Below are 144179 nucleotides of genomic sequence, written 5' to 3' on the forward strand. Positions count from 1 at the left end.
TCGAGCTAAGCTCACTCACGCCACCAGTGGATGCCGGAGGAAAAGACTTCGGCATGGGCAAGATTTTGAATGTATTTTTTTTTATATAAAAGAACATGTGATACTAAATATATAGTCCTAGGTATTTAGAAAAAAACAAGTTGTGATACATAATATATGGTCCTGGCATTCTAAAAAACTTTGAGATTCATATTTTCGTTGCCAAATTTTGTCTTTCTTCAAAGCATTATCGTAACGTTTCATTGTGTTTCTCTCTTGTTTCAAAGTGCATATTTATCATGTGCTGGTAATAGATAAGAGTGCACTTATTTCAGATTGAATTTACTGACACACAACGATACACAATTGAAACATTTTGATACATGTTGAAACAAGGAAATAAACTGATGTCCAGGGGACAAGGCGCGTACACTTGACGCGGTGATCTGGTTGGAGCCAAGCAGCTCCATGTGTGAATCAAGAGATGGATCTGATTGATGGATGGCCGGACACAAGACCGGAGCCTCTAGATACCACTTGCCTTGGCAGATAACATAGCAAGGTAGGTAGACGCCCAGATACGACATTACGAGCGTGCATGCATGAAATTGCCAGGTACGTAGGGCCCCGTGAGCCGGGCAAGTCATGTAGATTGATTGTAGAGTCACGCGCAACCTTCAAAAAGTCTAGGGCCCGTGCATGCATGATTGCCCGCGTCTGTTTAGCCGAGAATGGAAAAGGCGTGGCTTGGCTTGGCTTGGCTTGGTTACCCCGATGATCCATGTGGGTGAGGGCAGATTTTGCACCTTCTTGGATCAACCTGGTCCCGAGAGCACGGACGAGAGACTGAAACTGTTGTTTCGATTTGGTATAAGTACCACCTGACTGCAATTTGTTAGTCCTTGTGAACGTCGGGAATCGTCGATGCGACGTTGAGGTCCATGTGAAAATTTACATTTTGATGGCTCCATGGATGAACAAGCCATACGGGAATTCACAGGAGCATGCACCTGTCAAGTCGTGTCCGACCGCCCGATTGCCTCGCGATCGAAGTAGTTAGTGTTAGATTGATTTCTTTATCCAATGGGTCCAACGGTCCATTGGACCTTGACTCACGCCCTGATCGGGGGCGTCCAGCCCAAGTAAGGCTGGTGAGCCCCTGTCGCGCAGTGCTATATATAGAGGAGGTGGGGACTATGGCACGGGTAACGAGGTTCGCCGCCGCCACTGGTTCCCCACTCTCTAGCCCTAATCCGATCCAGAGGATAGCACTGAAGCGATGGAAAGTCCATCACCGCCACTACCGGATCTCTCTCCTTCCCCACCGTCGTCATCACCTCACGACGGTAGCCGGAGGGAGCTCATCGAGTACGGGATAAGGTAACATACCACTACTCTCACCGAACACATCTAGCCTTGTCGATCCACAGGATCTATCAATGGTATCAGAGCCACGAGGCTTTTGATGTGTTCTCGGTTCAAATATGTACAAGAAAGCATTCCCCTCCCCGATATGAACCCAAGAAAGGGAAAGGCACCGAGGATGGCTACGGCCACATCGGCAAAGTAGCGCCGCCGCAAGGCCGCGCCTGTTCCTCTCGATCCCCACACGCATCGGCAAGCCGAGGTGTGGGGAAGAAGAACCTACCTTCTCAAAGGCAAAGTATTGATCTGAAAAGATCCAAAAGGAAAACAAAGAAAGGATCTGATTAGATCCAAAAGCAAAAGAAAAAAACAAAAGATCGGATTGGATCCGAAAGAGCAAAAAAAAAGAGGGGGAAATGCAAAGAAAAGGCCTACACCCCAACCGGGGCAAAGGGCACCACCACCGCGCCCTTGACGGTGGCGCGTTCACCTTGAAGGTGCTCGCGCGCGCCGGCAAAGGAACGGAGGTGGAGCCACCATCTCATGCTGTTGCGGGACACCCTGCACGTAAAGAAAAGGGAAAAGAGGCACCATGGCCAACCCACTCGACGGCAGCGCGCTCACCACCAAGGAACGCGCAACCGGCGAAAGGGAAGACCACGGCGCCGCAAGTTATTGCTCAGCCGGCGCTCTGTCTCTCTCTAGGAAGTAGAAGGGGGAGGAGGGGCTGGTCGAGCAAGGTAAAAGGGAAGAAGATGAACCGGCTGTGTGGGGGCTTAGCCCCACGCCGGCGGCCAGATCTGGGCTCTCCTCGGCGGGGCAAGAAAACCACCGCGCGAGGGAGTGCCGAGAGAGGCAAGAAAAGGGGGAAGGGGTCTCGCGCGGCTTGCGTGGCACGCGGTGGCATGGCCGTCGCCGGCGGCCGGCGTAGCTCCTCCCCATAGAGAGCCACGGTGGCCGGATCCCTGGCAACGTGGTGGCCGCGCGAGGCGCATGCAGCTGCCAGAGAGGACCGGGTAGCGCGCGATGGGGAACGCCCTGCTCGAGATCGAGCCAGAGGCGCGGCGCATGCACGGGCTTGCGGGAGGAGCCGGCCACCGTGCAGGGGCCGCTCGAGAACGAGCAGAGGAGAGCGGCGCTCGCAGGGGGAAAATGGGATTAGGGTTGCCCTCCCCAGCCGGCCCGTATGTTGGGAAACGTCGCAAGGGAAACAAAAATTTTCCTACGCGCACGAAGACCTATCATGGTGATGTCCATCTACGAGAGGGGATGTGTGATCTACGTACCCTTGTAGACCGTACAGCAGAAGCGTTAGTGAACGCGGTTGATGTAGTGGAACTTCTTCACGTCCCTCGATTCGCCCCGCGAACCGTCCCGCGATCAGTCCCACGATCTAGTGCCGAACGGACGGCACCACCGCGTTCAGCACACGTACAGCTCGACGATGATCTCGGCCTTCTTGATCCAGCAAGAGAGACGGAGAGGTAGATGAGTTCTCCGGCAGCATGACGGCGCTCCGGAGGTTGGTGGTGATCTAATCTCAGCAGGGCTCCGCCCGAGCTCCGCAGAAACGCGATCTAGAGGTAAAACTGTGGAGATATGTGGTCGGGCTGTCGTGGCAAAGTTTGTCTCAAATCAGCCATAATACCTCAGTATATATAGGAGGGAGGGAGGGGAGGAGGCAGCCTCAAACCCTCAAGGTTTGGCCGAAATTTGAGGTGGAGGAGTCCTACTCCAATCCTACTTGGAGTAGGATTCCACCTTCCCACTTGAAAACTCTTTCCACCTTGTGTTTTTCCCTTCTCCAACCTTATGGGCCTTAGTGGGAACTTATTCCAGCCCACTAGGGGCTGGTTTATCTCTTCCCATAGCCCATGAGACCCCTTGGGGCGTGACACCCCTCTCGATGGTCCCCGTCACCCCTCCCGGCACTTCCGGTACACTATCGATGAGCCCGAAACTTTTCCGGTAATGCCCGAAAACTTTCCGGTAACCAAATGAGGTCATCCTATATATCAATCTTCGTCTCCGGACCATTCCGGAAACCCTCGTGACGTCCGTGATCTCATCCGGGACTCCGAACAACATTCGGTAACCAACCATATAACTCAAATACGCATAAAACAACGTCGAACCTTAAGTGTGCAGACCCTGCGGGTTCGAGAACTATGTAGACATGACCAGAGAGACTCCTCGGTCAATATCCAATAGAGGGACCTGGATGCCCATATTGGATCCTACATATTCTACGAAGATCTTATCGTTTGAACCTTAGTGCCAAGGATTCATATAACCCCGTATGTCATTCCCTTTGTCCTTCGGTATGTTACTTGCCCGAGATTCGATCGTCAGTATCCGCATACCTATTTCAATCTCGTTTACCGGCAAGTCTCTTTACTCGTTCCGTAATACAATATCCCGCAACTTACACTAAGTCACATTGCTTGCAAGGCTTGTGTGTGATGTTGTATTACCGAGTGGGCCCCGAGATACCTCCCCGTCACACGGAGTGACAAATCCCAGTCTCGATCCATACTAACTCAACTAACACCTTCGTAGATACCTGTAGAGCATCTTTATAGTCATCCAGTTACGTTGCGACGTTTGATACACACAAAGCATTCCTCCGGTGTCACTGAGTTATATGATCTCATGGTCATAGGAACAAATACTTGACACGCAGAAAACAGTAGCAACAAAATGACACGATCAACATGCTACGTCTATTAGTTTGGGTCTAGTCCATCATGTGATTCTCCTCATGACGTGATCCAGTTATCAAGCAACAACACCTTGTTCATAATCAGAAGACCCTGACTATCTTTGATCAACTGGCTAGCCAACTAGAGGCTTGCTAGGGACAGTGTTTTGTCTATGTATCCACACATGTATATAAGTCTTCATTCAATACAATTATGGCATGGATAATAAACGATTATCATGAACTAAGAAATATAATAATAACTAATTTATTATTGCCTCTAGGGCATATTTCCAACAGTCTCCCACTTGCACTAGAGTCAATAATCTAATTCACATCACCATGTGATTCCAACGAGTCCAACACCCATATAGTTATGGGGTATGATCACGTCTTGCTCATGAGAGAGGTTTTAGTCAACGGTTCTGAAATTTTCAGATCCGTATGTTCTTTACAAATCTTTATGTCATCTTATAGATGCTGCTACTATGTGCTATTTGGAAATACTCCAAATATCTACTCTACTATACGAATCCGTTTCACTACTCATAGTTATTCGGATTAGTGTCAAAGCTTACATCGACGTAACCCTTTACGACGAACTCTTTAACCACCTCCATAATCGAGAAAAATTCCTTAGTCCATCAGTTACTAAGGATAAATTTTGACCGCTGCTAGTGATTCAATCATGGATCACTCTCTGTACCTCTCAACAGACTTGCTGCAAGGCACACATCAGGTGCGGTACTCAGCATGTCATACTTTAGAGTCTACGGCTAAGGCATAGAAGATGACCTTCGTCTATTCTCTTTATTCTGCCGTGGTCGGGTTTTGAGTCTTACTCAAATTCACACCTTACAATGCAACCAAGAACTCCTTCTTTGCTGATCTATTTTGAACTCCTTCAAAACTTGTCAAGGCATGCATCTTGTTGAAACTTCCATTAAGCGCTTTCGATCTATCTCCATAGATCTTTGATGCTCAACGTTCAAGTAGCTCAATCCAAGTATTCCTTTGAAAACTCCTTTCAAACAACCTTGTATGCTTTACAGAAATTCTACATTACTTCTGATCCACAATATGTCAACCACATATACTTATCAGAAATTCTATAGTGCTCCCACTCACTTCTTTGGAAATACAAGTTTCTCATAAACCTTGTACAAACCCAAAATCCTTGATCATCTCATCAAAGTGTATATTCCAACTCCGAGATACTTGCACCAGTCCATTTAAGGATCGCTGGAGCTTGCATATTTGCTAGTATATTTAGGATCGACAAAACCTCATGGTTGTATCTCATACAATGTTTGCTCAAGGAAACCGTCGAGGAAACAATGTTTTGACATCCTACATGCAATATTTCATAAATAATGCAGCAACTACTAACATAATTCTAACAGACTTTTAGCATCGCTACGAGTGAGAAAGTCTCATCATAGTCAACTGTTTGATCTTGTCGGAAACATCTTTGCGACAAGTCGAGCTTTTCTTAATAGTGACTTATCACTATCATCGCCTGTCTTCCTTTTAAAGATCCATTTTTACTCAATTGTCCTATACCATCAAGTAGTTCTTCCAAAGTCTACACTTTGTTTTCATACATGGATCCTCTCTCAGATTTCATGGCTTCCAGCGATTTGTCGGAATCTGGGCCCACCATTGCTTTCTCCATAAATCGTAGGTTCACTGTTGCTCAACAACATGACCTCCAAGACAGGGTTACCGTACCACTCTGTAGTAGTACGCGACCTTGTCAACCTACGAGGCTTGTAGTAACTTGATCCGATGCTCGATGATCACCATCATCAACTTTCACTTCAATTGGTGTAGGCGCCACAGGAACAACTTCCTGCGCCCTGCTACACACTGGTCGAAGTGATGGTTCAATAACCTCATTAAGTTCTACCACCCTCCCACTCAATTCTTTCGAGAGAAACCTTTCCTCGAGAAAGGATCCGTTTCTAGAAACAAACACTTTGCTTTCAGATCTGAGATAGGAGATGTACCCAACTGTTTTGGATATCCTATGAAGATGCATTTATCCGCTTTGGGTTCGAGCTTATCAGACTGAAACTTTTTCACATAAGTGTCGAAGCCCCAAACTTTCAAGAAACGGCAGTTTAGATTTCTCTAAACCTCAGTCTATACTGTGTCATCTCAACGGAAATACGTGGTGCCCTATTTAAAGTGAATGCGGTTGTCTCTAATGCTTAACCCATAAACGATAGTGGTAATTCGATAAGAGACATCATAGCATGCACCATACCAAATAGTGTGTGGCTATGACGTTCAGACACATCATCACACTATGATGTTCTAGGTGGCATGAACCGCGAAACAATTTCCACACTGTCTTAACTGCGTACCAAAACTCGTAACTCAGATATTCATTTCTATGATCATATCGTAGACAGTTTATCCTCTTGTTACGACGAACTTCACTCCGAAACAGAATTGAACTTTTCAATATTTCAGACTTGTGATTCATTAAGCAAATACTCTAGTATCTACTCAAATCGTCATTGAAGTAAGAACATAATGATATCCACTGCGTGCCTCAGCACCCATTGGACTGCATACATCAAAATGTATCACTTCCAACAAGTTACTATCTTGTTTCATCTCAATGAAAACAAGGCCTTGCTCATGTGGTGTGATTTGCATGTCACTAGTGATTCAAAATCAAGTGAGTATAAAGATCCATCAGCATGGAGCCTCTTCATGCAATTTATACCAACATGACTCAAGCGGCAGTGTCACAAGTAAGTGGTACTATCATCATTACCTCGTATCTTTTGGCACCAATATCATGAACATGTGTAACACTACAATCGAGATTCAATAAACCATTGAAGGTGATTATTCAAGCAAATAGAGTAACCATTATTCTCTTTAAATGAATAATCGTATTGCAATAAACACGATCCAATCATGTTCATGCTTAACGCAAGCACCAAATAACAATTATTTAGGTCTAACACCAATCCCGATGGTAGAGGGAGCGTGCGACGTTTGATCATATCAACCTTGAAAACACTTCCAACACGTATCGTCACCTCGCCTTTAGCTAGTCTCCGTTTATGCCGTAGCTTTCATTTCGTGTTACTAATCACTTAGCAACCGAATCGGTATCCAATACCCTCGTGCTACCAGGAGTACTAGTAAATTACACATCAACATCATGTATATCAAATATACTTCTTTCGACTTTTGCCAGCCTTCTTATCTACCAAGTATCTAGAGTTGCTCCGCCTCAGTGACTGTTCCCCTCATTACAAAAGCACTTAGTCTCGGGTTTGGGTTTAATCTTGGGTCTCTTCATTAGTGCAGCAATTGTTTTGCCGTTTCACGAAGTATCCCTTCTAGCCCTTGCCTTTCTTGAAACTTAGTGGTTTTACTAACCATCAACTATTGATGCTCCTTCTTGATTTCTACTTTCGCAGTGTCAAACATCGCGAATCGCTCAAGGATCATTGTATCTATCCTTCATATGTTATAGTTCATCACGAAGCTCTCACAGCTTGGTGGTAGTGACTTTGGAGAACCATCACTATCTCATCTGGAAGATTAACTCCCACTTGATTCAAGTGATTGTCGTACTCAGACAACTTGAGCACACGCTCAACGATTGAGCTTTTCTCCTTTACTTTGTGGACAAAGAATCTTGTCGGAGGTCTCGTACCTCTCAACAAGGGCACGAGCATGAAATCACAATTTCATCTCTTTAGAACATCACTTATGTTCCGTGACGTTTCAAAACGTCTTCGGTGCCTTGCTTCTAAGCCATTAAGTATTTTGCACCGAACTATCGTGTAGTCATCAGAAACGTGTATGTCGGATGTTCACAACATCCACAGATGACGCTCGAGGTGCAGCACACCGAGTGGTGCATTAAGGACATAAGCCTTCTGCGCAGCAATGAGGACAATCGTCTTCAAAGTTTGCTACTATCAACTTTCAACTAAATTTTCTCTAGGAACATATAAAAACAGTAGAGCTATAGCGCAAGCTACATCGTAATTCGCAAAGACCATTAGACTATGTTCATGACAATTAGTTCAATTAATCATATTACTTAATAACTCCCACTCAAAAAGTACATCTCTCTAGTCATTTGAGTGGTACATGATCCAAATCCACTATCTCAAGTCCGATCATCACGTGAGTCGAGAATAGTTTCAGTGGTAAGCATCTCTATGCTAATCATATCAACTATACGATTCATGCTCGACCTTTCGGTCTCATGTGTTTCGAGGCCATGTCTGCACATGCTAGGCTCGTCAAGCTTAACCCGAGTGTTCTGCGTGTGCAACTGTTTTGCGCCCGTTGTATGTGAACGTTGAGTCTATCACACCCGATCATCACGTGGTGTCTCGAAACGAAGAACTGTCGCAATGGTGCACAGTCGGGGAGAACACAATTTCGTCTTGAAATTTTAGTGAGAGATCACCTCATAATGATACCGTCGTTCTAAGCAAGATAAGGTGCAAAAAGGATTAACGTCACATGCAATTCATAAGTGACATGATATGACCATCATCATGCGCTTCTTGATCTCCATCACCAAAGCACCGGCACGATCTTCTTGTCACCGGCGTCACACCATGATCTCCATCATCATGATCTCCATCAACGTGTCCCATCGGGGTTGTCGTGCTACTCATGCTATTACTACTAAAGCTACGTCCTAGCAATATAGTAAACGCATCTGCAAGCACAAACGTTAGTTTAAAGACAACCCTATGGCTCCTGCCGGTTGCCGTACCATCGACGTGCAAGTCGATATTAACTATTACAACATGATCATCTCATACATCCAATATATCACATCACATCGTTGGCCATATCACATCACAAGCATACCCTGCAAAAACAAGTTAGACGTCCTCTAATTGTTGTTGCATGTTTTACGTGGTGACCATGGGTATCTAGTAGGATCGCATCTTACTTACGCAAACACCACAACGGGGATATCCGATTCAACTAAAGTTGGAGAAACTGACACCCGCCAGTCATCTTTGAGCAACGGAGTTACTCGTAGCGATGAAACCAGTCTCTCGTAAGCGTACGAGTAATGTCGGTCCGAGCCGCTTCGATCCAACAATACCGCGGAATCAAGGAAAGACTAAGGAGGGCAGCAAAGCGCACATCACCGTCCACAAAAACTTTTGTGTTCTACTTGAGATTACATCTACGCATGAACCTAGCTCATGATGCCACTGTTGGGGAACGTCGCATGGGAAACAAAAATTTTCCTACACGCACGAAGACCTATCATGGTGATGTCCATCTACGAGAGGGGATGTGTGATCTACGTACCCTCGTAGACCGTACAGCAGAAGCGTTAGTGAACGCGGTTGATGTAGTGGAACTTCCTCACGTCCCTCGATCCTCCCCGCGAACCATCCCGAGATCAGTCCCACGATCTAGTGCCGAACGGACCGCACCTCCGCGTTCAGCACACGTACAGCTCGACGATGATCTCGGTCTTCTTGATCCAGCAAGAGATACGGAGAGGTAGATGAGTTCTCCGGCAGCGTGACGGCGCTCCGGAGGTTGGTGGTGATCTAATCTCAGCAGGGCTCCGCCCGAGCTCCGCAGAAACGCGATCTAGAGGTAAAACCGTGGAGATATGTGGTCGGGCTGCCGTGGCAAAGTTTGTCTCAAATCAGCCCTAATACCTCAGTATATATAGGAGGGAGGGAGGGGAGGAGGCAGCCTCAAACCCTCAAGGTTTGGCCGAAATTTGAGGTGGACGAGTCCTACTCCAATCCTACTTGGAGTAGGATTCCACCTTCCCACTTGGAAACTCTTTCCACCTTGTGTTTTTCCCTTCTCAAACCTTATGGGACTTAGTGGGAACTTATTCCAGCCCACTAGGGGCTGGTTTATCTGTTCCCATAGCCCATGAGACCCCTTGGGGCGTGACACCCCTCTCGATGGTCCCCGTCACCCCTCCCGGCACTCCCGGTACACTACCGATGAGCCCGAAACTTTTTCGGTAATGCCCAAAAACTTTCCGGTAACCAAATGAGGTCATCCTATATATCAATCTTCATCTCCGGACCATTTCGGAAACCCTCGTGACGTCCGTGATCTCATCCGGGACTCCGAACAACATTCGGTAACCAACCATATAACTCAAATACGCATAAAACAACGTCGAACCTTAAGTGTGCAGACCCTGCGGGTTCGAGAACTATGTAGACATGACCCGAGAGACTCCCCGGTCAATATCCAATAGCGGGACCTGGATGCCCATATTGGATCCTACATATTCTACGAAGATCTTATCGTTTGAACCTCAGTGCCAAGGATTCATATAATCCCGTATGTCATTCCCTTTGTCCTTCGGTATGTTACTTGCCCGAGATTCGATCGTCAGTATCCGCATACCTATTTCAATCTCGTTTACCGGCAAGTCTCTTTACTCGTTCCGTAATACAAGATCCCGCAACTTACACTAAGTCACATTGCTTGCAAGGCTTGTGTGTGATGTTGTATTACCGAGTGGGCCCCAAGATACCTCCCCGTCACACGGAGTGACAAATCCCAGTCTCGATCCATACTAACTCAACTAACACCTTCGGAGATACCTGTAGAGCATCTTTATAGTCATCCAGTTACGTTGCGACGTTTGATACACACAAAGCATTCCTCCGGTGTCAGTGAGTTATATGATCTCATGGTCATAGGAACAAATACTTGACACGCAGAAAACAGTAGCAACAAAATGACACGATCAACATGCTACGTCTATTAGTTTGGGTCTAGTCCATCACGTGATTCTCCTAATGACGTGATCCAGTTATCAAGCAACAACACCTTGTTCATAATCAGAAGACCCTGACTATCTTTGATCAACTGGCTAGCCAACTAGAGGCTTGTTAGAGACAGTGTTTTGTCTATGTATCCACACATGTATATAAGTCTTCATTCAATACAATTATAGCATGGATAATAAACGATTATCATGAACTAAGAAATATAATAATAACTAATTTATTATTGCCTTTAGGGCATATTTCCAACATCGTCTCTCTTTGTTCCTCCGAAGAGCGCGGTGCGCCGTTGGATGCATCCGACGGCTCTCGTTTCCCCGAGGGAAACCCTAGACCGGCTGGCAGGCCGTGGGAATAGGCCGGCCCAGCCCACAGGGAGGAGCACCTCGCCGCGCCAGGTGGCCCCAGGCCGAAGCCGGCCCAAGGAAGAAAAGGCCTCGGCCATTTTCCTTTTTTAAGGAGTTTTAGGTTTCTGTCTATTAATAGGCAGATTTAAAAGTTTTTTCTAGGCATTTTTTCTTACGAAAATATGTTTTGAAAATAGAAAATAAAATGTTCGAAGTTTCTGTAAAAGCAATGTTGATTTTTCTGAGAAGAAAAATAAAAGGTTCTGAAAATAAAAGAAGATTTTCAGAAAAAGAAAATTTCATGGATTCTATAAGAAGGGATTATAAAGTTCATGAATTTTATTTTATTTTGAATTATGACAGAATATATGTTTATGTAAAAGTAACGTTATTTTTCTGAAAAGAAAAATAAAAGGTTCTGAAAATAAAAAAAGATTTTCAGAAAATGAAAATTTCATGGATTTTATAAAAGGGATTATATAGTTCATGAAACTTTGATTTTAACAGAATATTTTTCTGTAAAGGTGCATGAATTTTTATATTCACGTTTTTCCGCTGCAAAGTAAATGTTTAATCCTCCAATTAAATTGGAACCAACGGGAAAATTTAATTGGAAGAACTGTTATTAGCAAAGTTTTTTTCTTGTGGGTGAAATAAGATTCAAACAGTTTCCGCTATGACAATAGAATGATGATTGTTTTAAAGTTAAATATGGTATTGTCATTTTCTGACCAACGTTGATGATAACAATACAATAATTGTATGAGTCATCTTATGTTTAAAGCTTAAATATCTGATAAATTTTGTATCAAAGTGATCAATTTTTCGGAGCACAGATAAAGAAATGCATATGGTTAATGATGATGATGATTATTTCTTAGCAAAGTTGTTCAATAAGAATACTATCATCACATTGTTTATGAGTTGTATGCATTATTTCCATTTCTGCCCAAGGGTGATATGGAATTAATGCAGAAGAATGATGTTTTATTCTAATTCTGCCACCACGGTGATTTAGAATATTCCAAAAAGTTTAAAAGGGTTTAATGTGCATGATTTTAATCAGACCAACGTAGGGTTATTTTTATGCTCATTACCGTTGTTTATTGGCTAAGTTTTTTCAGACTAAAAGTTATTCAAGCTTTCACTCATGAAAGCAAATGTTTTGGGTACTAGTGACCCGAAAGATGGAAAAGAAAGGTCATAACTTGAGGGAATAAATTCTCTCTAAAGAATGGCTTCACAAGAAAAGAACACTTGGATATTAATTCAAGAAAAGAAAAGAGATAAATCATTGAGAGTCTTGACTGACGAATGTCTTTCATGTACTCTCTATGATGAAGTCTCCTTTTTTTCAGTCAACATGATTGAAAAGAAACAAGCAACATGCATGTTTAATTTGACCAACGTCGGATCAAACATGTGTGTCAAAAATAATTCAGATTTATTTCTGAATTTAATGTAGTCAAAAGAGCCAATTATGGCATTTATGTCCCTTACACGGAATTACCCGCATGGCGGGAAAATTCTGGGAAGAATGCCTGCGTAACGGGGTAAAGTTGACATTGTATTATGTCAACAATCCGTGTATGGCGGGAGAAATTTTGGCAAAAGCCTTATCCTGTATGACAGGAGAAAGTTATGATGACTCATGTGCGGTTAATGTGTCCCGCTATGGGAGAAAAGTATGGAGTAGCTATTAAGCTTTCCTATTATCAACCGTACACTTTATGTGTAACGGTCATTATGCAATCACTAAATCCAGAAAGGATAAAAGTAACAGACGAACCTAAAGACAAGAATGATATGCAAGTGTGACTTGCAAAAGAGACAATGATAAAGAACTCTGTTGAGTTTCTGAAATGAAATGAGGAAAAAGTACTCCCATACTAGTTAACTTATAACTTCATTTTACATGAAGTGATAAGATGAATGAGCTAGATAATCGAAGTTTCGTCATTTCACAAGAGCTATGAATGGGTTTTCGAAATTGTGGCAGAAAAGTTCTTGCCACATTTCGAGGGGGAGAAAGAGACATGAAATACATTGTAATGTATTTCATGACTCCTCTGTACTTTAGATGATGTGATGCACATTATGCATCTAAAGTGATCCATTAATGAAGAATGTGATTGTCAAGGGGAGTACGACAGTGATCTGAATACCGTCATTATGATACCCCTAAAGAAAAGAAACAGTTGTATTTTCGGATCTTTTATAGTTCCGAAAGCAGACTAAGGAATACAACAGTGGTGCTTAAAGTGCCATAAAGAAGAAAGTTTAAAGATACGCCATTTCTTCAGTGAAGATGGAGTAATCTGGGGGAGCATGTTGTATGACCTATACAACACCTGTTGTTAGATCTACAAGGAATCTTGTGATACAGGTCCCTGTAAAACCTATTGCCTTTTGGAAATGGGTGACTATAGAATGAATTTGCCTCTTGGCAATGACAGAGCTACGACAACCCCATATGAAATAAGTACCAGTACCTGAGATTTTGATGGTCTCTAGGAATGTGAAAATGAGATACTTGTGACTACTATAAAGTCTATGTTAGTGAAATTCCATCATTTGAATTTCACTAACATAGAATTTATGAAGGGTCTACAAGGCAAATATGACTCCAAAGGAAATATGTAAATGTGTAAAACATGACTTAAATCGAAAGATTTTGTGCAAAGAAAATGAGAGGACAATTGCATTCTTGCAAAGTTATAGAATGGGAAATTCGTTTCCCAATTCCTATGCATGTGGATGATGTCCTACTTGCTAGTGGTGATGTCAATCTACTGCAGGAGGAGAAAAGAAGTTCTTGTCCTAAAAGTTCAAAAGAATAAAAGGGGGTATTAGGAATGTCGCATGAACATGCTAAGAAAGATCTCCAAAGCATGCATACGAGAAAACCTACGCCTGTTCTTATAGTCAAGGGTAATGGAAGTGGAAACTATGGTGTTCCAAAAGTTAATAAGAAAAGATTGTAAACGGATATGGTACCATATGCTTCAGTTGTTGGAAGCTCAAGAAATTACCCTGACACAGTTCATGTATATATCCGGGTTGTTTTTGGCAATGTCCAGTCCATAGATAAATCAATGGAATGGATTCAAAGATATCGGCCTCATGCTGAAAGAAATAAGTGCTCTCAAAACATTATGAGTGTAGAGGAGGAATTGTGAAATGTATAGCGAAATCCACAATTGTCGCTAACTTTCATACTTGGAGTTTTGTGTGTAAAATCTCCAAATGACTAAAACGATTGTCATCAATGTGATGCAATGATATGTTATAGCTTGATATGAGGCTGAGGGACGGGCAACATGGTTAAGGCTACCTGTACCCGGAGTTGATAATGGTTGACAACAACGATAACCATTTTAAATTCTTTTGCTCCTGTCACAACGAGTCAAGTGTTGATGCCAAACACACTGACAAAGAGTTACGCGTTGTGAAGGAGAAAGTCCGGAATTATGAAAAAAATGCTTGAAAGCATAAAAGCGACAAACAAGTGTTTGCAGATCTGCTTATCAAAGGCTTACCGCCCAGTGTGTTCGGAGAACACATAGTCGACATGGGTTTTATGGTATAGTCTAATATTTCCGGACAACAAAGGGCCCAAGGTTAAAGAATCTGTCTCAAAATAGAGAGGTACATTGTGGCTGTCTGATTCCATCGGCAATTGAGCCGTGACGATGAAACATGCCCTATGTATTGATCTGTTACGAAACGGGTAAAGTTAAAAGTATATGATGAGATCAAGGGGGAGAATGTTAGGTTGATCTCTTTACCCAATGGGCCCAACGGCCCATTGGACCTTGAATCACGCCCTGATCGGGGGCGTCCAGCCCAAGTAAGTCTGGTGGGCCCCTGTCGCGCAGTGCTATATGTAGAGGAGGTGGGGACCATGGCACGGGTTACGAGGTTCGCCGCCGCCACTGGTTCCCCACTCTCAACCCTAATCCGATCCAGAGGGTAGCACTGAAGCGATGGGAAGTCCATCACAGCCACCACCGGATCTCTCTCCTTCCCCACCGTCGTCACCACCTCACGACGGTCACTCGAGGGAACTCATCGAGTACGGCATAAGGTAACATACCACTACTCTCACCGAACACATCTAGCCTTGTCGATCCACATGATCTATCAGTTAGATCCCGCACGAGGCCATACTATGATTTTTAAAATGAAACATGGAGTTTTTTCTCGCTCACTCTTATCAAGTTTCATAGATAAAATTTGAAGACGTTTATTTTTGTCGGTCGTAGGCACAAAAAACGTGATTTCATTGATCGCTCGTAGTAAGTTTCTGGAGGTGAAATTGAACATTTATTTTCAAAACTCATCAAAACGTATTTAAGATAGATCTTATTTGAAATCCCTCATAATGAGAAAGACGAATATAAAAAAACATCACTTAATTTGCACCTTTTCTTTAAAAGATATAAAAATTTGAAAATCGAAAGAAAAAATAAAAGCGCATTCGAGGGACTCGGTGCCCTTAGACCTGCATGTCTTAAATCCTCTTCCGCAAGTCATCCCTTTTCACTAGATGAACAAAATAACACTCTCTTTGTTTATTCTTTTACTTCGTGTTTTACTTTTCCTGAAGTCCAAATTTCTCAATGTTGGCATGGGAGATCCGGCATCACCGGTATGGCAATATGACACCATCCGCACGCATAGGAAGTGTGCGGCAGCAAGGAGGGTGCGCCTATGACAACGGAGCGTCGGTGACGAGTACATGGGCAGGATGCAACAGAAGGGTGCGATGACGAAGAACTGCGTGATGGATGGATCGGCCGCTAGAGGGAGGGAGGAGAGGAAGGGCTGGTGATGAGAGGAGCTATCAGGATGGGGTAGGAGGAGGGAGAGAAAGTATGGTGAGTGGAGCAAGGCGAGGAAGGAATAGATGTTAGGGTTTCTGGACTGGAACTGTGGCAACTCCTTCCTTGTCACTACTGGTCGGTCACTAGGCCTGGTCAGCTAGTAATGAAAATAGGCAATCGGTATGATAATGTATCAGTAAGAGCATCTACATCCGAACTTGGCCAATCCGACCCATATACGTCTGCGGACGTGTCGGAACGCGTTCACGGACACACTTACCAGTGGCATTTCCTATTTGCCGCCACACGCGCCAGTTAACGTGCATTTTCGTTAACTAGCACCTGTGGCGTTCGTAAATATGCTGGTCCATCTAGGCGCCGTTTGACATTTTGTTTTTTGAAAATTATATGAACTTATTTGAATATTGATAAACTTTTTTAAAATTTCTGCAAATATTTTTTAAGATTATGATTCTTTTTGAATTTTGATGAACATATTTTTCAAAATGGATTAACTTTTTAAGATTTATGAAAGTTTCTCAATTCAATGATTTTTTTTAAAATACATGAACTTTTGTTGAATTTTATGATTTTTGCAAATTTATTGAACATTTAAAAATTTAATTAACTTTTTCTAAATTGGATAAACATATTTTTATTTTCAATGAACTTTTTTTAAGATATGATGTTTTATTCAAATGGAGGAACCATTTTTCTTTAAATCTTTAAACTTTTTTGATTTGATTTTTTTTTACTTTCTAACAAAAAAAGAAAAACTGGGCAGCACTCTAATGAGCTGGCCCATGCTAGCAGTGTTGTAGGCGCTGGATCGTTAACAAACGCCTGTAGCGCAGCATAGGAGCTCTCCTTACCAGTCATCGATATGGTAAATTAGATTAATAATATGTTGCAACTTAAAAGTTACTCCCTCCTTTCCGGTTGATAGGGTTCAAATATGACATCTCATCAACTAGGATACACGGTGAGTGGATGGCACGAGTTTAATGGATACAAAACTGCCTAATGAAACACTCCTTACTTATTGAACTTTTGAGACAATAAGTGCATCACTCTTTTTCTTATTGAACCAGCATATGGTGCATGTAGAATAATAATCATGCATGATCACTAATTCTCTCATTTTTATTAAATGTAGCGTGGGATTCAAAGGTTCTTAACTCAACGGGACTCAAAGTGAGCCTAATATATTAGAAATCTGAAAATTTGGAGATGTGCCCTATAAACCAGAAAGGAGGAACTATATCGATATTAGAAATATAAAGTATAGTCGCTCAAAAAATATTCCTTCCGTCAGAAATTGTTTGTCCGGAAGATGACTGTATTTAGACGTATTTTAAACTAGAGACATCCAATTTTACCATTTTTACGATAAGTGATTTGGGATGGAGGGAGCCTAAAATATACTCCCTACGTTTCTAAATATAAGTTTTTCTAAAGATTTTACTAATAAACTACATAGTACGGAACAAAATGAATGAATTTACACTCTAAAATATATTTATATACATCCGTATATAGTTTTTTAATGAAACCTTTAAAAAAGCTTATATTTAAGAACTCGGAGGGAGTAGATACCGCAAATTAACTCCAGAAGATACGTCCCTTCGAAAGTAACCCGCAGAAAATCTACGACATCTTGTCGTTCACGAGGTAGTACAGCTCCTCTCCTCCTCTAGGGTCATGCATGCATGTGCTGATAGACAACGGCCACAAGAACCTTTTGAGCAAGGTACGTACTCAAGTCTCAAGGTAAGCGTAATCAAAGCGATCACACCTTCCTGACGGTGATTAGTTTACTAACGTCTGGTGTCATGGCCATTTTTGACTAGCTAGCAGCACACGGCTTCAAGCTGCTTAGTAAATAGTAGTGTTCACTTGATGCTCTTGCCGTTAGAGCTGAGCCATGGCGTTGACATATGAAACGCAGGGCAGTGGGTACGAATCCACACATGACCGGATGGGATCCCGGTTTGAGTTGACCCACCAACAACCGTACGTAGCAAGCACCAGAGGCGTGACCGTCAGACCAACGATAACCTTCTCCACACCGGCCTCTGCCAGCCAAGTAATTCAGTACTTGAGGTGTCATGGGTTAGTATATTAACAGCGGCATGCCGGGTTCACGTTGGGCAACGCACGCCCTCGGAGCAGGCCGTGTCGTTGCCACGGCAGACACCAACACGCAGGCGGCCGGTCGCCGCCGCCGCCGAACACGGCCGCCGTTCTAGCTGCCGATGGACAGTCTGCGTGTGCGCATACATAGACTACGTATATGCTACGAAGTCGCCGTGAAGAAGAACGGCAAGTGGTAAGCGCGGTGAATGGAACGTTGGGGTCTGTCTGGTAGGGATGGCAGAATCTGTCTATTGATTGTGATGATGTATATGTTTATATGCCCGGAAGGCATGCGTCGCACAGACGCGACCATTACAAGCGATGGAATGGAATAGAAGGATGTGTCCGTCACATTAGAGCATCCACACCCGCATCCTTTAAATCCGATCCCTCAAATGCCCGCGGACGCGTTCGAATACGTGTGCGGACACTAATCGGTCACACTTTAAATAATTCATTCTACATTCGAACATATCATATTAGGATCTTCAAACTCATACAAAAGCATGCAAGATATAAAACCTACGTAGTATTACATAAAATCTATCTACTCCTCGTCGGAGATGTCGACGATTTCCATGCCCTCCGCGGATAAATGGCCTCCTGCCGCAGCTTTGCCCCTTCCGGCGCCTCCGACTGCTCCGTTGCGGCCTTCTCCACCTCAATCTCTGCGTCCAACTCGTCGAAGAGGGCGTCGGCCTCCGCCTGCCTCTGCCGGATGATCCGGCGGTTAGCCTCCATCTTGGCCTCATCCAGGATGGCCTGCTGCTCCGCCATCCTCTCTGATTGGGCAACGACGAACTCGGCCTCCGTCTCTGCCATGCTCAAACCGGGAGCTTCCTCCTCCTCCTCCTCCTCATCTTTCGTCTCCGGCGAGTCCGCAGGGAGACCCACAACGATGCGGGAGACGCGACGAGCCTGGATCTCCGCCTCAATTTGAAGGCGCCGCTCCGAAGTGAGCTGCGCGCAGGTGGTGATGAGCCGCCGGACCATCCTGACAGAGAGGGAACTGCTAGAGGAGGTGGATGGGCTTGGGTGGCGGCGGAGAGAAGGACAATGCGAATTAGCTAGGAACAGGGGCGCCGGTCGGCTTAAATAGTCGGCCATGACCTCGGGCTGCAGCGGCGCCACGCGGCGTTGTGACGCCCTCGGTTTAATCGTACGCTAATCATACACGCAAATGCGTACGATCAAACCCAAGGACTCACGGGAAGATATCACAACACAACTCTAGACACAAATAAAATAACATCAGCTTCATATTACAAGCCAGGGGCCTCGAGGGCTAGATTACGGAAACTCGATAAACACACGAGTTAGCGGAAGCAACAAATATTTGAGTACAGACATAAAACATGGGGTGCCTTAGAGAAGGCTAGCACAAAAGATACAATGATCGAACGAGGCGAGGCCTCCAGCCTGGGAACCTCCTAACTACTCCTGATCATCAGCGGCCTCCACGTAGTAGTAGGCACCGTCGGGGTAGCAGTCGTCGTCGGCGGGGACCTCCATCTCCTGGACTCGACCATCTGGTCGCAGCAAACGGATCAAGGGGACAAGGGGGGAGCAAAGCAGCGGTGAGTACTCATCCAAAGTACTCGCAAGTCTTACATCAGAACTATTCTAAGTATGCATCAGTATCAAAGGAGGGGTGTTATATGTGGACTGACTGCAGCAATGCGAGAATAGAGAGAGAAGGCCTAGTCCTATCGAAGACTAGCATCTTCAGGGTCTTGCAGCAATAGACGAGAGTAGAACAGGGGTAAAACATAATAGTCATATTGTTGCAACAATATTAAAGTGAGGTCACGCCTAAAGATCCTCCCTCGACTCCCTGCGAGGAAGCAATCCCGAGGCAAACTAATTCCAGTTAAGTAACAATTGTAGTTGTATAAGATCAGGGCACAACTCCAAGTCGTCCTATAACCGTGGACACGGCTATTCGAGTAGTTAATTTTCATCCCTGCAGGGGTGCACCACATGTCCCGTCACGCTCGATAACACTCTGGCCGGACATACTTTTCTGGGTCTTGCCAAGCCTCGGAATATCGACACGTCGCAGCCCTACCTAAGGCAAATCAGAGAGGCCAGCCCGCCGGTCTAACTCCTAAGCACAAAGGGTTCGTGGGCCCAGTTCCCCTTCGTGCTCCTGCACGTGGCGTGGGCGGCTGACGTCAGTCTTAGCATCCCTTAATAACAAGAGCGATGCATCTCGTGACCACTCGGGCGCGCGCCGCTACATTGCTGGCATCTGAGAAGCTTCGGCTGATACCGCGACGCCGAGTACCCATAATTCTTCCCGCATAGCCGGTTAGTGCGAAAAGGTCTTCGACCAACCCAGATCAAATACCCAAATCCATTAACATTTTAATTAGGCCATCAACACAGTCTCACAGGAATCCACCCGTCTTACAACTAATCACCAATGATCCCAGTAACATGGTCGAGTAACTGTGTGGTTGTAACATCGGGGGGGGGGGGGTGGACTCCGAGGTATCACCCTCATTGGATTCCGAACGATGTATCCATCAAGGTGGGCTTAGAGGAATCACCCTCGGGGGTCCCACACTTGAGGGGTTGTACGACAGAGGCATCGTCGGGAATGGTGAAAGAGGAATCACCCTCGATAACCACGACCGACTAGCTATACTATAGAGATATCATCTGGAGTACTTAGCGAGGTGTCACCCTCGGTACCCGATAGTATCTCTGTAGCGTCGTACAACTAAGGGGGGTGTATGTGCTGTGTCGGGTCTAGTTCGTCGATCAGGGATCGAGATTTGAAAACAAGCGGGGCAACTGAACTACGGGGTCAGAGGGGATGACTGCTCCACCTATACTAAGCATATTAAAGGTACAGGACTGAAAGTAGTAGTTCATCACAAACAGGCTATGCATCAGATATAGGAGCTAACTACAACAGTAGCAAAATACTAATGCAAGCAGTAGGAAGAAAGACATAGGCGATATAGGAATGATCAAGGGGGGTTTGCTTGCCTTGCCGCTCTGCGGCAAAGGACTGATCGACAGGGTCGTAGATGTACCCGGCAGCAACGTCAGTCTCGGGGTCTACCGGTAAGAAGAGGGGGGAAAAACAATAAATAATAGCAACGGTGCAACACAAAGCATGACATGGCAAGATGCAGGCTAGACATGAGCTAACGCAGCAACATCTGTCATAGACGGGTCGGAAGAATATCTGATGATATTTTCCGGGTCTCGGGCTAGTACCGGTCATACTGGAAACGATGGAAATGTTCCATGTTTGCTATGTTAGGGACGTGTGACAGACGAATGGACCGTGTATCCGGATTCGTCTCTTTCTGCTGATCAATTTTCATGTTGAAAATATTTTGATCTGACTTACGGTTTATTTAATATTAATTTTCAAAGTTTTATTCAATAATTAGGAATTAAAAACAAATTTAAATAAATTAATAAAATGCTATTATGACATCAGCATGATGTCATGCTGACATCAACAGTTGACTCGTCAACTGACCAGCGGGTCCCGAACGTCATAGGCACAAGTTTTAATTTAGATTAAATATTAATTAATCAGATTAATTTCATGGGGAACCACGTGTCATACTCTAATTATTCTAATTATCCAATTAATTAATTAACTGATATATCTATTTATTTATTTAATAAAAACATTATTTTAATTTTCACTTTTCTTTAAAATGGGGTGTGGGGCCTCCCTGTCATAGACACCGGGGTGCTTTGGCCCCACCCGTAAGTGGCTTTAGGCCAAATACGCATTTTTACTCACAGATACATAACCAAACATTTAACGTATACCGCCATATACCGAAATACATACATACGTGCATCTCATACATACAAGATACATACGCAATACATAGTTTTATTTTTATTTCTCTCAAAAACTCTCATCTCCCTCTATGTGTTAACAAAGAGTCTTCTTCTCTGCTTCTTCTCTTCTCAACAGAGAAGAAACACTAACTTCAACCTCTCCTACGCGAACATCACGTCGTCGGAACGGAGCACCGTTCGTCGGAACGGAACCGGGACGACGAGGGGAACGAGATGGTGGGAGGAGTCCGAGGAGGGGCTCACCGACGTTGATGAGACGACCCGATGAATCCGGAGTTCGCGGGAAGGGGCGGAGGAGACGGCGTGGAGTCGTTCCCGGAGGCGGTGATGACGGATCCGGCGAGGTGGGTCGCCGGAGAAAGCCTCCCGGAGGTCGGGGCCGGCCGGATGACCGGCGTCGTGAGGAGAAGGGGGTCTCCCTGCTCGGTCCCTCCTTGACCGAGCGGGAGGAAGGGGTGGTGGGCCGACGGGGGAAGAGGCCGAGAGGGAGGTGGCCTCGGCCGGCGGTGAGGGATAGGAGAGGGAGGCCGGTGGGGGAGGGGGCTCGCCGGCGGGGAAGAGAGGCGAGAGGGAGCCAGGCTGCGGTGGGGATCTGAGGGGTTCGGCCTCCAGAGGGGAGGAGGGCTCGGTGGGACGAGAGGGGCTGGGAGAGAACGAGAGGTGGAGGCTCGGTGCAGGTGGGAGAGGAAGTGTCGGTGGGGTGGGGAGCCGGGCTAGGTGGTGCGCCACGGAAGGGGGGCCCTCGCGGGTGAGGTGGGGAGGGGCCCCCTCGAGGGGCAGGTGGCGGGATCGAGGGGCGAGGAGCGGGGCCTGGCGCGGGAGGGCTCGCCCTGGCGGCGGCGGCAGGGGAAACGGGAGAGCGGGGGGGGGGGGGGGGGGCGCAGGGGGGTCAGCGCTAGGGTTTCCCCTGCGGGGGCTTTGGCCTGGCCAGCTCGGCCTCTAGGCCTAGTTGAGCCAGGGGGTGGGGGTTCCTTTTCCTTTTTTATTTTCTTTTTCTATTATTTCTAATTCCTTTTTGTACCTAATTTTATTTACTATCTTTTATAATTTATTTTATATACTTTTACTTCTTTCTTTTATTTATTTCTTTTACATTTACTATATTTCTCTTTACTTATTTTGTTTAAGGCTTCACTTCTAAATATATTGGGCTTATCAAATATTCCAAGAGTGCTCGATTCATTTTTATAATTCGCTAGGGAATTTTTATAACTCCCTTGACATTTGCATTTCATCAACTGAATTCTTTCCTCATTTGACTTCATCTTAAAGCATCGAATTTTGATTCGGTTTCAACCAACACGAGATCGTTGATATCATTAACGATGACGTGGTATCATTAATGCGGGATCACTGTCGCTTAATTACAATCATTACTGTAGCAAAAGTCGAGGATGTCACAATTCTCCCCTACTAACAAGAATTCTCGTCCCGAGAATTAAGAGGTAGAGGGAAAAAGCCCGGGGTATTCATCACGAAGATGATCCTCGCGTTCCCAAGTGGCTTCATCTTCAGAGTGATTTGACCACTGCACCTTGAGGAACTTTGTGACTTTGCGACGAGTCTTACGTTCAGCTTGGTCGAGAATGCGGACCGGATGCTATTTATAAGAGAGGTCTTGTTGCAGCTCAAGCATACCACGATCCACTGCTCGAATAGGGTCCTTGAAGCAGCGACGGAGCTGAGAAACATGGAAGACATCGTGAACCTGAGAAAGGTTCGCCGACAGTTCCAATTGATAAGCCACTCTCCCACGCCTTTCAAGAACAGTGAAAGGACCAATATAGCAAGGAGCTAACTTGCCCTTGATCCCGAAACGGTGTGCACCTCTCATTGGTGTGACACGAAGATAAGCCTTTTCGCCAGGTTGATAGACCATATCCTGATGATGACGGTCATACTGACTCTTCTGACGAGACTGAGCAGCCTTCAGATTCTCATGTATAATGCGGACTTGATCTTCGGCATGTTGAATAATATCCAAACCGAAGAGTGATCGTTCCTCAGTTTCTGACCAATTCAGAGGAGTACGACACCTTCGTCCATACAATACTTCGAAAGGGGCCATCTTCAGACTAGCTTGATAGCTATTGTTGTAAGAGAACTCAACATACGGGAGAGATTCCTCCCATTTCTTACCGAAAGAAATGACACAAGCTCGAAGCATGTCCTCGAGCATTTGGTTGACTCGTTCAACTTGTCCCAGGGATTGAGAATGAAATGCAGTGCTGAAGGACAGATGAGTCCCCATAGCCTTCTGAAAACTTTCCCAAAATTTTGAAGTGAACAAGCTGCCACGGTCCGAACTAATTACCAACGGAATACCGTGAAGTGAAACAACTCTTGACATATAATGATCTGCCAGCTGACTAGCATTAATTGTTTCTTTGACGGCCAGGAAATGTGCAACTTTGGACAGTCGATCAATGACGACAAGAATAGCATCATTACCTTTCTGAGATCTGGGAAAACCAGTGACAAAGTCCATTTCAACATGGTCCCATTTCCACTCAGGAATAGAGATAGGTTGCAGAGTTCCAGCAGGCTTTTGGTGTTCTGCTTTGATACGCCGGCATATATCACATTCTGCCACATAGCGTGCAATGTCTTGTTTCATATTGGGCCACCAGAATCTTTGCCGGATGTCTTGGTACATCTTGGTACTACCCGGGTGAATAGACAATGGTGTGTCATGAGCTTCTTCCATCACCTTCCCGGTCATCCTGAGATTTTCCTTCTTATTTGGGACGAATAGGCGACCCTTGAAATACAAGGCGCCATCTTCATCAACAGTGAAAAAGGAGGGTTTACCCTTCGCAATATAGCTCTTAATCATGTCGACATCATCGTCAAAGCCTTGCAGATACTTTATGGAGCTCACAAGATCTGGTTCAACCACTAGGTTACTGAGGGAACCCTGATTAACAACACGAAGGTTCATCTTTTGACACTCTTCAGGAGGAGGAATAAGGTAACCCTGAGGAACAATATGGAGGTTCAGCCTACGGAATTCCTCTTGCAGACGATCGTGAACCTTATGAACCTGGAGGTGGTTGCAGTATGACTTGCGACTCAAGGCATCAGCCATTATGTTAGCCTTGCCAGGGGTATATGATATACTACACTCAAAATCTGCTATACGCTCCATCCATCTTTGTTGACGTAGATTCAGCTCCGGTTGAGTGAACAAGTACTTCAGACTTTGATGGTCGGTGTATAGAAGGTAGGGACAGGACCTTGTGTCCCGTTGTGACTCTGATGAGGGTATCGCATCCAGTCGAGGAGCTTGTGACGCCCTCGGCTTAATCGTACGCTAACCATACACGCAAATGCGTACGATCAAACCCAAGGACTCACGGGAAGATATCACAACACAACTCTAGACACAAATAAAATAACATCAGCTTCATATTACAAACCAGGGGCCTCGAGGGCTAGAATACGAAAGCTCGATAAACACACGAGTCAGCGGAAGCAACCAATATCTGAGTACAGACATAAAACATGGGGTGCCTTAGAGAAGGCTAGCACAAAAGATACAACGATCGAACGAGGCGAGGCCTCCTGCCTGGGAACCTCCTAACTACTCCTGATCATCAGCGGCCTCCACGTAGTAGTAGGCACCGTCGGGGTAGCAGTCGTCGGCGGCGGGGACCTCCATCTCCTGGGCTTCATCATCTGGTCGCAGCAACGAATCAAGAGGACAAGGGGGGAGCAAAGCAGCGGTGAGTACTCATCCAAAGTACTCGCAAGTCTTACATCAGAACTATTCTAATTATGCATCAGTATCAAAGAAGGGGGTTATATGTGGACTGACTACAGCAATGCGAGAATAAAGAGAGAAGGCCTAGTCCTATCGAAGACTAGCATCTTCAGGGTCTTGCAGCAATAGACGAGAGTAGAACAGGGGTAACACATTAATAGTCATATTGTTGCAGCAATATTAAAGTGAGGTCACGCCTAAAGATCCTCCCTCGACTCCCTGCGAGGAAGCAATCCCGAGGCAAACTAATTCCAGTTAAGTAACAATTGTAGTTGTAAAAGATCGGGGCACAACTCCAAGTCATCCTGTAACCGTGGACACGGCTATCCGAATAGTTATTTTTCATCCCTGCAGGGGTGCACCACATGTTCCGTCACGCTCGATAACACTCTGGCCGGACATACTTTTCTGGGTCCTGCCCGGCCTCGGAATATTGACACGTCGCAACCCCACCTAAGACTAATCAGAGACGCCAGCCCGCCGGTCTAAATCCTAAGCACAAAGGGTTCGTGGGCCCAGTTCCCCTTCACGCTCCTGCACGTGGCGTGGGCGGCCGACGTCAGTCCTAGCATCCCTTAATCACAAGCGCGATGCATCTCGTGACCACTCGGGCGCGCGCCGCTACATTGCTGGCATCTGAGAAGCTTCGACTGATACCGCGACGCCGAGTACCCATAATTCTTCCCGCGTAGCCGGTTAGTGCGAAAAGGTCTCCGACCAACCCAGATCAAATACCCAAATCCATTAGCATTTTAATTAGGCCAACAACACAGTCTCGCGGGAATCCACCCGTCTTACAACTAATCACCGAAGATCCCAGTAACATGGTCGAGTAACTGTGTGGTCGTAACATCGGGGGGAATCCGAGGTATCACCCTCGTTGGATCCCGAACGATGTACCCGTCAAGGTGGGCTTAGAGGAATCACCCTCGGGGGTCCCACACTCGCGGGGTTGCACGACAGAGGCGTCATCGGGAATGGTGAAAGAGGAATCACCCTCGATAACCACGACCGACTAGCTATACTACAGAGATATCATCAGGAGTACTTAGCGAGGTGTCACCCTCGGTACCCGATAGTATCTCTGTAGCGTCGTACAACAAGGGGGGGGTGAATGTGCTGTGTCGGGTCTGGCTCGTCGATCAGAGATCGAGATTTGAAAACAAGCGGGGCAACTGATCTACGGGGTCAGAGGGGATGACTGCTCCACCTATACTAAGCATATTTAAAGTACATGACTGAAAGTAGCAGTTCATCAAAAAACAGGCTATGCATCAGATATAGGAGCTAACTACAACAGTAGCAAAATACTAATGCAAGCAGTAGGAAGAAAGACATAGGCGATATATGAATGATCAAGGGGAGTTTGCTTGCCTTGCTGCTCTGCGGCAAAGGACTGATCGGCAGGGTCGTAGATGTACCCGGCAGCAGCGCCAGTCTCGGGGTCTACCGGTAAGAAGAGGGGGAAGAAACAATAAATAATAGCACCGATGCAACACAAAACATGACATGGAAATATGCAGGCTAGACATGAGCTAACGCAGCAACATCCGTCATAGACGGGTCGGAAGAATATCTGACGATATTTTCCGGGTCTCGGGCTACTACCGGTTACAATGGAAACGAGGGAAAAGATCCAAGTTTGCTATGCTAGGGACGCGTGACAGACGAACGGACCGTGCATCCGGGTTCGTCTCGTTCTGCTGATCAACTTTCATGTTGAAAATATTTTGATCTGACTGACGGATTATTTAATTTTAATTTTCAAAGTTTTATTAATTATTTAGGAATTAAAAACAGATTTAAATTATTTAATAAAATCCTATTATGACATCATCGCGGTGTCATGCTGACAAAAACATTTGACCGGTCAACTGACCAGCGGGTCCCGAACGTCATAGGCACAAGTATTATTTAAGATTAAATATTATTTAATCAGATTAATTTAGTGGGGACCCGCGTGTCATAGTCTAATTATGTTAATTAATTATTTTAACTAATATATCTATTTATTTATTTATTAAAACATTAATTTTTATTTTTATTTTAACTATCGCGTGGGGCCTCCCTGTCATAGACAGCGGGTGCATTGGCCCCACCGGTAAGTGACCTAGGGTTATTTACTCATTTTATTATTAGATAACTAACCGTGCAAATATCGTATTCCTCTAAATATCCATATACGCAAATACATACATCACATCTCATACATACATACATACAGACATACGCATCTAATACATCATTTGTTTTTCTTTTATTCTCTTTCTCTCAAAACTCTCAACACTCATCTCTGTGTTAACAGACAGAGAACAACTCTCTGCTAACTCCATAGAAGAACCTAAAGTTCAAATCCTCCTACCGGAGTCTACCGTCGACGGATCGAGGCCCCGTTTGCCGGAACGGAATCGGGACGGAGAGGAGATCGACATGGTGGGAGGAGCCCGAGGAGGGGCTCACCGACGGTGACGAGACGGCCCGGTGAAGCCGGAGTTCGCACGAAGGTGATGGTGGAGACGGCGTGGTTCCGGTGGTGGAGGGGACGGTGATGATGGTGATGACGCGCCGGCGAGGGGGAGCCGGCCGGATCCGGCGAGGAAGAGGCGTAGGGGAGGCCCGGTGGGGGAGGGGCTCGCTGGCGTGGTGAAGGGGCCGAGGGAGGCCGGTCTCCCTACCCGGTCCCTTCCGGACCGAGCGGGAGAAGGACGACGGGGCTCCCGGGGGGCGGCCTGCGGGATAGAGGGCCGAGGTGGGGGGCGGCGAGGGGTGGTGGCCGGTGGAGGGCTGCTCGCCGGCGGGGGGGGGGGGGGGGGGCGAGAGGCGGCAGGGGCCGCCGGCGGGAGGAGGCGGAGGGATCTGGGAGGGAGGAGGCGACGTGGGAAGAGAGGCGTGGGGGTGGGGGGGCTCTCGTGGGGGGGGATGGGGGCTGCGGGAGGGAGTGTCGGTGGGGATGGGGGAGAGGACCGAGAGAGGGGGGGCTCTCGTGGGGGTGAGGGTCCGTCGGTGGGGGGGTGGGGCCCCCCACGAGGGGGGTGGCTGGCGGCGGCGCTCAGGGGGGAGGGAGCTGGCGTGGGGGGTGGCCCTCGCTAGGGTTTGGGAGGGGTTGGGGAGGCCGGCTGGGCCATTTGGCCCAGTTGGGCCGGTTGGGGTTGTTTCCCTTTTTTTTGATTTGTTTTAACTTTTTCCCTTTCTTTTTATCATTTCTTTCTTTCTAATTTCTTTCCACTAACTGATTTTTCTTTTTAAATACTTTCTTTTATTATACTTTATTTTATCATTATTATTTTTAATACTTTCCTTTTTATATATATTCTTTTGATACTTAACATGAATTTATAAAGTACTTTTCGTTTGTCTTCAAATTTTGAATCCGGACAAAACTCGAATCAACGCGGGTCTGAGATGGGAATTCGATGACGTGGCATCATTAGCGGGTGATCACTGTAGCTTAATTACAACAATTACTGTAGCAAAAGTCGAGGATGTCACAATTCTCCCCTACTAACAAGAATTCTTGTCCCGAGAATTAAGAGGTAGAGGGAAAGAGCCCGGGGTATTCATCACGAAGATGATCCTCGCGTTCCCAAGTGGCTTCATCTTCAGAGTGATTTGACCACTGCACCTTAAGGAACATGGTGACCTTGCGACGAGTTTTACGTTGAGCTTGGTCGAGAATGCGGACCGGATGCTCTTTATAAGAGAGGTCTTGTTGTAGCTCAAGCATATCGTGATCCACTGCTCGAATAGGGTCCTTGAAGCAGCGACGGAGCTGAGAAACATGGAAGACATCGTGAACCTGAGAAAGGTTCGCGGGCAGTTCCAATTGATAAGCCACTCTTCCACGCCTTTCGAGAACAGTGAAAGGACCAATATAACGAGGAGCTAACTTGCCCTTGATTCCAAAACGGTGTGCACCTCTCATTGGTGTGACACGAAGATAAGCCTTTTCGCCAGGTTGATAGACCATATCTTGATGATGACGGCCATACGGACTCTTCTGACGAGACTGAGCAGCCTTCAGATTCGCATGAATAATGCGGACTTGATCTTCGGCATGTTGAATAATATCCGGACCGAAGAGTGATCGTTCCCCAGTTTCTGACCAATTCTGAGGAGTCCGACACCTTCGCCCATACAATACTTCGAAAGGGGCCATCTTCAGACTAGCTTGATAGCTATTGTTGTAAGAGAACTCGGCATACGGGAGAGATTCCTCCCATTTCTTACCGAAGGAAATGACACAAGCTCGAAGCATGTCCTCGAGAATTTGGTTGACTCGTTCAACTTGTCCCTGGGATTGAGGATGAAATGCAGTGCTGAAGGACAGATGAGTCCCCATAGCCTTCTGAAAACTTTCCCGGAATTTTGAAGTGAACAAGCTTCCACGATCCGAACTGATTACCAACGGAATACCGTGAAGTGAAACAACTCTTGACATATAAAGATCTGCCAGCTGACTAGCATTAATCGTTTCTTTGACGGCCAGGAAATGTGCAACTTTGGACAGTCGATCAATGACGACAAGAATAGCATCATTACCTTTCTGAGATCTGGGAAAACCAGTGACGAAGTCCATTTCAACGTGGTCCCATTTCCACTCAGGAATAGAGATAGGCTGCAGGGTTCCAGCAGGCTTTTGGTGTTCTGCTTTGATACGCCGGCATATATCACATTCTGCCACATAGCGTGCAATGTCTTGTTTCATATTGGGCCACCAGAATCTTTGCCGGATGTCTTGGTACATCTTGGTACTACCCGGGTGAATAGACAATGGTGTGTCATGAGCTTCTTCCATCACCTTCCCGGTCATCCTGAGATTTTCCTTCTTATTTGGGACGAATAGGCGACCCTTGAAATACAAGGCGCCACCTTCATCAACAGTGAAAAAGGAGGGTTTACCCTTTGCAATATAGCTCTTAATCCTGTCGACATCATCGTCAAAGTTTTGTATATTCTTTATGGAGCTCACAAGATCTGGTTCAACCACTAGGTTACTGAGGGAACCCTGATTAACAACACGAAGGTTCATCTTTTGATACTCTTCAGGAGGGGGAACAAGGTAACCCTGAGGAACAATGTGGAGGTTCAGCTTACGGAATTCCTCTTGCAAACGATCGTGAACCTGATGAACTTGGAGGTGGTTGCAGTATGACTTGCGACTTAAGGCATCAGCCATTACATTAGCCTTGCCAGGGGTATATGATATGCTATAGTCAAAATCTGCTATACGCTCCATCCATCTTTGTTGATGCAGGTTCAGCTCCGGTTGAGTGAACAAGTACTTCAGACTTTGATGGTCGGTGTAGATTTCTCAGCGATTACCGACAAGGTATTGTCGCCATTCCTTCAATGCATGAATGACTGCGGCAAGCTCGAGATCATGAACTGGGTATTTCTCTTCATGAGCACGCAGTTGACGTGAAGCATAAGCGATCACCTTGCGATCCTGCATTAGGACACAACCTATTCCTTGACGAGAAGCATCACAGTATATGACGAAATCCCTTTTCGTATCTGGAGGAGCAAGTACTGGAGCGGACGTCAGTTTGTCCTTGAGTGCCTGGAAACTTTCTTGACATTTATCAGTCCATTCATACTTAACACCTTTGTGAAGCAGGTTGGTTAAGGGCTTCGCAATCTTGGAGAAGTTCTCTATGAATCGACGGCAATAGCTGGCGAGTCTGAGAAAACTTCTGACTTGCTTGACATTCTTCGGGGGAGTCCAGTCAAGAATAGCTTGAATTCGTTCGGGGTTGACTGCAATACCATCCTTGGAAATCACATGACCAAGGTAAGTCACTTCGTCTAGCCAGAACTCACATTTGGAATACTTCGCATAGAGTTTATGCTCCCGAAGCTTATCCAGTACAAGACAAAGATGCTCAGCATGCTCTTCTTTGTTCTTTGAAAACACCAGAATATCATCCAGATATACCACGACAAATTTGTCGAGGTAGTCCATGAATATATAATTCATCAGTCGAGAGAAGGTTGCCGGTGCATTGGTTAAGCCGAAGGACATGACGGTGTACTTGTATGATCCATATCGAGTAACAAAGGCGGTTTTTGGAATATCCTCCTTGCGAACACGGATCTGGTGGTATCCCAATCTCTAGTCGAGCTTAGAGAAAACGGTGGAACCAGCAAGTTGATCATACAAATCATTTATCCGAGGGAGAGGATATTTGTTTTGAATAGTGGCCTGGTTGATAGGACGATAGTCTTGAACCGATCGATCTGTCCCACCCTTCTTCTTAACAAAGAGAGAAGGTGCTCCCCAAGCAGAGGAACTCGGACGGATGAAACCCAGACGGAGCGAGTTGTCAATTTCTTGCTTAAGTTCAAGGAGTTCATGTGGTGGCATTTTATAAGGACGCTTGGCAATAGGAGTGGTACCGGGTACCAAGTCAATGACAAACTCGACAGCTCGAGCAGGGGGAATCCCCGGAAGTTCTTCTGGAAAAACATCTTGGAATTCTCGGACCACTGGTATGTTTTCAATCCCTTCAAGAGGCGACACATTTAATGCATTCAAAGCATACAGCCGTGCCTCAGCATTACGGACGAGATGAGCATGGTAGCTTACTAGTTCATCTGAAGGGTGGAGGAGGTGGACGGTTTTGGTGCCACAAACGATCGATGCCGTATGAGCTTTCAACCAGTCCATCCCCAATATGAGATCAATGTTGGATGACTTTAGTAGGATGGGGTTGGCAAGGAATTCTAATCCTTCAATTTCAACTGGAACATGGGGGCAAACCACAGAGGTTCGGCATTCGCCCCCAGGGGTGTTTACCACTATCGGGATGTTCATCTCTTCGCTCCTAATTTCATGCATGTATGCAAAATTTTCTGACATAAAGGAATGCGATGCTCCTGTATCAAACAATACAGAAGCAGGTACTGAGTTAACGAGAAGTGTACCCATCACGGTAGCAGGCTGGTCTTGAGCTTGACCCATATCAATGTTGTTGGCCTGACCACGAACATAAGCAGGCTTAGCGTTGAAGTTGCGGTTCTGGTTGTTGCCACGGCCAGTTGCGGGAAGTGCCAGCTGATTCGGATTCTGCGTGCAGTCTCTAGCACGGTGACCTGGACGGCCACACTTGAAGCACAACCCGTCCTCAGGACGGGAAGGAGGAACTCGAGGTGGTGGAGCTGGAAGCCTCGGCTGCCTAGGTGGTGGAGGAGGCAGGCGAGGTGCAGCATAGGACGGCCTCGGAGTAGGAGCAGGTGCATGGTACATGTTGTTGGGAATCTAGATCTTTCGCTTCTGTGCAGACGAGCCTGAAGATGAGCCCATGTCACGGTTGCGCTTGCTGCTATCTTTGTATTCCTGCAGACCAGTCTCAACCTGAATAGCCTTGTTCACGAGGGTGGCGAAATCAGCATAGTCCTGAACGAGGAGTGTCAGCTTGATATCAGGGTGGAGGCCTTCACGGAACTTCTCCTGCCTGCGTGCATCAGTCGCAATGTCTTCTTCAGCATAGCGAGATAATTCCAGAAATTCCCGCTGATAAGCATCCACAGTCTTGTTGCCCTGGACCAAGTTGCGGAACTCACGCTTCTTACGGTCCATGATTCCCTGGGGAATGTATCGAGCACGGAAAGCAACCTTGAACTCTGCCCAAGTGATGATAGTCCCATCGGGCTGAGAGCGCCTGTGGCTGTCCCACCATTGAGCAGCGGGACCCTTCAGAAAGTAGGCGGCAAAGTTGAGATAGCTCGCCAGGGGCACATTGGCAGACTCCAGCTCATAAGAAATGTCACGGAGCCAGTCATCAGCATCTAGAGGCTGAGTTGAGCTGCGGTAGATCGCAGGGTTGAGACGGCAGAAGTCTTGCAGTGTCACGCCTTGTGGTTGGTTCATGTTCGGCCTTTGGAACTGATCCATGAGCCCTTGCGTAAACTGGCGGTTCAGCTCAAACTGTTGGATCATCCCCGCCATATACTCAGGAGGCGGGGGTGGTGCATCGTTGGCAGGGCCACGCGGGCGGCCAACTGGTCTAACCATCCTGTTAAATATTTAGCAGGGGTAGTTTAGCTTAAAGTAATTGAAAGGCATCGCACGCATTCATGAAGTAATCAAGCATAATGAAAGGGAAATACGATAGATACTCCATAGTAGTTGAGTTCGACATACAGACCCATACATAAGTTCGATTACAGACTAACGATTAAAAACTCGAAATTTGGCGATAGCCCGGACGCATTTGACGATACCCTGGACTCACTAGGCGGCGCGCAGGCACGCGGTGGAAGAGTACCACAACGAGATGTAGCGATAAGGCTACATCAACGTCGGAGAGGACAATCGAATCCTGGTAGCTGGCGGTGATAGAAGGTAGGGACAGGACCCTATGTCCCGTTGTGACTCTGGTGAGGGTACCGCATCCAGTCGAGCAGCTGAGGTCCAAGTGCAGGGGTTCTACCCCCAACATCAGTCCACTCGAGAGCTGATGGTAGCTCTGTCCTGCTCGGCTCGCGGATGCGCATAGGTGGAACCCTCGGACATTGTGATGGCTGCAGCTCTGTCAACGCGTCGTAAAGACGAGCGCGCGTAGCATACAACTCCACAGTCAGAGCTCGGAAAGCACGATCCATTGCCTCAGTGTACTGCACCAGAATCCGCGCGTCGTAGCGACGCGTCACGTAGGGGGCGCAGACAGCGATGTAGGAACGGTCGCTGCGCTCCCGAACGTCAGAAGCGTAGGCAGTGAGATCAGATCCAGTCTCATCCCCAACAGGAGCATGCAGGATGTATCTGAAAGGGCTCTCCTCCAGGTGAGGGTACGCTCCACGGAGACGGGTGATGGCGATGTAGGCCGCATCATGGACGGCCATCTCGACTGACACTCCAATACCACAGAACACGTGGCGCTCGAGGGTCTCGCCGCCCCTCTGGTCGAAGATGCGAACCTCAGCCTGGTACTGGTACTGGTTGTACTCGCGGAAATCCTCGAACACAGTGTACTCGGGGTACCAGCGATATCCCAGCCTGGTCAGGAGATCGACCAAAATGGCCGGGAACCCAGTCGTCTCAGTGGCCTGTGTCAGGCGCACGTGCTGCCTTGCGGGACGCATCTGAAAGTAAGATTGACGGATGTCAATGACAGTGTGTGTAATACATATTCAGGAGAAAGAGAGTAGATAGTCCAGCGCTCCGGATCGATGTGATTCGAGAACCTAATGTTAGAGTTAGTAAAATCTTTGACCCGAAAGAGAAGAGAAAGTAGAGCCCAGAGTATAGAAAAGGAGTAAAAGATACTAATACCACCCAATTGAGATGTGGGCCCGTAAGCCACAACATCAGTGTTAGTAAAGTTTTTCAAACACTAGACTCAACTTCGGCCAAGGAGTTGGAAAGGGGGCTACCTACAGGCAGTTGGCTCTGATACCAACTTGTGACGCTCTCGGCTTAATCGTACGCTAACCATACACGCAAATGCGTACGATCAAACCCAAGGACTCACGGGAAGATATCACAACACAACTCTAGACACAAATAAAATAACATCAGCTTCATATTACAAGCCAGGGGCCTCGAGGGCTAGAATACGAAAGCTCGATAAACACACGAGTCAGCGGAAGCAACCAATATCTGAGTACAGACATAAAACATGGGGTGCCTTAGAGAAGGCTAGCACAAAAGATACAACGATCGAACGAGGCGAGGCCTCCTGCCTGGGAACCTCCTAACTACTCCTGATCATCATGTTGGGGAACGTCGCATGGGAAACAAAAAATTTCCTACGCGCACGAAGACCTATCATGGTGATGTCCATCTACGAGAGGGGATGAGTGATCTACGTACCCTTGTAGATCGTACAGCAGAAGCGTTAGAGAACGCGGTTGATGTAGTGGAACATCCTCACGTCCCTCGATCCGCCCCGCGAACAATCCTGCGATTAGTCCCACGATCTAGTACCGAACGGACGGCACCTCCGCGTTCAGCACACGTACAGCTCGACGATGATCTCGGTCTTCTTGATCCAGCAAGAGAGACGGAGAGGTAGAAGAGTTCTCCGGCAGCGTGACGGAGCTCCGGAGGTTGGTGATGACCTTGTCTCAGCAGGGCTCCGCCCGAGCTCTGCAGAAATGCGATCTAGAGGAAAAACTATGGAGGTATGTGGTCGGGCAGCCGTGAGAAAGTCGTCTCAAATCTGCCCTAAAAGGTCCATATATATAGGAGGAGGGAGGGGGACCTTGCCTTGGGGTCCAAGGGACCCTCAAGGGGTCGGCCGAGCCAAGGGGGGGAGGACTCCCCCCCCAAACCGAGTTGGACTTGGTTTGGTGGGAGGAGTCCCCCTCCCTTCCCACTTCCTCCCTCTTTTTTTTCTTTTCCTTTGATTTCTTTTTCTTGGCGCATAGGCCCCCTTGGGGCTGTCCCACCAGCCCACTAAGGGCTGGTGTGTCTCCCCAAAGCCTATGGGCTTCCCCGGGGTGGGTTGCCCCCCCGGTGAATTCCCGGAACCAATTCGTCATTCCCGGTACATTCCCGGTAACTCCGAAAACCTTCCGGTAATCAAATGAGGTCATCCTATATATCAATCTTCGTTTCCGGACCATTCCGGAAACCCTCGTGACGTCCGTGATCTCATCCGGGACTCCGAACAACATTCGGTAACCAACCATATAACTCAAATACGCATAAAACAACGTCGAACCTTAAGTGTGCAGACCCTGCGGGTTCGAGAACTATGTAGACATGACCCGAGAGACTCCTCGGTCAATATCCAATAGCGGGACCTGGATGCCCATATTGGATCCTACATATTCTACGAAGATCTTATCATATGAACCTCAGTGCCAAGGATTCGTATAATCCCGTATGTCATTCCCTTTGTCCTTCGGTATGTTACTTGCCCGAGATTCGATCGTCAGCATCCGCATACCTATTTCAATCTCGTTTACCGGCAAGTCTCTTTACTCGTTTCCGTAATACAAGATCCCGCAACTTACACTAAGTTACATTGCTTGCAAGGCTTATGTGTGATGTTGTATTACCGAGTGGGCCCCGAGATACCTCTCCGTCACACGGAGTGACAAATCCCAGTCTTGATCCATACTAACTCAACTAACACCTTCGGAGATACCTGTAGAGCATCTTTATAGTCACCCAGTTACGTTGCGACGTTTGATACACACAAAGCATTTCTCCAGTGTCATTGAGTTATATGATCTCATGCTCATAGGAATAAATACTTGACACGCAGAAAACAGTAGCAACAAAATGACACGATCAACATGCTACGTCTACTAGTTTGGGTCTAGTCCATCACGTGATTCTCCCAATGATGTGATCCAGTTATCAAGCAACAACACCTTGTTCATAATCAGAAGACACTGACTATCATCGATCAACTGGCTAGCCAACTAGAGGCATGCTAGGGACGGTGTTTTGTCTATGTATCCACACATGTAAATGAGTCTTCATTCAATACAATTATAGAATGGATAATAAACTATTATCTTGATACACGAATTATAATAATAACTATACATTTATTATTGCCTCTAGGGCATAATTCCAGCAGTCTCCCACTTGCACTAGAGTCAATAATCTAGCCTTCACATCACCATGTGAATTACATTGTAATAAATCTAACACCCATACAGTTCTGGTGTCGATCATGTTTTGGCCGTGGAAGAGGTTTAGTCAGCGGGTCTGCTACATTCAGATCCGTGTGCACCTTGCATATATTTACGTCCTCTTCCTCGACGTAGTCGCGGATGAGGTTGAAGCGTCGTTTGATGTGTCTGGTCTTCTTGTGAAACCGTGGTTCCTTTGCTAAGGCAATGGCACCAGTGTTGTCACAGAACAAGGTTATTGGATCCAGTGCACTTGGCACCACTCCAAGATCCGTCATGAACTGCTTCATCCAGACACCCTCCTTAGCCGCCTCCGAGGCAGCCATGTACTCTGCTTCACATGTAGAATTTGCTACGACGCTTTGCTTGGAACTGCACCAGCTTACTGCACCCCCATTAAGAATAAATACGTATCCGGTTTGCGACTTAGAGTCGTCCGGATCTGTGTCAAAGCTTGCATCGACGTAACCTTTTACGGCGAGCTCTTCGTCACCTCCATACACGAGAAACATCTCCTTAGTCCTTTTCAGGTACTTCAGGATATTCTTGACCGTTGTCCAGTGATCCACTCCTGGATTACTCTGGAACCTACCTGCCATACTTACGGCCAGGCTAACATCCGGTCTAGTGCACAGCATCGCATACATGATAGAACCTATGGCTGAAGCATAGGGGACGGAGCGCATATGCTCTCTATCTTCCTCAGTTGCTGGGCACTGAGTCTTACTCAATCTCGTACCTTGTAAAACTGGCAAGAACCCTTTCTTGGACTGTTCCATTTTGAACCTCTTCAAAACTTTATCAAGGTATGTGCTTTGTGAAAGTCCTATCAGGCGTTTTGATCTATCCCTATAGATCTTAATGCCTAGAATGTAAGCAGCTTCTCCTAGGTCCTTCATAGAGAAACTTTTATTCAAGTAACCTTTTATGCTTTCCAAAAGCTCTACGTTGTTTCCAATCAGTAATATGTCATCCACATATAATATTAGAAACGCCACAGAGCTCCCACTCACTTTCTTGTAAATACAAGATTCTCCAACCACTTGTATAAACCCAAATGCTTTGATCACCTCATCAAAGCGTTTGTTCCAACTCCGAGATGCTTGCACCAGTCCATAAATGGATCGCTGGAGCTTGCACACCTTGTCAGCATTTTTAGGATCGACAAAACCTTCGGGTTGCATCATATACAACTCTTCCTTAAAGAAACCGTTAAGGAACGCCGTTTTGACATCTATCTGCCAGATTTCATAATCGAAAAATGCAGCTATTGCTAACATGATTCTGACGGACTTAAGCATCGCTACGGGTGAGAAAGTCTCATCGTAGTCAACTCCTGGAACTTGTGAAAAACCCTTTGCCACAAGTCGAGCTTTATAAACGGTCACATTACCGTCAGCGTCCGTCTTCTTCTTAAAGATCCATTTGTTCTGAATAGCCTTGCGGCCCTCAGGTAGTATCTCCAAAGTCCACACTTTGTTCTCATACATGGATCCTATCTCGGATTTCATGGCTTCTAGCCATTTGTTGGAATCTGGGCCCACCATTGCTTCTTCATAATTTGCAGGTTCATTGTTGTCTAACAACATGATTGATAAGACGGGATTACCGTACCACTCTGGAGCAGCGCGTGATCTCGTCGACCTGCGTGGTTCAACAGAAACTTGAACTGGAGTTTCATGATCATCATCATTAACTTCCTCCTCAACCGGCGTCGCAACGACAGAGGTTTCCCCTTGCCCTGCGCCACCATCCAGAGGGATGAGAGGTTCTACAACCTCGTCAAGTTCTATCTTCCTCCCACTCAATTCTCTCGAGAGAAACTCCTTCTCGAGAAAAGCTCCGTTTTTAGCAACAAACACTTTGCCCTCGGATTTGAGATAGAAGGTGTACCCAACTGTCTCTTTTGGGTAACCTATGAAGACGCACTTTTCCGCTTTGGGTTCCAGCTTTTCAGGCTGAAGCTTTTTGACATAAGCATCACATCCCCAAACTTTGAGAAACGACAACTTTGGTCTTTTGCCATACCACAGTTCGTATGGTGTCGTCTCAACGGATTTTGATGGTGCCCTATTTAAAGTGAATGCAGCTGTTTCTAATGCATAACCCCAAAAAGATAACGGTAAATCAGTAAGAGACATCATAGATCGCACCATCTCTAACAAAGTACGATTACGACGTCCGGACACACCATTACGCTGTGGTGTTCCAGGCGGTGTTAACTGCGAAACAATTCCACATTGTCTTAAGTGAGCACCAAACTCGAAACTCAGATATTCACCCCCACGATCAGACCGTAGGAATTTGATCTTCTTGTTACGATGATTTTCCACTTCACTCTGAAATTGCTTGAACTTTTCGAATGTTTCAGACTTGTGCTTCATCAAGTAGACATAACCATATCTACTTAAATCGTCAGTGAAGGTGAGGAAATAACGATATCCGCCACGTGCCTCTACGCTCATTGGACCACACACATCGGTATGTATGATTTCCAACAAGTCACTTGCACGCTCCATTGTTCCGGAGAACGGAGTCTTAGTCATCTTGCCCATGAGGCATGGTTCGCATGTGTCAAGTGAATCAAAGTCAAGTGACTCCAAAAGTCCATCAGCATGGAGTTTCTTCATGCGCTTTACACCAATATGACCTAAACGGCAGTGCCATAAAAATATGGCGCTATCATTGTTTACTCTAACTCTTTTGGTCTCAATGTTATGTATATGCGTATCGCTATCAAGATTCAATATGAACAATCCTCTCACATTCGGTGCATGACCATAAAAGATGTTACTCATAGAAATAGAACAACCATTATTCTCAGACTTAAAAGAGTAATCGTCTCGCAATAAACAAGATCCAGATATAATGTTCATGCTCAACGCAGGCACTAAATAACAATGATTTAAGTTCATCACTAATCCCGATGGTAGCTGAAGTGACACTGTGCCGACGGCGATTGCATCAACCTTGGAACCGTTTCCTACGAGCATCGTCACTTCGTCTTTCACCAGCCTTCGTCTATTCCGCAGTTCCTGCTTCGAGTTGCAAATGTGAGCAACAGAACCGGTATCGAATACCCAGGCACTACTACGAGAGCCGGTTAAGTACACATCAATAACATGTATATCAAATATACCTGATTTTTCTTTGCCCGCCTTCTTATCTGCCAGATACTTGGGGCAATTGCGCTTCCAGTGACCCATACCCTTGCAATAGAAGCACTCTGTTTCAGGCTTAGGTCCAGCTTTGGGTTTCTTCGGCGGATTGGCAACAGGCTTGCCGCTCTTCTTCGAATTGCCCTTCTTGCCTTTGCCGTTTCTCTTGAAACTAGTGGTCTTGCTCACCATCAACACTTGATGCTCTTTACGGAGTTCAGACTCTGCGACTTTCAGCATCACAAACAACTCGCCGGGAGACTTGTTCATCCCTTGCATGTTGTAGTTCAACACAAAGCCTTTATAGCTTGGCGGCAGTGATTGAAGGATTCTGTCAGTGATAGCTTCTTGCGGTAGTTCAATCCCCAGTTCAGCTAGACGGTTTGAGTACCCAGACATTTTGAGCACATGTTCACTGACAGATGAGTTTTCCTCCATCTTGCAAGCATAGAATTTATCGGAGGTCTCATACCTCTCGATCCGGGCGTTCTTCTGAAAGATAAACTCCAACTCCTGGAACATCTCAAATGCTCCATGACGCTCAAAGCGACGTTGAAGTCCCGGTTCCAAGCCATACAAGACTGCACATTGAACTATTGAGTAGTCCTCCTTACGTGCTAACCAAGCGTTCTTAACATCCTGATCAGCCGTAGCGGGTGGTTCATCTCCTAGCGCAGCATTAAGGACATAATCCTTCTTCCCAGCTTGTAATATTAGCTTAAGATTACGAGCCCAGTCTACAAAGTTGCTTCCATCATCTTTCAACTTAGCTTTCTCTAGGAATGTATTAAAATTCAGGATGACTGTCGCGTGAGCCATGATCTACAACACAAATATATTCAAAGTGGACTTAGACTATGTTCAAGATAATTAGAGTTCAACTTAATCAAATTATATGCTAAACTCCCACTCAAAAAGTACATCTCTCTAGTCATTTGAGTGGTTCATGATCCACTTACACTATCCCAAGTCCGATCATCACGTGAGTCGAGAGCAGTTTCAGTGGTAAGCATCCCTATGCTAATCATATCAACTATATGATTCATGATCGACCTTTCGGTCTCATGTGTTCCGAGGCCATGTCTGCACATGCTAGGCTCGTCAAGCTTAACCCGAGTGTTCCGCGTGCGCAACTGTTTTGCACCCGTTGTATGTGAACGTTGAGTCTATCACACCCGATCATCACGTGGTGTCTCGAAACGACGAACTGTAGCAACGGTGCACAGTCGGGGAGAACACAATTTCGTCTTGAAATTTTAGTGAGAGATCACCTCATAATGCTACCGTCGTTCTAAGCAAAATAAGGTGCATAAAAGGATTAACAGCACATGCAATTCATAAGTGACATGATATGGCCATCATTACGTGCTTCTTGATCTCCATCACCAAAGCACCGGCACGATCTTCTTGTCACCGGCGCCACACCATGATCATCCATCAACGTGTCGCCATCGGGGTTGTCGTGCTACTCATGCTATCACTACTAAAGCTACACCCTAGCAAAATAGTAAACGCATCTGCAAGCACATACGTTAGTATAAAGACAACCCTATGGCTCCTGCCGGTTGCCGTACCATCGACGTGCAAGTCGATATTTCTATTACAACATGATCATCTCATACATCCAATATATTACATCACATCGTTGGCCATATCACACCACAATCATACCCTGCAAAAACAAGTTAGACGTCCTCTAATTTTGTTGTTGCATGTTTTACGTGGTGACCAAGGGTATTTAGTAGGATCGCATCTTACTTACGCAAACACCACAACGGAGATATATGAGTTTCTATCTAACCTCATCCAAGGACCTCCTCGGTCAAATCCGATTCAACTAAAGTTGGAGAAACCGTCACTTGCCAGTCATCTTTGAGCAAAGGGGGTTACTCGTAACGATGAAACCAGTCTCTCGTAAGCGTACGAGTAATGTCGGTCCAAGCCGCTTCAATCCAACAATACCGCGGAATCAAGAAAAGACTAAGGAGGGCAGCAAAACGCACATCACCGCCCACAAAACCTTTTGTGTTCTACTCGAGAAGACATCTACGAATGAACCTAGCTCATGATGCCACTGTTGGGGAACGTCGCATGGGAAACAAAAATTTTCCTACGCGCACGAAGACCTATCATGGTGATGTCCATCTACGAGAGGGGATGAGTGATCTACGTACCCTTGTAGATCATACAGCAGAAGCGTTAGAGAACGCGGTTGATGTAGTGGAACATCCTCACGTCCCTCGATCCGCCCCGCGAACAATCCCGCGATTAGTCCCACGATCTAGTACCGAACGGACGGCACCTCCGCGTTCAGCACACGTACAACTCGACGATGATCTCAGCCTTCTTGATCCAGCAAGAGAGACGGAGAGGTAGAAGAGTTCTCCGGCAGCGTGACGGCGCTCCGGAGGTTGGTGATGACCTTGTCTCAGCAGGGCTCCGCCCGAGCTCTGCAGAAACGCGATCTAGAGGAAAAACTATGGAGGTATGTGGTCGGGCAGCCGTGAGAAAGTCGTCTCAAATCTGCCCTAAAAGCTCCATATATATAGGAGGAGGGAGGGGGACCTTGCCTTGGGGTCCAAGGGACCCTCAAGGGGTCGGCCGAGCCAAGGGGGGGAGGACTCCCCCCCCCAAACCGAGTTGGACTTGGTTTGGTGGGAGGAGTCCCACTCCCTTCCCACTTCCTCCCTCTTTTTTTTCTTTTCCTTTGATTTCTTTTTCTTGGCGCATAGGCCCCCTTGGGGCTGTCCCACCAGCCCACTAAGGGCTGGTGTGTCTCCCCAAATCCTATGGGCTTCCCCGGGGTGGGTTGCCCCCCCGGTGAACTCCCGGAACCCATTCGTCATTCCCGGTACATTCCCGGTAACTCCGAAAACCTTCCGGTAATCAAATGAGGTCATCCTATATATCAATCTTCGTTTCCGGACCATTCCGGAAACCCTCGTGACGTCCGTGATCTCATCCGGGACTCCGAACAACATTCGGTAACCAACCATATAACTCAAATACGCATAAAACAACGTCGAACCTTAAGTGTGCAGACCCTGCGGGTTCGAGAACTATGTAGACATGACCCGAGAGACTCCTCGGTCAATATCCAATAGCGGGACCTGGATGCCCATATTGGATCCTACATATTCTACGAAGATCTTATCGTTTGAACCTCAGTGCCAAGGATTCGTATAATCCCGTATGTCATTCCCTTTGTCCTTCGGTATGTTACTTGCCCGAGATTCGACCGTCAGCATCCGCATACCTATTTCAATCTCGTTTACCGGCAAGTCTCTTTACTCGTTTCGTAATACAAGATCCCGCAATTTACACTAAGTTACATTGCTTGCAAGGCTTATGTGTGATGTTGTATTACCGAGTGGGCCCCGAGATACCTCTCCGTCACACGGAGTGACAAATCCCAGTCTTGATCCATACTAACTCAACTAACACCTTCGGAGATACCTGTAGAGCATCTTTATAGTCACCCAGTTACGTTGCGATGTTTGATACACACAAAGCATTCCTCTGGTGTCAGTGATTTATATGATCTCATGGTCATAGGAATAAATACTTGACACGCAGAAAACAGTAGCAACAAAATGACACGATCAACATGCTACGTCTATTAGTTTGGGTCTAGTCCATCACGTGATTCTCCCAATGACGTGATCCAGTTATCAAGCAACAACACCTTGTTCATAATCAGAAGACACTGACTATCATCGATCAACTGGCTAGCCAACTAGAGGCATGCTAGGGACGGTGTTTTGTCTATGTATCCACACATGTAAATGAGTCTTCATTCAATACAATTATAGCATGGATAATAAACTATTATCTTGATACAGGAATTATAATAATAACTATACATTTATTATTGCCTCTAGGGCATAATTCCAACACATCAGCGGCCTCCACGTAGTAGTAGGCACCGTCGGGGTAGCAGTCGTCGGCGGCGGGGACCTCCATCTCGTGGGCTTCATCATCTGGTCGCAGCAACGAATCAAGAGGACAAGGGGGGAGCAAAGTAGCGGTGAGTACTCATCCAAAGTACTCGCAAGTCTTACATCAGAACTATTCTAATTATGCATCGGTATCAAAGAAGGGGGTTATATGTGGACTGACTGCAGCAATGCGAGAATAAAGAGAGAAGGCCTAGTCCTATCGAAGACTAGCATCTTCAGGGTCTTGCAGCAATAGACGAGAGTAGAACAGGGGTAACACATTAATAGTCATATTGTTGCAGCAATATTAAAGTGAGGTCACGCCTAAAGATCCTCCCTCGACTCCTTGCGAGGAAGCAATCCCGAGGCAAACTAATTCCAGTTAAGTAACAATTGTAGTTGTAAAAGATCGGGGCACAACTCCAAGTCGTCCTGTAACCGTGGACACGGCTATCCGAATAGTTAATTTTCATCCCTGCAGGGGTGCACCACATGTTCCGTCACGCTCGATAACACTCTGGCCGGACATACTTTTCTGGGTCCTGCCCGGCCTCGGAATATTGACACGTCGCAGCCCCACCTAAGACTAATCAGAGAGGCCAGCCCGCCGGTCTAAATCCTAAGCACAAAGGGTTCGTGGGCCTAGTTCCCCTTCACGCTCCTGCACGTGGCGTGGGCGGCCGACGTCAGTCCTAGCATCCCTTAATCACAAGCGCGATGCATCTCAGGACCACTCGGGCGCGCGCCGCTACACTGCTGGCATCTGAAAAGCTTCGGCTGATACCGCGACGCCGAGTACCCATAATTCTTCCCGCGTAGCCGGTTAGTGCGAAAAGGTCTCCGACCAACCCAGATCAAATACCCAAATCCATTAGCATTTTAATTAGGCCAACAACACAGTCTCGCGGGAATCCACCCGTCTTACAACTAATCACCGAAGATCCCAGTAACATGGTCGAGTAACTGTGTGGTCGTAACATCGGGGGGAATCCGAGGTATCACCCTCGTTGGATCCTGAACGATGTACCCGTCAAGGTGGGCATAGAGGAATCACCCTCGGGGGTCCCACACTCGCGGGGTTGCACGACAGAGGCGTCATCGGGAATGGTGAAAGAGGAATCACCCTCGATAACCACGACCGACTAGCTATACTACAGAGATATCATCACGAGTACTTAGCGAGGTGTCACCCTCGGTACCCGATAGTATCTCTGTAGCTCGTACAACAAGGGGGGTGAATGTGCTGTGTCGGGTCTGGCTCGTCGATCAGAGATCGAGATTTGAAAACAAGCGGGGCAACTGATCTACGGGGTCAGAGGGGATGACTGCTCCACCTATACTAAGCATATTTCAAGTAAAGGACTGAAAGTAGCAGTTCATCAAAAACAGGCTATGCATCAGATATAGGAGCTAACTACAACAGTAGCAAAATACTAATGCAAGCAGTAGGAAGAAAGACATAGGCGATATAGGAATGATCAAGGGGAGTTTGCTTGCCTTGCTGCTCTGCGGCAAAGGACTGACCGGCAGGGTCGTAGATGTACCCGGCAGCAGCGCCAGTCTCGGGGTCTACCGGTAAGAAGAGGGGGAAGAAACAATAAATAATAGCACCGATGCAACACAAAACATGACATGGAAATATGCAGGCTAGACATGAGCTAACGCAGCAACATCCGTCATAGACGGGTCGGAAGAATATCTGACGATATTTTCCGGGTCTCGGGCTACTACCGGTTACACTGGAAACGAGGGAAAAGATCCAAGTTTGCTATGCTAGGGACGCGTGACAGACGAACGGACCATGCATCCGGGTTCGTCTCGTTCTGCTGATCAACTTTCATGTTGAAAATATTTTGATCTGACTTACGGATTATTTAATATTTATTTTCAAAGTTTTATTAATTATTTAGGAAATAAAAACAGATTTAAATGATTTAATAAAATCCTATTATGACATCATCGCGGTGTCATGCTCACAACAACATTTGACCGGTCAACTGACCAGCGGGTCCCGAACGTCATAGGCACAAGTCTTATTTAAGATTAAATATTATTTAATCAGATTAATTCAGTGGGGGACCCGCGTGTCATACTCTAGTTATGTTAATTAATTATTTTAACTAATATATCTATTTATTTATTTATTAAAACATTAATTTTTATTTTTATTTTAACTATCGCGTGGGGCCTCCCTGTCATAGACAGCGGGTGCATTGGCCCCACCGGTAAGTGACCTAGGGTTATTTACTCATTTTATTATTAGATAACTAACCGTGCAAATACCGTATTCCTCTAAATATCCATATACGCAAATACATACATTATATCTCATACATACATACATACATACATACATACGCATCTAATACATCATTTGTTTTTCTTTTATTCTCTTTCTCTCAAAACTCTCAACACTCATCTCTATGTTAACACACAGAGAACAACTCTCTGCTAACTCCATAGAAGAACCTAAAGTTCAAATCCTCCTACCGGAGTCTACCATCGACGGATCGAGGCCCCGTTTGTCGGAACGGAACCGGGACGGCGAGGAGATCGACATGGTGGGAGGAGCCCGAGGAGGGGCTCACTGACGGTGACGAGACGGCCCGATGAAGCCGGAGTTCGCACGAAGTTGACGGTGGAGACGGCGTGGTTCCGATGGTGGAGGGGACGGTGATGATGGTGATGACGCGCCGGCGAGGGGGAGCCGGCCGGATCCGGCGAGGAAGAGGCGTAGGGGAGGCCCGGTGGGGGAGGGGCTCGCCGGCGTGGTGAAGGGGCCGAGGGAGGCCGGTCTCCCTGCCCGGTCCCTTCCGGACCGAGCGGGAGAAGGACGACTGGGCTCCCGGGGGGCGGCTGGCGGGATGGAGGGCCGAGGTGGGGGCGGCGAGGGGTGGTGGCCAGTGGAGGGCTGCTCGCCGGCGGGGGGTGAGAGGCGGCAGGGGCCGCCGGCGGGAGGAGGCAGAGGGATCTGGGAGGGAGGAGGCGACGTGGGAAGAGAGGCGTGGGGGTGGGGGGGCTCTCGTGGGGGGGGGGATGGGGGCTGCGGGAGGGAGTGTCGGTGGGGGTGGGGGAGAGGACCGAGAGAGGGGGGGCTCTCGTGGGGGTGAGGGTCCGTCGGTGGGGGGGGTGAGGCCCCCCACGAGGGGGGTGGCTGGCGGCGGTGCTCAGGGGGGGAGGGAGCTCGCGTGGGGGGTGGCCCTCGCTGGGGTTTGGGAGGGGTTGGGGAGGCCGGCTGGGCCATTTGGCCCAGTTGGGCCGGTTGGGGTTGTTTCCCTTTTTTTTGATTTGTTTTGTTTTGTTTTAACTTTTTCCCTTTCTTTTTATTATTTCTTTCTTTCTAATTTCTTTCCACTAACTGGTTTTTCTTTTTAAATACTTTCTTTTATTATACTTTATTTTATCATTATTATTTTTAATACTTTCCTTTATATATATATTCTTTTGATACTTAACATGAATTTATAAAGTACTTTTCGTTTGTCTTCAAATTTTGAATCCGGACAAAACTTGAATCAACGCGGGTCTGAGATGGGAATTCGATGATGTGGCATCATTAGCGGGTGATCACTGTAGCTTAATTACAATAATTACTGTAGCAAAAGTCAAGGATGTCACAGAGCTAAGGTCCAAGTGCAGGGGTTCTACCCCCAACATCAGTCCACTCGAGAGCTGATGGTAGCTCTGTCCTGCTCGGCTCGCGGATGCGCATATGGGGAACCCTCGGGCAGTGTGATGGTTGCAGCTCTGTCAACGCGTTGTAAAGACAAGCGCGCATAGCATACAGCTCCACAGTCAGAGCTCGGAAAGCACGATCCAGTGCCTCAGTGTACTGCACCAAAAACCGCGCGTCGTAGCGACGCGTCACGTAGGGGGCGCAGACAGTGGTGTAGGAACGGTCGCTGCGCTCCCGAACGTCAGAAGCGTAGGCAGTGAGATCAGACCCAGTCTCATCCCTTGAAGGAGCATGCGGGATGTATCTGAAAGGGCTCTCCTCCAGGTTAGGGTACGCTCCACGGAGACGGGTGATGGCGATGTAGGCCGCATCATGGACGACTATCTCGACCGACACTCCAATACCAAAGAAGACGTGGCGCTCGAGGGTCTCGCCGCCCATCTGGTCGAAGATGCGAACCTCAGCCTGGTACTGGTACTGGTTTTACTCGCGGAAATCCTCGAACACATTGTACTCGGGGTACCAGCGATATCCCAGCCTGGTCAGGAGGTCGACCAAAATGGCCGGGAACCCAGTCGTCTCAGTGGCTTGTGTCAGGCGCACGTGTTGTCTTGCGGGACGCATCTGAAAATAAGATTGACGGATGTCAAATGACAGTGTGTGTAATATATATTTAGGAGAAAGAGTAGATAGTCCAGCGCTCCGGGTCGATGTGATTACGAGAACCTAATGTTAGAGTTAGTAAAATCTTTGACCCGAAAGAGAAGAGAGAGTAGAGCCCAGAGTATAGGAAAGGAGTAAAAGATACTAATACCACCCAATTGAGATGTGGGCCCGTAAGCCACAACATCAGTGTTAGTAAAGTTTTTCAAACACTAGACTCAACTTCGGCCAAGGAGTTGGAAAGGGGGCTACCTACAGGCAGTCAGCTCTGATACCAACTTGTGACGCCCTCGGTTTAATCGTATGCTAATCATACACGCAAATGCGTACGATCAAACCCAAGGACTCACGGGAAGATATCACAACACAACTCTAGACACAAATAAAATAACATCAGCTTCGTATTACAAGCCAGGGGCCTCGAGGGCTAGAATACGGAAGCTCGATAAACACACGAGTCAGCGGAAGCAACAAATATCTAAGTACAGACATAAAACATGGGGTGCCTTAGAAAAGGCTAGCACAAAAGATACAACGATCGAACGAGGCGAGGCCTCCTGCCTGGGAACCTCCTAACTACTCCTGATCATCAGCGGCCTCCACGTAGTAGTAAGCACCGTCGGGATAGCAGTCGTCGTCGACGGGGACCTCCATCTCCTGGACTCCATCATATGGTCGCAGCAAACGGATCAAGGGGACAAGGGGGAAGCAAAGCAGCGGTGAGTACTCATCCAAAGTACTCGCAAGTCTTACATCAGAACTATTCTAAGTATGCATCAGTATCAAAGGGGGGGTGTTATATGTTGACTGACTGCAGCAATGCGAGAATAGAGAGAGAAGGCCTAGTCCTATCGAAGACTAGCATCTTCAGGGTCTTGCAGCAATAGACGAGAGTAGAACATGGGTAAAACATAATAGTCATATTGTTGCAGCAATATTAAAGTGAGGTCACGCCTAAAGATCCTCCCTCGACTCCCTGCGAGGAAGCAATCCCGAGGCAAACTAATTCCAATTAAGTAAAAATTGTAGTTGTATAAGATCAGGGCACAACTCCAAGTCGTCCTGTAACCGTGGACATGGCTATTCGAATAGTTAATTTTCAACCTTGCAGGGGTGCACCACATGTCCCGTCACGCTCGATAACACTCTGGCCGGACATACTTTTCTGGGTCCTGCCCGGCCTCGGAATATCGACACGTCGCAGCCCCACCTAAGACAAATCAGAGAGGCCAGCTCGCCGATCTAACTCCTAAGCACAAAGGGTTCGTGGGCCCAGTTCCCCTTCGTGCTCCTGCACGTGGCGTGGGCGGCCGACGTCAGTCCTAGCATCCCTTATTCACAAGAGCGATGCATCTCGGGACCACTCGGGTGCGCGCCGCTACATTGTTGACATCTGAGAAGCTTCGGCTGATACCGCGACGCCGAGTACCCATAATTCTGCCCGCGTAGCCGGTTAGTGCGAAAAGGTCTCCGACCAACCCAGATCAAATACCCAAATCCATTAAAATTTTAATTAGGCCATCAACATAGTCTCACGGGAATCCACCCGTCTTACAATTAATCACCAATGATCCCAGTAACTTGGTCGAGTAACTGTGTGGTTGTAACATCGGGGGGGGGGGGGGGAATCCGAGGTATCACCCTCGTTGGATTCCGAACGATGTATCCATCAAGGTGGGCTTAGAGGAATCACCTTCGGGGGTCCCACACTTGAGGGGTTGTACGACAGAGGCATCGTCGGGAATGATGAAAGAGGAATCACCCTCGATAACCACGACCGACTAGCTATACTACAGAGATATCATCTTGAGTACTTAGCGAGGTGTCACCCTCGGTACCCGATAGTATCTCTGTAGCGTCGTACAACTAAGGGGGGTGTATGTGCTGTGTTGGGTCTGGTTCGTCGATCAGGGATCGAGATTTGAAAACAAGCGGAGCAACTGAACTACGGGGCCAGAGGGGATGACTGCTCCACCGATACTAAGCATATTAAAGGTACATGATTGAAAGTAGCAGTTCATCAAAAACAGGCTATGCATCAGATATAGGAGCTAACTACAACAGTAGCAAAATACTAATGCAAGCAGTAGGAAGAAAGACATAGGCGATATAGGAATGATCAAGGGGGGTTTGCTTGCCTTGCTGCTCTGCGGCAAAGGACTGATCGACAGGGTCGTAGATGTACCCGGCAGCAACGTCAGTCTCGGGGTCTACCGGTAAGAAGAGGGGGAAGAAACAATAAATAATAGCAACGGTGCAACACAAAGCATGACATGGCAAGATGCAGGCTAGACATGAGCTAACGCAGCAACATCCATCATAGACGGGTCAGAAGAATATCTGACGATATTTTCCGGGTCTCGGGCTACTATGGGTCATACTGGAAACGATGGAAATGTTCCATGTTTGCTATGTTAGGGACGCGTGACAGACGAATGGACCATGTATCCGGGTTCGTCTCGTTCTGCTGATCAACTTTCATGTTGAAAATATTTTGATCTGACTTATGGTTTATTGAATATTAATTTTTAAAGTTGTATTCAATAATTAGGAATTGAAAACAGATTTAAATAATTTAATAAAATGCTATTATGACATCAGCATGATGTCATCCTGACATCAACAGTTGACTCGTCAACTGACCAGCGGGTCCCGGACGTCATAGGCACAAGTTTTAATTTAGATTAAATATTAATTAATCAGATTAATTTCATGGGGGACCCACGTGTCATACTCTAATTATTCTAATTATCCAATTAATTAATTAACTGATAAATGTTTTTATTTATTTAATAAAACACATTGTTTTAATTTTTATATTTTAATTTTCACTTTTCTTTAAAAAGGGGTGTGATGCCTCCCTGTCATAGACAGCGGCCTGCGTTGGCCCCACCGGTAAGTGGCTTTAGGCCAAATACGCATTTTTACTCACAGATACATAACCAAACATTTAACGTATACCGCCATATACCGAAATACATGCATACATACATGCATCTCATACATACAACATACATATGCAATACATAGTTTTATTTTTATTTCTCTCAAAAACTCTCATCTCCCTCTCTTTGTTAACAAAGAGTCTTCTTCTGTGCTTCTTCTCTTCTCAACACAGAAGAAACACTAACTTCAACCTCTCCTACGTGAACATCACGTCATCGGAACGGAGCGTCGTTCGTCGGAACGGAACCGGGACGGCGAGGGGAACGAGATGGTGGGAGGAGCCCGACGAGGGGCTCCCGACGTTGATGAGACGGCCCGTTGAAGCCGGAGTTTGCGGGAAGGGGCGGAGGAGACGGCGTGGAGGCGTTCCCGGAGGCGGTGATGACGGATCCGGCGAGGTGGGTCGTCGGAGAAAGCCTCCCGGAGGTCGGGGCCGGCCGAATGACCGACGTGGTGAGGAGAAGGGGGTCTCCCTGCCCGGTCCCTCCTGGACAGAGCGGGAGGAAGGGGGTGGTGGGCCGACGGGGGAAGAGGCCGAGAGGGAGGTGGCCTCGGCCGATGGTGAGGGAGAGGAGAGGGAGGCCGGTGGGGGGGGGCTCGCCGGCGGGGAAGAGAGGCGAGAGGGAGGCATGCTGCGGTGGGGATCTGGGGGGTTCGGCCTCCAGAGGGGAGGAGGGCTCGGTGGTACGAGAGGGGTTGGGAGAGAACGAGAGGTGGAGGCTCGGTGCAGGTGGGAGAGGAAGTGTAGGTGGGGTGGGGAGTCGGGCTAGGTGGTGCGCCAGGGAGGGGGGGCCCTCGCGGGTGAGGTGGGAAGGGGCCCCCTCGAGGGGCAGGTGGCGGGATCGAGGGGTGAGGAGGGGGGCCTGGCGCGGGAGGGCTCGCCCTGGCGGCGGCGGTAGGGGGAAACGGGAGAGCGCGGGGAGGGGGGAACGCACGGGGGTCAGCGCTAGGGTTTTCCCTGCGGGGGCTTTGGCCTGGCCGGCTCGGCCTCTAGGCCGAGTTGGGCCACGGGGTGGGGGGGGGTTCCTTTTCCTTTTTTCTTTTTTTTTCCTTTTTTTGTTTTTGTTTTTCTATTGTTTCTAATTCCTTTTTGTACCTAATTTTATTTACAATCTTTTATAATTTATTTTATATACTTTTACTTCTTTCTTTTATTTATTTCTTTTACATTTACTATATTTCTCTTTACTTATTTTGTTTAAGACTTCACTTCTAAATATATTGGGCTTATCAAATATTCCAAAAGTTCTCGATTCATTTTTATAATTCGCTAGGGAATTTTTATAACTCCCTTGACATTTGCAATTCATCAACTGAATTCTTTCCTCGTTTGACTTCATCTTAAAGCATCGAATTTCGATTCGGTTTCAACCAACACGAGATCGTTGATATCATTAACGATGACGTGGCATCATTAACGCTGGATCACTGTCGCTTAATTACAATCATTGTTGTAGCAAAAGTCGAGGATGTCAGAGGCGTTCACACCGCGCCGATGGTCGACGGGTCCGTCGGACCATCGGATTTTTTAGCAAGTCCGCGTGGGGCCAAGCCGTCAGACCGACGTGACGGGCGTGTCTAGGCTCCCCCATATCCGCCCCATATTTGGACTGGAAATGGGGGGTGCCGGTCAGGCGGGGCGTTTTAGGCCGGTTTGAGAGGCCCGTATGGGTCGAATTTTTGTGACCGGGCATTGACCGGACGGCCTGTCCGGGCGTTTGAGGAGGGTTTGAGGTGTCCGGCTGTAGATGCTCTTAGAATGCGAATCATGAGGAGAGAAACCGCATGTCAGTTTTGCTAAAGAGAGATTTCCTTTTATCAAAAATAATTAATTAATCCTAACAATCACTTTAATCCTTGTTTTAATTATTCTTGCAAACATCATGAACAACGTATTGATCAGCCTCCTCCAAAAACACTGTAGAAAAAATAAGGAGATGTGAATAGCATGCCATTAAAAACTTCTTCTCCAAATACATGGTGAGAAAATAAGGAGAAACTAACATATCATGGAGCCTGCATTACTATATTGCCTCATTAAAAACCGTTCATAAAAAATCATTCGGGAAACACTCATAAAGGAAAAGAATGCAATATCTAATATCCGAGGATCACAAACAAATTATAATTCAGGGATACGCTTCCCGAGAACTTTGCAAGTCTTGAAGTCGTTCCATACCAATCCCTTTGATATACTTCACAAATAAAGAACTTTATAATGATTCTGTAAACAAATCAGCAATATTATCACATGACTTTGTTTGCAAAATATTTATCTCCCCAGTTTGCTGTAACTCATGGGGATAAAATAATTTGGGAGAAATATGCTTTATAATATTACTTTTTTATATAACATGTTTGCATCTCTGCAATACATGCAACATTATCTTCATAGATAATAATAGGTGATTCCAATTACCAATCCCACTTGAACATACAATAAAATTTATCATATTGCAAAGCCATACACGTTTACAAGATGCGTCAATAAAGTAATTTCATAATGATTCGTGGACATAGCCACCAAAGTCCGTTTTATCAACTTCCAAGAGAAGGTCGTGCCTCCACTCAAGGATACAAAACTAGTATGTGATCTCGCATTACGGGGATTAGATAGGTATCCAGCATCACAATATCCCACCATGGTCTTAACTTTATTTTTCTAGTAAAACAAACCAAGATCTTTGGTGCCATGAAGACATTTGAAAAAGTTTTTACACCAACCCAATGCCCCTTTTTTGGTGATGCTCTGAATCTAGCCAAATAATTGACTGCAAGTGATATATTAGGCTTGGTGCAGTTTGCTAGATACATCAGTGCTCCAATACCACTGAGGTAAGGAAACTCGGGTCCTAATTCCTCTTCATCATCACCATTAGGTCTAAATGGGTTTTTTACATATATCAAGAGATCTAAAAACCATTGGTGTTTTCGATGGATATATTTTATCCATACTAATATTTTACAAGAATCTTTTGAATATAAGCAAACTGGTGAAGAGGTATTCCTCTTGTAAGATGTTAAAGTTGTAAGCCCAAACAAAATTTAGTCTTACCCAGATCTTTCATCTCAAACTCCGATTTAAGATGATTAATTGCCTCATGTATTTTTTGTGTAGTCCGAGTGATATTGAGGTCATCAACATATACAAAAATAATACAAAATCTATATTTAGTTTTCTTAATAAACATGCATGGGAAATCATTATTATTTGAGTAACCTTTCTAAAGAAGATATCCACTCAGTTGATTATACCCCATTCTTCTCGACTCCTTCAAGCTATATAATGACATGTGAAGCTTTACACAATACACGTTGCCATTAACTTTGGATTCAGAAGCTTGATTTTCTTAGGAACTTCCATATAAATATGGAGTCACAACATCCAGCCGTTGGATATACAAATTAATTTGATATTAAATATCATAATGTTGTTCCACTCATAACAGGAGAATATGTTTCTCCATTGTCGATGTCGGGTCTCTACGTGAAGACCCTTGTGATACAAGACTCGCCTTGTATATCACCACTTCATTATTCTCATTTCTCTTACAAATGAAAATCCATTTTGCAAAGCACATGATGAGGAGTGGGTATCACTGCAGTAAATACCCCTCTTTTTATGAGCGAATGCAATTAATCCTTAATTGTTGCCTTCTACTTGGACCAGTCTGAGTGCTTCATGCACTCTGCCATGGACTCAGGTTGTACATCCAATTCAAGGCCTCCTGCAATTCTAAATGAGAAATAAATGTCGACCACTCTAGTCTTTCTGTTGTATGATTCTCCCGAATCAATATAGTTAATGGGTATCTCATCAACCTTTTGATCCTTTGTGATTTCCCTCAACAATTGGATCAAGCTCTTCCGATGTCCCATCATCAAAGTTTGTGTGCACCGGGATCTAAACAAATCCATTATCAGGGGTTTCAGGCACTTAACGTTGACGGAGAATAGTACCCAACATAGATCCTCATTCATCTAGGAGATGGTACATATATCGCACAACCAAGTTGTCGCTGATGAAAATGCTACTTGTGAGCTACGGTGGGTTTTTTCCCCGAAGAGGAAGGGCCAAGAAGTATAGTAGTGATAAGTGTTTACCTCAATGAGAACCAAGGTTTATCGAACCAATAGGAGAATCAAGGTAAACTCTCGTCGCCAGCAAATACACACACACAACCAAACGCTTGCACCCAACGCGATCAAGAGGGTTGTCAATCCCCATGAACTCCCTACTTGCAAGGATTAATTCTGATGGAGATAGGTTTACAAAAATTAAACATACAAACAAGTAATAAAAGGCATCGAGGTTTTTAGCAATATGATTAAGTAGACCCGAGGGCCATAGTTTTCGCTAGAGGCTTCTTTCTCGAAAGCAAAGCATATGATGGATAGACAAATTACTCTTGGACAAATGATAGAAAAGCACAAAGTTATGATGTTATTCATGGCAGGCATCACGTCCATAAACAAGTAGACCGAAACGATTTTGCATCTACTACTATTACTCCACTTCTATGCTTGCTTCTTTAGGTATTAAGTTCATGCAAACAAAGTAATGCTTGGAGCAAGGTGACATGATATAGACAAAATAGAACCAGTATGATTAACCCCATCATTTTATACTTAGCAGCAACGATAAAAATATGTGTCTTGTCCCCTTCTGTCATTGGGATATATAGCACCGCAAGATTGAACCCACGACAACGCACCACTCCCGTTGAAGATAAATCAATCTAGTTGGATGATACGTCTCCAACGTATCGTAATTTATGAACTATTCATGCCATGTTTGCGTATGTTTACAATACTTTTATATGGTTTTGATGCACTTTATATGATTTATTTAGAACTTACCTGGAGTGACATTGTTTTCAACAGAATTACCATGGTGTTGTTTTTCTGCAGAAAAAGAAAGTTCTCGGAATCGCCTGAAACTTTTTTAATTTTTTTTTGAGCAAATAAGCAATATCGGAGCTAAGAACCATCAGAGGGGAGCCACGTGTGGTCCACAAGGCAACATGGTGCCCCCTAGGCCACGCCCTAATTGCTTGTGGGGCCCACGTGGCTCAGGTTGACGTGATTCCAATGCTAAAAAACCTATATATACGAGAAACCCCAGAAATAAAGAGAGAAGTTCCGCTTCATAGTCGCACCACTCTCTATTGATGAAAAACCCATGTGGATCCTTTCGAGTACACTGCCGGAGAGGGGAAATCATCTCTGGTGGACATCCTCATCATCCCGGTGGAGGCCATGACGAGGAGGGAGTAGTTCGCGCTCAGGGCTGAGGGTATGCACCAATATCTATGTGTCCAAACTCTCTCCCGTGTTCTTGATATGGCACAATGTTGATGTATCACGGGGTTTCTTAATATAGTCGGATCACATGGTGTTATTCCCTTGCTACCTTGTTGTGATGAATTGAATCTTTCCCGTTAAGATCACATTATGTTGGATTAAATATTTTGGTTGGAGAATACTTGATGTATGTCTTGCATGCGGATAGACGTAGTGCCATTAGGGTATTCAAGTGATTTACTTGATATATGTTATGGCATCAACTTACGAATTCTGGTGTCCTTGGGGATCTATGCCTAGGGGTTGATTGCACGTTTTCATGCTATGTTCTGTGATAGAAATCTTGGGGTGCTCCTTGAAGTTCTTTGTGTTGGATTGAATATGATAGATCTGAAATTGTTTGATGCATGTCGCATAATTTACCCACGGACACTTGAGGTGACATTGGAGTATCTAGGTGACATTAGGGTTGTTTTATATGTATCATGGGTATTATTCTAGTATGAACTCTAGGGATGTTTGTGACACTTATAGGAATAGATCAAAAGATTGATCAGAAAAAATAACTTTGAGGTGGTTCTACTACCTACACCAATTTCATCTTACTGTTCTACGCTAGATAGGAACTTTGGAGTGATTATTTGTTGCATGTTGAGGGATGATCATATGATTCTACTATGTTAGCATTGTTGAAAGATTTCACTTATGAAAGTATGAACCCCAGACCTTATTACCAAGCATTTATACAACATTTTACTCGCTGTTTTACACTTGCTACCTTGCTGGTTTTATATTTCCAGATTACAAAAAGCTATATCTACCATCTATACTACACTTGTATACCATATCTTCGCCAAACTAGTGCACCTATACAATTTGCCATTGTATTGGGTGTGTTGGGGACACAAGAGATTTTTTGTATTTGATTGCAGGCTTGGTTTGAGGGAGACCAACTTCATCCTACACCTCCCATGGATTGATAAACCTTAGGTCATCCATTTGAGGGAGAATTTCTACTGTCCTACAATACTCTACGCTTGGAGGCCCAACATAGTCTACAAGAATAAAGTTGTGTAGTAGACATCATTGGCCCAACCAAATGGATAGTTCGGAGAGAAATATGAAGCTCTAACAATCATGCATAATAGAATTCAGAGAAGACTCTCAATTACTTTCAATGAATAATCTAATCATACACCCACAATTCATCAGATCCCAACAAACACACCGCAAAAGAAGATTACATCAGATAGATCACCACGGGAATCACGGGGAACATGGTATTGAAGATTAAAGAGAGAGAAGAAACCATCCAGCTACTAGCTATGGACCTATAGGTCTGTGGTGAACTACTCAAACATCATCGTGGAGGTAGCAAGGTTGTTGTAGAATACCCCCATGATCGATTCCCCCTCACATAGGGTACTTGAAAAGGTCTCTAGATGGGATCGAGTCGGAGAAGATACTTGCGGTGATGAAAAGTGCTTTCGGGTGTCTGTGTGGTGTTTCTAGAATATTTGAGAATTTATTTAAGTGGAATTAGGTTAGTGGAGTGCACGAGGGTCCCACAAGCTCGGGGGCGTTCCCTACCCCGCACGACACGCTCCTCGAGATCGTCGCCACCTCGTGGCTCTTCCACCATCTTCCTAATACTTCTCGGGTCTCTTTTGGTCTAGAAAAGTTTTCCAAAAAGTTTCATCGTGTTTGGACCCTGTTTATTATTGATTTTGTGGAAAATTCAAAAACACGCAAAAACAGGAAGTGGCACTAGGTACTAGGTTATTAGGTTAGTTACAAGAATGATATAAAATAGCATATAGTTGCATATAAATTATTCAAGATTGATAATATAATAACATGAAACAAAAAATATAAAGTTTGTTTTGTTGAATTCCAAGAGAAGGTCGTGCCTCCACTCAAGAATACAAAACCAACTTGTGATCTAGCATTATGGGGATTAGATAGGTATCCATGGTCTTATCGATGATGCAGTTGTGGAGATTTTGGGTTGTGCTTCGTGTGTGATCGTGGGTTGTGTTGTGTCGGTGACTGTGTGTTCGTTTGTGATCGTTGGTATTTTGATTGTTTTCTTCATCAATAATATTTGCTAAGCACCGCACTATCCACATGCGCGCATTTGTTAGTAGTGTGTGATAAGCGGTACGAGCATCAAACATGATTCAGTTACCGAACGACATTGTATAAGTTGCTGGACTTCTTATGTTTAATTACAGAACTGCTTTTATGGAGGGAGAGGACTGCATCAGTTTTTTGATATAACTGTAGTTCATATCCTTGGGGAGGAGGCACATATTTTTCTAAGCATATTGTATTGGATCACATCCATAGTTGTGCTCTATAGTGCAGTTTTTTATATAGCGATCTGCTCACTAAACGTAACAAAACTTCTTCCCTTACCCTCACGCACTTCATTTCTAGACGGCGTGGACTCCATTTATGTTGTGGCTTTCAGTTTCACGCGGTTTGTATGTGAAGGAAAACAAAGAAAAAACACATTCGCTCCAAATATATAAATCCATGGCGCTCACGTTTCTGTGCTTTCCTACTACAAGTAAATCACAATTGGCCCAAATAGGCCCACCTCGCCCAGCGAAAGCTCCCAAATAGGCCTTGTGTCGGTTCGGCTTGTGAGGCCCGTATGGGTCGAATTTTTGTGACCCCACAGTGACCGGACGGCCTGCTCAGGCGTTTGAGAAGGGTTTGAGGGGTTCGGTTGTAGATGCTCTTAGGATGCGAATCATCGGGAGGGAAACCACATGTCAGTTTTGCTAAAGAGAGATTTCCTTTTATCAAAATAATTAATTAATCCTAACAATCACTTTAATCCTTGCTTTAATTATTCTTGCAAACATCATCAACAACCTCTTGATCAGCCTCCTCCAAAAACATTGTAGAAAAAATATGAGGAGATGTGAATAACATGCCATCAAAAACTTCTTCTCCAAATACCTACTGAGAAAATAAGGAGAAACTAACATATCACAGAGCCTGCATTACTATATTACCTCATTAAAATCCGTCCATAAAAAATGATTCGGGAAACACTCATAAAGGAAAAGAGTGCAATATATAAGATCCGAGGATCACAAAAACAATTGGTCAAAAGCTGTCCGTCTTTAATGAAATTTAAGGACCTTCTTTGTCATATGTAAAAGGTCGTTGGTTCTATGATCAATTTGTTTGGTCACTGGTAGCCTGTGCGGGCCACGTCGGATCCAACGTGACAAAATTACGTTCAATTCAATTGGTCGTCGATAAGAATCAGCCCGGTCCAGTTCATGCGTATATCGGTCAGCCAGAGACCACCGGTTACTGGATCTAGTCCTCCGCATATGGGCCAAGCCCAACAATTCGGTCCATTTAATATTATTTTTGTTGTTAATTTCGGTCAGCCTCATGGCCAAGCCCAATAATTTTCCATTTGATTTTTTGGGTCATGGCCTTTTTGAATCGACAAATTTAGTTTTTTTTTCAAAAGAAGGGTCCACTAGTTAGATGGGTCCCAGTTGCCACGTTCTAATCAAGTGGGACACTTTTGACAGCATCATATTCTTTAGGTTTCGATTTGACAAAAATAAATAACCATATTTAAATAAGAATAGACAGAAAACACAAGTAATACTTTAAATAACAGCAACGAGAATCAATCTGTTACAGATACAATGACAACCAAAATTACAAGCTCCACAATACTGGGCTCCTTCTGCCATATGACACCGTTACAAGCTATATGTGAAATACTCCATGATAGTAAAAAAATAGAACTAGCCTATCTAGTACTTCAGAACGAGAAAACATGTAACCTGCTTAATGGTAAGATTTCTTCTCCAAGTCCCGCTTCTTCCTTAGCAATGACAGGCTGATGCAAAACATCTGAACATTCAAAAGAGAAGAAAAGGTATGTGAGTGTTAGAAGAAATATTACACAAGTACTTTTACAACTAAAACTAAAGATACACCAATATATTATCATTCTACTTATTATTACTTTAACAAGATCATTCTACTTATCTAGAATATGCCTATTCATCAAAATTGGGAATTGAATTAGCACATATGACAAACTTAACAGCAAACAAGCATGGAATATTTCACATACATGACAAGGTTTAAAAACCATCATTCAAAGTTACAACAGATAGAAGTTCCATTTGAGTATAAGGAATAACATTCATATTCAATCAATGGTACCTATTAAACTACCTAGGTGCATGACTGAATTAAATAGTCACTAGCTATTCATCTTGCCATCTACTATATAGGTGCAACACCTCAACTATGTGAAAGTCAATTCAGGTTTACTAAAGTGTGTGTCACATGATACATGCATCAAGCATAAGGACATGCGAAGGCATCAACTTGCAACTACTAATGGATTGTCACGATAGGCGTGTGCCCGTAGGCTATTGCTATTAGGTACCGAGGAGAGATGGGAGCAACTATCTGGGGAGCGCTCTCATGGGAGTTTTCCATGGGTCACTCCACCCGTCGTCATTTGATACGTATTCAACCGTCGTCATGTGTCGTGCTCTGGATGTTTCCTTAAATAATTATGTTTTCACACACGTTTTCTGCAAATGTTTTTTCAGTTTTTTTGTTTTGTTTTTTCAAATGTTTTATTTAGCCTTTGGATGAAAAACTATTTTTTCATTTTTGCACGAATAAAAACATATTTTTCCTTCCTGGAGAGGCACAATTTCACTTTCGCTAGAGGCATGTTTTTGCTTCTGCGAGAGGTACGACTGATCCTCTCAGAAACGGAAAAAACATGTTTTTTTCTTCCGCGAAAGACACGGTTTTGCTTTCGTTATGGCATGGTTGTGTATGTTGGAATCGAAAAAACATGTTTTTTGCTTTCTGTGAGAGACATGGTTTTGCTTCCGAAAGAGGCACAGTCATATTTCTCGAAAACAGAAAAAATGTGTTTTTTTTTCTTTTCTTCCGCGAGAGGCATGGTTTTCGTTCCACGAGAGGCACTGATTTGCTCTAGCGAGAGCCATGGCTATGCCTCTTGGAAACGGGAAGAATACAATTGTTTTTCTTTCGTAAGAGACACGATTTTTCGTCCGGTTTCTTCATAAAAAAATCCATAAAAACCTATAACATTAGATCTAGATTTGGAGATGTCAACGTGAGGAATCCAACGGTGAAAACGATTCGAAATTTGGACGCGTGGTGTAATAGATAAAACATTTTACATAAATGAATTTACAAAAAAAAAAAAGAAAACTCATAGGTTATGACAAGTGGCTCACATATAGAGCCCCACTTGTAGCAACCTGAGAAGATGGAAATGATCTTTATTAAAAGGCTTCTTAATTAGTGATTTCACGGAGACAAGCGTAGTTCGTTTAAAGCATCCCTTGATAGGCCAGCCAAGCATGGAAGCAGAGCTCGTCTCTCTAGCACGATTTGTGTTTACTTATTTTCTTTATTACTTGTACTTACATTTTTCAAATGGATAATGACTTATCTTTGAATTATAAAAATATAATTGTTTAATAAAAATTTATATCGTGTTATAAAAGTGTTTTTTGAAATTTTAAGAAATGTTAATTGCTCTAGAAAATATAACAATTAAAATATATTCACGTTTCTAAAAAAATGCAGGACAGTTAAAAAATATGTATACAGTGTAAAACAGTATTCCTGCAATTCATTAATTTTTCTATAGCATTCAGAAAATACTCATGATATTTCAAAATCGCACGTGAACTTTGAAAAATGCTGACGTATTTTTAAGAAACATTGGTGAAATGTGTTTTTCGTGTAATTCATAAAAGGTATAACTAGAAGTCAAAAAAGTGAACTTATTAGTGGAAATGTGTTGACACGCTTCCAAATAGCTCATTAATTTTTGAAAAAATGGCATACAATGTGAAAAATATTTGTGTAATTTAAAAACTTATTCATACAATTCAAAATATCTTCATGAAATTATTTTAAAAAGAGTTAACATATTAGAAAAACATTTTAGGGATATTTTGGGAAACTTTTCTATATTTTATTAAAAGGTTTATACAATGTACATAAATGCTTGCTTAGCTTATGGAAAATGTATCATACCATTAAGAAAAATTTATAAATGATCTAAAAAATGTCTAACAAGTATTAAAAATATATCAACAGACATGTATTTGAGAAATGTACATCATCTATTTAAAAAAAGGTGAAAGTTGTATAAATCATTGTTAGATGTGTCTAAATATGTACAATATGTATTGAAAGACTAGAAATGTTTTAAAAATAAGAAAAAAACAAAATACCAAAGAAAACCATACGAAGGAACAAAGAAAACTGAAAACAAAACGCCAAAGAGGAAAAACCTAAGCAAATAGAACAAAACTGCTATAGAACAAAGAACCGAAAAACATGTATGAATACCCAACAAAAAGCAATATAAGAAACGCACAGGAAAAAAACTACTCCAAGACAACCCGATAAAAAGCAACAGAAAAAACACACACGAAAAAAATGGGTGAGGTATTGAAAATAAATTAAAACTGGTTGGGACAAATGTTTTTTACGTATACAAATATCGATGATATGCAGAAAAGAAAGTAGAAACATGTTTACAAAAGTAGAAATAGTGTTTAAAAGAATGTTTATAACTTGTAGTTTTTTTTCTTGTAATTAATAAAATGTATATTCTGTTAAAAAATTCAACCAGTTTTTAAAATAGTTTGAAATGTATTTGAACAGTGTGACTCTCATATAAAAATGTTTATGCGTATATGAAAGATGTAAAACATGTATGAATAAATTTAGACGTCAAAGCATACATTAAAGAGATGCTTATCAGGCATTTTAAAACTGTTAAACACGTGTAAAACAGTGTTCTTAATGTGCACAATTCTAGACATGTTTTGTGAAAGATAAAAAGTAAAGTGCCAAATAACCATTAAAAATTGATAACGAAGCAAAATAAGAAGAAGTAAACCAAAAAATGAAGAAAAAACCGGAAGAAATAAAAAAGTTAAAAAATATATATAAATAAGAAACCAAGAAAAACCAAGAAAACCTGTGAGAAAATACATAAAACCGGAGTAAAAATGAAGAAAGATAGAAAACCCGAGGAAACCGAATGAGAAAAAAATGAAACCCAGCATAAAATGAAGAAAGAAAGAAAAACCAAGAAAAATAAATGGGAAACAAAACACTAAATTAAATAAAAATACCCAGAAAGTAAACAAAAAAGAAAGAAAAATATTAGAAAAGTCAACCATCAAACGTACAACCGAGGATAGGAGCAGGGGAAGCTAACGGGCCGGCGCCAGTCATGAAGAAAAATCTAAAAAATGAAGGGAAAATCTATATCGCATAGTGCACATGGCTGTCGTCCCGTGCGGCGGCTTTGAAAAGACGCGAGAGCAAATGGCCATTGTTAATGAGGTGACGCTGCAGTTGGACGCAACCCAAGATCATAGGAGCCTATCGGCTGAGGAGAGTGGCCTGCGTTCAAAACTGAAAACAAGATCTTTGGGGCTGGTTGTGCTGTTCAAAGTTAAGATGCGTCAGCGAAGCAGGGTGCTATGGTTGAGGGCTGGGGATGCCAACACGAGGTTTTTTCAAAGGAAAGCAAACGCTAGGCACAATCGCAGCACGATCCATGTCCTGCATGGCCCAGATGGGATGGTGTCTAACAATTCAGAAATGACAGAGCTAGCCCGAAAACATTTTTTCAGCATTTTCGGCCAGTCTACCAGCACAACAGCAGTTTTAAACTGGAATGAGCTAGACCTAAATTGGGTCGATCTGTCCGACATCGATGGTGAATTCACTCTTGAGGAGATCAAGCTAGCCATTGATGAAATGCCTGCGGACAAGGCGCCGGGGCCGGACGGGTTCTCTGGGGGCTTCTATAAATGATGATGGGAGACTGTCAAGCTAGATGTGCTAGCAACACTAAACCAATTGCATCGGCTGGACAATAGGGGGATGGCCCAAGTTAATAGAGCGCTCATTGTGCTCATCCCAAAAAAGCACGGCGCGGACAGCCTTTTGGACTTCCGTCCAATATCTCTGGTGCACAGCATTATAAAGATTTTCACTAAACTTCTAGCGCGGCGCTTGACCCCAAAATTTGCTGATTTGATAGATCACTGCCAGAGTGCTTTCATCAAGAACCGCAGCACCCAGGAGAACTATGTCTATGTGGAGAACACAGCTAGATATTTGCACAAGTCAAAGAAGCCGTGTATTCTATTGAAGCTTGATATTGCGAAGGCCTTCGGCTCTCTCTCTTGGGAGTATATTCTGGACATGCTTCGTGCGCGTGGTTTCAGCCAGCGTTGGCGCGACTGGATCGCAATGCTTTTGAGCTACTCCTCTTCACGAGTGCTCATTAATGGCCAACAGTCCGAGCACATAATTCACAGGAAAGGCCTGAGGCAAGGAGACCCAATTTCGCCTTTTCTGTTTATACTTGCTATGGACCCTCTTCAATGCATGATGAGCCTGGCCACGGAAGAGAAAGTCCTCTCAAGGCTACCAGGGAGAAGGAGCCTCATGCGTTGCTCCTTCTACGCAGACGATGTTGTGATGTTCATCAACCCGATTGAGCGAGATGCGCGTATGGTAAAGCTACTGCTAGACAGTTTTGCATCTATCTCCGGGCTTTGCATGAACGCTTCCAAGAGTATGGCCTTGCCAATCCGCTGTGCAAATTTTAGACTGTCGGAAATTCTTGCTCCTCTAGGAATTCCGGTCAAGCAGTTTCCAACAACATATCTGGGAATGCCTCTATCACTAAGATGCCTGACTAAGGTGGACCTAGAGCCCTTAGTTCTCAAATTTGGGAGCAGATTGTCTGGTTGGAAAGGGGGATTAATGGCAAAAAGCGGAAGACTAGTGCTACTTAAGTGCAATCTAGCAGCTCTGGCGGTCTATCTGATGACTGTGCATTGCATCCCGGCGGGGGTGCTACGACAAATTACAAAACTTTGTCGTGCATGGCTGTGGAATGGAGAGAGTAGCTGCAATGGAGGTCAATGCAGGGTGGCTTGGAGCATTGTTTGCAGGCCAAAAAGCCTTGGTGGACTTGGAGTTCTTGATTTTCGTAAATTTGGAATTGCGTTAAGGCTTAGATGGTTGTGGCTCGCTTGGAAAGACGACCAGAGGCCATGGGCGCAAGGGCCGCTGCCATGTAGTATCAAGGAAAAGGAGCTATTCTCCATGGCAACCAGAATTACCTTGGGCGATGGCGCTAAAGCAAGTTTTTGGAATGATGCTTGGCTGCAGGGGCAATGCCCGAAGCTCTTTGCGCCAGCCCTATACAACATATCAATGCGCAAAAACAGATCGGTGAAGGAGGCGCTAGCGCATGACACATGGCTTATGGACCTTCGAAGTGGACTCACAGAACAAATGACAGACGAGCTCACAAACCTGGCTGCCCTGTTGGATGATGTACAACTGCAACCTGACCAACATGACAGTATTGTATGGCGCTTCTCGCAGAAAGGAAGCTACTCAGCCAGGTCTGCATACATACTACAATTTGAGGGGGCAATCAAGTTTGATTGCCATCATCTGATCTGGGGCGCGTGGGCTACCGGTAAATGCAGGTTCTTCGTCTGGACTGCTATCTTGAGCAAAATATGTACTGCTGATGTCTTGCTACGGCGGGAATGACCGAATAATTACTTTTGCCCATTGTGTATGAGGAATCTAGAAACCACCTATCATCTTCTGGTGGACTGCCCATGGTCCAGATTGGTTTGGGATGCCATTGCCACAATGACTAAATTGCCTTCTCTGGAATTGGCAACATGGAACGACTCATCCGACCTCAAAACCTGGATGAATATGAGATTCAGGCTAGCTCAGACAGACAATAGGAAGAAAGTCCTAACAGTGATGCATTTGGTTCTCTGGGAAATATGGCTGGAGAGGAACCGTCGCATCTTCAGCCTCGACAGTCGACAGATTAATGTTTTCCTAAAGAAGGTAGCCGATGAAATTCATCACTGGAATATGGCAGGTGCAGGAATCCCATTTGACCCAGGCTGAGATGGAGGTCTCTCCACTCCTTTTTCTATTTTTCTCCCCTTGTTTTTCTTCTTCTTTAAATTTGGGTGCGCGCTTGCGCACCATGGGCTGTGTGCTGCTCCTTTCGGAATAGCTTTGTATGTCTTACTTTCTCCCCTGATCAATTAATTCGGCAAACCATTGCCGACATTTCAAAAAAAAAGACGCGAGACCAACAGCCCGCATGCGTGTTGGGTACACTAAACCTGGCTCCTTTGTATTATACTCCCTCGACATGAGCGTGCGCTTTTGGAGGCGATTCTAAGCTGCATGTGTCAGGCTGCTTTTTTCATCTTCTAAGGATCAGCTGCTGGAACACTATTTTTGCAAGTTTGCAGTGCTCACTTTCCTTTCGCCCTCTTTCTACTCACTAGTAAACCCAGCCGATGGAAATCAGTAGCTGGACAAAAAATCATGATAATTAATATGAGCTTTTATCAGAATAGTACCATATTTTTTCCATGTAGCAAATATACTCATATTTGCTTAAATCCGACAACTGCACCTTTTGAAATGTGACAACTGCATCTTTTTAACCTGGTAAGCATGTGAATATAGATCCGACAAATACATCCATTCTAATCTGATAATTCCATCTGCTTAAACATGGCAATCATGTATAGTTAATCTTGTATTTTGTGGCAACTGAGAGCATGTAATGTAACCAAGCATGTTTAGAATTTTGGCAACTTAGTATTTTATAATCTGACGACCAACATGTTTAGCATGGCAACCAAGTACCAGCAATCTGGCAACTAATCAGTTGTAGATTAATAGCATCAAGAAGTTTAAAAATACTTAGTTTCCATATTATAAATATTCAGTTACCGAACTATAGGTGATCAGTTGCCAGATTATCGATACTTGGTAACACATGCATGTTAAGAAGCTCAGTCATGTTATGAATAGCTACCGTCTATTTTTACTGTGCGTCTGTATCTAACCATGCATGCTTCTGTTGGCTTTTTTACGACGTCTCACGCCTCACATGCATGGATGCATCATCTTGCATGTGGTGTCCCGCCTCACATGCATCGATGCATCAGCTTGCATGTGCTCTCAGCCGGCCCGTCTTTTCCTAATACCGACGCAAGTGCGTGCTGAGTCACTCTATGTTGAGGCCTACAACGTTGAGTCACAGATGCGCGAATGCCAAAACACGGATTTTGTGATGGATTGGTATCCGCCGCACAGGAACGCCTACGTGCGGCGCCGCTGCGTAGTTGGCTCCAAAAATGAATTGGTTTATGATGCAAGAACCGGGAATCGAACTCTCCTCATTGGTAGAGCAACAAAAGGTCCGAACCACAAGACCAAGAAGGCAACCGTGCCAACTGCCATGAACGGATGTTTATTTGGTTACTAGCAAAAGGGCCCGTGCGTTGCAACGGAAGAAAATTAGTTATAATCTACAAAGATGCAGATCATATTACGTCCTTAAAATTTTAGGACATTTCTTGAAATGCATGAACATTTTTTGAATTATCAAACATTTTTTTCAATTGCACTCAAAAAATAATACACAAACTTTTTTCTCAAAATCATGGACTTTTATTGTTTTCACCAACATTGTTCTCAAAATTATGAACATTTTTCTGAATATGGGAATATTTTTACAAATATCCCGAGAATTTTTTAAATTCACAAACATTTTATGTTTTCTTCAAAATTCTATTTCCAAATTCTCAGTTTTATAAGTTGCAAAAGTTTTTCAAAAGTCGATATTATTTAAATTCAAAAAAATGGAACAGAAAATAAAAATAAAAAATGAGACTAAAAACACAGGCACGAACTGTTTTTAAGATATTTACACGGACTTTTGTTTAAAATTATTGACTTTTTTCATTTTACCCACATTTTGTAAAATTTGAAATATTTTTTTGTATATGCAAACATTTTTCATAACTCCTGAGTAGTTTTTGAATTCAAAAGAAAAATGTGTTTTTAATATTTTATTTCAAAATTCTCAGTTTCTTAAATTTAAGAAAAGTTATTTGAAGTTCTAAATTATTTAAAGTAGAAACAAATGGAACTGAAAAGTAAAATAAAAAAGTAAACTACAAGAACAGGCGGCCACGCATGGGCCGGCCCACGTAGGTGTGCTGCATCTTTTTCCAATGCCCAGAGCGTAATATAGGGGGTCCCTACATGGGCCGGTCCTGTCCGGAGATTTTTCTGTTTCAAACATTTTCTATGACTTATAAGTGGCAATTGTGGGTAATTTTCATGAACTTTATGGGCAATGTTAATGACGGACGACAGAAACACTAATTGCTTTATTAGTAGGTGAAGATAAAGATAAAGATTTATATATAGATATATTATATACCTAAAAGTAATCATTTAAAAAATAAATTCACAAAAAACGTGAATTCTGAAAAAAGGTGAGACAATTAGAAAAGGTTCGTGAAAAATTGAAAAAGATCATCAATTTCAAAAAATGTTCATCAGTTTTTAATTTTCTTTAATGATTTTGAAAAATAATAAACGTTTTTGAAAAAATCTCATTGATTTTGAACAAAAATCATGGAGTTCGAAAGAAAGTTCATCGAATTTTTAACAAAGTTCATATATTTAAAAAAAAATCATTGAATTCTTAGAAAATTCATCGAATTCTGGAAAAAGATCATGGATTACGAAATTCTTAGAAAAAGATCATGGATTATGGAAAACAAATCATTGAATTCTTAGAAAATTCATCAAATTATGGAAAAATGTTCATCAAATTTGAAAAGGTTCATTGTAAAAAAGTTCATCAAAAATAAAGAAATCCGGTCATGGATTATGAAAAACAGTTCACTAATTCAGAAAAAGGTCATCTAACCTGAAAAGGTTCATCAAAGTTTTAAAAATCATTGATTTCAAGAAAACATTCACGTATTTGTGAACAATTCGTTGAACCTATAAGAGGGAAAAAACAGAAAACGAAAAAGGAAAAAATCAAAAAAGGAAAAAAGAAAAGGGACGAATAAAATAAAAGAAAAGATAAAGGATTTCAAATCCCACGTGTTGGCGTGGTGGGTTAGACCACTTACCTGTATGCCAGAGGTTTCTGATTCGATCTACATACGGCGTACTTGTTATGATAAGACGCGAGAAAAGAATGAATAGTGAACCGAACCCACTTAAAGCGGCTACAGGTGCCAGTTTACGAAAATGCACACAAACAGATGCCTGTAGCGGTAAATAAGAAACGCCGCTGCTCTGTTGCCCGTAAGCTATCCCTATTAGGAACAGCTGCGGGAGCGCCTATATGACGCTCGCTACAGCAAACAGACGTCATTTCGCACAGAGCATCCCACTGTCGGGTTAGGTAGGCCCATTTCTTTGCTCCAGTTTCTGTTTTCGTATTTTTTTTCATTCTGTTTGACAAATAAACTGCTGGCGTTTCGCTCAGGGAAGCGACCCTGCGATGCCATGGTCCGGCCCAGTTTCCGTAGGCAGTTCGGCTACCACTTCATCCTGTTTTAAAAACTTTTTAGAAGGTTTACTAAACCGGTTTATTTTCTTTTACTGGTTTCTTTTTTTCTTTCGGTTCTTGTTTCACTATTTATTTCTATTTTTCTAATTTTTCTAATTTTTACATTTTTTTTTCTTCTTTCTTTTTTACTTTATTCTGTTTCTTTTTCCATTTTCAAATTAATTTTTCTTTCTTCAACTTTGGTTCCACATTTTCGGAAAATGTTTGAAAGTTTTAAAAAATGTTAAATGTTTAAAATTTGTTTGTCAGGTCTTGTTTTGGACATAAATTACAATTTTTCTTTCTTAAATAATGTTCACGATTTTAAAAACTGTTCCAATTATTAAAAACATTGTTCGGCATGTATTGGTATCCAGAAGAATGTTCAGAATATCAAAAAATGTTCCTGTTTTAAAAATGGCTCACAGTTATTTCGTGCTTTAGAAAAATGTTAGGAATTATGAATTCTGAATTTTGCACAATTATTCATAATTGATTGTGCAAAATTCAGAGAAAGTTAAGAATTATAATTTTTTGTTCATGTTTTCTAAATTTTGTTCACATTTGTTGATTTTTGTTTACTAGGTTCAGAGTTTGTTCAGGTTTTCAAAATTTCATCCCATTTTGAAATTTTCGTTCGGGAACTTTTCTTGAAACTACTGAACAAAACTTGAAAGCATGAACAGTTTTCAAAACTTGCCTACATATATTGAAACTGCCGAATAAACAATCAAACATGAACATTTTTAGGAATTTGGGAACTATAACTTAAATTGAAATATTTATTGAAACTACCAAAAAAATTGTAAAAAAAACATTTTTCAAAAATTGTTGGGAAAAATTTGAAATGGTATTTTTCTGAAAATTCCCTAACATAATTTGAAAACGTGAACACTTTTTAAAACTTATAGATTTTTCGAAAAAAGAGCATTTTATATAATATGGAAAAATTTATTAGAAAATAAATATACTTTTTTTTGAATTGATGAACCAAAGTTAATAACTAGAATATTTTGTGAACTTACGACCGTTTTTACAATTCTGAACATTTTTGGAGAAGTAAAAACATTTTCCAAAAATCCCGGACAACAAAACAATAAAACACAACGGGTTATTAAAAAATGAAAAGGAAAGGGGATAAAGAAAATAAAATTTGAAAATAAAAATTGGAAATGAGAGGAAAGAATAAAAGCGAAGTAGAAACAAAATAAAAAAAAACAGAAAAAGGAAAAGGAAACAGAAAAGAAAAAAAGTTAGAATAGAAAAAGAAAAACAAAGAAAAAAAAAGATGTCGGAACCTTTCAGAAGTTTTCCAAAACTGAAAAAAAATATGGACTGAAAACTTTCAAAACCGGGCAGTTTGAAGCGCGACCGGCCTCAAGTACCCCGCATTGTGGCGGGCCAGTAATGTCGACCATAGAAAAAGAGATTCAGTCGAGACGGATGGAGGCGCAGTAAGCATTGTTGCCATGATAGCTCGTGAGCCGCCTGCCCATGAAGGGCGGATAGGAGGAGCTCTCTTGCGATTGGAAGAAACAAATTAACGAATGCTCGCGCTCTGTTGTTTCTTGATCACGATCAAACGGAATCCCGCGATTCCGTGAGCTCCCATACCATACGTCGTCCGTTGGCCCGACCGTCCTTTTTCGCGTGCCTGCAAGTAGCTGTGCACCAGTCGAACCCACACGCACGTACGTACGTACGAGCCCCATGCATGGTACGTAGGTAGTGTGAGTATCACTATCAGCATGACACACGTCCGTCCGCTCCATGCCAAGCGTCCGACCGACCGGCGCGCGACAGCCGGCCGGCTGGCTCGCAGGGCCACGCCGCGCACCGGGCGTTACGTCGCCATGTGGATGCCGATCCACCACCATCACGTACCGGCTGGTAGAAGACGAGCAGTTTACGTACGTGCCGGCCGGACGGCGTATTGCCTTTTGATCTGCACGTACGCCGGCCACACCTACAGTGAGCAACGTCCGAGTTTGGACGCCAGCGATCGAGCCAGCCACAGCACGCACCGAGAGTACGCGTACGCGTACGTACGTACTACGTGCCGCGGAGCTTGCGCGGTGCAAGGCAGGCACGGCCAAAGAGGCAGGCAACGACGACGACCGTTGTGGTTGTGGCACAAGTAAGTTTGAAGATTACTCTGCAGCTCAGTCGATATATCATGGCGACGTACGTGCACATCGACGATCGATCATGGCTTGGTACCCGACAAACTGAGAAGACACCGAGGGTACGCTGTCCTTGTCAATCTCGCGCACCTACACTCCGTTGCTACTTCACCGTGCTATTCGGTGCCCATTTCACATATCTTTACGTGCACGAGCTCGCAGTGAAGTCACTGTCATATACTCCCTCCGTTTTAAAATCAATGTCGTACATTTAACATTAAGTTAGTACGAATTTTATATTAGAGCAACAACATTTATTTTAAGACGATCGGAGTATATCATATGGGGATAGGTTGGTCGTGACCGGGGTATATATATATCGGGAAAACGGTGGGATTATCTTTGCTATTGGGGGAGCACGTACGTGGTCCCTTGACGTGACTGGTTTAGTAGGTCTTAATCACATAGGTCAATTGCAAATCAAGCTAGTAGGAAAGATGGCATCAACTTTCCAGAAAATGACCTTTGTGAGGTATCAACATTTGCTTTCCCTTTTCTAAAAAAAAACATTAGCTTTGGTGGTTGACCAACCCACTAATGCTGGGTAGGCATTCCTGTTCAATTTAAATTTCCTCGGCTGGTTTGACGCTTTTCTGCTAGCAGTGAATTACTGAGTAGCCTGCTGAGTTAGTGGATTTCCGTCGTGGTGACCCATCACAAAAATCTACTTTCCGAGCAGCTTTGTAGTAGATAGGAGTGTTCTTTATGAGCATACCCTGACATATAAAAACAGAGCTTTTCCAGGAATCAAGTTTCTGTTTGTTGGCTTAATATCTTGTATAGTATAAAGCGAGCTACGTGCATTTACAATACCTCTCCCACCATAAAAACCATTTAGAAAAGGATATGACATCTCACCTGCTGTTTGTCCAATGAAACGAAACCCTTTGTTGCTAAATACTACCCCTGAACTCATCGCAAAAAAATTTACTACCCCTGAACAACAAAAACACCTCTTAGTTGGTTACAGAATAAGTAATTGACATGAATAAATGATGCATGACCTACAATATGAAGCTACATATAACACTTTTAGTTGATATAGTTCGAAAAGCTACCTATAACACTTACATACACTCATCTATAAAAACGCACCCTGTTTCTATGAACACCCCCGAATAACTAAGCCGATACATCATTTTAAGATTAACGAGGTCGTCAGAGACGTCCTCGAAGCAGTGGCGAAGCCACCCATCAGCTGTGTAGTCCATTGACTACACAACGTTTTGCAAAATACGCCCTACAACAAATAGAAATCATGTAGAAAAATTCTACAAATGCATACTCTTGACTACTCTTGCAAAGTACTCCCCGTGTAAACTAATATAACAACGTTTAGATTACAAAAGTAGTGTTCTAAATGATCTTATATTAGTTTACGGAGGGAGTAAGATTAGACTAATCTTTGAAGAAATTTTCATTAGGTGCTAAAATTAAAGATAAGTGTAATCATTTGCCCCTCTTGCCCCCCTCCCCCACAAACCATACAAGGCTAGCTCCGCCACTGATGGCTTCATCAAAAAGCAATGAAGTGACTGTCACCAAATACCAAGATTGACTAGATCCACAAAGATGGGATAGAGTAAGTTCTCCATGCACCATGAGCCATGCTCGATGTCGTCACTGGAACTCCGCACCATCACCTCAACATAACTACCAAGAAGCACAAATCGCTTGCCCGGATGTGAAATAATCCGGGCAAACACCGCCTCTCGAATCCAATACCAACAACAGCGAAAAGGTGCCACATCGAGAAAGATTTGTAGGAATGCGGGGAAACACCACCTCTCGAATCCAATACCAACAACAGCGAAAGGTGCCACATCGGAGAAAGATTTGTAGGAAGCTTATTCCCCGTGGTCATCACCACTGCCGGAGGTCAAAACCGTGGACAACAAAGACCCTATAATTGAAAAATACTAGACTATTAGACGAACACAAGAGAAGATCCCGGGGTTCCCCATCCCCCACCGCCATGGTAGCAGTCGATGGAGGTGAGGGGACCTCCCCCAAGGTGACTGAAAAATTTGTTTGCACATAACATTTTGATAGCAATATATTTTCTTCCACTCAAACATATCTTGAAAAGAATTCTTAATTGGTTCGGTGGTATGTACCGTTGAAATGTGAGATGGGCCTGGGCCCATATGACAATTTCTTAAAAAACTCCAAGGGCCCATGTAGGTGGCATGATAAGGGATGGTGGAAAGTTTAGTCACACCTTGCTAGTGGAGAAGGAGTTGGACCTCCTTTAGGGATGAAAACGGAGCGAAAACGGACGGAACTGAGTGCTATCACATTTGTTCATATTGTTTTGCAGAAGTGGAAACGAATACAAAAACCCCGGAAATGAATACGAAAACAAATACTACCGAAAACAGACACAGAGCGAATACAAAACGGATATAGAAATGGAAGTGGGCGTTGACCGGAACTTTAAAACCCCTTGAATCATAGAGTAATACAAACAACAACAAGAATTAATAAATTGCTAACATGTCTACAAAATAATTTGATTATGTTAGCAACATATCCTAGTATTGTATTAGTACATGACAATTGTGTATATGGTCTAGCTGAGTACATATATGGTAGTATAAGTTGGGCCTTAAATGATCCATTATGCTCATTGTGTCATTGTGTGTCATTTGATGGTTGGGATACAAAGCAGCCGTAGGCCTATAGTAAAAATGGGAAATTCCATATTCACGGAAACGGAAAGTTCCATTTCCACATATGTTCCACCGGAAAACGCTCTTTTGTTTTTGTTTTCGTTTTCTCATTAATGGAATTCCATTTCCATTTTCATTTTGCAAATTTCCATTTCCGCTTTCATATTTCCTCTCCGTTTTCATTTTTCCTCCGGAAAAGCAGAAAGTTTCCATTCCATTTTCATCCCTCCTTATAAGGGTTTCTCTTCCACATGCCATTGGAGCTTGAGAAGAGAATAGGCCCTCGCGCACTCCTCACCACGGGTTGCGGGATTCAGCTGAGCCGAGCTCAAACCTACGCGCTTATTTTTACCAGTCAGGATCGGCGAGTCCGCAATGGACGCACCATGATCTAAGAGGTCGGATCGTGGGTTGTTGTCAACCCGGATGTGGGTCTAGCCCACGTCTCTCCACCCGGATGGACATATATATATACATGAGGTCTCGGCCAACCCTAGCCACCATGAGATCAGATCACATCTGTTCCACACGCACCTCATGCCATTCCTATTTATGCTGCTGCTGCCGGTGACTTTGTCCTATTCACCGCGTACACGGTCGATGGGAGGTCAGGCCTATAAAACCCCGCCTCTCTAGATCGTTGATACGTCTCCGTCGTATCTACTTTTCCGAACTCTTTTGCCCTTGTTTTGGACTCTAATTTGCATGATTTGAATGGAACTAACCCGGACTAACGTTGTTTTCAGCATAATTGCCATGGTGTTGTTTTTGCGCAGAAATAAAAGTTCTCGGAATGACCTGAAAATTTACGGAGAATTTTTCTAGGATTTATGAAAAATATTGGCGCAAAATTAGCGGAGGAAGTGGAGCCGTGAGCCCACAAGCCCACCAGGCGCGCCCCCCTGGCCGCGTCTGGTAGGCTTGTGGGGCCCACCTTGCTCCACTACCTCCAAATCCAGCTCTATTTAGTCTGTCTCGCCCGGAAAAAAATCAATAAGAAGAGTTCATCGCCTTTTACGATATGGAGGCGCCGCCACCTCCTGTTCTTCATCTGGAGGGCATATCTTGAGTCCGTTCCGGGCTCCGGAGAGGGGAAATCGTCGCCATCTTCATCATCAACCTTCCTTCATCGCCAATTCCATGATGCCCTTCACCGTTCGTGAGTAATCTCATCGTACGCTTGCTGGACGGTGATGGGTTGGATGAGATCTATCATGTAATCGAGTTAGTTTTGACGGGGATTGATCCCTAGTATCCACTATGTTCTGAGATTGATGGTGCTACTACTTTGCCATGCTTAATGCTTATCACTACGGCCCGAGTGACATGATTTCAGATCTGAACCTATTATGTTGTCGCCAATATATGTGTGTTTTAGATCCTATCTTGCAAGTTGTAGTCACCTACTATGTGTTATGACCCGGCAACCCCGGAGTGACAATAGCCGAAACCACTCCCGGAGATGACCATAGTATGAGGAGTTCATGTATTCACCAAGTGTTAATGCGTTGGTCCGGTTCTTTATTAAAAGGAGAACCTTAATATCCCGTAGTTTCCATTAGGACCCCGCTGCCACGGTAGGGATGGACAATAGATGTCATGCAAGTTCTTTTTCCTAAGCACGTATGACTACATAAAGAATACATGCCTACATTAGATTGACGAACTGGAGCTAGTTACATATCTCTCCGTGTTATAACTGTTGCATGATGAGTCACATCCGGCATAATCATCCATCACCGATCCAATGCCTATGAGTCTTTTACTACTGGTCCTTGCTATGTTACTTTGCTGCTACTGGTTACTGTTGCTACTGCTGCTATCATACTACCTTGCTATTGATACTTCGCTGCAGACACTAAATCTTTCAGGTGTGGTTGAATTGACAACTCAGCTGCTAATACTTGAGAATATTCTTTCGCTTCCCCTTGAGTCAAATCAATAAATTTGGGTTGAATACTCTACCCTCGAAAATTGTTGCGATCCCCTATACTTGTGGGTTATCAAGACCATTTTGTGACACCGTTGCTGGGGAAGAGGATCAAGTCAAGAATAGTCTCCCGTCAAAGTGCTATTTTCTGACGCCGTTGCCGGTGAAGCACAACTATATTCTCTCAGTCACTTGGGATTTACGTTTGCTGGTCACTATGAGGAATACGATAGATCCAAGAACTAAAGTCTTGCCCTCAACTACGAGGACAGGTAAGGAACTGCCATCTAGCTCTGCACTTGATTCACCTTCAGTTATGAGTAAGTTTGCGACATCACCTCCTGCTAGAAATCTTAATATGTCGCCTGTGCTTGATGATGCTACTTCTGCTGCCCATGATGCTTATGATGATGCTATGCTTGATATTGCTTTGTCTGATGATGCTATGCTTGAAACTGCTTTGCCACTAGGTGCATTCCTTGATGCACAAATTGCTAGATACTTCTGAAACTGGTGATACTATTGAAGTAGAACCTGCTATTATGCCTGAATTGCCTGTTATGCCTGAGCGTTATGTTATGGAGGGAGAGATGTTGGGTGACGTAGCATAAATTCAAAAAAATTCTTACGCATATTCAGATCTTCCTATGGAGAGACCAGCAACGAGTGAGGGGTGAGTGCATCTTCATACCTTTGAAGATCGCTAAGCGGAAGTGTTGCTAGAACGCGGTTGATGGAGTCGTACTCGCGGTGAGATTCTGATCTAGTGCCGAACCACGGCACCTCCGCGTTCAACACACGTGCAGCCCAACGTCTCCCGCACCTTGATCCAGCAAGGAGGAGGGAGAGGTTGGGGAAGATCTCCGGCAGCACGACGGCGTGGTGTCGATGGACAGACGAGGTCTCCCGGTAGGGCTTCGCCAAGCACCGTGGGAGGAGGAGGAAAGACGGGAGCAGGGCTGCGTCGAGAGATGAAGAAACCCTGTGCAAAACAGCCCCAAACCCCTAGGTATTTATAGGAGGAGGGGAGGGGGTGCCACCCCTAGGATTTCCCCCTTAGGTGGTGCGGCAGCCGCCCCCCCCTCCATATGGGAGGTGCGGCGACTAGGGCAGGGGGAGGGAGTGGCGCACCCCTTAGGTGGGCCTTAGGATCACCAGCGACACGGTCCCCCCCTTCTCTCCCTCCTGCGCCTTGGGCCTCTTGTGGGAGGCGAACCAGCCCACTTTGGGCTGGTTGCCCTTCCCTTTTTGGCCCACGCTACTTCTTGGGCCTGGTGGCCAGCTACTTCTCAAACAACAGCGCCAGAAATTGACACGCTGACGGAGATTGGGCTTGCGTTGGTTTTTCCCTTGAAGAGGAAAGGGTGATGCAGCACAGGAGCAGTAAGTATTCCCTCAGTTTGAGAACCAAGGTATCGATCCAGAAGGAGGGTCTCGTCAAGTCCAGAGTACAAACAAGCTTGCACCCAACGCTTCAAAGGGTTGTCAATCCCTTCAAGATTGTTTGCAAAGTGAGATATGAAGGCGGAAAGTGCAACAAAGTAAAAAGTGTAAAGCTGAAAATATGGTGTGGAGTAGACCCTGGGGGCCATAGTGTTCACTAGAGGCTTCTCCCAAAATAGCAAGTAATACGGTGGGTGAACAAATTACTGTCGAGCAATTGATAGAACCGCGCAAAGTCATGATGATATCTAAGGCAATGATCTAGCATATAGGCATCACGTCCGAGACAAGTAGACCGATACTTTCTGCATCTACTACTATTACTCCACACATCGACCGCTATCCAGCATGCATCTAGTGTATTGAGTCCATGACGAACAGAGTAACGCTTTAAGCAAGGTGGCATGATGTAGAGGGATAATCTCAAACCAATGATGAAAACCCCATCTTTTTACCCTTGATGGCAACAACACGATACGTGCCTCGCTACCCCTTCTGTCACTGGATGAGGTCACCGCACGGTATGAACCCAAAACCAAGAACTTCTCCCATTGCAAGAATCATAGATCTAGTTGGCCAGACAAAACCCACAACTCGAAGAGAATTACAAGGATATGAAATCATGCATAAGAGAGATCAGAAGAAACTCAAATAAGATTCATAGATAATCTGATCATAAATCCACAATTCATCGGATCTCGACAAACACACCGCAAAAGAAGATTACATCGGATAGATCTCCATGAAGATCATGGAGAACTTTGTATTGAAGATCCAAGAGAGAGAAGAAGCCATCTAGTTACTAGCTATGGACCCGTAAGTGTAGGGTGAACTACTCACGCATCATCGGAGAGGTCATGGTGTTGATGAAGAAGCCCTCCGTGTCCGAATCCCCCCTCCGGCAGGGCACCAGAACGTGCCCTAGATGGGATCTTGCGGAGACAGAAGCTTGCGGCGGCGGAAAAGTGATTACGATGCTCCCCTGATTTTTTGGGAATATTTGGGAATTTATAGGCGCAAGATCTAGGTCAGGGGACCTCCAGGGGGCCCACAAGCCTGCATGGCGCGACCCCCCTGGCCGCGGGGTGGGGGCTTGTGGGGCCCCTGGGGCTCTTCTGGCTTGGCTCCCAAGTCCCCCGATCTTCTTCTGTTCCAGAAAAAATCTTTTCGGGCATTTTCTTCCGTTTGGACTCCGTTTCAAAATCTCCTCTGAAAGGGGTAAAAAACATGGGAAAAAACAGGAACTGGCACTTGGCACTGGATTAATAAGTTAGTCCCAAAAAATAAATAAAAGGCATGCAAAACATCCAAAGTTTGACAACATAATAACATGAAACCATCAAAAATTATAGATACGTTGGAGACGTATCAAGCATCCCAAAGCTTAACTCCTGCTCGTCCTCGAGTAGGGAAGTGATAGAGAATGAATTTTTGATGTGGAATGGTACCTAGCATAGTTGTCCTTTGCAACTTCTTTCACGTGGCATGAATGTTCAGATCCGTACGATTCAAAATAATAGTTTGCTATTGACATGAAAACAGTAATACTTCAAGCAAACTAGCAAAGTAATCATGAACTTTCAAAATAATAAGGCCAAAGAAAGTTATCCCTACAAAATCATATAGTCTGGCTATGCTCCATCATCCTCACACAACTAATGTAAATCATGCACAACCCCGGAATTGGCCAAGTAATTGTTTTCGCACTCTTACTTTCTCAAAATTTTTATAACTATCACGCAATACATGAGTGCGAGCCATGGATATAGCATTATAGGTGGAATAGAGTGTGGTGGTGATTGTGAGACCAAAAAGGAGGAGATGGTCACATTGACTCGGCATATTAATAGGCTATGGAGATGCCCATTAATAGATATCAATGTGAATGAGTAGGGATTGCCATACAAGAGATGCACTAGAGCTATAAGTATGTGGAAGCTCAAAAGGAAAACTAGTGGGTGTGCATCCAACTTGCTTGCTCACGAAGACCTATGGCAATTTTGAGGAAGCCCATCATTGGAATATACAAGCCAAGTTATATAAAAGATTCCCACTAGCATATGGTAGTGACAAAGCAAGAAGCTCTCAATCATGAAGAACATGGTGCTAATATGAAGCACAAGTGTGGAAAAAGATAGTAGCATTGTCCCTTCTCTCTTTTTCTCTCACTTTTTTTGGGCTCTTAGGCCTCTATTTTTTTCTCACCTTTTTTTTTTGTTTTTTGGGCTCTTTTGCCTCTTTTTTTATTTCCTCACATGGGACAATGCTCTAATAATGATGATCATCCCACTTTTAGTTACTCAAAGCTCAAAGATCACAATGATGATGACTCCATAGGAAATGCCTCCGGCAGTGTATCGGGATGTGCAACGATCTAGTATGATCATGCAATGGCAATATGAGAGTGACGACACAAGTCATGAGATGGAACAGTGGTAGTTGCATGGCAATATATCTCGGAATGGCTATGAAAATGCCATAGTAGGTAGGTATGGTGGCTTTTTTGAGGAAGGAATTTGGTGGGTTTGTGCACCGGCGAGAACTGCGCGGCACTAGAGAGGCTAGCAATGGTGGAAGGTGAAAGTACATCTATACCATGGACTCAACATTAGTCATAAAGAACTCACACACTTGTTGCGAAAGTTTTTATTAGTAATCGGAACAAAGTGCTAAACGCATACTCCGAGGGGAAGGGTTGGTAGGTGTAAACCATCGCGCGATCCCGACCTCAACACAAAGGATGACAATCAATAGATCAATTATGCTCCGACTTCCTAACATAGCGGTTCAGCATACGTGCATGCTACGGGAATCACTAACTTCAACACAAGTATTTACAGATTCACAACACCCTACTAACATAGCTTTTAATATTCCTGTATCCATGTCTCAAAACTAATTGAGAGGAATCGAAACTTTTCTTTCTACTCAATGCACATGAAGATGGAGGTTTTTGCATCCTCTTTGGGTACCTAGCACATGGGACTACTTTCATAGCATAAGCCAACTACCAAATCACGCACCGCCGTGCTCTAAAGATATAAGTGAAGCACAAGAGCAAAAGTATCTAGCTCAAAAAATTATAAGTGAGGCACTAGAGCAAAAGTATCTGGCTCAAAAGATATAATTGAAGCACTAGAGCAAAAGTATCTAGCTCAAAAGATATAAGTGAAGCACTATGAGCACTCTAGCAAAATCACGATGAGTGCATGTCTCTCCCTCTCAAAAAGGTGTGCAGCAAGGATGATTGTGACACAACAAAAAAAAGACTCCTAAGATACAAGACGCTCCAAGCAAAACACATATCATGTGGTGAATAAAAATATAGCTCCAAGTAATGTTACCGATGGATTGAAGACGAAAGAGGGGATGCCTTCCCGGGGCATCCCCAAGCTTAGGCTTTTTGGTGTCCTTCAATTTAGCTTGGGGTGCCTTGGGAATCCCCAAGCTTGAGCTCTTTCTACTCCTTATCTCTTTGTCCATGAGAACATCACCCAAAACTTGAAAACTTCACAACACAGAACTTAAACAGAAACTTGTGATAACACTAGTACAAGAAAACAAACTACCACTTCTTTTGGTACTGTAGCAAACTTCAATTCCATCAATATTAATGATGGGCTACTGTATTCTTACTTTTCCATGGCTCGTACCCCCGATACTAACCATAGTTTTATCAAAACAAGCAACCAACCCAACAAAAAGAGAATCTGTCAAAAACATATCACTTTGTAGCAATTTGTATACTTCATATACTTCTGGTACCTCAAAACATCTGAAAAATTACGAAGGTCTGGGGAAAAAAGCATATAAATCCGCAGCAAAAAGAATCAACTCAAAATCTCTTTCTGAATAAAAATGAAAAATCATATCGTGAGCGAAACGTTTCTGTCTTTTTCCAACAGGATCAAACAACCATTACCAAGACTAATCATAAAGGCTTTGCTTGGATCAAACACAAAAAGAAACACAAAAAACACAATCACAACAGAATTATGAAAGTGTGGACGCAACAAAACAGAAAGAAAAATATAAATTCATTGGGTTGCCTCCCAACAAGCGCTATTGTTTAACGCCCTTAGCTAGGCATAGAAGCGATAGAATCACGTATCGTCGTCTTTGGTGCTCAAACCATAAGTGGCGTGATCACTTATCATCTTGAGGTTTTCAGCTTTCTTGCTAGATGATTCACCACTACTTTTAGGAACAAAGACGGACTTGGTGATTTTATTGTGGGCAAAATTTGGAGTATTCTGCACAGCGGCAAAAGCGGAACCCAAGTTGGTTATAACATCCTCTAGTTTGCCAATCCTAACGGAATCATGACCTAGCTTTTCGTTGACTGTGGGTTCCTTCTCCTTTAAATTTTTCAAAACCATTCCCACCTTGGATCCATACTGAGTGATTTGATTGTGGATCTTTTTATCCAAATTCTCAATGAGTTCAATCGTAGCAACTTTATTTTCAATAGTGTCCAGCCTACGCATCACATGTTCCAGAGTTAAGGTAGTTCCATTAACCATGAGTGGGGGTGAGCCTACCAAATTTATCACAGCTCCGTAAGAATCAATGGTATGGCTACCCAAGAAATTTCCACCTACGATGGTGTAAAGAATATACCTATTCCAAGGAGAAATACCCACATAAAAACTGCGAAGCAAGACGGTAGTGGATTGCTTATGAGTAGATCTACTCTGAGCATTGAAAATCCTATACCAAGCGTCCTTTAAGTTTTCTCCCTCAATTCGTTTGAAATTGAGAACTTCGCTCTCGGGAGTATCATTCGAAGTGGTGGACCTAGCTATCAAGATAGACCATCCCACACAGACGAGCAGAAAGAAAGTGAGAGAAAAGGGCGAACGAAAAAGGCGAACGGAAAAGGCAAATGAAAAAGGAAAATTGGTGAAGTGGGGGAGAGGAAAACGAGAGGCAACTGGCAAACAAAGTAAATGCAAGAGATGAGTTTGCGACACTTACTTGGATGAGTTCTTGACTTGATCTTCCTCCCCGGCAACGGCGCCAGAAATCCTTCTACTACTCAAACAACAGCGCCAGAAATTGGCACGTTGATGGAGATTGGGCTTGCGTTGGTTTTTCCCTATAAGAGGAAAGGGCGATGCAGCACAGGAGCAATAAGTATTTCCCTCAGTTTGGGAACCAAGGTATAGATCCAGAAGGAGGGTCTCATCAAGTCCAGAGTACCTGCGCAAACACAAACAAGCTTGCACCCAACGCTTCAAAGGGGTTGTCAATCCCTTCAAGATTGTTTGCAAAGTGAGATCTGAAGGTGGAAAGTGCGACGAAGTAAAAAGTGTAAGGCTGAAAATATGGTGTGGAGTAGACCCTGGGGGCCATAGTGTTCAATAGAGGCTTCTCTCAAAATAGCAAGTAATACGGTGGGTGAACAAATTACTGTCGAGCAATTGATAGAACCGCACAAAGTCATGACGATATCTAAGGCAATGATCTAGCATATAGGCATCACGTTCGAGACAAGTAGACCGATACTTTCTGCATCTACTACTATTACTCCACACATCAACCGCTATCCAGCATGCATCTAGTGTATTGAGTTCATGACGAACAGAGTAACTCTTTAAGCAAGATGACATGATGTAGAGGGATAATCTCAAACCAATGATGAAAACCCCATCTTTTTACCCTTGATGGCAACAACACGATACGTGCCTCGCTACCCCTTCTGTCACTGGGTGAGGTCACCGCACGGTATGAACCCAAAACCAAGCACTTCTCCCATTGCAAGAATCATAGATCTAGTTGGCGAGACAAAACCCACAACTCGAAGAGAATTACAAGGATATGAAATCATGCATAAGAGAGATCATAAGAAACTCAAATAAGATTCATAGATAATCTGATCATAAATCCACAATTCATCGGATCTCGACAAACACACCGCAAAAGAAGATTACATCGGATAGATCTCCATGAAGATCATGGAGATCTTTGTATTGAAGATCCAAGAGAGAGAAGAAGCCATCTAGTTACTAGCTATGGACCCATAGGTCTATGGTGAACTACTCATGCATCATCGGAGAGGTCATGGTGTTGATGAAGAAGCCCTCCGTGTCTGAATCCCCCCTACGGCAGGGCACCAGAACATGCCCCAGATGGGATCTTGCGGAGACAGAAGCTTGCGGCGGCGGAAAAGTGATTACGATGCTCCCCTGATTTTTTTGGGAATATTTGGGAATTTATAGGCGCAAGATCTAGGTCAGGGGACCTCTAGGGGGCCCACAAGCCTACATGGCGCGCTCCCTGGCCGCAGGGTGGGGGCTTGTGGGGCCCCTGGGGCTCTTCTGGCTTGGCTCCCAAGTCCCCCGATCATCTTCCGTTCCAGAAAAAATCTTTTCAGAGATTTTCTTCCGTTTGGACTCCGTTTCAAAATCTCCTCTGAAAGGGGTCAAAAACATGGAAAAAAACAGGAACTGGCACGTGGCACTGGATTAATAAGTTAGTCCCAAAAAATAAATAAAAGGCAGGCAAAACATCCAAAGTTTGACAAGATAATAGCATGAAACCATAAAAAATTATAGATACGTTGGAGACGTATCATGGCCCCTCCCGGTAGACCCCCGGGACCATTTCCGATTGTCCCGGTATGCTACCGGTGACGCCCGAAAGATTTACGGTGTCCAAAACCATCCATCTAATATATCAATCTTTACCTCCGGACCATTCCGGAGCTCCTCGTGACGTCCGAGATCTCATCCGGGACTCCGAACAACTTTCGGTAACCTCGTATAACATTTCCCTATAACCCTAGCATCATCAAACCTTAAGTGTGTAGACCTTACAGGTACGGGAAGCATGCAGACATGACCGAGACGTTCTCCGACCAATAACCATCAGCGGGATCTGGATACCCATGGTGGCTCCCACACGTTCCAGGACGATCTCATCGGATGAACCACGACGTCAAGGATTCAATCAATCCCATATACAATTCCCTTTGTGTGTCGGTATAGAACTTGCCCGAGATTCGATCGTCGGTATACCTATACCTTGTTCAATCTCGTTACCGGTAAGTCTCTTTACTCGTTTCGTAGCACGTCATCGTGTGACTAACTCCTTAGTCACATTGAGCTCATGATGATGTTCTACCGACTGGGCCCAGAGATACCTCTCTGTCACACGGAGTGACAAATCCCGATCTTGATCCGTACCAACCCAACAGACACTTTCAGAGGTACCTGTAGTGCACCTTTATAGTCACCCAGTTGAGTTGTGACGTTTGATACACCTAAAGCACTCCTACGGTATCCGGGAGTTGCACAATCTCACGGTCGAAGGAAAAGACACTTGACATTAGAAAAGTTTTAGCATACGAACAATACGATCTAGTGCTATGCTTAGGATTGGGTCTTGTCCATCACATCATTGTCCCAATGATGTGATCCCGTTATCAATGACATCTAATGCCCATGATCAGGAAACCATGATCATCTATTGATCAATGAGCTAGCCAACTAGAGGCTTGCTAGGGACAGATTGTGATCTATTTATTCACACATGTATTACTGTTTTCTGTTAATACAATTATAGCATGAACAATAGACGATTATCATGAACAAGGAAATATGATAATAACCATTTTATTATTACCTCTAGGGCATATTTCCAACAGTCTCCCACTTGCACTAGAGTCAATAATCTAGTTACATTGTGATGTATCAAACACCCATAGCATTATGGTGTTGATCATGTTTTGCTCGAGGAAGAGGTTTAGTCAACGGGTCTGCAACATTCAGATACGTATGTACTTTACAAATCTCTATTACTCCACTCTGGACATGGTCCTGGATGGAGTTGTAGCGGCGTTTGATGTGCTTGGTCTTCCGGTGAAACCTGGGCTTCTTGGCTATGGCAATGGCCCCAGTGTTATCACAGAAGAGCATCATTGGACCGTACGTGCTTGGAACCACTCCAAGGTCGGTGATGAGCTCCTTCATCCAAATTCCTTCATGAGCCGCTTCTGAAGCAGCTATGTACTCCGCTTCACATATAGATGCTGCCACGACTTCTTGCTTGCTGCTGCACCAGCTCACTGCCCCACCATTCAAAACATACACGTATACGGTCTGTGACTTAGAGTCATCTGGATCTATGTCGAAGCTAGCATCGACGTAACCCTTTACGACGAGCTCTTCGTCACCTCCATAAACGATAAACATCTCCTTAGTCCTCTTCAGGTACTTAAGGATGTTCTTGACCATTGTCCAGTGTTCCATACCGGGATCACTTTGGTACTTCCCTACGAAACTTATGGCAAGGTTTATACCAGGTCTCGTACACAACATGGCATACATTAGAGAGCCTATGACTGAAGCATAGGGGACAATACTCATCTTCTCTCTATCTGCTGCCGTGGTCGGTGGCTGAGTCTTACTCAATCTCATACCTTGCAAAACTGGCAAGAACCCCTTCTTTGAGTTTTCCATATTGAACTTCTTCAATATCTTGTCAACGTATGTACTTTGCGAAAGACCTATGAGGCGTTTCGATCTATCTCTATAGATCTTGATGCCTAATATGTATGCAGCTTCTCCAAGGTCCTTCATTGAAAAACTCTTGTTCAAATAGGACTTTATGCTCTCCAACATATCTATGTTATTCCCCATCAATAATATGTCATCCACATACAGTATGAGGAAAGCTACAGAGCTCCCACTCACTTTCTTGTACAGACAGGCTTCTCCGTAAACCTGTATGAACCCAAACGCTTTAATCACCTCATTGAAGCGAATGTTCCAACTCTGAGATGCTTGCACCAGCCCATAGATGGAGCGCTGGAGCTTGCACACTTTGTTAGCACCCTTAGGGTCGACAAAACCTTCTGGTTGCATCATATACAACTCTTCCTTAAGATTCCCGTTAAGGAACGCTGTTTTGACGTCCATTTGCCAAATTTCATAGTCATAAAAGGCGGCAATTGCTAACATGATTCGGACTAATTTCAGCTTCGCTACGGGAGAGAAAGTCTCTTCGTAGTCAACTCCTTGAATTTGTCAAAAACCCTTTGCAACAAGTCGAGCTTTATAAACGGTCACATTACCGTTTACATCAATCTTCTTCTTGAAGATCCATTTATTTTCTATGGCTCGCCGGTCATCGGGCAAGTCCACCAAAGTCCATACTTTGTTCTCATACATGGATCCTATCTTGGATTTCATGTCCTCAAGCCATTTGTTGGAATTTGGGCCCGCGATTGCTTCTTCATAGTTCGAAGGTTCACCGTTGTCCAACAACATGAGTTGTCATACCACTCTGGTGCAGAGCGTGCCCTTGTGGACCTTCGCGGTTCAGTAGTAACTTGATTCGAAGCTTCATGATCATTATCATTAACTCCCTCTTTAGTTGGTGTAGGCGCCACAGGAACAATTTTCCGCGCTGCGCTACTTTACGGTTCGAGAGGGTGTGTAATTACCTCATCAAGTTCTACTTTCCTCCCACTTACTTCTTTCGAGAGAAACTCTTTCTCTAGAAAGGATCCGTTCTTGGCAACAAAGGTTTTACCTTCGGATCTAAGATAGAAGGTATACCCAATAGTTTCCTTAGGGTATCCTATGAATACGCATTTCTCCGCTTTGGGTTCGAGCTTCTCTGGTTGAAGTTTCTTCACATAAGCATCGCAGCCCCAAACTTTAAGAAACGACAACTTAGGTTTCTTGCCAAACCATAGTTCATATGGTGTCGTCTCAACGGATTTAGACGGTGCCCTATTTAAAGTGAATGTTGCAGTTTCTAATGCGTATCCCCAAAATGATAGCGGTAAGTCGGTAAGAGACATCATAGATCGTACCATATCTAATAAAGTGCGATTACGATGTTCAGACACTCCGTTGTGTTGCGGTGTGCCAGGCGACGTCGGTTGTGAAATGATTCCACACTTCCTTAGGTGTGTGCCAAACTCGTGACTCAAATATTCTCCTCCACGATCAGATCATAGACACTTAATTTTTCTGTCACGTTGATTCTCAACCTCACTCTGAAATTCCTTGAACTTTTCAAAGTCTCAGATTTGTGCTTCATCAAGTAGATATACACATACCTACTCAAATCATCGGTGAGAGTGAGAACATAACGGTAGCCACCGTGAGCTTCAACGTTCATTGGACCACATACATCAGTATGTATTATTTCCAATAAGCCGGTCACTCTCTCCATTATTCTTGAGAATGGAGTCTTAGTCGTCTTGCCCATGAGGCACGGTTCGCATGTGTCAAATGATTCAAAGTCAAGAGACTCTAATAGTCCATCAGTATGGAGCTTCTTCATGCGCTTAACACCGATATTACCAAGGCGGCAATGCCACAAGTATGTGGGACTATCATTATCAACTTTACATCTTTTGGTACTAACACTATGAATATGTGTAACATCACGATCGAGATTCATCAAGAATAAACCATTCACTAGGGGAGCATGAGCATAAAACATATCACTCATATAAATAGAACAACCATTATTCTCTGACTTAAATGAGTAGCCATCTCGCATTAAGCAAGACCCTGATACAATATTCATGCTCAAAGCTGGTAGTAAATAACAATTATTAAGGTTTAAAAATAATCCCAACGGTAGATGTAGAGGTAGCATGCCAACGGCGATCACATCGACCTTGGAGCCATTCCCGACGCGCATCATCACCTCGTCCTTGGCCAGTCTTCGCTTATTCCGGAGTTCCTGCTTTGAGTTGCAAATGTGAGCAACAACACCGGTATCAAATACCCAGGAGCTATTACGAGCGTTGGTAAGGTACTCATCAATAACATGTATATCACATATACCTTTAACGTTGCCGGCCTTCTTGTCCGCTAAGTACTTGGGGCAGTTCTGCTTCCAGTGACCTTTTCCCTTGCAATAGAAGCACTCAGTCTCAGGCTTGGGTCCATTATTTTTCTTCTTCCCGGCGTCTGGCTTACCGGGCGCGGCAACGACTTTGCCGTCTTTCTTGAAGTTCTTCTTACCCTTGCCCTTCTTGAAACTGGTGGTCTTGTTGACCATCAACACTTGATGCTCTTTCTTGATTTCTACTTCTCTAGACTTGAGCATCGAGTACAACTCGGGAATGGTCTTCTCCATACCTTGCATGTTGCAGTTCAGCACAAAACCTTTGTAGCTTGGTGGGAGAGACTCGAGGATTCTGTCAATTATGGCATCATCCGGAAGTTTGACTCCACGTGAAGTCAGACGACCGTGTAACCCAGACATTTTGAGTATATGCTCACTGATATAACTGTTCTCCTCCATCTCACAGCTAAAGAACTTGTCGGAGACTTCATATCTCTTGACACGGGAATGATCTTGAAAAACTAGTTTCAGCTCTTGGAACATCTCATATGCACCGTGTTGCTCAAAACGCCTTTGGAGCCCCGTTTCCAAACTGTATAGCATGCCACACCTAACAAGACAGTAGTCATCACTCCGCGTTTGCCAGGCGTTCAGAATGTCCTGGGCTGCTGCGGGAGGGGGAGGGTCACCTAGCGGCACATCAAGAACATAAGCCTTTTTAGCTGCTTGAAGGATGAGCTTCAAGTTGCGGACCCAGTCCGCATAGTTGCTAACATCATCTTTGAGCTTGTTTTTCTCTAGGAATGCGTTGAAATTGAGGTTGACGTTGGCCATCTACAATATTTATAAAGACAACTTTTAGACTAAGTTCATGACAATTAAGTTCATTTAATCAAATTAAGTATGAACTCCCACTTAAATCGACATCCCTCTAGTCATCTAAGTGATACATGATCCATGTTGACTAACCCGTGTCCGATCATCACGTGAGACGGACTATTCACCATGCTGAGCAACTTCATGCTGATCGTATTCAAGCATACTACTCATGTTCGACCTTTTGGTCTCTTGTATTCGAGGTCTCTTGTATTCGAGGTCATGTTAAGCTCGTTGAGTCAACCTAGGTGTTTCGCGTGTCTAAATCTGGCTTACACCCGTTGTATGCGAACGTTAGAATCTATCACACCCGATCATCACGTGGTGCTTCGAGACAACGATCCTTCGCAATGGTGCACACTTAGGGGAATACGTTCTCGAAATTTTAAGAGGGATCATCTTATTATGCTACCGTCGTTCTAAGCAATAAGATGAAAAACATGATAAACATCACAATGCAATCATATAGTGACATGATATGGCCATTATCATCTTTGCTCTTTCGATCTCCATCTTCAGGCATCGCATGATCATCATTGTCACCGGCGTGACAGCATCATCTCCATCATCATGATCTCCATCATCGTGTCTCTGTGAAGTCGTCACGCCAACTACTAGTATCACTACTACTATAGCTAACCGTTAGCAATGAAGTAAAAGTAGTAAGCACATGGTGTTGCATCTCATACAATAAATTAAGACAACTCCTATGGCTCCTGCCGATTGTCATACTCACCGACATGCAAGTCGTGAAACCTATTACAATAACATGATCATCTCATACATCATACATGCAACATCACAACTTTGGCCATATCACATCACATGTCAAACCCTGCAAAAACAAGTTAGATGTCCTCTAATTGTTGTTGCAAGTTTTACGTGGCTGATTTGGGTTTCTAGCAAGAACGCCTTCTTACCTACGTGACAGCCACAACGATGATATGCCAAAGATATTTACCCTTCATAAGGACCCTTTTCATCAAATCCAATCCGACTAGAGTAGGAGAGATAGACACCCGCTAGCCACCTTTATGCATGGTGTGCATGTCTGTCGGTGGAACTAGTCTCACGTAAGCGTACGTGTAAGGTGGGTCCGGGCCGCTTCATCCCACAATACCGCCGGAAAAGAATAAGACTAGTAGTGGCAAGCAATTGAAAAATCATCGCCCACAACCTTTTGTGTTCTACTCGTGCATAGAATCTACACATAGAAAACCTGGCTCGGATGCCACTGTTGGTGACGTAGCATAAATTCAAAAAAATTCCTACGCATATTCACATCTTCCTATGGAGAGACCAGCAACGAGTGAGGGGTGAGTGCATATTCATACCTTTGAAGATCGCTAAGCGGAAGCGTTGATAGAACGCGGTTGATGGAGTCGTACTCGCGGCGATTCAGATCGTGGTGAGATTCTGATCTAGTGCCGAACCACGGCACCTCCGCGTTCAACACACGTGCAGCCCGGTGGCGTCTCCCGCACCTTGATCCAGCAAGGATGAGGGAAAGGTTGGGTAAGATCTCCGGCAGCACGACGGCGTTGTGTCGATGGAGAAACGAGGTCTCCCGGGAGGGCTTCGCCAAGCACCATGGGAGGAGGAGGAAGGAGCGGAGCAGGGCTGCGCCGAGAGATGAAGAAACCGTGTGTGAAACAGCCGCAAACCCCTAGGTATTTATAGGAGGAGGGGAGGGGGGTGCCACCCCTAGGGTTTCCCCCTTAGGTGGTGTGACATCCCCCCAGATGGGAGGTGCGGCGGCTAGGGCAGGGGGAGGGGGTGGCGCACCCCTTAGGTGGGCCTTTGGCCCAGCAGCGCCAGGGTTTCCCCCCTTCTCTCCCTCCTGCGCCTTGGGCCTCTTGTGGGAGGCACACCATCCCGCTTTGGGCTGGTTGCCCTCCCCTTTTTGGCCCACGCTACCTCTTGGGCCTCGTGGCCCCTCCCGGTGGACCCCCGGGACCATTTCCGGTGGTCCCGGTGGTCCCGGTACGCTACCTGTGACGCCCGAAACATATCCGGTGTCCAAAACCATCCATCCTATATATCCATCTTTACCTCCGGACCATTCCGGAGCTCCTCGTGATGTCCGGGATCTCAATCGGGACTCCGAAAAACTTTCGGTAACCTCGTATAGCTTTTCCCTATAACCCTAGCATCATCGAACCTTAAGTGTGTAGACCCTACGGGTTTGGGAAGCATGCACACATGACCGAGACGTTTTCCGGCCAATAACCATAAGCGGGATCTGGATACCCATGGTGCCTCCCACACGTTCCACGATGATCTCATCGGATGAACCACGACGTCAAGGATTCAATCAATCCCGTATACAATTCCCTTTGTCTGTCGGAATATAACTTGCCCAAGATTCAATAGTCGGTATACCTATACCTTGTTCAATCTCGTTACCAGTAAGTCTCTTTACTCGTTCCGTAGCATGTCATCGTGTGACCAACTCCTTAGTCACATTGAGCTCATGATGATGTTCTACCGAGTGGGCCCAGAGATACCTCTCCGTCACACGGAGTGACAAATCCCGATCTTGATTCGTACCAACCCAACAAACACTTTCAGAGGTACCTGTAGTGCAACTTTATAGTCACCCAGTTACGTTGTGGCGTTTGATACACCCAAAGCACTCCTACGGTATCCGCGAGTTGCACAATCTCACGGTCGAAGGAAAAGACACTTGACATTAGAAAAGCTTTAGCATACGAACAATACGATCTAGTGCTATGCTTAGGATTGGGTCTTGTCCATCACATCACTCTCCCAATGATGTGATCCCGTTATCAATGACATCTAATACCCATGATCAGGAAACCATGATCATCTATTGATCAACGAGCTAGCCAGCTAGAGGCTTGCTAAGGACACATTGTGATCTATTTATTCACACATGTATTACTGTTTCCTGTTAATACAATTATAGCATGAACAATAGACGATTATCATGAACAAGGACATATGATAATAACCATTTTATTATTGCCGCTAGGGAATATTTCCAACAAGAGATAGCTGAGGATTTTCTTGCGTGTAAGGATAGGTATGATGTTGAGAAATTACTGCTCAAGTGGAAAGAAAAAATCTATGAATGCTAGGATGAAATACGACCCGAAGTTTGCTACTTCGCCTATCTTTGTGACCGATAAGGATTATGAATTCTCTGTCGACCCTGAGTTAATCACTCTGGTCAAATCTGATCCTTTTCACAGTTATGAGTCTGAAACGGTTGTAGCCCATCTTACGAAACTGCTCGATATAGCCACCCTATTCACTAGTGAGGAAAAGATCCGCCACTACTATATCCTCAAGCTTTTTCCTTTCTCGCTAAAGGATGATGCTAAGACTTGGTTCACTTCTCTTGCTCTTGCTTGTGTGCGTAGCCCCCAAGATATGGTCTACTACTTCTCTGAAAAATATTTCCCTGCCCATAAGAAGCAAGCTGCCTTGCAGGAAATATGCAACTTTGCTCAAGCTAAAGAAGAGAGTCTCCCACGAGCTTGGGGGAGGCTCGTCCAGCTGCTGAATGCTTTGCCTGATCACCCTCTCGAGAAGAATGAAATACTTGATATCTTCTATAATGGACTTACCGATGCTTCTAGAGAGCACCTAGATAGTCGTGTCGGCTGTGTTTTTAGGAAACGAACTATAGAACAAGCTGAGATCCTATTGAATAACATCTTGTGCAATGAGAATGCTGGGACTATTCCCGAACCACCTCCTAAGCCAACTCCAAAGAAAAGAGGTATTCTATTCCTAAGTCCTGAAGATATGCAAGAAGCTAAGAAATCTATGCGAGAGAAAGGCATTAAATCTGAAGATGTCAAAAATCTACCACCTATCAAAGAGATCCATGGTCTTGATAAGCCGATACAGGTAGTAGAAGTAAATTCTCTGCGTAGATTCGATGAGAGTGATATTCCTTTTGATAAACCTGCTAGCTTATGCCTGGATGAATTTGATAACTCTTTTGCCAAACAACAGAGTTTCAATGATTATGTTAGCAGACAATTCGAATAGAATGCTCGTATACTTAGTCATTTAAGTGCTTGTGTGGACACAAACGTCAATGATCTTAAGCTTCTGAGTAAACATGCCTCTATGGTTACTACTCAAGTAGAACAAGTACTTAAAGCTTAGAATGACTTGCTCAATGAGTTGAATGACAATTCTGTCACAGTCGTCACTAGAGGCGGTAGAATGACCCAGGAACCTTTGTATCCTGAGGGTCATCCGAATAGAATTGAACAAGATTCTCAAGGAGTTAGCACTGATGCACCTAGTCATCCTAGAAACAAGAAGAAAGATGATAGGGATTTGCACCCTAGCAACCCTGTTGCTATTACACGTGAGAGTCCAAATGAGTCTTTGTCTCTGATGCTGAAACACAATTTGGTGATGAACATGAGCCTAATGATAATATCAATAGTGATGTTCATGAAGATGGTCAACCTAGCAGTGATAAGGATGTGGAGATTGAACCTGATGATCTTGATAACCCACAGCCTAAGAATAGAAGATACGATAAGAATGACTTCTCTGCTAGGAAGCTGATACGTCTCCGTCGTATCTACTTTTCTGAACTCTTTTGCCCTTGTTTTGGACTCTAATTTGTATGATTTGAATCGAACTAACCCGGACTGACGCTGTTTTCAGCAGAATTGCCATGGTGTTGTTTTTGTTCAGAAATAAAAGTTCTTGGAATGTCCTGAAAATTTACGGAGATTTTTTTCTGGAATACAAGAAAAATACGTGCGCAAACATCCACGTGAGGGGGCGTGCGAGTGGGCCACAAGCCCACAGGCCGCGGCCACCCCCTATGGCCGCGTCATGCAGGCTTGTGGGGCCCACGTGGCACCACCGCCCCCAATCTCAGCTCTATATCTTCCGCTTCGCGTGGAAAAAAAATCAGAGAGAAGGTTTCATCGCGTTTTGCGATACGGAGGCATCGCCACATCCTGTTCTTCATCTAGAGGGCAGATCTGGAGACCGTTTCGGGCTTCGGAGAGGGGAAATCGTCGACATCTTCATCATCAACCTTTCTCCATCAACAATTCCATGATGCTCTTCATCGTTCGTGAGTAATCTCATCATAGGCTTGCTGGACGGTGATGAGTTGGATGAGATCTATCATGTAATCGAGTTAGTTCTTGACGGGGATTGATCCCTAGTATCCACTATGTTCTAGATTGATGTTGCTACTACTTGGCTATGCTTAATGCTTGTCACTAGGGCCCGAGTGCCATGACTTCAGATCTAAACCTATTATGTTGTCGCCAATATATGTGTGCTTTAGATCCTATCTTGCAAGTTGTAGTCACCTACTATGTGTTATGACCCGGCAATCCCGGAGTGACAATACCCGGAACCACTCCAGGAGATGACCATACTATGGGGAGTTCATGTATTCACCGCGTGTTAATGCGTTGGTCCGGTTCTTTATTAAAAGGAGAACCTTAATATCCCGTAGTTTCCATTAGGACCCCGCTGCCATGGGAGGGATGGACAATAGATGTCATGCAAGTTCTTTTCCCTAAGCACGTATGACTACATACGGAATACATGCCTACATTAGATTGATGAACAGGAGCTAACCACATATCTCTCCGTGTTATCGCTGTTACATGATGAATCACATCCGTCACACTCATCCATCACCGATCCACTGCCTACGAGTCTTTTACTACTGGTTCTCGCTACGTTACTTTGCCTAGGCTTGTCCCTTGCTACAAGAGGGATTGGGCCACTTTGCTGCTGCTGTCACTTTGATGCTGTCACTACTGCTGTTACTTGTTACTTTGCTGCCGCTGCTACTGTTCCTTGCTACTCTGCTGTTACTTGTTGCAAGACTTTGTTGGCGCTAACATCCCGTCAACATGGCCTTTTCTGGCGCCATTGCTGGGAATTGTCAAAGCTTTTTCTCGTGCCGTTGCTATCATACTACCTTGCTACTGATACTTTGCTTGCAGACACTAATCTTTCAGGTGTGGTTGAATTGACAACTCAGCTGCTAATACTTGAGAATATTCTTTAGCTTCCCCTTGTGAGCGAATCAATAAATTTGGGTTGAATACTCTACCCTCGAAAACTGCTGCGATCCCATACGCTTGTGGGACATCAAGGCTTTTTTTGGCGGCGTTGCCGGGGAGGCACATCTATTTTCTCTGAGTCACTTGGGATTGACGTCTGCTGATCACTATGAGGAATCCAAAAGATCCAAGAACTAAAATCCTGCCTTCCACTACAAGGAGAGGTAAGGAACTGCCATCTAGCTCTGCACTTCATTCACCTTCAGTTTTGAGTAAGATAAAACCTCACCTCCTGCTAGAAATCTTGATATGTCTCATGTGCTTGATGATGCTACTTTTGCTGTCCATGATGCTTATGATGATGCTATGCTTGATACTATGCCTGATGATGCTATGCTACATACTATGCCTGATGATGCTATGCCTGATACTACTTTGCCACTTGGTGCATTCCTTGATGCACAAATTGCTAGAGTTGCTGCTAGATGTCATGATACTTGTGAGACTGCTGATACTATTGAAGTAGAACGTGCTACTATGCCTGTTATGCCTGATACGCGCTATGTTATGCAGGGAGAGATAGCTGAGGATTTTCTTGCGTGTAAGGATAGCTATGATGTTGAGAAACTTCTACGCAAGTGGAAAGAAAAATCTCTCAACGCTAGGATGAAATACGACCCGAAGTTTGCCACTTCGCCTATCTTTGTGACCGATAAGGATTATGAATTCTCTGTCGACCCTGAGTTAATCACTCTGGTCGAATCTGATCCTTTTCACGGTTATGAGTCTGAAACGGTTGTAGCCCATCTTACCAAATTGCACGATATAGCCACCCTATTCACTAGTGAGGAAAAGATCCGCCACTACTATATGCTCAAGCTGTTTCCTTTCTCGCTAAAGGATGATGCTAAGACTTGGTTCACTTTTATTGCTCCTGGTTGTGTGCGTAGCCCCCAGGATATGGTCTACTACTTCTCTGAGAAATATTTCCCTGCCCATAAGAAGCAAGCTGCCTTGCAGGAAATATACAACTTTGCTCAAGCTGAAGAAGAGAGTCTCCCACAAGCTTGGGGGAGGCTTATCCAACTACTGAATGCTTTGCCTGATCACCCTCTTGAGAAGAATGAAATACTTGATATCTTCTATAATGGACTTACCGATGCTTCCGAAGACCACTTAGATAGTTGTGCTGGTAGTGTTTTTAGGGAACGAACTCTAGAACAAGCTGAGATTTTGTTGAACAACATCTTGTGCAATGAGAATGCTTGGACTATTCCCGAACCACCTCCTAAGCCAACTCCGAAGAAAATAGGTATTCTTTTCCTCAGTCCTGAAGATATGCAAGAAGCCAAGAAATCTATGCGAGAGAAAGGCATTAAATCTGAAGATGTCAAAAATCTACCACCTATCGAAGAGATCCATGGTCTCGATAACCCGATACATGTAGTAGAAGTAAATTTTGTGCGTAGGTTTTGATGAGAGTGATATTCCTTTTGATAAACCTGCTAGCTTATGCATGGATGAATTTGATAACTTCATTGTCAAACAACAAAGTTTCAATGATTATGTTAGCAGACAATTGGAAAAGAATGCTCGTATGCTTGGTCATTTAAGCGCTTGTGTGGACAGAAACGTCAATGATCTTAAGCTTCTGAGTAAACATGCCTCTATGGTTACTAATCAAGTAGAACAAGTACTTAAAGCTCAAAATGACTTGCTCAATGAGTTGAATGACAATTCCGTCAGAGTCGTCACTAGAGGCGGTAGAATGACCCAGGAACCTCTATATCCTGAGGGTCATCCGAAGAGAATTGAACAAGATTATCAAGGAGTTAGCACTGATGCACCTAGTCATCCTAGAAAGAAGAAGAAAGATGATAGGAACCTGCACGCTAGCAACCCTGTTGCTGCTACATCTAAGAGTCCAAATGATGCCTCTGTCTCTGATGCCGAAACACAATCTGGTGATGAACATGAGCCTAATGATAATATCAATAGTGATGTTCATGAAGATGCTCAACCTAGCAATGAAAAGGATGTGGAGATTGAACCTAGTGTTGATCTTCATAACCCACAGCCTAAGAATAGAAGATACGATAAGAATGACTTCACTGTTAGGAAGCATGGTAAAGAAAGGGAGCCATGGGTTCAGAAACCTATGCCCTTTCCTCCCAAACCATCCAAGAAAAAGGATGATGAGGATTTTGAGCGCTTCGTTGAAATGATCAGACCTGTCTTTCTGCAGATGCATTTGACTGATATGCTCAAGATGTCTCTGTATGCTAAGTACATGAAAGATATTGTGACTAAAAAGAGGAGGATACCTGATCTTGAGATCTCCGCCAATGCTCGCTAATTACACTTTCAAGGGTGGAACTCCGAAGAAACTAGGTGATCCCGGTGTGCCCACTATACCTTGCTCCATTAAAGGTAACTACGTTAGAACTTCTTTATGCGACCTTGGAGCCGGTGTTAGTGTTATGCCTCTCTCTCTTTATCGTACACTTGAACTGGATAAGTTGACACCCATTGAAATCTCTCTGCAAATGGCCGATAAATCAACTGCTTTCCCTATCGGCATTTGCGAGGATGTGCGTGTTGTGGTTGCTAACACCACTATCTTAACAGACTTTGTTATCTTGGATATTCCCGAGGACGATGCCATGGCTGTCATCCTCGGAAGACCCTTTTTAAACACTGCAGGGGCTGTTATAGATTGCAACAAAGGCAATGTCACTTTCCATGTCAACGGTAATGACCATACTGTGCACTTTCCGAAGAAACAATATCGAGTAAATTGCATCAATGACATCGAAAAAACTTCATCGATTCTTATTGGGAGCTTTGAATGCCCTATTCCTCGTGTCAAGATGAAGTATGACTTGCTTGTTGGGGAGATACACATCCCCATTGAGGTGACCTAGTGACTATTTAGAAATTCTCCATCTTCTTTTGCGATTTGAGAAGTTTCGTCGAGGGGATTTGATCAACCCCATTGACGGATTTCTTTCGATGACCATGAGATGGATGAATCGAGGAGTCACAAACCTCTATTCCAAGCTTTCAATTTAGGTTTCTTAGAAGAAAAATGATAGGTTTAGTTTAGTTTTCCCTGTTTCTGTTTTAGCGTTCGGTAGAAAAGTACCCCGAAAATCGAAGTTCTCCGAACGCTGTGAAAATCAAGTATGATTTTTTCTGGAATATTTGAAAAATTCTGGGACAAAGAGTCTGTATGGGCCCCACACCAGTGGGCCACAAGCCCTAGGGGCGCGGGCACCCCCTGGTCGCGCCACCCAGGCTTGTGGGGCCCACAGGTACGCCCTCCACTCATTCTTGCTCCTATCCAGTTCTCCTACCTCCAGAAAAAATCGTTTCGCAGCTCAAACCCGTGTTCTTGCTCCTCTTGCTGGGATTTTCGATCTCTTTGCTCAAATCACCGTTCTCCGAACTGTTTTGGGGAAATTACTCCTTGGTAAGTGACTCCTCCATTGGTCCAATTAGTTTTTGCTCTAGTGCCTTATACTCCACGTATTTTTGCTGCCTTGGTGACCATGTTCTTGAGCTTTGTATGCTGATTCTAGCATACAAAGTAGCTTTGATGCATAATATGGTCTCTAGGCACTCGTTGGAGTAGTGTCTACTGTTGGAATTATGACCTAGAGGCAATAATAAATATAGTTATTATTATAATTCCTGTATCAAGATAATCGTTTATTATCCATGCTATAATTGTATTGAATGAAGACTCATTTACATGTGTGGATACATAGACAAAACACTGTCCCTAGCAAGCCTCTAGTTGGCTAGCCAGTTGATCAAAGATAGCCAATGTCTTCTGATTATGAATAAGGTGTTGTTGCTTGATAACTGGATCACGTCATTAGGAGAATCACGTGATGGACTAGACCCAAACTAATAGACATAGCATGTTGATCGTGTCATTTTGTTGCTACTGTTTTCTGCGTGTCAAGTATTTGTTCCTATGACCATGAGATCATATAACTCACTAACACCGGAGGAATACTTTGTGTGTATCAAACATCGCAATGTAACTGGGTGACTATAAAGATGCTCTACAGGTATCTCCGAAGGTGTTCGTTGAGTTAGTATGGATCAAGACTGGGATTTGTCACTCCGTGTGACGGAGAGGTATCTCGGGGCCCACTCGGTAATACAACATCACACACAAGCCTTGCGAGCAATGTGACTTAGGGTAAGTTGCGGGATCTTGTATTACGAAACGAGTAAAGAGACTTGCCGGTAAACGAGATTGAAATAGGTATGGGGATACTGACGATCGAATCTCGGGCAAGTAACATACCGAAGGACAAAGGGAATGACATACGGGATTATATGAATCCTTGGCACTAAGGTTCAAACGATAAGATCTTCGTAGAATATGTAGGATCCAATATGGGCATCCAGGTCCCGCTATTGGATATTGACCGAGGAGTCTCTCGGGTCATGTCTACATAGTTCTCGAACCCGCAGGGTCTGCACACTTAAGGTTCGACGTTGTTTTATGCGTATTTGAGTTATATGGTTGGTTACCGAATGTTGTTCGGAGTCCCGGATGAGATCACGGACGTCACGAGGGTTTCCGGAATGGTCCGGAAATGAAGATTGATATATAGGATGACCTCATTTGATTACCGGAAGGTTTTTGGAGTTACCGGGAATGTACCGGGAATGACGAATGGGTTCCGGGAGTTCATCGGGAGGGGGCAACCCACCCCGGGGAAGCCCATAGGCCTTGAGGGTGGCGCACCAGCCCTTAGTGGGCTGGTGGGACAGCCCAAAAGGGCCCTATGTGCATTGGAAGAAAAAATCAAAGAGAAAAAAAAAGAGGAGGTGGGAAGGGAAGGAAGGACACCCACCCACCAAACCAAGTCCAACTCGGTTTGGGGGGGAGACCTCCCCCCCTTGGCTCGGCCGTCCCTCTTGGGGCTCCTTGAGCCCCAAGGCAAGGCCCCCCTCTCCCACCTATATATACGGAGGTTTTAGGGCTGATTTGAGACGACTTTTCCACGGCAGCCCAACCACATACCTTCACGGTTTTTCCTCTAGATCGCGTTTCTTCGGAGCTCGGGCGGAGCCCTGCTGAGACAAGGTCATCACCAACCTCCGGAGCGTCGTCACGCTGCCGGAGAACTCTTCTACCTCTCCGTCTCTCTTGCTGGATCAAGAAGGCTGAGATCATCGTCGAGCTGTACGTGTGCTGAACGCGGAGGTGCCGTCCGTTCGGTACTAGATCGTGGGACTGATCGCGGGATTGTTCGCGGGGCGGATCGAGGGACGTGAGGACGTTCTACTACATCAACCGCGTTCACTAACGCTTCTGCTGTACGGTCTACAAGGGTACGTAGATCACTCATCCCCTCTCGTAGATGGACATCACCATGATAGGTCTTCGTGCGCGTAGGAAAATTTTTGTTTCCCATGCGACGTTCCCCAACAGTGGTATCAGAGCTAGGTTCATGCGTAGATGTCTTCTCGAGTAGAACACAAAAGTTTTTGTGGGCGGTGATGTGCGTTTTTCTGCCCTCCTTAGTCTTTTCTTGATTCCGCGGTATTGTTGGATTGAAGCGGCTTGGACCGACATTACTCGTACGCTTACGAGAGACTGGTTTCATCGCTACGAGTAACCCCGTTGCTCAAAGATGACTGGCAAGTGTTGGTTTCTCCAAATTTAGTTGAATCGGATTTGACCGAGGAGGTCCTTGGATGAGGTTAAATAGCAACTCATATATCTCCGTTGTGGTGTTTGCGTAAGTAAGATGCGATCCTACTAGATACCCGTGGTCACCACGTAAAACATGCAACAACAAAATTAGAGGACGTCTAACTTGTTTTTGCAGGGTATGCTTTTGATGTGATATGGCCAACGATGTGATGTGATATATTGGATGTATGAGATGATCATTTTGTAATAGATAATATCGACTTGCACGTCGATGGTACGGCAACCGACAGGAGCCATAGGGTTGTCTTTATACTAACGTTTGTGCTTGCAGATGCGTTTACTATTTTGCTAGGATGTAGCTTTAGTAGTAATAGCATGAGTAGCACGACAACCCCGATGGCGACACGTTGATGGAGATCATGGTGCGGCGCCGGTGACAAGAAGATCGTGTCGGTGCTTTGGTGATGGAGATCAAGGAGCACGTGATGATGGCCATATCATGTCACTTATGAATTGCATGTGATGTTAATCCTTTTATGCACCTTATTTTGCTTAGAACGACGGTAGCATTATGAGGTGATCTCTCACTAAAATTTCAAGACGAAATTGTGTTCTCCCCGACTGTGCACCGTTGCTACAGTTCGTCATTTCGAGACACCACGTGATGATCGGGTGTGATAGACTCAACGTTCACATACAACGGGTGCAAAACAGTTGCGCACGCGGAACACTCGGGTTAAGCTTGACGAGCCTAGCATGTGCAGACATGGCCTCGGAACACATGAGACCGAAAGGTCGATCATGAATCATATAGATGATATGATTAGCATAGGGATGCTTACCACTGAAACTATGCTCAACTCACGTGATGATCGAACTTGAGCTAGTGTAAGTGGATCATGAACCACTCAAATGAGTAGAGAGATGTACTTTTTGAGTGGGAGTTTAGCGAATAATTTGATTAAGTTAAACTCTAATTATCTTGAACATAGTCTAAGTCCACTTTGAATATATTTGTGTTGTAGATCATGGCTCACGCGACAGTCACCCTGAATTTTAATACGTTCCTAGAGAAAGCTAAGTTGAAAGATGATGGAAGCAACTTTGTAGACTGGGCTCGTAATCTTAAGCTAATCTTACAAGCTGGGAAGAAGGATTATGTCCTTAATGCTGCGCTAGGAGATGAACCACCCGCTACGGCTGATCAGGATGTTAAGAACGCTTGGTTAGCACGTAAGGAGGACTACTCAGTAGTTCAATGTGCAGTCTTGTATGGCTTAGAACCGGGACTTCAACGTCGCTTTGAGCGTCATGGAGCATTTGAGATGTTCCAGGAGTTGAAGTTTATCTTTCAGAAGAACGCCCGGATCGAGAGGTATGAGACCTCCGATAAATTCTATGCTTGCAAGATGGAGGAGAACTCGTGTGTCAGTGAACATGTGCTCAAAATGTCTGGGTACTCAAACCGTCTAGCTGAGCTGGGGATTGAACTCCCGCAAGAGGCTATCACTCACAGAATCCTTCAATCACTGCCGCCAAGCTATAAAGGCTTTGTGTTGAACTACAACATGCAAGGGATGAACAAGTCTCCCGGCGAGTTGTTTGCGATGCTGAAAGTCGCAGAGTCTGAACTCCGTAAAGAGCATCAAGTGTTGATGGTGAATAAGACCACTAGTTTCAAGAGAAACGGCAAAGGCAAGAAGGGTAATTCAAAGAAGAGCGGCAAGCCTGTTGCCAATCCGACGAAGAAATCCAAAGCTGGACCTAAGCCTGAAACGGAGTGTTACTATTGCAAGGGTATGGGTCACTGGAAGCGCAATTGCCCCAAGTATCTGGCAGATAAGAAGGCGGCCAAAGAAAAATCAGGTATATTTGATATACAAGTTATTGATGTGTACTTAACCGGCTCTCGCAGTAGTGCCTGGGTTTTCGATACCGGTTCTGTTGCTCATATTTGCAACTCGAAAAAGGAACTGCAGAATAGACGAAGGCTGGCGAAAGATGAAGTGACGATGCGCGTAGGAAATGGTTCCAAGGTTGATGCAATCGCCGTCGGCACAGTTTCACTTCAGTTACCATCAGGATTAGTTATGAACTTAAATCATTGTTATTTAGTGTCTGCGTTGAGCATGAACATTATATCTGGATCTTGTTTATTGCGAGACGGTTACTCTTTTAAGTCAGAGAATAATGGTTGTTCTATTTCTATGAGTAACATCTTTTATGGTCATGCACCCAATGTGAGAGGATTGTTCATATTGAATCTTGATAGCGATACACACATACATAACATTGAGACCAAAAGAGTTAGAGTTAACAATGATAGCGCCATATTTTTCTAGCACTGCCGCTTAGGTCATATTGGTGTAAAGCGCATGAAGAAACTCCATGCTGATGGACTTTTGGAGTCACTTGACTTTGATTCACTTGACACGTGCGAACCATGCCTCATGGGCAAGATGACTAAGACTCCGTTCTCCGGAACAATGGAGCGTGCAAGTGACTTGTTGGAAATCATACATACCGATGTGTGTGGTCCGATGAGCATGGAGGCACGCGGCGGATATCGTTATTTTCTCACCTTCACTGACGATTTGAGTAGATATGGTTATGTCTACTTGATGAAGCACAAGTCTAAAACATTTGAAAAGTTCAAGCAATTTCAGAGTGAAGTTGAAAATCATCGTAACAAGAAGATCAAGTTCCTACGGTCTGATCGTGGGGGTGAATATCTGAGTTTCGAGTTTGGTGCTCACTTAAGACAATGTGGAATTGTTTCACAGTTAACACTGCCTGGAACACCACAGCGTAATGGTGTGTCCGAACGTCGTAATCGTACTTTATTAGAGATGGTGCGATCTATGATGTCTCTTACCAATTTGCCGTTATCGTTGTGGGGTTATGCATTAGAAACAGCTGCATTCACTTTAAATAGGGCACCATCAAAATCCATTGAGACGACACCATATGAATTGTGGTATGGCAAAAGGCCAAAGTTGTCGTTTCTTAAAGTTTGGGGATGTGATGCTTATGTCAAAAAGCTTGAGCCTGAAAAGCTGGAACCCAAAGCAGAAAAGTGTGTCTTCATAGGTTACCCAAAAGAGACAGTTGGGTACACCTTCTATCTCAAATCCGAGGGCAAAGTGTTTGTTGCTAAAAACGGAGCTTTTCTCGAGAAGGAGTTTCTCTCGAGAGAATTGAGTGGGAGGAAGATAGAACTTGACGAGGTTGTCGAACCTCTCATCCCTCTGGATGGTGGCGCAGGGCAAGGGGAAACCTCTGTCGTTGCGACACCGATTGAGGAGGAAGTTAATGATGGTGATCATGAAACTCCGGTTCAAGTTTCTGTCGAACCACGCAGGTCGACGAGACCACGTGCTGCTCCAGAGTGGTGCGGTAATCCCATCTTATCAATCATGTTGTTGGACAACAATGAACCTGCAAATTATGAAGAAGCAATGGTGGGCCCAGATTCCAACAAATGGCTAGAAGCCATGAAGTCCGAGATAGGATCCATGTATGAGAACAAAGTGTGGACTTTGGAGGTACTGCCTGAGGGCCGCAAGGCTATTCAGAACAAATGGATCTTTAAGAGGAAGACGGACGCTGACGGCAATGTGACCGTTTATAAAGCTCGACTTGTGGCAAAGGGTTTTTCACAAGTTCAAGGAGTTGACTACGATGAGACATTCTCACCCGTAGCGATGCTTAAGTCCGTCAGAATCATGTTAGCAATAGCTGCATTTTTTGATTATGAAATCTGGCAGATGGATGTCAAAACGGTGTTCCTTAACGGTTTCCTTAAGGAAGAATTGTATATGATGCAACCCGAAGGTTTTGTCGATCCTAAGAATGCTAACAAGGTGTGCAAGCTCCAGCGATCCATTTATGGACTGGTGCAAGCATCTCGGAGTTGGAACAAACGCTTTGATGAGGTGATCAAAGCATTTGGGTTTATACAAGTGGTTGGAGAATCTTGTATTTACAAGAAAGTGAGTGGGAGCTCTGTGGCGTTTCTAATATTATATGTGGATGACATATTGCTGATTGGAAACAACGTGGAGTTTTTGGAGAGCATAAAGGATTACTTGAATAAAAGTTTCTCTATGAAGGACCTAGGAGAAGCTGCTTACATTCTAGGATTAAGATCTATAGGGATAGATCAAAACGCCTGATAGGACTTTCACAAAGCACATACCTTGATAAAGTTTTGAAGAGGTTCAAAATGGAACAGTCCAAGAAGGGGTTCTTGTCAGTTTTACAAGGTACGAGATTGAGTAAGACTTAGTGCCCAGCAACTGATGAAGATAGAGAGCATATGCATTCCGTCCCCTATGCTTCAGCCATAGGTTCTATCATGTATGCAATGCTGTGCACTAGACCGGACGTTAGCCTGGCCATAAGTATGGCAGGTAGGTTCCAGAGTAATCCAGGAGTGGATCACTGGACAGCGGTCAAGAATATCCTGAAGTACCTGAAAAGGACTAAGGAGATGTTTCTCGTGTATGGAGGTGACGAAGAGCTCGCCGTAAAAGGTTACGTCGATGCAAGCTTTGACACAGATCCGGACGACTCTAAGTCGCAAACCGGATACGTATTTATTCTTAATGGGGGTGCGGTAAGCTGGTGCAGTTCCAAGCAAAGCGTCGTAGCAGATTCTACATGTGAAGCGGAGTACATGGCTGCCTCGGAGGTGGCTAAGGAGGATGTCTGGATGAAGCAATTCATGACGGATCTTGGAGTGGTGCCAAGCGCACTGAATCCAATAACCTTGTTCTGTGACAACACGGGTGACATTGCCTTAGCAAAGGAACCACGGTTTCACAAGAAGTCCAGACACATCAAACGACGCTTCAACCTCATCCACGACTACGTCGAAGGGGAGGACGTGAATATATGCAAAGTGCACACGGATCTGAATGTAGCAGACCCGCTGACTAAACCTCTTCCACGGGCTAAGCATGATCAACACCAGAACTGTATGGGTGTTAGATTTATTACAATGTAATTTGCATGATGATGTGAGGACTAGATTATTGACTCTAGTGCAAGTGGGAGACTGTTGGAATTATGCCCTAGAGGCAATAATAAATATAGTTATTATTATAATTCCTGTATCAAGATAATCGTTTATTATCCATGCTATAATTGTATTGAATGAAGACTCATTTACATGTGTGGATACATAGACAAAACACTGTCCCTAGCAAGCCTCTAGTTGGCTAGCCAGTTGATCAAAGATAGTCAGTGTCTTCTGATTATGAACAAGGTGTTGTTGCTTGATAACTGGATCACGTCATTAGGAGAATCACGTGATGGACTAGACCCAAACTAATAGACGTAGCATGTTGATCGTGTCATTTTGTTGCTACTGTTTTCTGCGTGTCAAGTATTTGTTCCTATGACCATGAGATCATATAACTCACTAACACCGGAGGAATACTTTGTGTGTATCAAACGTCGCAACGTAACTGGGTGACTATAAAGATGCTCTACAGGTATCTCCGAAGGTGTTCGTTGAGTTAGTATGGATCAAGACTGGGATTTGTCACTCCGTGTGACGGAGAGGTATCTCGGGGCCCACTCGGTAATACAACATCACACACAAGCCTTGCAAGCAATGTGACTTAGTGTAAGTTGCGGGATCTTGTATTACGGAACGAGTAAAGAGACTTGCCGATAAACGAGATTGAAATAGGTATGGGGATATTGACGATCGAATCTCGGGCAAGTAACATACCGAAGGACAAAGGGAATGACATACGGGATTATATGAATCCTTGGCACTGAGGTTCAAACGATTAGATCTTCGTAGAATATGCAGGATCCAATATGGGCATCCAGGTCCCGCTATTGGATATTGACCGAGGAGTCTCTCGGGTCATGTCTACATAGTTCTCGAACCCGCAGGGTCTGCACACTTAAGGTTCGACGTTGTTTTATGCGTATTTCAGTTATATGGTTGGTTACCGAATGTTGCTCGGAGTCCCGGATGAGATCACGGACGTCACGAGGGTTTCCGGAATGGTCCGGAAACGAAGATTGATATATAGGATGACCTCATTTGATTACCGGAAGGTTTTTGGAGTTACCGGGAATGTACCGGGAATGACGAATGGGTTCCGGGAGTTCACCGGGAGGGGGCAACCCACCCCGGGGAAGCCCATAGGCCTTGAGGGTGGCGCATCAGCCCTTAGTGGGCTGGTGGGACAGCCCAAAAGGGCCCTATGCGCATTGGAAGAAAAAATCAAAGAGAAAGAAAAAAAAGGAGGTGTGAAGGGAAGGAAGGACTCCCACCCACCAAACCAAGTCCAACTCGGTTTGGGGGGAGACCTTCCCCCCTTGGCTCGGCCGACCCCCTTGGGGCTCCTTGAGCCCCAAGGCAAGGCCCCCCCTCTCCCACCTATATATACGGAGGTTTTAGGGCTGATTTGCGACGACTTTTCCACGGCAGCCCGACCACATACCTCCACGGTTTTTCCTCTAGATCGCGTTTCTGCGGAGCTCGGGCGGAGCCCTGCTGAGACAAGGTCATCACCAACCTCCGGAGCATCGTCACGCTGCCGGAGAACTCTTCTACCTCTCCGTCTCTCTTGCAGGATCAAGAAGGCCGAGATCATCGTCGAGCTGTACGTGTGCTGAACGCGGAGGTGCCGTCCGTTCGGTACTAGATCGTGGGACTGATCGCGGGATTGTTCGCGGGGCGGATCGAGGGACGTGAGGACGTTCCACTACATCAACCGCGTTCACTAACGCTTCTGCTGTACGGTCTACAAGGGTACGTAGATCACTCATCCCCTCTCGTAGATGGACATCACCATGATAGGTCTTCGTGCGCGTAGGAAAATTTTTGTTTCCCATGCGACGTTCCCCAACATCTACAAGTTTAGTTGAACCTTGTTCACCTTTCCTTTGGATCACTAAAAATTTCAGAAAAGGAAGATGTCCAGGAGAAACTTTCATGGTGGTTCTTCAAGCAAGAGAGGTCCCCGTCTTGCGATTTGGGAGCCTAATCCTTACCAACCTAGGGACGCGCACGTACAACCATGTGAATGGCTTTTTGATGAATTTATGAGTGAGGTAGGTTTCAAAGATGAGTTTGATGCACTTGTTCACAACGTCGGGCTCGAAGAATTCATCTCCGATAAATGTGAACGGTATGTTGCTCTCACTGCCTCTTTTGTTCGTAGATTCAAATTTTCAACTAGCCGTGAGCCATCGGTAGTGTTTGATCTCTATGATAAATCGTATACCATGGATACAGAGGATTTCAATAGAATTTGCAAAATACCTACTTGGGGTAGCCTCAGTGATCCTCCTAAATCTTCGGTTAGAGATTTTTGCGCTGGTATTACGGTTGGAGAAATTAGAGACATTATGCAAGCTACCATGGGGAGTATTCATTTTCCTGCCTTGCATTACTTTGCCCTCTTCATAGGCAGATGCATTAATGGCAAGATTGAGCATTGTCACCTCTGCGCACCCGACCTTAGTATCCTTAAGAGCGCAGTGACGGGTGACAAAAGCTTCAACATGGGAGCTATTATAGAAAGGAGGCTCAATAAGAATGCTATTGATGGGGATTTCTTTGGTGGGATCTATGCCACTCGCATAGCAAATTTTCTTGGAGTACCCATCTGCGAAGGAGATCCCCCGCTCCATACAACTTTCCTTGACCGCGTCGCTATGACACGCTACCAGTTCCTTGAGAGGGATGATGAATCCCTCCTATACCGACTAATATTTAACCGACAGCGTGTTTTCCGTATTACCCTTCCTGCTCCTGCTCTCTTTGACTTTCAGGTAAAACAAAGATACTACATAACCAGAGGAGAGGCACAGGAGTATGAGAGGGAGGCAAAGGCTGCTCGTCTCCGTGAGGCAGCTATTCAGGCAGTGGCTGCAGCGCTCCCGTATAACCCCCATTATGATTTTGGGTTTCGCCAGGACCATCCTTGGGAGTAGACCAAGTTAGGCCAAAAGCCTAAGCTTGGGGGAGTACGTGTTCTCACCGACTTTACATTCTTGCTTATGCTTTCACTTTGTTAGCCGGTGTTCACACTTTGCCACTGTATCATCCATGCTAGTTTATTTTCTTTTTCTCTTTTCTTTTCGTGTGTCTGTCTAGTTTGAGAAAAACCAAAAAGGTTTTCTTTTTCTTCTTTTGCTTGTTGGGAGCTTTCCCGTGTAGATAGTTTTCTTTTTCTTTGGGTCAAGGTAGAAGATATTGGTTACAATGTTTAGTGGCTCTTGTATGCATACCTCTTTAGCTTTCAAAGAGCCATATTACTTTGTCTTCTCCTTTATGTTTGTCTGCAGATTCCAGCTTTAGTCCAATGCACGATCACTCTTATTATTGTTCACATCGTTCGGTCGCGCAAGTGAAAGGCAATAATGACGATATATGATGAAGTGACTGAGCCTGGAAAAGCTGGTATGAACTCGATCTATTTTGTTTTTGTAAATATGACTAGCTCATCATGCCTGATTCAGCTTTGTTGTGAGAGAAACATGTTTGCAATGACAACTTAGAGATCATAGTTGCTTATGCCATGCTTACTTAGCTAGGAGCTTATAATGGTTTGTCTTGGTTGCCAACATGAATGTTGAGATGACTATGATGTAGTATGATAGGATGGTATCCTCCTTTGAATGTTTCAAGTGGCTTGACTTGGCACATGTTCACGCATTAGTTGAAACAAAATCAACATAGCCTCTATGATGTTCATGTTCATGGTGATTTATGTCCTACTCATGCTTGCACTCAATGTTAGTTACTCTCAATGCATTTTGATGACTGTTGTCGCTCTCTAGTTGGTCGCTTCCCAGTCTTTTGCTAGCTTTCACTTGTACTAAGCGGGAATACTGCTTGTGCATCCACTTACATAAACCCAAGGTTGTGCCATATGAGTCCACTATAGCTACCTATGTGTGGTATCTACCTGCCGTTCCAAGTAAATTTGCATGTGCCACTCTCTAAATCTTCAAGAAATAATCTGTTTTGCATGCCCGAACCGCTCATGTGGTGACAGGGGCTATCATTATCTTCCATGCTAGGCGTGTTATCCTCGATATGTGTTTATTCACTATCATTCACGAGAAAGGGGCCGGTAATTGGAATTCCCAGTTCCATGCTCAAATCGAAAAGATAATTGCAAACAAAACTCCCCCTGGATTGATGTTGGTATGGACGGCACCCGAGTATTCGGCTAGTCGTGGAGTGTGATTGATCGGTGGTGGGGGAGTCAAAACTTTACTTTTCTATTTGGGAACCGCCTATAGCATGTGTAGCGTGGAAGATGTTGATAACTCTTAGTCATTGCGTTGACAATGAAAGCATGCCACCCAAAATTATTATCTCTGTTTTCAAAGCTTGAGCTCTGGCACCTCTGCAAATTAATGCTTCCCTCTGCGAAGGGTCTGTCTATTTATGTTCCTGTTGAGTCATCCTCCTCTTACAAAAGCACCAATTAGAGAGCACCTCTGTCATTTTTATGCTTTGCTTTTAACTGTGTTGAGTATGACTATGACTGGATCTTCATTGCCATGAATTAAAATGTTTAGTCAGCCCTTGGTCTTTTAAGGTGTTGTGCATTTATGTTTTGCGGTCTCAGAAAGAGCTAGCAAGATACCATCTATTCGTACTGCTTCATGTTGTTTTGATAGAAGTGTTGTCATTTGAGGCTTATTATTATTTGCTCGCTAGTTGATTATGCCATTGATATGAGTTTACCGTGAGATCTAGATGTCATTTGCTTATGTGGTTTGCTTGTGATGTTGCTGAAATTCTGGTTATCAGTTAGACATAGTTGCAACAATAAGATCAAAGACAGTTTGTCAAAGTTGTATTTACTTTTCCAAACTCTTTTGCCCTTGTTTTGGACTCTAATTTGCATGATTTGAATGGAACTAACCCGGACTGAAGCTGTTTTCAGCTGAATTGCCATGGTGTTGTTTTTGTGTAGAAATAGAAGTTCTCGGAATGTCCTGAAAATTTACGGAGATTTTTTCTGGAATAAAAGAAAAATACACGCGCAAAGATCCACGTGAGGGGGCGTGCCCACAGGCCGCGGCCACCCCCTATGGCCGCGTCGTGCAGGCTTGTGGGGCCCACGTGGCACCACCGCCCCTAATCTCAGCTCTATATCTTCCGTTTTGCGTGGAAAAAATCAGAGAGAAGGTTTCATCGCGTTTTGCGATACAGAGGCGCCGCCACATCCTGTTCTTCATCTGGAGGGAAGATCTGGAGTCCGTTTCGGGCTCCAGAGAGGTGAAATCGTCGACATTGTCATCATCAACCTTTCTCCATCGACAATTCCATGATGCTCTTCATCGTTCATGAGTAATCTAATCGTAGGCTTGTTGGATGGTGATGAGTTGGATGAGATCTATCATGTAATCGAGTTAGTTCTTGACGGGGATTGATCCCTAGTATCCACTATGTTCTAGATTGATGTTGCTACTACTTGGCAATGCTTAAGGCTGGTCACTAGGGCCCGAGTGCCATGATTTCAGATCTGAACCTATTATGTTGTCGCCAATATATGTGTGTTTTAGATCCTATCTTGCAAGTTGTAGTCACCTACTATGTGTTATGACCCGGCAACCCCGGAGTGACAATAGCCGGAAACACTCCCGGAGATGACCATAGTATGACGAGTTCATGTATTCACCGCGTCTTAATGCGTTGGTCCGGTTCTTTATTAAAAGGAGAACCTTAATATCCCGTAGTTTCCATTAGGACCCCACTGCCACGGGAGGGATGGACAATAGATGCCATGCAAGTTCTTTTCCCTAAGCACGTATGACTACATACGGAATACATGCCTACATTAGATTGATGAACGGGAGCTAGCCACATATCTCTCCGTGTTATAGCTGTTAAATGATGAATCACATCCGTCACACTCATCCATCACCGATCCACTGCCTACGAGTCTTTTACTACTGGTTCTCGCTACGTTACTTTGTCTAGGCTTCTCCCTTGCTACAAGAGGGATTGGGCCACTTTGCTGCTGCTGTCACTTTGCTGATGTCACTACTGCTGTTACTTGTTACTTTGCTGCTGCTACTACTACTGTTCCTTGCTACTCCGCTGTTACTTGTTGCAAGACTTTGTTGGCCCTAACATCCCGTCAACAGGGCCTTTTCTGGCGCCATTGGTGGGAATTGTCAAAGCTTTTTCTGATGCCGTTGCTATCATACTACCTTGCTACTGATACTTTGCTTGCAGACACTAATCTTTCAGGTGTGGTTGAATTGACAACTCGGCTGCTAATACTTGAGAATATTCTTTAGCTTCCCCTTGTCAGCAAATCAATAAATTTGGGTTGAATACTCTACCCTCGAAAACTGCTGCGATCCCATACGCTTGTGGGACATCAGAAGCATGGTAAAGAGAGGGAACCATGGGTTGAGAAACCCATGCCCTTTCCTCCCAAACCATCCAAGAAAAAGGATGATGAGGATTTTGAGCGATTCGTTGAAATGATCAGACATGTCTTTCTGCAAATGCGTTTGACAGATATGCTCAAGATGTCCCCGTATGCTAAGTACATGAAGGATATTGTGACTAATAAGAGGAGGATACGTGAGGTTGAGATTTCCACCATGCTCGCTAACTATACCTTCAAGGGTGGAACTCCTAAGAAACTAGGTGATCCCGGTGTGCCCACTATACCTTGCTCCATTAAAGGCAACTACGTTAGAACTACGTTATGCGATCTTGGAGCCGGTGTTAGTGTTATGCCTCTCTCTCTTTATCGTAGGCTTGAACTGGATAAGTTGACACCCACTGAAATCGCTCTGCAAATGGCCGACAAATCAACTGCTTTCCCTATCGGCATTTGCGAGGATGTGCCTGTTGTGGTTGCTAACGTCACTATCATAACAGACTTTGTTATTTTGGATATTCCCGAGGACGATGCCATGGCGGTCATCCTCGGAAGACCCTTTTTATACACTGCAGGGGCTGTTATAGATTGCAACAAAGGCAATGTCACTTTCCATGTCAACGGTAATGAGCATACGGTGCACTTTCCAAAGAAACAATATCGAGCACATTTCATCAATGCTATCGAAAAAACTTCATCGATTCTTATTGGGAGCTTTGAATGCCCTATTCCTCCTGTTAAGATGAAGTATGATTTGCTTGTTGTTGAGATACACATCCCCATTGAGGTGACCTAGTGACTGTTCGAAAATTCTCCATCTTCTTTTGCGATTTGAAAAAGTTTGTCGAGGAGACTTGATCAACCTCATTGACGGATTTCTTTCGATGACCATGAGATGGATGAATCGAGGAGTCACAAACCTCTGTTCCAAGCTTTCACCTTCGGTTGCTTAGAAGGAAAATGATAGATTTAGTTTAGTTTTCCCTGTTTTCTGCTTTTAGCGTCCCATAGAAAAGTACCCCAAAAATAAAAGTTCTCCGAACGTCCTGAAAATCAAGTATGATTTTTTCTGGAATTTTTGAAAAATACTAAGATGAAGAACTAGTCTGGGGGCTGCACCAGTGGGCCACAAGCCTGTTGGAAATATGCCCTAGAGGCAATAATAAATTAGTTATTATTATATTTCTTTGTTCATGATAATCATTTATTATCCATGCTATAATTGTATTGATTGGAAACACAGTGCATGTGTGGATACATAGACAAAACACTGTCCATAGTAAGCCTCTAGTTGACTAGCTCGTTGATCAAAGATGGTCAAGGTTTCCTGACCATAGGCAAGTGTTGTCACTTGATAACGGGATCACATCATTAGGAGAATCATGTGATGGACTAGACACAAACTAATAGACGTAGCATGTTGATCGTGTCATTTTGTTGCTACTGTTTTCTGCGTGTCAAGTATTTGTTCCTATGACCATGAGATCATATAACTCACTGACACCGGAGGAATGCTTTGTGTGTATCAAACGTCGCAACGTAATTGGGTGACTATAAAGATGCTCTACAGGTATCTCCGAAGGTATTCGTTGAGTTAGTATGGATCGAGACTGGGATTTGTCACTCCGTGTGACGGAGAGGTATCTCAGGGCCCACTCGGTAATACAACATCACACACAAGCCTTGCAAGCAATGTAACTTAGTGTAAGTTGCGGGATCTTGTATTACGGAACGAGTAAAGAGACTTGCCGGTAAACGAGATTGAAATAGGTATGCGGATACTGACGATCGAATCTCGGGCAAGTAACATACCGAAGGACAAAGGGAATGACATACGGGATTATATGAATCCTTGGCATTGAGGTTCAAACGATAAGATCTTCGTAGAATATGTAGGATCCAATATGGGCATCCAGGTCCCGCTATTGGATATTGACCGAGGAGTCACTCGGGTCATGTCTACATAGTTCTCGAACCCGCAGGGTCTGCACACTTAAGGTTCGACGTTGTTTTATGCGTATTTGAGTTATATGGTTGGTTACCGAATGTTGTTCGGAGTCCCGGATGAGATCACGGACGTCACGAGGGTTTCCGGAATGGCCCGGAAACGAAGATTGATATATAGGATGACCTCATTTGATTACCGGAAGGTTTTCGGAGTTACCGGGAATGTACCGGGAATGACGAATGGGTTCCGGATGTTCACCGGGGGGGGGGGGGGGGCAGCCCACCCCGGGGAAGCCCATAGGCCTTGGGGGTGGCGCACCAGCCCTTGGTGGGCTGGTGGGACAGCCCAAGAAGGCCCTATGCGCCATAGTTAGAAAATCAAAGAGAAAAGAAAAGAAAGGAGGTGGGAAGGAAGAGAAGGACTCCACCTTCCAATCCTAGTTGGACTAGGATTGGAGGAGGACTCCTCCTCCCCTTGGTGGTGCAGCCCTTGGGGCTCATTGAGCCTCAAGGCAAGCCTCCCCTCCCCTCCTCCTATATATATGGAGCTATTAGGGCTGATTTGAGACAACTTTTGCCACGGCAGCCCGACCACATACCTCCACGGTTTTTCCTCTATATCGCGTTTCTGCGGAGCTCAGGCGGAGCCCTGCTGAGATTAGATCACCACCAACCTCCATAGCGCCGTCACGCTGCCGGAGAACTCATCTACCTCTCCGTCTCTCTTGCTGGATCAAGAAGGCCGAGATCATCGTCGAGCTGTACGTGTGCTGAACGCGGAGGTGCCGTCCGTTCGGCACTGGATCGAAGCGGATCGTGGGACGGATCGCGGGACGGTTCGTGGGACGGTTCGCGGGGCGGATCGAGGGACGTGAGGACGTTCCACTACATCAACCGCGTTTCTTAACGCTTCTGCTGTGCGATCTACAAGGGTACGTAGATCAGAAATCCCCTCTCGTAGATGGACATCACCATGATAGGACTTCGTGCGCGTAGGAAATTTTTTGTTTCCCATGCGACATTCTACAACAAAGCCCACCAGGCGCAGGCACCCCCTGGTCGCGCCTACCTGGCTTGTGGGGGCCACGTGCATCCCCTCCACTCATTCTAGCCCCATCTGCTTCTCCTACCTCCAGAAAAAAGTCGTTTCGCAGCTCAAACCCGTGTTCTTGCTCTTCTTGCTGGGATTTTTGATCTCCTTGCTCAAAGCACCATTCTCCGAACTGTTTTCGGGAAATTACTCCTTGGTAAGTGACTCCTTCATTGGTCCAATTAGTTTTTTCTCTATGCCTTATACTTCGCGTATTTTTGCTGCCTTGGTGACCCTGTTCTTGAGCTTTGCATGCTAATTTTAGATGGTCCCAAGTAGTTTTGATGCGTAATATGGCCTCTACGCACTTGTGGCAGCAGTTGCTACGAGTTTCGTTGAGCCTTATTCACTTTTCCTTAGAGTCACTAAAACTTTCAGAAATTTTCAGAGATAGAAAAGGGAAAAGATGAGGAGGTTCTTAAGAGGCTCTTCAAGTCGTAACCACAAGGATGATGGAAGTGAGAAGAAGCCCAAGTATCCGGTCCCTCGAGTTGCGGAAGTTCGAGCGTGCGAATGGCCTAGCGATGTGTTCTTACGCGCCTCCTGACTTTATGAGGACTTTTATCACTTGGTGGAGAACGCAAGCCTTACCGCCTTCGTTGAAGATAAGTGTCCGCAATACCTCCTCCTTACTAATATCTTCGTACAAAGCTTTAACTTCTATCTGAGGAAGAATCCTCCTATGGTTGAGTTCAAACTTTATGATATTCCCCAGCGCATGTCACTCCAGGAGTTTTGCAATATTTGCAAATTACCTTATGTTGGGGATATTCATGAACCTCGTCCACGGGACTTGGAAGCTTTCATCGATACAATTGTTGTAGGAGAGGAGAGAGGAGTGTCTTGCGCTAGAGCTGCTAGCATACATTTTCCCGTGCTTCGGTACTTCTCATTATTCGTGGGAAAATGCTTGATTGGTCGTGGGAAAGCTGGGTCCCTTAGCTCCCCAGATCTTGCGGTCTTGCGTGAAGCCCTTTATAACGATAAAACTTATAGCTTGGGCGCTATAGTAGCTCAACGGCTGAACATGAACCATTCTAAAGGCGTTGTCTATGGAGGTATCTATGCTACCCGTCTTGCCAGACACTTTGAGATACCTATTAGACTGGACGAGGAAGAAGAGATTCTTCTTCCCGAGAAATATCTAGATTATGATAGCATGGTTCGCCATGACTTTCTTGATAGAGATATAAATAGAAGGATGATTTATAACCTGGTATTTAGTCAGGGTACTCGTGAGACTATTACTTTGCCTGCTCCCTCTTTGTTCAATCTTCATGCAGGCAGATACATTATTATGCCCTCGGACATCTACGCATATTGGGGCTTAGCCCAACCACAGGTGCCCGTGCCCGAGCCACTAGTCGAGTACCACATGCCAGTTTATCAGTGGGAGCCAGAGGAGCTCACACAGCAGTGGCACCCTCAGTACACTCCGGAGTACCCCGGAGCTGGTTTTTCCCTCCTTCGGAGTAGACCAATCTAGGCCAAAAGCCTAAGCTTGGGGGAGTACGTGTTTCTCACCGACTTTACATTCTTGCTTATGCTTTCACTTTGTTCGTCGGTGTTCACACTTTGCCACTGTATCATCCATGCTAGTTTTTTTTCTCGTTTTCTTTTTTTTCGTGTGTCTGTCTAGTTTGAGAAAACCCAAAAAGATTTTCTTTTTCTTCTTTTGCTTGTTGGGAGCTTTCCCGAGCAAATAGTTTTCTTTTTCTTTGGGTCAAGGTAGAAGACCATGGTTACAATGTTTAGTGGCTCTCGCATGCATACCTGTTTATCTGTCAAAGAGCCATATTACTTTGTCTTCTCCTTTGTGTTTGCCTGCAGATTCCAGCTTTAGTCCAATGCACGATCACGCTTATTATTGTTCACATCGTTCGGTCATGCAAGTGAAAGACAATAATGATGATATATGATGAAGTGACTGAGCCTGGAAAAGCTTGTATGAACTCGATCTATTTTGTTTTTGTAAATATGACTAGCTCATCGTGCCTGATTCAGCTTTGTTGTGAGAGAAACATGTTTGCAATGACAACTTAGAGATCATATTTGCTGATGCCATGCTTAATTAGCTAGGAGCTTATAATGGTTTGTCTTGGATGCCCACATGAATTTTGACTATGATGTAGTATTTTCCTGATGCCATGCTTAATTTATTATTATTTGCTCGCTAGTTGATTATGCCATTGATATGAGTTTATCGTGACATCTAGATATCATTTGCTTATGTGGTTTGCTTGTGATGTTGCTGAAATTCTGGTTATGAGTTAGACATAGTTGCAACAACAAGATCAAACAGAGTTCGTCAAAGTTTTTATTTTTGTCTCTTTCAGTTTGTCAATTCAATTGCTTGAGGACAAGCAAGGCTTTAAGCTTGGGGAGTTGATACGTCTCCGTCGTATCTACTTTTCCGAACTCTTTTGCCCTTGTTTTGGACTCTAATTTGCATGATTTGAATGGAACTAACCCGAACTAACGCTGTTTTCAGCAGAATTGCCATGGTGTTGTTTTTGCGCAGAAATAAAAGTTCTCGGAATGACCTAAAAATTTACGAAGAATTTTTATGGGATTTATGAAAAATACTGGCACAAGAATCAGCGGAGGAAGTGGAGCCGTGAGCCCATAAGCCCACCAGGCGCGGGCCCCCTGGCCGCGCCTGGCAGGCTTGTGGGGCCCACGTTGCTCCACCGCCTCCAAATCCAGCTCTATTTAGTCCGTCTCGCCCGGAAAAAAATCAAGAAGAAGATTTCATCGCGTTTTACGATACGGAGGCGCCGCCACCTCCTGTTCTTCATCTCGAGGGCAGATCTAGAGTCCGTTCTGGGCTCCGGAGAGGGGAAATCGTCGCCATCGTCATCATCAACCTTCCTTCATCGCCAATTCCATGATGCTCTTCACCGTTCATGAGTAATCTCATCGTAGGCTTGCTGGACGGTGATGGGTTGGATGAGATCTATCATGTGATCGAGTTAGTTTTGACGGGGATTGATCCCTAGTATCCACTATGTTCTGAGATTGATGTTGGTACTACTTTGTCATGCTTAGTGTTTGTCACTAGGGCCCGAGTGCCATGATTTCAGATCTGAACCTATTATGTTGTCACCAATATATGTGTGTTTTAGATTCTATCTTGCAAGTTGTAGTCACCTACTATGTGTTATGACCCGGCAACCTGGAGTGACAATAGCCGGAACCACTCCCGGAGATGACCATAGTATGAGGAGTTCATGTATTCACCAAGTGTTAATGCGTTGGTCCGGTTCTTTATTAAAAGGAGAACCTTGATATCTCGTAGTTTCCATTAGGACCCCGCTGCCACGGTAGGGATGGACAATAGATGTCATGCAAGTTCTTTTCCCTAAGCACGTATGACTACATAAGAAATACATGCCTACATTAGATTGACGAACTGAAGCTAGTTACATATCTCTCCGTGTTATAACTGTTGCATGATGAATCACATCCGGCATAATCATCCATCACCGATCCAATGCCTATGAGTCTTTTACTACTGGTCCTTGCTACGTTACTTTGCTGCTACTGGTTACTGTCGCTACTGCTGCTATCATACTACCTTGCTACTGATACTTTGCTGCAGACACTAAATCTTTCAGGTGTGGTTGAATTGACAACTCAGCTGCTAATACTTGAGAATATTCTTTCGCTTCCCCTTGAGTCGAATCAATAAATTTGGGTTGAAAACTCTACCCTCGAAAACTGTTGCGACCCCCTATACTTGTGGGTTATCAATCATGTAAGGGAGAGGGACGATTAGGTTTTTGGGGAGGGACTATCCGACCGCTCGCCTCTGGTCGACTACTTCCTCTACGTCCACGTCATCTTCGTCATCACCATCGCTTCACCAACCGACATCGACTGTCTCGCCCCTGAGAAGCTCGAAGCCAACAAGAAGGCGGCCGAGGAGGCTGCCGCAGCTACGGCGAGGGTATAACACGCTTATCCTACTTCTGTTTATTTTCGTCGTAGCACTATACTAGCTTATATGTAGATGGATTTGCTGTTAGCATCGTATGTGCTTGCATGATCAAATGTCAACATGTCTATGTTCATGTTAATGCCATGTTAGTGATTTACTCATGGATTAATTTACTAAGAAAATTCCCTATTTACTCAACAATACAGAAACCTAATCTGTGTAAGAATTTTTCGATTAATGGTTTTGCTGCTGCACTAAACCGGATAAGTTTGCCCCTACATATTTTAAGCGTTGACAGGCAAAATCCACCTTATGGCTCACAACTATGAACGTGTTCTTGGTAGCCGGTGTTACTCCCACAGAAACGATAACTCCTGAAAAGGAGAAGGCGTTCAATGAGGCCACCGTCTATTTTTCTTGGAGCAGTTCTTAGCTTGATCAGAGATAAGATGGTCGATGCATATTTACATATGCAGGTTACCAAGGATCTGTCGGAGGCGCTCGAATCTAAGTTCGGCACAACAAATGCTGGTAATGAGATGTACTTCATCGAGCAGTTCCATGATTACAAAATGGTCGAAAACCTTTCTGTACCGGAACAGGCTCATGAGATACAATACGTTGTTAAGGAGCTTGAGCTTCTTAAGTGTGTTTTACCTGGCAATTTTTTTGCGGGTTGCTTCATCGCTATGCTCCCAAATTCCTGGAGGAGATTTTCTACAACTCTGAAACATCAGAGACAAGAATTCTCTATTGAGGATGTCTTCAGAAACGAAAAAAATAGTGTGGTATCCAAAATTGCGTGTCCCTTCTCCAAATGCTATACAAGTTACAACATGCTAAATTCAAAATAGCGTTAAGAAAGCCAAATATATCCCAGAAATTAAGGATTTCAACGTCTATTTTTTGTTTTCCAGGAGCTATACATGCATAAGTTATTAAGATGAACAACAACAACAATAAAACATCAATGTTTTTGACATGAACTGGATGGAGGAACATAGCAATACAACAGCCCATAGGGCCATATACGTAAGTACCTCTCCAAAAGTGAACAACAACAATCAGCGAGATAACAATCATACAACATAGCAGTTTTGTGATGAACTAGACAACAGGGCAACAAGCCAACAGGTCAACAATACAACAAGCGGCAACATCGGAATTAGTCGAAATGACTCTGATTGGATGAACTAGATGGTGAATGCATGGTATCATCTTCTGAAGAAGAAGAAGAAGAAGAAGAAGCTGATTCCAGCAGATCTTCATGAAAAACAGAGATCAGTTTCTTCTTCCAGGGCGAGATTGGGACGTTCTCTTCTTTTTTGATGCACCAACATCTCCTTGTGATGTTGATGCTGCAACCTGTTGAAAATATGCCCTAGAGGCATTACTGTAGTTGGGTTACAGGCCTTATCTGTAATTTTTGTCCACGTCCAATTGGGAGCATGCACTAGGGATGGTGGCAAGCGAATTTCATGGCAAGAAGAAAAGAATGTCAGTTTGTTAGTGTCTGACGGCTTCTATGTTGTGTACTTTCAAAGGGTTAAGAAGTTTATATCTGTACTCGGTGCGTTTTGCGAGTCTTCCTATCAAGTGCAGCTTGTGCCATATTTCTGCGTTAGGATATCCCATGAACTGGTTCTTATGTGCTATTGTCGTGCAACTTAGCAATCTACTTAGTGTGACGATGAAGATAGGATGGCTACAAGGACACCGTATGTAGTTCTAATACAAGGCATTGATACACCATGGGAGCCTGATGGCATCACACACGAACTAGAGAAGGAAGTAGATGGTTACAATCATACCTTTTTCACGTTGCCCGCGTTAAAGGGGCGCCGAGGGTAAGTGAACCGTGGTCCGTACACACGGTATATCCCCATGCCTAGCCTCCTTGGGGCTGGTTCCTCCGTACGCACACCACGTTTGCCTCGGATCTCGAGCCATCCTCCAATTTCGTGCATGTGCGTGGCTCCTTGTGCTTAGACACGGCGCCCTCCACGTATCAATATTGTACATCAATTTATCGGATGACAGAGGAATTATGCAGATCCTACGTACAGCGAGTGTTTTATTGTTTGGGTTAAATCAGGGACATCAACGCTAGACAAAGCTTGAGGCCAATGATGCTCCCCATATTGTAGATCTAGGTTGTCTGATGATACGAATAGATCTCAACTCTCAAAAGGAGAAACAAAAAACGAGAGACATAGTAGTAGTATATCCGGCTCCATGGTTAAATCGGGCTGCAGCAATCATCCTGGAGGATCGTGCCTGCCATGATGCAGAGGCTGACACGGAACAAACACATGGAAGCAGCAGGGCAGGAGTCGGGCTCTGAATTTTATATAAAAGTGGGGCCGGTCGATCGGGAAGAAGAAGGTATCCGATGCCTTGGACGCAAGGACCTTGGAGCATACTGATCGCCGCCGGATACCGTCGTTAACCTTAACGACGGTGATTAGCCATGGCTTAATTGTTACTTAAAGCAGACCGTATCCACAGCTGTGATTGTTAATTAGGATAGTGCATGGTTGTCTTTTAGGAGAGTGGAGACTCGGGAGGAAAATACCCGAGTACCCGACACACCTGGTTATAGATGAACCTGGTAAAAAAGTTTCCGTCAAAAAATATAGCAGTTCAGAAAAAAGTTGACGGTTTGTTAAAACATATTTAGACGCGAGATAAGTATTGCATATCTAAGTCGTATATCATTGATCTTACATGAAGATTTGTGTGGGTATTTATTTTCTTTTTTTTATTTATGCTTGATTTAATCATTTATATGTGTAATAACTATATCACATCTAGATATGTCCTAGATACATCCAAAAGTTAAAAATCTTCAAAACTTTTTCAGACACAGGTATAAAAATTTCTACAAAGAATAACTCCCGTAAAAAATCTGAGCACGAAAAACAAAATTTCCAGGACAATATAGAGTTAATAGTAACTCTAATGTAGTGCTGATTTATTTTTTTTCACCCATGATACCAAAATAAACCTGTTTTTTTGCGAAAAAGTTACGCGAGTGCCACGCTTGAGCAAGTTTGTTGTTAAAAGATTCCATGATTTTTTGACCAATTTTGCAATTACTATATTTTCTTACTGAAAAACGGGTGCACCAAACCCTGGTCCCATTTGTTCCCCTGAGTACACAATGGTACTATAGTAATGCCACCTATAGTTATTGATGAGTTGCAATACATAAATAAAGAAAAGGTTCTCCTAGTAAAGGGATAAAATCTTAGCAAGAAGATATGACATTTATTAATGCCACCTATAGTTATTAAAAATAAAAGAATACATTCTCCCTTACCAGGCCCCGAGTCAACTTCTCGGGCCTAGCTACGAATTAGGGGTAACAACGACTTAGGGGGCACATAAACGATAAGCTATCAGTGCAAGACATGGTAGACTAAGGGGCGCAATCCCACTGGCGATCCAACCCAGTTGATGTAACCTAAGCTCAACGAGGTATATAAGTCATGTAGGGACCTTCTTGGGGGAGGGGGGACACTTCCTCCTAGAGAGCCCAAACTAAGATAAAACACTTGTCTCATGTCTTAACATGTAGAACCGGCGCTCGCACCCCTACAAGCAAATTACATAGTTGTTCAACAACACTAGCATACTCAAAATACCGACAATAGGTTGGAATTCAATATAGAAAATTTCAATTTTATCAAGATTGGTTGATCTAATTGAATTATGAACACAATAACAATAAAATATGAGACCGGAGGGGGCGGAGCCTCTCAGAATTTGCATAAAACCACCATGGCTATCGTTTGCTTCATTCTACTCGAAACTCTAGAATTCCTGCCATGAGTTAGATGTGAAAACCTGTTAGTTTGCTAAGTAGACTCCCTCTACCGAGGAGCGGCTAAGATTGGAACTTTTTCAATTTAACCAACTAAACCCATTCTTAGTTCTTGATTATTCCAAGCCTCCTTTTCATGTATGCACCGTTACTATATCCTTTACTACCCATATTTAATGTATTAAATTTGTCAAACTTTTAGCTCATTATCGACGTTGAAGAAAATTAAACTTTGGGCTAGGGGAGTGGAGGGGGGGAGTGTGTAAAATCAAAATAGTACTCATAACGAAATGAATCAATAAAAATTTTAAAGCTCACAGACGTGTATCTGCATTTGGTGAAGTAGGGGAACAAACTTGCGAAAGCTCAATATGAAAACGAATGAATCAAGTAATATTGTGGAATCAATCAAATGTAGCTAGTGATACAGTATGTGCCCAAATAAAATGAACCACCGGACCTCGTATAATAGTCGATTTAATTTCCACAACTATGTATATGAACCACCTGAGTTTTCATTGAAAATAAGCCACCAGCATTAATGCTTACAACATGGACGAAGGACAATGTCAAGAAAGATGTTATATTAGACGACCCAAACAGTCACTTCGGTTTACATTCTCCTATTTGAAAAATGTGAAGTCCTTTTTGTTTATCAGATTCTCTCTCTTTTTTCTTGTGTAGAAGTTTATCTGATACTTCATCTAGGTGGAGTATGTGTTTATCAGATAATCCACCTAGATGGAGTAAACGTTAAGTTTGGCAAGGTGAGGTCCACCGTAGCCGGATGTAGATGCGTGCTGTGTCAATCTCTTTCTTCGCTGCGACATGGAGCGAGGCGAAGCAGTGGAAGAAGCAGTAGAATTTAGCTAAGAGTAGATCGACCACCAGTCCCGTACGTACGTAGCATGTGGAGGTGTATGATAGTATATATATCCTTTTGTTACCACGTAGGGCCCTCGCGCACCTGCCATGAAACGTAAAGATACAAAAGCATGCAGTTAGGTGGCGAACCTACATCATATCGTACACTACAATACTATACATTTTGTACAACCACCACACTTGGCCTTTAGTATGAATCTGGATCATGTCGAGCTTATTTTATGGCGGGAACACGTAGAGCGAGGGAGATACATGCATGCATGGTGATGGTAGTAAGTGTGGGTGGTCCTGATCGATCAGCTTGTTTTTCTTTCTCAAATCCTAACTATCGTGTGCCACTGCGCGTAGTACTCCAGAAATCTAGTGTCACGGTGTTGGTAGTAGTAGTAAACTTTAGGCGAGCAGGCACGGCGACGTGGGTGGATGCTTTGAGTAAAGATGACATGACTTCAGATATATTATCTATAGTAGGTTGATGTGCGATTCAGTGATTGTACCCTGGCGCACAACATTGTTTATCTACGTGGAGTACTATTTTAACCCTGTGCTAGCCGTCCGTTTTCACATCTTCCTTTCTTTACGGGGTACTGATCTGATCTGGTGGAGACAGAGATATCGCCTGTCTTACTTTACTGGAATACATACAAATTTCAGCATTTCGAGTTGTTTCTTGTTTCCATTTTCCAGCAGAGGATTGGTTTGGCAGGAATCGATCGACAACAATTTCTCTAGCTGCTTGGCATGCATGGCGCAGAGGTGATTTTTTTTTGACTCGTGTAAGTCGATAGTACGACGTACACACGCTGTCCGATCCATCTCGGTTTAATTTGCTGCGACTATGTGTCGACGCATCCCTTGAAGGGACTGAAATAATCTAATCATTGTGCATCTGAAGTTCTGGAATAATTACCTGACCATCAGAACCGTGCACATTTGACTGTACGTGCTGTCATACTGGAATGTACCGTGTACAACCTACCATAGAACGTAGTACGTGAATAGAAATGTACTGCTACGTACTAGTACCTTGCTAGAGTAGCTCTTTGGACCTTGCAAGCGTTCATCAGTCTCCACTTTCAGATCAACAGTGGCGGCCGGCCCCGCAATGGCCCTCCCTGCGTACGGACGATGTATAATCGAGCCACAGTTTGTACGTACTACTACTCATTGAATTATGTCTGGCTTTGGCTTGCATGTATGGGACGGCTGGTAGGCGATCGCATCGATCACCAGGCAATACGTTTAATGTAACCGTGGCCCATATATGTACTGGTTATAGTCACTTTTTGGGGGTTTCTATCTTGTTTTAAATGTTGTATTTTTATTGATTTGCATTTTAAAAGGTTTTTATTTGTCGCAATTGCCCCAAAAAAAAACAACTGGAACTCATCTGGGCCCAAGATATAATATATAGCCCATTTTTATGTGTAGATGGCCCCTGGAATATATTTACAGTTTCCTGTCAAATACTCCCTCCATTTCAGAATAAGTGCCTCAACTTTTTACTACTTTTAACTAAAAAAAGTTTGCACTAACGTTAGTACAAAGTTATACTACTAAATTTGAGACATTTATTTTAAAACTTTGTACTAACTTTAGTATTCTCTTTCATAGAAACAGCGCGTGGAGAAACCAGTTGTGGAAGTAAATTATTCCATGTGGCGTGCCCCATGTATACTTCAATAGGTAGGACCAACTTGACAGTAGATGCTCAATTTCTTTAAAAAAATGAAAAAATGTAGCACGAGTTTTGTAATTGGGGGTAAGGCGGGTGAAAATCTCTTAAATAAGGTAAAGACTATAATTTACATAGAAAAAAATATATCAGAAACGTTAACCCGAAATATGTGTAACGCGGTAACAAACTTATGCGAATATGTACTAATTTTCAAGCAGACACGGAATTTAATCAGGGTATATGCTGCAACCACCAAATTACTCACAAAACTACACAGACTATAAACCCGTATGAATCTGGGCAGCAGCATGCAGGTCTCTGCCGGGTGGTCCACAGTACATGACGATCAATTGCAAGGAAGAAAGAAATGAAGATTAGTTGGAATTAAATCCTGCCCGCCATAGCAAGCAACAGTGGTTTCCTGACCCACAGAAATGTGGATATAAATTTGGTCCCTCTCAGGCAGCGATGATGCGAGCAAAAACTTATGGGCGCCTGACCCACAGAAGCATCTCAACCCACGCCATTTATGGCAGATGCATGGGCCGATTATTCATTCAGGGAGGCCATCTACGTCGCCTTCCATGCAAAAAGGGCCAAGGGAAACGTCAAAAATTTGGAGGGAAATGTACTTTGAATTTCGAATGTACTCCCACGTACGAAGGTACTCCTCTACATTCATTCATTACCTGATTGAATTTAGTTCGTCCATCATTTCGCTAGGCTGACAGCGGACACCACACTTCTGTCCCTCCTGTCTTCTTAGCTAGATAGCTATCGGGTACTACTGCTGGTCCATATCTAGTTAAGGCGTAGAGCTAACTTGTTTGTTTCGTTGTGTCGATCGCCATTAACCTCACTTTGGTTAACCTCGCAGCAAAAGAAAAAAAATCACAAGGTGAAAGCGCAGCAATGGCCATTCATGCATGCATGCATGTGACCAAGCAGGTCTTTGCAAAGATCGGCAGAGACGAGATCTAGTGGCAGAAAGATAGCCTAGCTAGCTGCTTTGTGTTGTGGAAAAAGCCCCCATATTGACTGCAAGGCAGATACATAGATCTTGGGGTACGTAACGAGTGATGGCAAAAGTGAGTAAGTGACACTGAAGCCCAGAAGCTCCAGGTTCCCTTTCTCTCTTTCTGCCACTGTGATCTCTCCTGGTCTGCACATCTGACTAGTTTCAAGACACCGACCACCTACACATGTCGCAGTAGATCGCAACACATATATAAACAGCAAAATTCCCACGACACACATAGATATAGATCCTATGTACTCCCTTCGTTCCTAAATATAAGTCTTTGAAGAGGTTTCACTAGAAGACTACATACGGATGTATTATATAGACATACTTTAAAATGTACATTCATTCATTTTATTACGTATGTACTCATTTAGTGAAATTCTAAAAAGACTTATATTTAAAAACATAGGGAATATATGTATATATATATAGTGTACCCTGCGACTGCGATGCATGGGCGAGATCGATCGGGCATGCAGCAGGCGCGTGGTAAGCGTGCAGCGTGCGTGTGTCGCCCCTCCGATTCGCCGAACATGGCAGCGTGGCGTCCATTAAAAATCTTGCAGGTGCGCTTGAATGCCGCATGCCTGCCTGCCGAGCTAGCTACCGTACGGCGGCTGGCTACGTACGTACGTGACCATGCTGCATGCGCATGCAGAAAATGGCGCCGGCCGCATGATTCCCTTCCCTTCCCTTCCCTTCGATCCCGCCGGGGAGCGCGCGAGGGAGGGAGGCATCTTCTGCGTCCCGCCGTGATGTGCTAGCTGCCGGTGCATGCATGCCCTACTACTCCGATGTCCCTGGGCGCTTCTGCTACGCCATAATACGTAAGGAGACGTTCGGAGTATTATTGCACTGTCGTATCAGGGCATCTCCAACGCAGAACTTGAGGCTGCTCGCATGCGTCCATTGCGCGCCGTTTAGTTCTATTTTACCATCCAACGTGATCATGTATTTGTAGACGAGTAATGCTAGACATACATAGGTTTGCAGGAGTTTTATAGGTAAGTGGATTTTAATTAGAGATTAAGGGGGTGAGGGCCCCATCCCCACGGAAATCAGGGGGAAGAGGTTAGTTAAAAAGAAAATAAAAATACTAGACATATAAAGAGTTACATAAGGTTACACGCTGACTAGGATTCTTTCTTTCTAACTAACCACTCCCCCTGATTTTTAAGGGGGGTGGGGCCCTCATTTCCCTTAATCTCCAATCAGAATCCACCTCTTTGTAAAACCTACGTAAACTTATGTATGTGTAGCATTGCTGGAAAAAAAAATTCTAGTCAGCGTGTAACCCTTTGTAAGTCTTTGTATGTTTAGCATTTTTGTTTGTAGGCAGGTCCAAACGTCTTTTTTTCTTCTGGAAACTGAAGAAGAATTTGCGGGAGTTCTAACCGCTGTGATGTAAGGGTCCGACAAATCTGGTCTACCTAAAACTCCTCTCCCTTGTCCACGTCGTTTTCCACCAGAGCATCAGCGTCACATTCATGCCGGCAAAGAGCAGACACAACCACTTATTAGAGCCGGTATTTAAGAGACACGTCAGCCGAGAGCGCCCCGATCAGCATACCCATTGCTCAAGCCTTCCTCCGCGTTGAAACGACATATGTCTCGAGGAACCTACTCCGGCGCCCTGAGCACCACACGCGTGTCCCTATGTCGGCTGGCCAACATTAAAACCTCTTCAGTTGACACCTCAAATCCGCCCGTTATTTAAGCATGGCCAGGCGTCGGGCAAGAACGACACCACACCTCCGCCCTCCATCTCCCCCTTGCACCACACCATCCATGGCCTCCTCACCTCCAAAGCCTTCTTGGACATCCTCTTGTCCGAGTAGAAGGAGGTGACCGTTGGCACTGCAGCCGAATAGGAGGCCTGGCGTGCCAGCTGAATGCAGGCTGGCTTGCCGGCAAGCTCTCCAAATCGAGCGCCACCACCATCGCCAGGCTATTCTCCACGGTCTAGGCTGGTCAACGCGTCTGTCGGCAAGTCTGTCACCAACGCTGACATCAACAGGTCTGACAGGCGAAGAGAGAAGTCATGTTTGTGGAGCTCGACGCGGCAGCGAACAAATTTGCCTAGGGTACTAAGGGCGATATCGCCTACTCCACGTCTACCACACTCGCCGCCCCTACCAACACTAAGGAAAAATAGGCAATGGGAGGCCTTAGCCGCTTGGGTCTCAGGAAGGCCACCACCTCATTGCCATACACACCCGGTGTCTTGCCCCACTTCACGGGGGGCGTAGGCCACGGTGACCATCTTCCCATTCCAAAAACTAACCCTGGTACATGCTTCATAGAAGCGGAGGCTACTCTTCCACTTCCGCTAAAGCATATCCCTCTTGGGGTCACGACGGTCACGAGAAGATTGTCGGATGTGGGGAAGACATGCCTTGGTAATGAGGCTCTACCGCGACCGGTTTTAGAACTAGGTTATTATAGCCTAGCATAGTCCTCTATAATTTAGTTGAAATATGTCCGAAATGTAATTTTTTTCTGTCCAATTCATATTAAAATCATCTTATTTACATGTAATTTGTCAAGTTAGTTAAAATCCAGTTTGAAATGTATGCGGCTATGGATGGATGGTTGACACCCACATCAGTGTGCGCATACCACCCCTTTGTTCGCTCACATCTGTTGTGTCCGGTTTGAGGGTCGGCATAGGTTATTCCCTTAGATGATGCTCCCTTTGATCCTTTTTAGTCTACATATAAGTTTTCCATAAAGTTAAAGTATCTCTACTTTGACCAAACTTATAGAAAAAGTATCAACAGTCACCATACCGAATCAATGTTGTTAGATTCATTACGAAATGCAGTTTCATGGAATATATATTTGATACTCTGGATGTTGATATTTTTTAATATATATTTGGTCAAAGTTTGCATAGTTTGACTTGATCCAAATGTAATATGGAGAGTAAAAAGGACGGAGGGAGTATGTTTATGTATTTGCAACCAAGAGAAGCAAACTTCGGTGGCATATTGAAGAAAAATACGCTCGGCCCATCATCGCCCGCACGAACCCCACTCCATCCCCAAAAAATCCCCACATAGACCAAACCCTAGCTTCACTCCGTCACTCTCTGCTCTGCTCTTCGTCACAATCCCTTCATTCTCTGCCCAATCCCTTCCCTCTCCTTCCCTTCCCCTCCCTTATCTGTCCCAATGTCGAACACTCACATTGGCGGCGGCGGCGAATCGGGCAACAAGGACAATCCACATGGACTATGACGCCCTAATCCGTGAAGCAGAGGCGGACGACAACGAGCATCTGGCCATGCGCATCACGCTACAAGAATCACATGTTGACACATGCGTTAACTTGGGGCTCACTATCCCCCCCCCCCTCGCATAGCAGTGCGGGCGTCGACACCAGCCCGTCCCACACCATGCACAACTCCGCGCACTCGCTCGACAACCTCCTATCCCTCCGACAGCTGCTCCTCAGGGGCATCGGCTGGTGCTCGTACCAGCTCCAGCAGTGCTACGGACACGGACTCGCGAATCGGATGCTCACGCCACCCGCCACGAGATGCAATGGGCTAGGGAGAGGGCAACCGCAACTTTCTCCCGCCGCTTACGGATTGTCGACAGCGCCTGATGCAGAGGAGCAGCCCCTTGCGATTGTCTTCCGCTGCTCGCTGACGACAACAAAGACATATGCCCTTTACCTCCGTCGAAAGAACGCCAAGACGCTCTGACACTTGATTGAACAATCTGAGCATGATGGAAGAAGAAGACAGCGGCGGTGCTACTGCGACAACAGACCTTCCCTGGTAACGGCGCCATGAATCTTGCTGCTACGGCTACGCCTATAGGGACTTCCTTGGCAAATATGCAAAGGATTTCCCCGCGGCCTTGGAGCCTTGCGTTGGTGTTTCCTTTAAGAGGAAAGGGTGATGTAGCACAGCGGCGGTAAGTATCTCCCTCAGTTTGAGAACCAAGGTATCGATCCAGTGGGAGGATCGCGTCAAGTCACAAGTACCTGCACAAACACAAAGAGCTTGCACCCAACACTATGAAGGGGTTGTCAATCCCTTATAGATTGTTTGCAAAGTGAGAACTGAAAACAAAAAGGAAAACAAAGCAAAGTAAAATTGAAAGTGAAGACGATAGTTGTGAATAGACCTGGGGACCGTAGTGTTCACTAGTGGCTTCTCTCATGAAAGCAACTAGACGGTGGGTGAACGAATTACTGTTGAGCAATTGATAGAACCGCGCAAAGTCGTGACGTTATCCACTAGTAGAAAAAGGGCCTTTTGTCCCGGTTCGTAAGGGCCTTCTGTCCCGGTTTCGGAACCGGGACTAAAAGGCCATTACTAATGCCCTTGGCCTTTAGTCCCGGTTCTTACACGAACCGAGGTAGATGGGCCTCCACGTGGCCGGTGCGCGAGCCCGGGCAGGGAGGCCTTTAGTCCCGGTTGGTGACACCAACCGGGACCAAAAGGCATCCACGCGTCAGCATTTCAGGTGATGGTTTTTTTTTGAAGGGGGGGGGGGGTTGGGGGTTTTGGGGGGTTAATTTAGGTGTTTCATATATTGTGTTAGCTAGCTAATGAATAGAGAGAAGTGTCCTCTCTTATCTTCGTGCTTGGTCGATGCTGCATACTATACATATAGAGAGGACTAGACACGCTAGCTAGTAAGCAAATGAAGGAAACAAAAGATCGTCATGAACATATCCATACAGAGAGAAGTGATATCGACCACCTCTCCTTCTCTGAGAGATTGGTCGAACAACAAGTTCTCGTATATCTATCCGATGCATATATACAATATAATTATCTCTTACAATATAATCTCCTAATTAAAATTCAACTGATTAGGGTTCACATGGTATTCTCCGTCTTTAGCGATCACGTAGTCAAGAAAGAATGCCGCCAATTCCTCTTGAATTCCTCGCATACGATCTGTTGGTAGGAGTTCTACCGCATCCGATATATCTAATTTGAAGAAGGGGGTCAATACATATATATGAATAAATGAAACTGAACACAAATGATGGTAATAAAATAAAATTGTGAATATTATTATTTACGCACGTCATATTGTTTGTTAGAGTAACCCCGCTCACAGGTCGTGTGGCGGATGGACTCGCAAATGTAGTATCCACAGTAATTATTCCCTGGTTCCTGCCACAACCACTTTACAAGAAATAGAGGTCAGTCAAACTGATAGTTAGCAAGCATGCTAAATGGTATTGATGAAACTAGCGCTTGAATCACTAGGAGATGTGTGGAACATGCTACTATAGTACTTACTTTTGGGTGTCTAAATTGCAGCTTCTTCGGCAGTCCCAGAGTTTTTGACGTGAATTTTTTCCAAACCCTGTCAGACAAAGAAAACAATTACTTGATATCAGGAAATGAACAAAGTTACCGATATGGTGCGATAATGATCGATTTAACTTACTTCTGTAAAATTTTAGTCATGTCCGCATACTCTTTGGGATCTTTTCGTCTCGAGTCTAAGACGGTTACTAGTCCCTGCTCAAGCTTAATCTCTAGGAGAATATAGTGAAATCTGCGCACGCATGCATAACTCATCAGTTACATAACTATAACCTTGACTAATAAGGGAAACCGAATATGCACAAGACAGTAATACTCACTGAAATTCGTAAGGGAAGAGTATTATAGCTTTGTTTTGATTCAATACAAACGATTGTAGCAGGTTGGCCTCGGTATCTTTCGCCTGAAATTTAATCATAAATGCATCTATGAGATTTGTGTTAATGAACCCAATATCACCGATTTGCCTTTTCTTCAATTCGACGATCTTCAATCTGCATATAATATAGTGAGGATAATTAAAAATACATGCAATGAAAGAGCTGACCTATATATAGAGACTTAATGACAGAAGTAGTACTACTTACATGCAGTAGCAAGTGATCATTAATTTATCGAGGGCCAGGAGATTGAAAAACGGGAAGAACTCCTCAAATGGAACCATCAATAGTTCAAGTCCAACGAGGTCATGCTCCTTTCTAACTCTCAGCGTCAAAATATTACTCCCCTCAGACTCTTTGCAAGTTTTCATGTACCAATCATGGAATCTTCGCATCATCGTTGTTAGAGATATTTCATCTTTGACGAGAGGCTTCCCGTACACGTATTTGTGTTCGTCCACCTCCAATAAATCAAAATGTACATCATTGGGCAGGTAATCTGCAGGATTGGTACCGGGCAACAAGATCTCCGGATGATTAGCGACGATATCGCTAGACACCTTGAGCGGGGGGAACGATTGGTTCGCTTGTTCGCCGAGCTGGGCAAGTTTTTTCCCAGCTCGTCGTTCTGCTAACCTTTGAGCACTGACAGTACTTCCCGACCGCTCCGCTTCGATAAATGACTTTGTAATAATGCGCTCATGGTTGCCTTTCGTCCTAGACTTTGGTGGTTTCTTCAGGGCAGCCAGAGTACGCTTTTCTTTTACCGGATCTATCTTCTCCTCCGGAGGTGGATGTTTTTTTGCTTTCACCCCTTCAAAGAAGTTCTTAACTTCGGCTTCCACGATCTTCGTGATTTCCTCCTGGCTCCTCTCGTATGGTAACTTCTCTAGAGTCTTCAGAGAAGGACCGTATCTGTATTGTCTGCCTCTGGCTGTAGTGCTAGACGCCGGAGCAGACGGAGCGGTTGCGGCTGTCTTTCCTTTCTTACGAGGCAAAGGAGAAAGACGACGCGCCGGAGGAGCCGGAGCGGCGGCGGGTCTCTTCCGCCCTTGTTGACGAGGCGGAGAAGGAGGAGGCAGCTGGCTGCTCGGGCGCGCCGGCGCAGGCGGAGAAGGAGGCAGAGTGCCGCCATGCGCCGGAAAAGGAGGCTGAGTGCCCTGATCACTCGCCGGAGGAGGCGGTGGAGGAGGCGGAGTGCCCTGACTCGCCGGAGGAGGAGGAGGAGGCGGAGGCGTCCAGTTCGGAAGGTTGATGAGCTCCTTCCGCCATAGGCATGTAGTCTTCAGAGAAGAACCCAACCGAATCTCCCCTTCACCCGTAGGGTGGTCAAGCTCAAGGTCCTCAAATCCGTCCGTTATTTGATCCACCATCACCCTAGCATATCCTTCTGGAATCGGTTGTCCGTGGTAGGTTGAGCCAGGTTCAGTAGGTATAACACAGCCAACAGCCGCCTTGACTTTAAATGTCATCTATCGCGTCATAAGGTGGCAATGTTGAGACTCTGTGATAGCATCCACGGGGTAGCCCGTGAAGACAGGCTCCGGCTGCTGAGTCTGCTCGGTGGAAGCCACACTGCTTCTCCGCTGAGATGGCGGGGTAGCTTCAGGGGAAGCTTCGGCAGGTCATTTGCGGCGATCTGCTTCTTGTTCCTCTAGCCCTTGTACCCTTTCGTGCAACGCCTCCAGTTGGCTATGCTCCACTTTCTTCCTCCTCTCCTGGCTTTTGTAACCCCCTGCGTCCGGAAACCCAGCGTTCCACGGAAGGGAGCCTGGCGTGCCTCGTGTCCGTCCAGGGTGCTCAGGATTCCCGAGGGCCATTTTGAGCTCGTCCTTGTCTCTGTCTGGAATGAATGTCCCTTTCTGTGTTGCGGCGATATAGTGCCAAAGCTTCGTGACGGGTATTTGCAGTTGCTCTTCCGTCCAAACGCACTTCCCTGATACAGGGTCCAAGGTTCCGCCAACCCCGAAGAACCAAGTCCGGCAACGGTCTGGCCATCTCAATGTCTCTGGTTCGCCCCCTTTAGCAATCAGGTCATTCTCAGCCTTGTCCCACAAAAGTCGGGCTTTGAGGTAACCACCTGACCCCGTGCGATGGTGATTCTTCTTCTTCTTCGCAGCATTTTTCTTGTTTGTCGCTGACATCTTTTGACTCTTTTCCGATGTCTTGTGAGCCACAAATGCGGATCATTGATCTCTGATCTTCTCAAACCGGCCGGTGAATTCTGGTGTCTCTTCTTTGTCGACAAACGTTTTCAGCTCATTCTTCCACCTCCTGAATAGTTCTGCCATCTTCTTAAGAGCATGAGACTTGATCAATTCCTCTATAACTGGCTTCTCTGGATCCTCCTCTGGCGGTAGGGTGAAATTTGCCTTAAGCGTTGTCCAAAGATCTTCTTTCTGCATATCGGAGACATAAGACGTCGGCACCTCAGGGTCTTCCTTCTTTGGCTTTAACCATTGCTGGATACTGATCGGGATCTTGTCCCTAACAAGAACCCCGCACTGAGCATGGAATGCAACCCTTGTCCGGATGGATTCAATCGGCTTGCCATCGCGCGCGATTGCTGTGATCTCAAACCTTTCATCCGGGCGCAACTTTTTCTTCGGGCCTCGTTTCTTTACCGAAGTTGAGCTCGATCCAGAGGGCTAGAGAAAAAAGAAGAAAGACGAGAGTTAATTAATATGTGTACATATGAAAACAATGAATGCATCAATTAAATAGTCAGCACGGGCTTAACTAATATATATATACCTGGCTGGACTTAGTGGCCTCGACGGTGCTTCTCTAGGGTTTGGGGTGGCCTAGACAACGCTTCAAGGGTTTGGGGTGGCCTCGACACAACGCTTCAAGGGTTTGGGGTGGCCTCGACGACTACGCTCCTTTAACTTGGTAAATTTGGGTGGCCTCGAGAGAGTTTGTCGGGTAGGGGTGCGGCGGGAAGGGGTAGGAGACCAACATCGTTTTTTCTCTAGGGTTTGGGTGTCCTCGAGAGTTTTGGTCGAGCGAGAGGGCCGAGGGGGTGCTCCCATGGTATAAGTTATCACGGTCGAGAGTGGGTATATATATCGACCGCCCCTCATGTCGAAGTTATCCGGGAGGGGGTTATATCGACAACGACGCGACATACATATACATGGGAAAATAATGTTACTAGGGAGGGGGTATATCGGTACCCCCCCTCGTGTTGAAGTTCAATCGGGAGAGGGTATATCGACAACAACTTACCCGATAAAAAATAAGAAGACAAAAGAAGAAATAAAAAGAGGAGAAGAATAAAGGAATAGAAGCGAAGCAATCGAAGAAAAAAAAGAAGAAGAAAAAAGGAGAAGAAGAAAGGAATAGAGGAGAAAGAAGAAAAAAATAGAAAATTATATTTTTTTTCTTCTTTCTCCTCTATTCCTTTCTTCTTCTCCTCTTCTTTTTCTTATTTTTTCCTCTTCTTATTTATTTCTCCTCTTCTTCCTCTCATCTTCTTCTCCTTTCTTCCTCTTCTTATTTTCCTTTTTGTCCTCTCATTCTTTTTCTTATTCTTCGTTATCTTCCTAGCTATATATAATACTTTTCTAAAAATGTAACTTTTGCATATATAAAACTTGTTCTTCTTCTTCCTTCTTCCTTCTTCCTTCTCTTCCTTCTTTTACTAAATATATAAAACTTTTCTAAAAATAAAACTAACCTAAAATGTACTAAATCAGAGAACATATATAGATAAAACTAACCTGAAATGTACCCAAATATACTAAAAATTTAACTTTTATATGCACAGAGAACATACATAAATATATACATTTTTATAAAAATGCAAAAAAAAAATCATCATTTATATGAACAAAGGATAGGACAGGGTGGGTGGCGCCGGCCTAACCAAGGAGAGGCATGGTGCCGGCGTCGGTGTAGAGGGCTGCGACGGCGGCGTGGTCGGGGCAGGGGCGACGGTGGCGTGGTCGGGACACGGGCGATGGCGATCGACGGGGCAAAGGGCGGCGACGGGGCGTGTAGGGGCGCGGTAGAGGCACGGCGAGGGAGCGCGGCGTGGTCGGGGGGCAGGGGCGACGACGGCGTGGTCGAGCCGGGCAACGGCGGCGTGGTCGGGGGCAGGGGCGACGACGGCGAGCTCGGGCAGCCTCGCGGCTTCATTGGAGGGATCAAGAACTGACGAAATTTTCACAAGTGCTAGCTTATATAGCAAAGCCATTGGTCCCGGTTGGTGCCACCAACTGGTACCAATGCCCCCTTTAGTCTCGGTTGGTGCCACCAACCGGGACCAAAGGTCACTTTTCAGCAGCCCAAAGGGCGGGAAGCGGCGGCCTTTGGTCCCGGTTGGTGGCACAAACCGGGACTAAAGGTCACTTTTCAGCAACCCAAAGGGCGGGAAGCGGCGGCCTTTGGTCCCGGTTGGTGCCACGAACCGGGACCAAAGCACCCCCTTTCGTCCCGGTTGGTGCCATCAACCGGGACCAAAGGCTCCCCGCGTCGCGGTCAAAGTTTAGTCCCACCTCGCTAGTTGAGAGGGGCGCGCGGTGGTTTATAAGCTCCACTACCGCACCCCTCTCGAGCTCCTCTACATTTCATGCTTACGGGCCTACTTGCTACTGCTTTGCCTGATGGGCCTTCTGGGCCTACTGCGGACCTGGATCCTCGCCCATGGATGGGTTTCTAGTCGTATACAGGCCGTGGTGGCCCAGTTGGTGGCAAATTTTTTATTTTTCCGCAGTTTTTTTTTGTTTTCTTTTTTGTTTTATTTATTTTGTTTTGTGTCTACTTACAACAAAATACTTATTAATTTTATTTTATTTTGTTTATAATTACTTATTAATTTTATTTTATGATAATTCTTTTTGCTATTAAAGTTTCTAACAAAAAAAAATCTTTATGAAAATTCTTTTTTGCTTTTAATGATTTTGAAGAGAAAATACTTTGATAATTTTAGTTGCATGAATTTTATATAATTTTAGTTTCAATAATACTAGAAGTTGCTTATAATGTTTTGAACAGAAAATACTTTGATAATTTTAGTTTCACAAATTTTATTTATATTATTAAAGTTTTTTTGTTTCTACTTATGTATTTTATTAAAGTTTATATTATTTTGTTTCAGATTACTTATTTATTTTATTTTGTTTCTGATTCATTTGTTATTTTTCATGCATTTATTGATTATTTTGAGCTATAAGACCATGAAATTGAAAAGCATTTGAAATGAACTCTGAAAAGGTTTCAAGTTGGCATGGTATCATCAGTTCACCCACATAGCATGTGCAAGAAAGTAGAGAGGCTTACGGCAAAAACTGGATGCACTTCGTGTACAAAACGGACAATCTCTTTCGAAGTATCACGGTTTCATACGGGAACTCGTGTGTTACAAAGGGATTTCAATTTTTTTGAACTTATTTGAACTCCCTTGTTTTTCTGTGTTCAAAATGCACCATTCAAAGCTGTAAGACGATGAAGTCGAAAAGTGTTTGAAATGAACTCTGAAACCAAAGTAGATACATAGTTCTCGAGAGCATTAAAACCAAAGTACATACATAGTTCTCATTGAAAAACATATAGTTCTCTAGAGCATCTAATTACGGCAAAAACTGGACGCACTTCGTGTACAAAACAGACAGTCTCCTTCGAACTATCAGGGTTTCATACGGAAACTCGTCTCTTACAAAGAGATTTCATTTTTGTTGAACTTATTTGAACCCCCTTGTTTTCTGTGTTTAAAATGCACCATTCAAAGCCACATCATCAATTTACAACCTTTTCCAACTTCATTTGTTATTTTTCATGCATTTACTGATTATTTTGAGCTATAAGACCATGAAATTGAAAAGCATTTGAAATGAACTCTGAAAAGGTTCCAAGTTGGCATGGTATCATCATTTCACCCACATAGCATGTGCAAGAAAGTAGAGAGGCTTACGGCAAAAACTGAATGCACTTCGTGTACAAAACTAACAATCTCCTTTGAAGTATCAGGGTTTCATACGGAAACTCGTTTGTTACAAAGGGATTTCATTTTTGTTGAACTTATTTGAACCCCCTTGATTTTCTGTGTTCAAAATGCACCATTCAAAGCCACATCATCAATTTACAACCCTTTCTGACTTCATTTGTTATTTTTAATGCATTTACAGATTATTTTGAGCTATAAGACCATGAAATTGAAAAGCATTTGAAATGAACTCTGAAAAGGTTCCAAGTTGCCATGGTATCATCATTTCACCCACATAGCATGTGCAAGAAAGTAGAGAGGCTTACGACAAAAACTGGATGCACTTCGTGTACAAAAGACACAATCTCCTTCGAAGTATCAGGGTTTCATAGGAAAACTCGTCTGTTACAAAGGGATTTCATTTTTGTTGAAATTATTTGAACCCCCTTGTTTTTCCGTGTTCAAAATGCACCATTCAAAGCCACATCATCAATTTACAACCCTTTCTGACTTCATTTGTTATTTTTCATGCATTTACTGATTATTTTGAGCTATAAAACCATGAAATTGAAAAGCATTTGAAATGAACTCTGAAAAGGTTCCAAGTTGCCATGGTATCATCATTTCACCCACATAGCATGTGCAAGAAAGTAGAGAGGGTTACGGCAAAAACTGGATGCACTTTGTATACAAAACAGACAATCTCCTTCGAAGTATCAAGGTTTCATACGGAAACTCGTCTGTTACAAAGGGATTTCATTTTTGTTGAACTTATTTGAACCCCCTTATTTTTCCGTGTTCAAAATGCACCATTCAAAGCCACATCATCAATTTACAACCCTTTCTGACTTCATTTGTTATTTTTCATGCATTTACTGATTATTTTGAGCTATAAGACCATGAAACTAAAAAGCATTTGGAATGAACTCTAAAAAGGTTCCAAGTTCCGATGGTATCATCATTTCACCCACATAGCATGTGCAAGAAAGTAGAGAGGTTTACGGCAAAAACTGGATGCACTTCGTGTACAAAACTGACAATCTCCTTCGAAGTATCAGCGTTTCATACGGAAACTTGTCTGTTACAAAGGGATTTCATTTTTGTTGAACTTATTTGAACCCCCTTGTTTTTCCGTGTTCAAAATGCACCATTCAAAGCCACATCATCAATTTACAACCCTTTCTGACTTCATTTGTTACTTTTCATGCATTTACTGATTATTTTGAGCTATAAGACCATGAAATTGAAAAGCATTTGGAATGAACTCTGAAAAGGTTCCAAGTTGGCATGGTATCATCATTTCACCCACATAGCATGTGCAAGAAAGTAGAGAGGCTTACGGCAAAAACTGGATGCACTTCGTGTACAAAACAGACAATCTCCTTCGAAGTATTAGGGTTTCATACGGAAACTCGTCTGTTACAAAGGGATCTCAATTTTTTTGAACTTATTTGAACCCCCTTGTTTTTCCGTGTTCAAAATGCACCATTCAAAGCCACATCAACAATTTACAACCCTTTCTGACTTCATTTGTTATTTTTCATGCATTTACTGATTATTTTCAGGTATAAGACCATGAAATTGAAAAGAATTTGAAATGAATTCTGAAAAGGTTCAAGTTGGCATGGTATCATCATTTCACCCACATAGCATGTGCAAGAAAGTACAGAGGCTTACGGCAAAAACTGGATGCACTTCATGTACAAAACAAACAATCTCCTTCAAAGTATTAGGGTTTCATACGGAAACTCGTCTGTTACAAAGGGATCTCAATTTTTTTGAACTTATTTGAACCCCTTGTTTTTCTGTGTTCAAAATGCACCATTAAAAGCCACACCATCAATTTACAACCCTTTCTGACTTCATTTGTTATTTTTCATGCATTTACTGATTATTTTGAGCTATAAGACGATGAAATTGAAAAGCATTTGAAATGAACTCTGAATAGGTTCCAAGTTGGCATGGTATCATCATTTCACCCACATAGCATGTGCAAGAAAGTATAGAGGCTTACGGCAAAAACTGGATGCACTTCGTGTACAAAACAGACAATCTCCTTCGAAGTATGAGGGTTTCATACGGAAACTCGTGTGTTACAAAGGGATTTCAATTTTTTTGAACTTATATGAACCCCCTAGTTTTTCTGTGTTCAAAATGCACCATTCAAAGCCACATCATCAATTTACAACCCTTTCTGACTTCATTTGTTATTTTTCATGCATTTACTGATTATTTCAGCTATAAGACCATGAAATTGAAAAGCATTTGAAATGAACTCTGAAAAGGTTCCAAGTTGGCATGGTATCATCATTTCACCCACATGACATGTGCAAGAAAGTAGAGAGGCTTACGGCAAAAACTGGATGCACTTCGTGTACAAAACAGACATTCTCTTTCGAAGTATCAGGGTTTCATACGGGAACTCGTCTGTTACAAAGGGATTTCATTTTTTTTAAACTTATTTGAACTCCCTTGTTTTTATGTGTTCAAAATGCACCATTCAAAGCTGTAAGACGATGAAGTTGAAAAGCATTTGAAATGAACTCTGAAACCAAAGTACATACATAGTTCTCCAGAGCATTAAAACCAAAGTACATACATAGTTCTTATTGAACAACATATAGCTCTCCAGAGCATCTAATTAAACCATACATCGAAATTATGTAAAATATTTCAATGCAAAAACAAATGTGATCATAACCACAACCAAGGTAACAAGTGATCCAACTGCATAATGATAACAAGCCTCGGTATGAATGGCATATTTTCTAATCTTTTTAATCTTCAACTGCATTGCATCCATCTTGATCTTGTGATCATCGACGATATCCGCAACATGCAACTCCAATATCATCTTCTCCTCCTCAATTTTTCTTATTTTTTTCCTTCAAGTTGGAATGGAAAAGCATTTGGAATGAACTCGGAAAAGGTTCCAAGTTGGCATGGTATCATCATTTCACCCACATAGCATATGCAAGAAAGTAGAGAGGCTTACGGCAAAAACTGGATGCACTTCGTGTACAAAACAGACAATCTCCTTCTAAGTATCAGGGTTTCATACGGAAACTCGTGTGTTACAAAGGGATTTCAATTTTTTTGAACTTATTTGAACCCCCTTGTTTTTATATGTTCAAAATGCACCATTCAAAGCCACATAATCAATTTACAACCCTTTCTGACTTCATTTGTTATTTTTCATGCATTTACTGATTATTTTGAGCTATAAGACCATGAAATTGAAAAGCATTTGGAATGAACTCTGAAAAGGTTCCAAGTTGGCATGGTATCATCATTTCACCCACATAGCATGTGCAAGAAAGTAGAGAGGCTTACGGCAAAAACTGGATGCACTTCGTGTACAAAACAGACAATCTCCTTCGAAGTATCAGGGTTTCATACGGAAACTCGTATGTTACAAAGGGATCTCAATTTTTTTGAACTTATTTGAACCCCCTTGTTTTTCTGTGTTCAAAATGCACCATTAAAAGCCACATCATCAATTTACAACCCTTTCTGACTTCATTTGTTATTTTTCATGCATTTACTGATTATTTTGAGCTATAAGACCATGAAATTGAAAAGCAGTTGAAATAAATTCTGAAAAGGTTCAAGTTGGCATGGTATCATCATTTCACCCACATAGCATGTGCAAGAAAGTACAGAGGCTGACGGCAAAAACTGGATGCACTTCATGTACAAAACAAACAATCTCCTTCGAAGTATCAGGGTTTCATACGGAAACTCGTCTGTTACAAAGGGATCTCAATTTTTTGAACTTATTTGAACCCCTTGTTTTTCTGTGTTCAAAATGCACCATTCAAAGCCACACAATCAATTTACAACCCTTTCTGACTTCATTTGTTATTTTTCATGCATTTACTGATTATTTTGAGCTATAAGACCATGAAATTGAAAAGCATTTGAAATGAACTCTGAATAGGTTCCAAGTTGGCATGGTATCATCATTTCACCCATATAGCATGTGCAAGAAAGTAGAGAGGCTTACGGCAAAAACTGGATGCACTTCGTGTACAAAACAGACAATCTCCTTCGAAGTATCAGGGTTTCATACGGAAACTCGTGTGTTACAAAGGGATTTCAATTTTTTTGAACTTATTTGAACCCCCTTGTTTTTATGTGTTCAAAATGCACCATTCAAAGCCACATCATCAATTTACAACCCTTTCTGACTTCATTTGTTATTTTCATGCATTTACTGATTATTTTCAGCTATAAGACCATGAAATTGAAAAGCATTTGAAATGAAGTCTGAAAAGGTTCCAAGTTGGCATGGTATCATCATTTCACCCACATGACATGTGCAAGAAAGTAGAGAGGCTTACGACAAAAACTGGATGCACTTCGTGTACAAAACGGACATTCTCTTTCGAAGTATCACGGTTTCATACGGGAACTCGTGTGTTACAAAGGGATTTCAATTTTTTTGAACTTATTTGAACTCCCTTGTTTTTATGTGTTCAAAATGCACCATTCAAAGTTGTAAGACGATGAAGTTGAAAAGCATTTGAAATGAACTTTGAAACCAAAGTACATACATAGTTCTGCAGAGCATTAAAACCAAAGTACATACATAGTTCTCATTGAACAACATATAGCTCTCGAGAGCA

The sequence above is a fragment of the Hordeum vulgare genome, chromosome 7H, assembly GCF_904849725.1.
Source record: "Hordeum vulgare subsp. vulgare chromosome 7H, MorexV3_pseudomolecules_assembly, whole genome shotgun sequence".
Lineage (NCBI taxonomy): Eukaryota > Viridiplantae > Streptophyta > Magnoliopsida > Poales > Poaceae > Hordeum > Hordeum vulgare.